This window comes from Triticum aestivum, chromosome 1A, assembly GCF_018294505.1.
Source record: "Triticum aestivum cultivar Chinese Spring chromosome 1A, IWGSC CS RefSeq v2.1, whole genome shotgun sequence".
NCBI lineage: Eukaryota > Viridiplantae > Streptophyta > Magnoliopsida > Poales > Poaceae > Triticum > Triticum aestivum.
In genome coordinates, this window is record NC_057794.1 from 581,315,456 (window position 1) to 581,459,634 (window position 144,179).

The window sequence follows — 144,179 nt, forward strand, 5'->3', positions numbered from 1 at the left end:
TTCATGTTCTCACCTTCCTCCATATATAACATGTACACGAAAAATTGTAAAGATATTCTGCCTACGTAGATGCTCTTATGCAAGAGGTACCTAGGCAAACTCAAACAATAAACCTGGCGATCGGACATAATAGACATATTTTGACTTGCATATGTATATGTTTCAAAGACCATATGTCAACATGTAAAAGTGTATTTTATTGAGTATTTTTTATGTAAAAATGTGTTGGAGAAAAATAGGAAAAACATTGTATGTATATTGTGTTCAATATACATAAGGATAAGCCATCCAATTTTCCTTTTGATCAACTCAAATTATGTTAAGTAATTTTAGTGTAACTAATCTTATTTGAGTTAGTGATGCAACTGCAATATTGTGCTTGGCTCTAAGGGGAAATAAGAAAAAAAAATAGTTGTGAATAAACTCCATCCATTAGTCATTTCCAAAGTCCAAGGAAAATATAAACTCCAAGGCACATAGACCCCATGTCTCTACAATTATGTTTGTGAATGTCACGGTAATAGAATGGACTTTCTGTTATATGTATAGAAAACAGTACTTTCTCTGAGTACTACGGCGGCGTCGGGCACGCCGTGATATGATTAAGCTGGTGAAGACCACGAGTCTGACAGTTTTGAACACTAGTTATTTGAATTCGTTAGATAAAATCGCTCTAGTTGATCAGTCATCAACGATATAATATCTCTTCTATTTTACATACTATATATGCTCACGAAAATTAGCGGCGAAATTCAGTTACTCGTGAAATTTTTGTGCAAAATTCAGAACTTGCTCTAGTAACGCTAGTCTCAAACAGCGGGTTAGATGCTCACAGTTTTCTTACTTTTACGGCACCTAGCCGAAGTCCAAAAAACATTATCAGAGGAGTAAAATTTTTACTCCATACTCCAAGCGAAGCGTGACCTTATGTTTACTCGACCTCGCGGCCGCGGAGTAAAATTCAACTCGCCTCTCTGCCTCTCGTCCCCGCATCCCCGCCGCTCAATCTCCACCGACGAGCCCTCCACCTCACCCGCACCCACTCCCACGTCGGCCCGTTGTCAATAATGGCCAGATCCCACCGCCGTCCATCTACAGCACAGATCTGTGCCGCCACGAGCGGTCTCGGGCCCATGGCCGTGTCGAAACTTCTTCCTCCCGTGCTCGCCTGCCCGGCTTCCCCTAACTCCCGCCACCACCACAGAGGCAATACATTTGTGTGCAGCAGCAGGATTGGGGAACGTGGGTGGCCAATATAACCGACCAAAACACCCACACGAAAATATGGATCGACTCATTCCTACCTACCAAGCAGGCGGCGAGCGGGTACGACATCATGTCGGTCCACCTGCACGGCGCTGACGGCCACAACTTTCCTTTTGGGCAACTACCATGGTTGGAGCCCTTCAACCAGCGGGTGGCCTCCGCAGTTGCTGGTCCCAATATCTTCGTTTGCCGATCGCAGCTCATTTGTGCGTCGATCGCAACACCGCACATACTTAGTCGTGAGAAGGCGAGCACTGTTGCTCCCCTCGTGAACCATCGTAGCACCTGGGCTTTCCGGTCACAACGCCTGATCTTGCTGGTCACATCATCGGGGTCGCTGGTTGCAGCTTCGTGTGTTGTCGGTTGCAGCTCTGGGCTGGCCCCCTCATGAACCGTCATAGCATGGGCCATCGGGGCTTGTGGGTCGCAGCGTCGGTCATCGCTGGTCCCAACCCCGTGATTTATCGTTCGCGCGGCCATGGCGCCCTGCTCCGGTCATTGTGCTTGACCCCCTCTATCTGGATACCATGATGGAATGTTGCGGGGAAAGGAGAAATTGCCGCACGAATGAGCTCGCCCCGTGCGAACCGTGGCGGATTTCTACTTGTTGCCATGGAGGAAGAAGCCAAGGGGAAGGGGTTGGGTGTGCTGGAGGTAGGAAATGGAGATGTGTGTGAGAGAATCACTGGGAGGTGGGAAGAGACGATGCGGTCTGGGCACCGAGTGGCCCAGATCGTTTTAGGTGGAGATAATATAGAGGCCCTGGAGCGGTGGTGGGACCTGTAGGAGAAACGTGCGTCTGCGTGCGGTGACGGGTGGAACGGCAAATCGGTATGCCGATTTAAAAAAAAATTCCCAAGTATAAAAAATTCCTAGCTAAATAGGTAACTTCATAGGTTTTTTTTTTGTTGAGAAAAGGTAACTTCATAGGTTCTACTAGAACCACACATGGACAGCCTGGCCCGGACAGCCAGCTCGAAAGCCCGACATCCGAGCCGGGCTCGGGCTCAGCTTTTATGCCCAAAGCCTAGTCTGAAAGCCCAAAAATAAGCCTGAACATTGCATATATCATTATTTTATTAGAAATATAGGTATAATATATATTTTAAATATCCCAAAGAAACATTAGTTCAGTAAAAAGGGGCATTGCTCATGTGCTTCAGGCCAGACTTGGGCTTGAGATTTTGAGGTCGGGCTTTACAAAGCCCAGCCCAAACCTAGCCCGACCTAGAAAATGCCCAGATTTAGGTTGTAGTCACTCATTTGAACCAAAATGTTACTTTCGTCTCTGTAAACATTGTGACATTTTAAATAAAGGCTTCGCAAGATTGTCTCAAAAGAAAATTTGAACCAAAATGCATGATCTCTTTGAAATCAAAACCTCAGTGCTTAGACAATAGTTAACCATGCATTATTTTGACTTGTTAGATAAAAAATGCACTAACATTATATTCGCAATGAAAGATGGTTCCATATTGTAGTTTATGTAATTATTACTCACTACATATTACATATTTGCCAAAAAAATAATCAAATTAAATTATTCAGCCCCTTCATCTATTTTGGAAGACAGAGTTTAGACACTAAATAGTTAACATCTTTAGTATGGTGCAAGATATCTCTAAGCACCGAGATACAAACTGCTCTTAGCAAGTGGTGGTACAAAGAGATTGTCCAACTGCTACATCATAAATCAAACTTTTATAATAAAAATTTAAACTGCAAAAATCTCTTATATTGGTGTACAGAGGTAGTAGATGTTAAGCATTCCTGGCTCAAGCATCTTAATTATTTTGTCCTAGCTACATGGAAGAAAAAGGACTGTATTTTCTTCACTAAACACATGTAAATCAAGCACAAGTGGCTGGATAATAGTATATCCAACATGCCAATTAAACCCCCTCTAATTAGTTAACAAACATGGGGAGTTTCTACGACACGATTGTGTTTGTCCACTATTAGCGTGACATGAAAATTCCTACTAACGCAGGATCGCATCGCATTTTCTGGAAGGACTTCGAAGTGGAGTTCTGGTTTGCCTTTCCTGATGATCCTTTTAGCCTTATGTACCTTGAGACCAACAACTCTTGGCCACGAAAACCCATGATATTTGTACACATTTGAACTATTTGCTCTCCATAATGTTCGTTTTGCCTCACCTGGAACCTGCATAGATTGAGTAGAACTTTGGCATTATGTTAAAAATTGGAGATCTTAAATGTTTTCTAATGTTGTTACCAACGTTCGCATGATAGAGCATATAAATTAGGTCCGTAGCTGTAAATGTATCTAAAATTCTAGACAAGCAAACACATCATTTTTTGTTTTTTCTGATGTTAAACCATGGCATTCCTTTTTATGATGGTGATATATGTACCTTGGGCATGTATTCCGCAACCTTGACAACCGGCGTCCACTCCCCTGGCGGAGGAGCTTGAACAAGATCCGAGAGGGGGCTAGAGAGGAGTCTACACCGGAGTTGAGCAGACCAATCTTGGGTGGCTTAATACCCTGGTATTTGCGGATATTTGAACTATTTAGTCGCCATAATGTTCTCTTGGGCTCGCCTGGAACCTGCGTAGATCAAATACAATTTTGGTAAGTTGTAGAAGTGAAGATGTTAAATATTTTCTAATGTTCTTACCAAAGGAATGTGTAAATAAATCATATATATATAGCTTGTTCGCACGATAGAGCGGACGACTTAGGTGCATAGTTGAAAATGTGCGTAAAATTCTATACAAGCATACACATCTTTTACGGTTTGTTATCATGTTAAATCATAGCATTCCTTTTTATGATGATTGTGCATGTACCTTGGGTATGTATTCTGCAACCTTGACAACCGGCCTCCACTCTTCTGGGGGAGGAGCTCGAACAAGATCCGAGAGGGAGCCAAGGGAGTGTACACAGGAGTTAAAGCATACAAATCTAGAGAGTATCATGTCGAACATGTTGCGAAAATAGTGGTCCAAATCAAATGCCAACCTGTGCGAAGCTCGAAGGCTCTAGCCGGTGCCGATGAAGCTCCATCGCTGGGCTCTCGCATTACGAGTTTCTGTATATTTACCTGCAATGCGATGCATAGGCAGCAGATCAAAAATATGTAAACTGAATGGTGCCGCTAGATTGCAAGCCATTTTATCATCACAAATCATTTTGTTCGATTTGGACAGTGCAGGTTCTCCTTCACCTAGCCAACAAATTAACCTTTTGTCCCCTAGTCCATCTATAGGAGTACAATAGTCGGTAGAATATCAAATTAAGACACACATGCATGCCACCATACTAGCAGCACTTAATTTGGACAATGCAGGAATGGAATTAGACGACACCTATTGTGCTCAAGGACAAACACGGCGTTAATTGGTGAGTACAATGACAAATCTACCGTGCTAGCTAGGGGGTGGCCGGCATCGCGAATTGTGTTTCCAGACTGTAAGGATCCTTTCGATCGAAGGAGCCCGCCGGCCGGCCGGCCCCCCAATTCCATTTACAAATTGGAAGTGCTTGTTTGATCACGATCATGGGAAGGATTAAAATATACGGAAAGATAAAAGATACTCCCTCCGTCCCAAAATATAAAAACGTTTTTAATATTAACATAGTGTCAAAAACGTTTTTATATTTGGGGACAGAGGGAGTAGGTACGTACCCTGGATGGATTTTTTAGGGAACGTACGCCGGATGCAGAGAAAGAAGCGCGGCGGCCGCAGGCAGACCAGCCGAGGTGACAAGAGGAGAGGAGATCCATGGCCGTGGGCATTGGTGTATTTATACGGATGAGTCACGGGCCGTAACTGACCGAGCGATCCAGGCGTTTCATACGGGCCGGGTCATAGGGCCAGTAATACTTCTGCCAGATCGTCGGTTGGTTGCGGCCCGCCAACATGTAAACAACCATGCATGCACATCGTCACCTCAAAAAAGAAAAAGAAAATGCATGCATGCATCGTGGCAGCTATACCTCACCTACTGCCCTGCGAGAGCAGTTTTAGAAAGCTTCGATGATCGCTTCGGACTAGTTTTGAAGCTTTTGTGCTTTTTCTTCTGTGTGTTTACTCTGTTGGTTTTTACCAGTTTTTCTTTTGGTTTTCTGTGTTTCTTTATTGGTTCTCTTGGTTTCTTTCTTTCTTTTCAATAGATGTGTACTCTTTGGAGCTTGAATTTTAGAAAATGTTAGTGAAGTTGGAAATAGTTTGTGATTTTAAAAACATTCATGAACTTGAAAAAAATTCGTGAATTTGAAATTGTTTTCATAAAATTTGAGAAAATAGTTTGCATTTGAAAAATAAGAGGAAACAAACAAAAAAAATTATGAAAAATAACCCAAATAAATAATTGAACGAAACCTTGTCAAAAAAGCAAGCTTCTGAAAACAGAACTGTGATACTTACACAAGTTTCCCAAAACCTAGGACAAGCCTCCAGCTACGTGCCTTACATGGCCCGGCCCATTTCGATCGAATGGTATGCGCCATGTACGGTGAACACTTTAACTGACGCGTGAAGCGCCAAATTGAAATCACCTTTAAAAAAACTCATGCTGGCTAGAATTGTAGTATTTTTCAGACAGGCCGAAATTGTATATGATGCCTACTACACACTTTGGGCCTTTGACGCGTGCCTATCAAGCAGTACATGTGTGAGACAAATATAAAATGCACATTTAAACACAAGGCGATTGAGTTAAAAAAAACACACACGGTGATGAGTGGTTTGTTGTTGGAGATCACACGCTTTGATCCTTATAGAATGTTAGGTGACCATTAGGGTAGGTGAATGAGAGTTTGCATGAGGGAGTTCGTGGAGGAATCAAGCATGGGAAATATATTTTTACTCTCATTCTCGTGTTTTGACATATGAGGAATTACGTTGGGATGGAGCTCTACCCACGAATTAACAGGGTCCCCACGGGAAGGAATTGGTGGGAGTTGACCCCTCCCTATGAACAAATATTCTCACATCTCCCCTCTAATTAATCTTTGAACTTTTAATCTCCTCACCTTCAACTCACATTCTCCATATCTGATTGCCACAATCAAACATGATGTTAGTCTCATGGTATGCGATGTATCTATATTTGAATTGAAATAAACCAAGCCGTGAAGCCATTCGCCAGAAAAGCAAGATCCAAAGCACCATCAAAGAAAAACATGTACATAGTTTTTGTGAGGAGGAATGGTTACATAGTTTGGGCACCTATACACATGCAGTCTTACCATGCTCCTTCATTCACGAGATAGATGAGTTCTAGTGAACCACAACAGAGCCGAGATAAAACATCGTCATGGCAAGAGGGCTTTACTAACTTGGGACCATCAGACGAGGGCGGGGCTGCTCGTTAGTGTTGGTGCCATAGAAACCGTCATATGGGTTATTGTCATTGTGCTCGTCTTGGACATATGGCATGCCGTCGTCTGGATCGTGTGGTAGAAGCTACATTATCAGCCTATATCCAAAAGGAAGTTAAACTTCATCGCTAGTATAAGTGGCATAGCTAACATCTGTAATGTATTATGCAAAAATAGTACAGACTTGTTTTCTAAGGCACAAGAAAATATAGGTGTTCATTTTCTGTTTGCAGTTATTTTCCCTTAGCCATGTTTGGTTGTAAAATTATACACTTACACCTCCTCTACAAAATGTTCTACTAAATATTTCTCTAAGTGGGACCTATTTAACGATGTACATGTCAAGATAAATAGGATAGTGAAGATGAGTCTCTTAGATATATAGAATTTATAATTAGGTCTTTTTCCAGAGCAACAATTCAAATTCATGAATATTTTCAAAATCATGAATACTCTGTAAGCTCAGAGCAATTTATTTTTTATGTTTATTTAACTCACGAACATTTTTTAGTTTCGGAACATTTTTCAAAAAGATACCAGGACAACTACTTGTGGCGAAGGAGCTACCGAGATCTGGTGCAACGCTCAACCGCGCCGATCCACACATTCGGCTTCGGCACCGACCATGATCCGGCGGCCATGCACGCCATCGCCGAGCTAACCGGCGGCTCGTACTCCTTCATCGAGAACCAGGCCGTGGTGCAAGACGCGTTCGCCCAGTGCATCGGTGGGCTCCTTTCGGTCACCGCCCAGCAGGCATGGATAGCCATTACGTGCGTCCACCCCAAGGTGTGCGTCCGAGCCGTCAAATCCGGTCGCTACAAAAGCCGTGTCCTCGCGGACGGCCGTGCAGCCTCGGTGGACGTTGGCGAGCTCTACGCCGATGAGGAGAGACGCTTCCTGCTGTTCGTGGATGTGCCAAGGGTCGTCGGCGCTGCTGCAGATGAGGCCATGACCACATGCCTTGTCAAGGTGAGCTGCACTTACAAAGACACGACGACGGGGAAGTCGATGGAGGTGGCCGCGGAGGATGCCGTGGTGCGAAGGCCGTTAGAGGTGACGGTCGAGGAGCCGTCCATGGAGGTCAAGGTGGAGCGTTTCCGGGTGGAGGCGATGGAAGACATTGCAGCGGCGCAGGTAGCCGCCGAGCGTGGCGACCACGCCAAGGCTGCAAGGATACTGGACATGTGCCAGAAGGCTGCGGTGGGCGATTTGGCCGGCAACCCCCGGTGCAGGGCGCTAGTGTACGAGCTGGCTGAGCTCAGCGCCCGTGTGGCGGCCTATCACGAGTACGAGCGAACAGGCCGCTCAACCATGCTGTCCGGCATGAGCTCCCATGGCGGGCAGCGCGCCTCGTGTGCTAGTCTGTTTGGCACCATGGCGTCGGTGCCCGCGTTTGCAGGATCGGCGGCGCCGTTCGGGGTGGCGGCAGGAGCGTTTGCGACGCCAGCGATGAAGGACATGGTGGATTCGTCTCGGAAGACACGTGAACTGAGACAGCAGCAGCCACCGGTGATGACAACATGGCCAAAAGAATTTGCTTGGAGCTTTTACCTTGTCATGTTTTTTGCCGTAGTAGTATCTCTGTATATCGACTATATCCTTGGCGTCTAAAACTTATATCTATCAGTGCTCTGCAAGCCCTAGCGTGGCACACCGAACCTTAATTTGTTTGTTTTGGTTTGGTTTTAACCTTCCGTTGTAGCACTGATGTTGGTGGTGTTGTCTTTGCTGATGTGATGGTATCGGAAGTTCGGAATCTAGGCATTGCTAAGATGAAATGTTGAATGGAAACTAGTTAATCGTCTGGTCCGCTGATCCCATGAGGCATTGATCAAACTGAATCAAATTGGGGCGTAGAATTCATTCAAGAGAACAAACTTCAGACCACACTGCCCGGTCTTCTCTTAGCCACATCAAAAGCATTCTAAATCATCTTTCCTATGACATGAAAAATATAGAGCATATAATTCAGTAAGCACATCTGACTTAAGCACTTGATTCCTTTTCCTTTACTTTGTTGTTCACTTGATGTTAACTAACCAACACGGGGAGTTTGTTACTACGATCATCTTTCCTACTACGATCGAGGACATGAAGATATAGAGAATATAATTCAGTAAGCACATCTGAATTAAGCACTTGATTCTCTTTTTTACTTCGTTGTTCACTAACCAACACGGGGAGTTCGCACTACACGGTTGGATCTGTCCACTATGAGCCTAACACGATTCGTGCAGTAGGCCATGGTCAGAAACTGGTTTTGTGGAACCACTGAACAAAAGAGGTCCGGCTTGCCTTTCCTGATGATCCTCTTGGCCTTGTCCGCCTTGAGACCAACAACACCTGGCCATGAGCACCACTGGTATTTCGTCATGTCTGCGTTGGTTGATCGCTTTATTTTTTTTCCTTGCGTTGCCTCGTTCAACCTACACAGTCCGTGGATCAAGTTAAACTTTGGGCATCCCGCTGAATTTCCGCGCCAACTCAGATTTCGGGTTAGCAAAACCAAAGTGCTTCATAACTAATACGGTCCTCTAAGTAATGGGTACATACATCGCTCGTATATTTTGCTCTTGTGATAGAAAAAAAAAATCTGTCTACATCCCACATATGTATATATAAATCATTGGGACATTGGGAATAACTAAACCTAGGTACTGACTGAGCTTGGTCGGATTTTGTGCTGGGCTTTGCAAATCCCGACCTTGAAATCCCAACGGCCCATTTTTTTTGCAAATTCGAATAAAAATAGACCTATTTTTGAACCAAATAATACCATGTTATACCTATTTTTTCTTATAATATCCCAAAAACATGGTTTACTCGGCTTTTCCCCGAGCTTTGGGTTAAGTCCAGCTGTATGTGTGGGAAATTGAGGCCTAAGCCCTACCCAGATGTCGGGCTTGTTGGGCCAACCCATGTCGGAGTTTAGGAAAAACGCACATGATTGCTTATATTTTCATAATTTCATGAACAAATCATACATACCTTCTCTTTTTCCAATTCCAATGATGATGATGCGGTAACTTCGGCAACCGGATTCGACTCCTCAGCTTCAACAAGGTCTGATAGGGGGCAGAGGAGTTGAAATTATGTCAAACATGTATGAAGATAAAATAGTGCTTCGAATCAAATGTTTACTTGCGTGAGGGTCCAAGGGCGCTCTGGCGGGTCCCAACAAAGCTCCTTCTCCGGGCTCCCCCATTAAATCACGGTTTCTTTGTACTATACCTGCAATATTAGATACTCCCTTCGTTCCGAATTACTTGTCGCACGTATAGATGTATGTAGATGTATTTTAGTTTTAGATACATCAATTTCAGTGACGAGTAATTTGAAACGAAGAAAATACATACCACATCATATTAAAAAATTAAAAAAAGTACAGATACCACCGAGCGTTAACCAAGGTGAAGTTGCGGCGCTTCTATGATCTCAAACAAAGTAAATCTTGGATTCACGATCGAGAGACCAAATGCTTGGCTGCGCCTGCGCGCATGAAGTCATCTTGTTCTGGACTCAAGATCGCTTCGGTTTTTGTCCACTGATCCAACGTTGGGTGGAAGTGGAATCAAACGGACAAACACGATCGACATGAGTGAACAGAATCGTGCTAGCCTTTCATCGATCGATTGTTATTAACTTATTATGATTATTAATGGAAAGAAAGGGTGCTGACTGCTGAGACCACCCAGAGCAGGAAATAAGACGAGGAGAATTCAGTGAGAGAATGAGATGAACACATGGTCGTACGTATACGCACCTTACGTCGATTCGATGGATAACAAACCGATCGAGCAAGAAGCACGGCGGCGCGAGGTGACAACGGAGGAAAGAGATGGCCGTGGCCGTGTATTTATAGTGAGTCTCGTACGGATTAGCTAGGGTTTAGCCGGCCGGGTGAGATCTGAAATTGATGTAGCAGCTTAACAGCCCCCGGTGCCTTTGCCACGTTCGTATTTTTTTATTATTGGGAAACCCTTCCTATCATACTTCTGATAGGAAGAATTCTTCAGACCACTTGTGGACCGTAGATACGTGTTTTATCACACGGCTGAGATGCGAATCTGAAAACCATTGCCCAGTTTCCAAGCAGAGCTATTTTAACGCCATAGGCCCACAGCCCCCTAATCCCATAAACCGAGACATGGACGAACGATCCCAACAGCAGATTCATCGATTCTCAATGGATCGAGGAACGATCTCCGTTTAAGGCATGTACAATGATGCTATTTTAGGAGTGTCACATAGGATAAATAATGAGGTGGAGAAGAGAGAATTCATAAGAGAAGACTTGTCTTCTTTTATCTCTATTCCTAATGGAGCAGTTGGTAGTCTTTGTTCCAGGTTTTTTTTCGTCCCACCTTCCACTTCGTCTGGTTTTTTTTCGCCCCTCCTCCCACCACCCCACCGGTTTATTTTTGTGTTACCCTCTCACACAACGAATTTTTTTTTGAACAGATCAAAACTTTCCATGCTGGCGCAAGTTATTTACTAATGTCTTTATGTAAAAGAATCAATTACGATCAATCTCTAAAGATCACATCTAAATTAATTAACCTTACCTTAAATCGCTCAATCACATTAATTAGGAAATAAATAACCAATTTTAAGAAAATTAATGTGTAAATCATAACAAAGAAATCTCATTATTAAAGCATCTCTACTCCTAATGAAGGAGTTGGTACTCTGGTACGGTCTTTTTTCAACCGGTTTTTTTAGTACCACCTTCCACCTCCCCCTCCCACTGGTTTTCTCTCTCCCATTAAAAAACCAAATTCCATTAAGGGGGTCTTTTTCGTACATGTTTTGGCAGGTGCATATTCAATTCAATCACATTAATAACAAGTAATTAAGTACGCAGAAAACACCCCTTATATGTGAGATCACCTTCCTAAAGACATAAGCTATTTCTCCATAAAAAAATCACTAATCACGCTCTATGCCATTTATCATTATCATTATCTCTACTATTAATTGACAATCAATCACAAGTTTACCAAAAGAACAAAAATAATATTCCCTCCATTTCTTTTTACTCCGCATATAACATTTGGTCAAAGTCAAACTGCACAAAGTTTGACCAAATTTATATAAAGAAATATGAACATCTACAATACTAAAACTATATAGTATGAACATACATTTCATGGTCCATCTGATAATATTGATTTCATATTGTGAATCTTTATATTTTTTAATATAAAGTTAGTCAAATTCTACAAAGCTTGACTTTGACCAAACCTTATATGTGGACTAAAAAGAAACGGAGGGAGTATATTTTTTCTTATGGGCGTACGCATCCGCGCCCCTGCGTAGGGACGCCATGCGCGACACCGTGGAAGACGCCGTGGCCAGGCTGACACGAGTGCGATACTCGAGAATGCCAGGACGTGGATCACGGCGACGAGGACGGCGGTGGAGGAAGGCGGGTCGTCGGACCGCCACGTACAGATGTTCATGGACTCGGTCACGGTTTATCTCTACTTCTAATGTCTGAGTTGGTAGTGTCGCGTCATGGTTTATTTTCTCCTCACCTCCCACCACCACTTCTACGGGTTTATTTTCACCTCCACATCCTACTGCTACTCTCCATGCTGTTTTTTCCTTTGCACGTTCCCATAGATTTATTTCCGAACTAAAACCCACCTTCTTTTTTTCATACGTGTCTTTTCATGCGGGCACATGTTTTATGGGGAAAGAATCAATCTCGCCTCACCTCCCACCACCCCCTCCCACTCAATTTTTCCCTCATATCTCTACTCCTAATGACTGAGTTGGTAGGATTGCGTCCACGGTTTATTTTCGTCCGGTTTATTTTCGTCTGGTTTATTTTTATTTGGTTTAATTTGGTCTCTCCTTCCATCATCATATCCTCACGTTGATTTTTTTCACCCTCCCAATAAAAACTTTCTTAACATTTACAAACTTTCCCAATAAAAACTTTCTTAACATTTACAAACTTTCCTAACCAGACACCGTCACAAACAGGCAGGTACAGAAATCACATTACAAACATTAAAACCCTATTTTCATGAAAATCAATTCAAAATCCTAACTTTCCTAACGCATCGATTCTTACCTTTCCTATGTACCTCATTGGTGCCCCATCGATGCCCCCTCCCACCAAATGTAAGTTCTTTCATCCCCTCGCACGATCCCCTCGAACCACCGTCAAAGTAAGGAAACACCCAGCGCCTTCGTTCCAAATCATGCCATTTTAGTCAACGCCAAGCTGCTCATGGCCGGGGACGCCGTCGTCTTCATGTGCCGCGCCAACGGGGAGCTGCTCGCCGGGATCCGCCGCGCGCCCAGGTACCCTGCCGTCTCCCAGCAGGCGTCCGAGGGCGCCGAGCGCCGGCCACGCAACGCGCGCGCGGGTCCCGCCCGAGGAGGTGGACGAGGCCGTGCGGCTCGCGGCAGAGGGCACGCTCTTCACCGTCACCTACTACCCGCGCTAGGGCGCCGAGGAGTTCGTCGTGCCCAAGCAGGAGGTGGAGGACGCGCTGATCGGCGCCTGGGCACCCGGCGTGCAGGTGCGCATGAAGTTCCTCGACGCCGAGGAGCGCCGCTCCGAGTGGAACAACGACGCCGTCAAGGCCGTCGAGTCGTCGACCCCTCCATCTGGCGCATGCTCGAGGTACATCTTGCGTCCATACATCCATCTCTCCAGTCAATCCATCTGATCATTGCGATAATTGTCTGGTTGATCGATGGAGTCCACCTCTGTTTGGTTCAGGCATGCTTGCTTCGATTTGTTTGCTCTGCCATTCAGTATGGAGTAGCCCTAGATGTTCACCATGCCCGCTCGGTCCCGCCCAGCTCGGTCCTGGCCCGCTCGAAAAAACACCCGGTCCGGTCTGTGAAATATGGACCGAAAAATCTTCGGTCCGGTCCGGTTAAAGCCCGGTCCGCTCGGTCGGACCGAAGAAGAAGCACAAGCAGATCGTGCTCACGCGGTCATCCGCCTCCTTTCACGCGACGGCCGGAAGAGATAGATGAAGACCCACGTTACGCGCTGCCTTCTTTTCCTTTTATTCAGTCGGGAGAAAATAGAAAGAACGAGATTTACGCTGCCACGGCGCAATCCCACGATTATTTGTTGCTACAGATAACTGCCCACAGGAGTCTACGGAAATTTCTCCGTTTGTTTTCAATCTCATCTAATAACAACCATCCATGATTCACGCTGTTGTTTCCTTTTACTTTTCAGTCTAAATCTATCTATTTGTTCTGTATATGGACTCCACCCGTTGTTTCCTTTTAATCGTGACTAACGAAAGGAACAGGTTCGATCCGAGAATCACCATGCCATCCGCAATTAACTCCACGTCCAATTTGATCCACACATCACGGCAAGGCTGTACACGCATAATCATGGGCACATGCACATGATAGATGCAACAGCGAAAACTGCGAAGTACATGCGCACGTCGTCTACCTCTACCAGCCGGCTCTCGCGCACGTCTTCCACCTCGCCACAACAACCCCCTCTTCCTCGCGACTCTCTCTCCCCTGCGCGGCCACGCCTCTCCCTCTCTCTCCCACGCCTCTCCCTCGCACCGCCGCGCATCATGTGCATCTTCTCTGACTCCGGCGACCGTGCTGCTTCTCCGACATCTTGGGACCACATGGTAGTGACTGGACATCGCTAGGACCGTGAGGACCGCCGGTCCGCACCGAGCTTCACGTCCGCCGGTCCGGTCCCTGAAATCGGGACCGCTGCACTGCTCGGTCCGGTCCGGACCGGACTGCCGGCGGCCGGTCCAAACGACGGCTCGGACCGGGACCGGACCGGCCCGGACCGTGTCCACCCTTACTAGCGACTCGCCCGTCAAACCGCAGAGATCCCTCGCATGGAGTAGCCCTAGATGTTCTAGGCCACCACCGCCAATCCGGCGAGCCTACGCTGCGACCGTTCATGGCGCCTGGGGGCAATGAACTGGCATTGCGGTCATGGAGGGGAGGCTCAGGAGCAGGGCGACGCTGGCTGGTAGAGGAATTCGAAGGAGCCAGGCCGCCCTGGCGATCACCTTGACTGCTGCGTCGTGCACCAACTAACGGCAGTGTCCGCGGTGGTGAAGAAGCATACACGGCGAGGCTAATATAAGGTATACCTTGGAGGACGCAACCCCCTGTCGTCAACACGTCATGGCCCGAATCGCCTGGAGGCCGCAACCCCTGCCTGTGCTCCAGATTCACAGTGTGTCCTGACGAACGAGGCGGCAATCTCTGAATTGAATAATTGATCGTTCATCCCGTTCTACCGCTGATTCGCTCGGCGCCACCTTTGTGGTACTCTTGACTGCTTTCACATATCCCCACAAGGTATAGTACGTGGTATCCCACCCCATGTCATGTAATTGCATTCTGAAGCAATTAGTACATAGGAGTCAACCCATAGGACAAGGAGGACCCGGTTATAGATTTTTTTAAGGGAGGGTGTGCTGTGTATGGGAGCATATCTGTTAGTTTGTATCCTATGTTTAACAAATTCGGAAATTTTTGTAGTAAAAATCTCAATAGTGAGGATACATTGTTGAACGTGATGTGATGTATATGATTTAGTTTATCATTAGTTGTTCTCCTTGCCACTACCCACTAAATTTCAGATCTGCCTTCAACTTCTAATGGTAAATATTCAATTAATTTTAGTCGGCTCAAAAGGCTTCAAGCTTCTTTGTCCATTATTTCCTGTTCAACTTTAAGAAACCTTTCAGTTTGTTTTGTTTCACTTACTTTACTATTCCTTCTTGATAAACTCACCAGGTACTGTATATATCTCTCCCTGGTCACAGTGGGATGGCTAATAATTTCATGCACAACACCACAATAGCAGATATTCGGAGATTTGGAATTGTTTTGCTGTTTTCTTTCTATGAAAGATAAGCATGAATACAGCGATGGCAAACCTAAACATCGTTGCCAATTTTCTCTTTCACAGAATAGGATGAATGTCACGGCAGCAGCTGCAAACTCCAAGAATGTTATTGTCATGGGGGGCACCAGTTTCAATTGTGTCTTCTTGCAAGCTCCTTGTCAATGAGAGGCACAAGGTCAGTCTGTACTCTGTAGATACATTTGTGATGCAGTGATTCTTCTCTTATGCTAACTAATACATTGATTATGTCCTATGATTCTCTAGGAGCACTAAGAAATTATATGTTTTCTTAAGGGTCACATCACACGAGGAAACTCTCACCCACAGCCATGAAATTTCCAATTGAATCAAATGCAAATTATACATAGTGCTCTTCCAAGCCACAGTTCAACCCCCACTTCTTGCCGCTCGCCTTCAGCCCCAGCAAGACGATTAAATATTTTACCTCAATCCATATATCAGATCTCGTGCTCAAGAAGACGATGGTGAAGAGCATGATAATGATCCAAATGTATGTTAACAATTGGTCCAGTTTAGAAATCTAAACAGGAAAGCTGAGGGGCCATTTAGTTTATACCCAGGCCCACCTCGCCAGAGATGGTGCGTGCAGATATTTTGGCGAACGATTCCCCTGCCCCTGTTTCGCCTGTCCGTGGACGCAGAATGAAAGCAGCGACCAGTTTTTTTTGGCATGACTCCTATAATTGGGTTTCAATCCAAACAGTACCCAGTCAATGCTGAACTTCTTACTCGATATGACTCCTCTGGTTTCATTTGTTGGGGAGGCAGACAGAAACAACGATAACTAATATTTTTTCTTTTCACTCACAATAATATTGTCATCAGATACAATTGCTATCAGGTTAGTGTTTTGTGAGCTTTCATCATGTCCCTTTATGGAACTTTTAAATGTTGATTATCATTTATCACTGCTGCTACTTTATGCAGAGTATTGATGTTTGTACTGAAGGAAGTCCAAAAGTCTTATCGATGCAGGCAAGACACTTGATATGACAAATTTCAAGTGGAAACAAACAAATATTATGCTTGTTCATCGCTTGATGTCTACCCTGACTATTCTTTCATTTGAAACTCGCTAATAACAAGCTTTTACTCTGCTGTTAAAACTGATGTTGCTAATTCGGTTTATAAAATTATTGTCGTTATAATTTGGCGATGTAATACTTTGCCATAAGCCAATATCAAATTATGAAGCATTGCTATAACTTCCAACGTGGTGCTAGAGCATTATATATGAATGTACTTAGTTAAAGGCCATCCAAAGATACACATTTGCAAGGAAACTGCACAATGTCAATACGAATATGAAAGATAATTGGATAAATAACTTTGAAATCTGATCTTTTTCTGATGATAACACAACTTACGCTGATTTCCATAATGAACAGAGAATAAAAAAAGTGTTGTTGCGGCCATGACTTGAATAACAAACCAAATTCACAAGGTCGGTACTGGACTATTGGTAATATATATTCTTTTGGCAGGGATTTAGAAATACTTCACATCTCTTTTTAGTGGATTTTGTGATAGGAGTGAGAGTTGAGAGTGAGCGGGTTGGAGGCTGTGGTTGATTTGTTCAGTTACGAATGTGAGCGGAATATTTTCCCTACTTAAGAAAAAGTGGCAAATTGGATAAGGCAGTCATATTTTTTTGATCAGGTCATACAATATATTTTTAGATCAGGTCATACAATATATTTTTAGGATAGAAGGGTAAATGCATTAGTTTGTTGTTTTAATAGTTAATAACAGACGCGGTGGCGTATTAGTTGCATCCCCAACAACAGCCATCATATTTTTGTTTTGTGGTAATGCATGACATTCAACTGTATGTTACAACATGGCAATGCCTCATGAGACATCGAATTTGCCTTCTTGGCTTGGGGTCGTCATGGGCGGCGCACGCCTCCTCCGCCTTGATGGTCGTGGCGGATCGGCACGAACACGGGAGGAGGGGATCATGGCGGAGAGCAAGCGGTTGGTGGGGGCACTCCTCCTTGGTGGTCCGTGGGGAAGTATGGTATGAAGGGAAGAGGGCGCCAGGACGAAAGTGAGGTGAGTCTCATCCGGTTATAAAGTAGAGGGCTCCAGCGAGAAATATTAGGCTATGGTGGGAAACTGAGCTGGAAGGAGAGAGGGTCCGACATGAGGGAAGGGTGCCTCATGGTGTGGGGTTTTGTGTTGTGTTGGGACCGCGTGTTGGAAATAACATGGCGGATAGTTCGGACAACGACATTGCTCCCCATATATGAGATGGATTTGGGGCAGCCTGTACTAAACCCGGGCAAACGTCGGGCCGGGCCGGGTTTCAGGCCGGGCTTGTAAAAGCCCGACCTTCATTTCTCAAGCCCGAGCCCAGCCCGAAGCCTGAAATACTCCCTATTTTCAAGCCCGAGCCCGGCCCAAAATCAAGCCCGAAGCCCGAAAGCCCGGCCCGAATGCTGTTTTTTAGTACGCGCACATGCAAGCCCGGCCCGAAGCCCGAAAGCCCGGCCTGAAATACAGAAAAATTGAAGCTCGAGCCCGGCCCGAATTATCTTTCGGGCTGCAAAACAAAGCCCGAGCCTGGCCTGAATGTCAAGCCCGACCTGGCCCGGCCCAGGTTTTTCGGGCCGTGTCGTCGGGCCGGGCTGCCCATGCCCGGGTTTAGCCCGGACTGTCGAGTCGGTTGAGTTTTGAGACCGTTGGGCGCCCGTTTGAAGTCCGAACATGCCCGGACGTACGAGGAAGAAATGAGCTTCGACCATAGAGGTGACCTTAATCATTTATTTGATTCATTTATATACATTATAGCCCGTAGCAACGCACGGGCATTCTACTAGTCTACTCCTAATGGAGCAGTTGGTAGTCTTTGTTTCAGGTTTTTTTTCGTCCCACCTCCCACTTCGTCTGGTTTTTTTTCGCCCCTCCTCCCACCACCCCACCGGTTTATTTTTGTGTTACCCTCTCACACAAGGAAAAAAAATCTGAACGGATCAAAACTTTTCATGCTGGCGCAAGTTATTTAGTAATGTCTTTATGTGAAAGAATCAATCACGATCAATCTCTAAAGATCACATCTAAATTAATTAACCTTATCTTAAATCGCTCAATCACATTAATTAGGAAATAAATAACCAATTTTTAGAAAAATAATGTGTAAAGCATAACAAAGAAATCTCATTATTAAAGCATGTTTACTCCTAACGGAGGAGTTGGTAGTCTGGTACGGTCTTTTTTCAACCGATTTTTTTGGTACCACCTTCCACCTCCCCCTCCCACTGGTTTTCTCTCTCCCATTAAAAAACCAAATTCCATTAAGGGGGTCTTTTTCGTACATGTTTTGGCAGGTGCATATTCAATTCAATCACATTAATAACAAGTAATTAAGTACGCAGAAAACACCCCTTATATGTGAGATCACCTTCCTAAAGACATAAGCTATTTTTCCATAAAAAAATCACTAATCACGCTCTATGCCATTTATCATTATCATTATCTCTACTATTAATTGACAATCAATCACAAGTTTACCAAAAGAACAAAAATAATATTCCCTCCATTTCTTTTTACTCCGCATATAACATTTGGTCAAAGTCAAACTGCACAAAGTTTGACCAAATTTATATAAAGAAATATGAACATCTACAATACTAAAACTATATAGTATGAACATACATTTCATGGTCCATCTGATAATATTGATTTCATATTGTGAATCTTTATATTTTTTAATATAAAATTAGTCAAATTCTACAAAGCTTGACTTTGACCAAACCTTATATGTGGACTAAAAAGAAACGGAGGGAGTATATTTTTTCTTATGGACGTACGCATCCGCGCCCCTGCGTAGGGACGCCATGCGCGACACCGTGGAAGACGCCGTGGCCAGGCTGACACGAGTGCGATACTCGAGAATGCCAGGACGTGGATCACGGCGACGAGGACGGCGGTGGAGGAAGGCGGGTCGTCGGACCGCCACGTACAGATGTTCATGGACTCGGTCACGGTTTATCTCTACTTCTAATGTCTGAGTTGGTAGTGTCGCGTCATGGTTTATTTTCTCCTCACCTCCCACCACCACTTCTACGGGTTTATTTTCACCTCCACATCCTACTGCTACTCTCCATGCTGTTTTTTCCTTTGCACGTTCCCATAGATTTAATTCCGAACTAAAACCCACCTTCTTTTTTTCATACGTGTCTTTTCATGCGGGCACATGTTTTATGGGGAAAGAATCAATCTCGCCTCACCTCCCACCACCCCCTCCCACTCAATTTTTCCCTCATATCTACTCCTAATGGAGCAGTTGGTAGTCTTTGTTTCAGGTTTTTTTTCGTCCCACCTCCCACTTCGTCTGGTTTTTTTTCCGCCCCTCCTCCCACCACCCCACCGGTTTATTTTTGTGTTACCCTCTCACACAAGGAAAAAAAATCTGAACGGATCAAAACTTTTCATGCTGGCGCAAGTTATTTAGTAATGGCTTTATGTGAAAGAATCAATCACGATCAATCTCTAAAGATCACATCTAAATTAATTAACCTTACCTTAAATCGCTCAATCACATTAATTAGGAAATAAATAACCAATTTTAAGAAAAATAATGTGTAAAGCATAACAAAGAAATCTCATTATTAAAGCATGTTTACTCCTAACGGAGGAGTTGGTAGTCTGGTACGGTCTTTTTTCAACCTATTTTTTTGGTACCACCTTCCCCCTCCCCCTCCCACTGTTTTTTCTCTCTCCCATTAAAAAACCAAATTCCATTAAGTGGGTCTTTTTCGTGCATGTTTTGGCAGGTGCATATTCAATTCAATCACATTAATAACAAGTAATTTAGTACGCAGAAAACACCCTTTATATGTGAGATCACCTTCCTAAAAGATAAGCTATTTCTCCATAAAAAATCGCTAATCACGCTCTATTAGGGCTGCAAGAAAAGCTCGAGGCTCGTGAGCCGCTCGAGATCGACTCGTTTTTTGACTCAACTCGAGATCGACTGGAAAAGAAACAAGCTGAGTTTGAACACTTTATGTAGGTTGACAGAGAAACGAGCCGATCTTGAGCTAATGTTGGCTCACTCGATTTTAGCTCGATAGCTCGACAGAATATCATTATGTTAAATGATCATGCCATATATTAAATGAAAATAAGATAATTTATTACCATATATGTTGTTCATATTTTTTTCATTTTATTTACCAACGAACATGGAAAATTAATTAAGTGCAGAGAAGATTTAGGCCTAATTATGTCACGTGGTCGACTATGTGTTAAATATCTTATATTTTTGGCAAAAGTTTCCAGCATATTCATCTTAATTTTTTTGTTTTTCATCCACAGATTTATAATTTTTACCATCTCATTTAGCTCAAAACTAGCTCGAGATCGACTCGAGATCGTTACAAACTGAGCACGAGTCATGTTCTACAGCTCGATCATGAGATTCACTTAGTTTGATCACGCTCGAATTTTCATATGAGTTGAGCTGAGCCAACTCCAACTCGCTCGAGCTTGACTCGTTTGCAGCCCTACGCTCTATGCCATTTATTATTATCATTATCGCTACTATTAATTGACAATCAATCACAAGTTTACCAATAGAACAAAAATAATATTTTTTTTCTTATGGGCGTACGCATCCGCGCCCCTGCGTAGGGACGCCATGCGCGACACCATGGAAGACGCCGTGGCCAGGCTGACACGAGTGCGATACTCGAGAATGCCAGGACATGGATCACGGCGACGAGGACGGCGGGTCGTCGGACCGCCACGTACAAATGTTCATGGACTCGGTCACGGTTTATCTCTACTTCTAATGTCTCAGTTGGTAGTGTCGCGTCACGGTTTATTTTCTCCTCACCTCCCATCACCTCTTCTACCGGTTTATTTTCACCTCCACATCCTAGTGCTACTCTCCATGCTGTTTTTTTTTTCCTTTGCACGTTCCCATAGATTTATTTCCGAACTAAAATCCACCTTCTTTTTTTCATACGGGTCTTTCCATGCGGGCACATGTTTTATGGGGAAAGAATCAATCTCGCCTCACCTCCCACCACCCCCTCCCACTCAATTTTTTCCCTCATATTAAATTAAAACCAAACCCCACTAAAAACCGTAGGCTGCGTCGAGTAAATTTTGAAAAAGTGTCGCGTTGATTTGGCTGCCAAATAAAAGAAATCATGGTCTTGATTTTGGCTATCAAAAATAAAGAATCACCTTAATTGGGCTTCAAAAACCGAAACGATTGGCTCCACACAATGCCGCTCCCCCGGTTTGATAATTCTTTATACGATACTCCTATATGACATGGAAGGAAACACCCCGCCTTAATTGTCATGATTTGTTTCCTTTTTTCTTTTGATGAGAGGGACATGATTTGTTTCCTAATATGCCCATTAACGACTACGTTCACGCAACCTGGACGCGATCCCCTCGATCCTTTTTCCTTTTTTTTTGAGGTATCTCTATCCCAGACCCAGACCCAGACCCAGGCTGAACAAACGACGTGGATCCCCAAGACGCCGCCGCCGCCGTCGCCACAGACCCCCACACGCCACCGGCGCCATGGATCCCATGGATCCGCGCGACATGGGGGAGAGGAGGATGCACGTCGCCGTGCCCGCCGTCGGCCTCTCTGCACACGTACCAGCGCCATCCTCCCAACGCTCCCGCCGGCGGCCGTCCTCCACCCCGTGCTGCGACGGGCCCCGGGCCTCCGTCAACCCCGTGGAGGATGTTGTGGTTGTTGTCGTCGTGGCTGCACTACGTCCCTCCGCATGCATATGAGGCCGGCTGCGGCGAGTTCATCGACAGCGTCCACCAGTTCGTGTTGGTAGTGGGAATGCAGAGATGACTTCTATTTTCCTTCAATTGCATCTAATACCTATTAACCCTGCTAGCTGGGGCTCTGATGAGGTTGTGCATTTTTAGAGGACGAGTCAAGAGATTGACGAGAAAGATTTGATGAGGTTGTGTTGTGCATTTGCATCTAATTCTTTACAATGTCTCTACAGGTTCCGAGAATGAGAAGAAAATGCAAGAGCGAGAGGTTGCACTGTTGCGTTCTTTTATCATGGGAGCAATTGATGTACCTCTCTGAATCTGAATGTCCCAAGGTATTACTGCCCAACAGGATGAATGGGCTGATCAGAGATGTTTTGCCGTAATATTCATTTTGTGTACCATTACCTGGTAGTTGAACATGAGATTGAGTTACTATATCTCCTTTGTTTAATCGTACAGAGGGGGCTGCTCCACACAAGTAATTCTAGGTGAGTTGGCTAACTCGATATCAATGTGATTAGGTGATGGCCCAAGATACCCAGTTCACAGAATAAGGAATTTTCCTTCTTTCAAAATACAAAATTTTCTACATTCAAAATTTTGATAATATTTCTAATGTATTGACATGGGAAGATTATTTTATAATCATATGCAGGCGCCCAAGATCTTCGACATCGCCGGTCACTACACTGGGTCAGGCAGCGCCAACGACCTGCCCAGGTTCCGCTTCCTATGCAAGGCCAACGTCGCCGCCATGGAGGCGGCCCTCAGGATCGCCAACGTCAACCCTTACAAGGTGGTAAGTCTTGACGGTTTCAGTTACCAGAAGTTGCAACATTCGTATACTTGCTTTCCAGCATTTCAGTTTTGTGTCTGACCGTCAACTAACGAAAAGTCGCTTACTTACCGCAGATTCTCTTCGGCGACAGCGTGCACAACATTCAGGCAAGCATGGGGTTGGCCTCCAAAGAGTGCTGGTAAGTCATTGCTTGACATGCAAACCCTTCACACAGTAATGGACGTGTGCTGGCATTGTGATATTCATTAGCTTAAAATACTAGCCTGAGAAAGCTAATTTAGCACAAAGTTTATGAATTATGTTCCTTACTCTATTAGAGAAGAATGTGTTGATTAAGATCCCTCACTGCCTTTTAAGTCTTTCATTTCTCCATGGCAACGCATGTGCGTAGTGCTGTCGTGGTAGAGCGTGGGATGAAAGGTGGGTCCAGTATAAAACCAGGAGGTACTACCGCCCTTGTCCCTTGCTGTTGGCCTGGCACGACGGTGTCATGGGCGGCGCTTCGTCCCCCTAGATTGCGACCGCGGATCGACACAAACAGGAGAGGAGGGGTTGGCAGGGGACTCCTTGACGGTCCGTGAGCAAGAACAATGTGAGGAAGAAAGGGCATCATAGCGAAGGTGAGGTGGGCATCAACGATGTAGCCAGGCCCCGGGCAACAGCAAGGGACCCCGCCTTATCGCTCCATGGCCTCGCGGCCGAGGGGCCAGGCGGGTCCTCGCCGCCTTCCACACCAGTGGCATGGACAGGGTGGTGTATACCGGTTGAATCTTGGAGTGAATAATTAGTTATAGAAATAATTTGGTTCCTACTGTGCAGTTGCAAATTTTTATTGTCCATCAGTTGTAATTAGTTGTAGATAATTTTTTCACACAAATGAGTTATTTTAATTTTCACTGTTGAGTCAGTAAGTTATATTCTTTTTTTTTAAATTGTATCACAACACAGTCATAGGCCACATGCGGCGTACATGTTGTCAATTACAATGATATTTTGATCAATATCTCTATATCTAAGTTCGTTGTAGTTACCACTTGAAAGATATAGGAGTTTGTGAAGGAATTTAAAAATTAAAGGAAGCACCTATTGGTTAAAGTCAGAAAACTTCACTCTATTAAAAAAAATCTAGCATCCAATATGCACTAAGTTTATTCTTCACAAGTACCCATGAGTATGTGTTACCGGTTCATAAATATGCAAATGAGAAGCAGAATAAGGTAAAGAAATGAGTGGACTGAGATAGACGGGAGACAAGGTAGAACAATGTTGTCTTGTTGATAGGGTATAAAATGTAAGATTTGATTCTGAGTAAATAGGACCAATGAAGGAAAGGATGAATTAGAACAGATACAATTAGAGGGACATTCATGTTGTCCCGTGGCAACGCACGGACATTAAGCTTTTTTTCGAGAATGCACGGACATTAAGCTAGTTTAAGATAAGACAAAAGATGATCTCTTAGCATAATATGTCTCACCAAATTTTTAGGAATTGCTAGTTATTGAAGATAAGGCTAAGAGATGACCCATTGTAGACATTTTTCTTTGTCATCTCTAAGTTACATGCAAAACTTAAGATGAGATTATCTTATCAACCATTGTACATGCCCTAATGTTTCGGTGTGGTCTTCAAAGCTTGATATAACAAGGACGGTAGTAGATGTCCTCTTAACTATAGATTCACTGCATTTTTCAAACTTCAGCACCGACGGACGGTGTATAAACAAAGGAAGAGGATTGTCTTTCCATTGTACTGTCTACTGTCTTATAAACGTTTTTTTGCGCGGATACTGTCTCATAATAAATGCCTATCTCAAAAGAAAAAAGAAAACGCTTACAGATCAATCCAAATTCGTCTCGTCGGTACCAGGTAGCTACAGCTATAGAGTAGTGACACCATCAGTCCATCACGGCATCGCCGACTCATCTCGGAGAAAGAAATTAGTGTACATACATTTTCAAACTAGCTGGTTCATATCAAGATTATTTGATTCACCACGAGCTAGACCAGGAGCAGTACATATTTTTTCAGATGTCAAGAACAATGCACGAAGCGCCTTAAAAAATCATCAGGAAGATACATCTTTCAATTAATTGAGCACCCAATCCTGCAGCCTCGACGACGCCGATCTCCATTCCGTCCTTGAACGCTTAACCCACACGAGGGGTTTGCACGACATTGTTGTGCCTGTCTACAATGACCCGAACACGCCTCGAGCAGTAGCACATGGTCATCAGCTGGTTCTCCAGGACGACTTCGCAAGAGAGGTCCGGCTTGCCCTTCATGATGATCCTCTTGGCCTTGTGCACTTTGAGACCCACCACCTGCGGCCACGAGCACCCACGGTACTTGAACATGTCGTTGGAATGGATTGAACGCATTCTTTTCCTCCTTGCATTGCATCTATCGGCCTGGAGAGACGGGCACAGATGTGGATCAGCTAACACTTTGCCTAGGAGTGAAGTAAATTGGTGCTAAATGTTTCCTAGTAATTGATAGCGTACTGTAAGAAACTTGCACACGCATATCTTGTACATTCTGGTCATGGGATAAGAGAGGATAACATTGATGCATAACACCAACTAAAAAAAATTGACGCATAATTGTTTTGTTGTTATTTGGAGCGACGTAGATGCATAGCAGAAAATGTACATGCATGGCATCAGCGTATATACATCAAAGGGACGGCGCACACGATGATCTGTTTTTTTTCTTTTTTGTAATTCAGAGACAAAATGGCCGACGAAACGTTGCACACCTGTTCTTCTTCCGATGATGATGGCGCGGTAACCTCAGTAGCCGGCTCCAGCTCCTCTGGTGGGGCAGATTCAACAATATCTGATAGGGGGGCGGATGAGTAGAACAGAGTTGAGCCGATCAATCCAAAGTATTGTGTAAAACATGTGTGGAAATGGAATAGTGCTTGGAATCAAATGTCTACTTGCAGGAGGGTCGAGGGGCACCCCGGCTGGTCCCTTAGGACCCCAATATTTGCACTTATTTGAAGTACTTAGCCGCCACAATGTTCGCTTTGGCTCGCCTTGAACCTACGTACACCAATTACAACTTTGGAATTAGGTTGTAAAAGTGAAAATCTTAAATATTTTCTAACATGTTGTTACCAAAGAAACATGTATACACATTGGATATAGATGGTTCGCATGAAGAGGAGATTACTTAGGTGCTTAGCTGAAAATGTACCTAAAATTCTATGCGAACACACAAATCATTTATAGTCTGTTCTCATGTTAAACCATACCATTCCTCTTTATGATGATAACAAATGTACCTTGGGTATGTATTCTGCAACCTTAACAATCTGCACCCTCCACTCCTCTCGTGGAGGGGCTTGAAAAAGATCCGAGAGTGATTCTGGCCGAGAGGAAGCTCTGTCGCTGGGCTCCCCCATCATGATTCCTCGCAATTTATATATAATTTACATGCACTGCAAGACATATGCGCAAGTGAAAAAAAAGGCGTAAATTAAATTTAAATAGTCCCACTAGAAGGCAACAATTTTATGATCAGGAACCATATCCTTTGATTTGAATAGTGCGGGCTCTCCTTTTTTACCCTAGCTAAAAAATGGAACCTGAAACCTTGCAATGATCTAGTGAATGATCTTGATATGGTGATGGTGGGTTCTGCAATTTGCCCATTAATCCATCTATCTATACGAGTAGTACAATGATCTAGTGTGCAGAATATCGAATTAAGGCGTATACGCATGCCACCATACTATCTAGCATCATTTTGGACAATACAAGGATGGATTCAGACGGGTCCTACATTTCCTGTTGAAGAAGAAACCCGATCGACATTAATTGGTGAGTAGAATAAGATATCTACTGTGCTTAGGGGGGACGGCTCTGTTTCCAGGTCACAAGAATCCATTGGATCATTCGAAAAAAGCCTTTGGATCAATGGAGCCCCAAATCCCATTGAGAAATTGGAAATGCTGGATGAGAGAGATGGCCGGCCGGTAGCTAGTCTAATGACGATCGTGGAAAGGATTAAGTATTCAAGACGAACCAGAATGCATGAACGTACCCGGACTGATGTACGGAGAAGGAAGGAAGCACGACGGCGGCAGGCAGACGACAGGAGGTGAGATCCATGCCCCTCCTCGTTATCGGTGTATTTATACGTGGTGAGTTACGGGCCGTAACTGACTGATCCATCCAAGCGTTTTGTACGGGCCGGGCCATGAGGTAGTTGCGGCCCGCCGACATGCAAAGAAGCATCCATGCATTAATAAAAGGAAAACGTTTATTTTCAATCGACTGATTTCTCCCCGTCGTAAGCCCCGTCGTCTGCGCGACACGTGTCCCGCCCACCGCTCCCACCTTATCTTCTCCCTCCAGCCTTATCTTCTCCAACAATGCTACACTTACGGGCACTGATTTACGGAAAGCATGTACGGGATGAGGTGGTTGGATGAGATGAAACATACTGGCAGGCCCCACCCTGAAAATCAAGGGGGAGATTAGTTGGATTGGGCCAGGTAATCCCGTAAGTCCCTCCGTAGGCCAAAGTGCCCGTAAGTGTAGCATTTTTGTATCTTCTCTGCCCATCGCTTCATTCTGTTTCCTCCCTTTTCTCGATCAACGGCAAAGGAGAGGCACCACCGCAGGGGAGCAGCCTGATTCATCCTCATGCCGCCGGGGCTGCAGGGGAGCGCAAGCGAGGTTGTCGAAGCTCTGCCGTGGCTGTGTTGAGGCGTCACCGTAGCTGCATCACGGCTTCCGCCGTCATCGTGTGCATTGCGTCGTAGCGCCCGGCACGGCGGCCGCAAATGGAGCAAGGTTGTTGAAGCTTTTGACGTGGTTGAATTGAAGCCCCACCGGAGCTGCATCGCAGCTCCCGCCGCCGTCGGCCGCGTTGCAATGGAGCGTGCCGTGGGGCTACAATGGAGCTCCGCCGCGGCTGCAGTGGACCGTGGTCGGGGCTGCAATGGAGTTTCGTCAGAACGCCGCTCGCTGGTTTCCGCAATGGAGCTCCACGTTGGCTGCAGTGGAGCGCGACCGGGGCTGCAATGGATCTTCGTGGAAACGTCGTGCGCCGGTGGCTGCAATGGAGCTACGCTGCGGTTATAATGGACCACAACGGGGGCCGCAATGGAGCTTCGCCGGGACGCTGACGGTGCTGCGTCGGAGCTTTTTTCGCGCCGTGGTGCTGCAACGTAGTAGAGAGGCGCAGTTGCCGGAGACGCCCGCAGCTCGACACCGGTGCTTCGACGCAGCTCGCCGCCGGCTGCTCGACGTCGGTGCTGCAACGCATCAGGGAGGTGTAGTTGTCGGAGGCGCCCGCAGCTCGATGTCGGTGCTTCAACCCATCATGCAACGGAGGCCGGAGACGCCGGTGCTGCAATGTAGCTCGATGCCGGTGCTTCAAGCCATCACACAAGGGAGGCGGAGGCGCTGGTGCTGCAACGTACCTCGCCGCCGGCTGCTCGACGTCGGTGTTGCAACACAGCACGCTGGGGAGGCGAGGCGCGACGCTATAGGAGCATCTGGTGCGTCGATGCAACATCGACTTTTTGTGGTGCTGCTAGTGTCGCGATGCGGCACACCGGACACTGCAAGACGGCGTCGATGCGACGGCTTCCCGGCGTTGATGCGTGGTGGCTGGGAGTCAGGGGGGCAATTTGTTTTCAGCGGGCGGGGGCACGTGCTGTTGCACCTATGCAGCCAGAGGAGAACGAAAAGGGGTATGCATTTTTGCAGTTTAGCAACGATATGGTGCATTGCGCACACTATGACTTGATAAAAAAAATCATATTACTAGAAAGCTTAATTTTATACGATATGTTTGTTTCTACCTCTGTAATGGTTTTGAACTTGTTGTATCTTCCTACTTCTCTTTCGAGGGGGATTATGCAAATAGACCAATTGTTGAACTTGACGTCGCGTCAAAGAAAGAACTCAAGATAACTGAGATGTGTCTCGCAAAGCTTTTCTCATGAGAAACTGCTGCTACACGGACGCGGAGTTTCGGAACTGAGCACGGGCATGGACATTAAATTCATGAAAATTAGAAAAGAATTCAAGAAATGCAGTTTTTTTTTGTGGTGCAAGATGCTCCTATAAGTGAAGATGCAAAAAAAAAGTTGGACATTTAAGGAGCTCATGGCAAAAAAGAGAAATTTCAGGTGTCTGAGAAACTTATGAAAAAAGCACTTTCAAACTTGATTGTCTTCTTTGCCACGAGCTCCTCGAAAGTACAAAAACCTAGAAAATTTGCACGAACATCACGCATTTGATCATCTTACACCACAACACAAATCGGATCTTTTGCTATTTTTTTTACTGTTCATGAGGTGCAGATGAGCCCGGGCTCCGAATTGAATTATCGCTGCTACCCTTACTTCAGTTGGAACTCATATTAGCCAATGGGATAAAACATCAGGTATTGAATCAATTATATTTCTTGGTAAAACAAACATCTCCTCCTTTTTCTATGTGGGTAAAATTGAAGGTCCAAAAATAACTGAAACTGCATATAATGTATATATGCCCAATTCCACATTGTTAGATAGGGGAAAATATCAGGTGATACCATGCCTTAGATGCTCCCATGATACGAGCTTCTGGTCCGTCGGATCTTAGATCCAACGGCTCCTAGTAGGTTCTGAAAGGTTGCCGTACTTGTTCGCAATTTTTAGACTTCAAAAGGTCTTTTTCGTAAAATGTTAAAAGCCTTTCGGGAGCCGTTGGATAGATAGTTTAAACATAGAGATATCATGCACCTCCAACGACTCCTAGGAGCTCGTATCATGGGAGCATCTAAGGCTCCCTATCACCTGATACTCTCCCTGTTAGATAGATAGTTTAAACATAGAGATATCTATGCATGTAATATCTCTCTCTCTCTCTCGCATCTCCTGTAACCATCGCATCCTAAGCGATCGATGGCAAACTTGTAAGCCACGACAGGGGCTTCCTTTCCTTAATCAATATAAGTCCACGCGGCTCCCCTCAGGGGAGTAGGAACGCTTCCACATCTGACATGGTATACAGAGCAATCCTCTTCCCATCTATCTAGCGAAGCCCTTTCTCTCGATCACCAGAAACCCAATCGACAGAAACCATATCGACAAAAACCAGATCGATCGACATGTCTTCCACCTCGGCTCTCGTCTCCCTCAACCTTGGAGCTCCACCTGCCGAGAAGTTAACCAAGGAGAAGTTTCTCCTGTGGAAGGCCTAGGTGATGCCTGGCCTGCGAGGAGCACAGGTCACCGGCCTCCTGGACGGATCCGACGCCGCGCCCCCGAAGACGGTGGAGCAGTAGCAAGCGGACAAGACTACAGTCATGGTGCCAAATCCTCTCTACGCGCCATGGTTGTCGAAGGATCAACAAGTCCTCCGCCATCTCTTGAACTCTCTCTCAAAAGAGATCCTCGCCCAAGTTGTGAGTAAGGAGAACGCGTTTGATTTATGGACTGCAATAACTACTATGTTTGCTTCGCAGTCTCAATCTCGAATCACCAATTTGAGAATTGCCATCACCAACACAAAGAAGGTCTCTATGTCCAGCAACTCCTACATCGCTCGGATGAAAATTTTGGGAGATGAACTCACTGCAGCAGGTCAGCCGGTCTCTGATCCAGAGATGGTGGACTATGTTCTGAAGGAAATATGCCCTAGAGGCAATAAAGTTATTATTTATTTCCTTATATCATGATAAATGTTTATTATTCATGCTAGAATTGTATTAACCGGAAACATGATACATGTGTGAATACATAAACAAACAGAGTGTCACTAGTAGGCCTCTACTTGACTAGCTTGTTAATCAAAGATGGTTATGTTTCCTAACCATAGACATGAGTTGTCATTTGATTAAACGGGATCACATCATTAGGAGAATGATGTGATTGACATGACCCATTCCGTTCGCTTAGCACGTGATCGTTTAGTTTGTTGCTATTGCTTTCTTCATGACTTATACATGTTCCTATGACTATGAGATTATGCAACTCCCGTTTACCAGAGGAACACTTTGTGTGCTACCAAACGTCACAACGTAACTGGATGATTATAAAGGTGCTCTACAGGTGTCTCCAAAGGTACTTGTTGGGTTGGCATATTTTGAGATTAGGATTTGTCACTCCGATTGTCGGAGAGGTATCTCTGGGCCCACTCGGTAATGCACATCACTTAAGCCTTGCAAGCATTACAACTAATGAGTTAGTTGCAGGATGATGTATTACAGAACGAGTAAAGAGACTTGCCGGTAACGAGATTGAACTAGGTATTGAGATACCGACGATCGAATCTCGGGCAAGTAACATACTGATGACAAAGGGAACAACGTATGTTGTTATGCGGTCTGACCGATAAAGATCTTCGTAGAATATGTGGGAGACAATATGAGCATACAGGTTCCGCTATTGGTTATTGACCAGAGACGTGTCTCGGTCATGTCTACATAGTTCTCGAACCCGTAGGGTCCGCACGCTTAAAGTTTCGATGACAGTTATATTATGAGTTTATGAGTTTTGATGTACCGAAGGTTGTTCGGAGTTCCGAATGTGATCACGGACATGACGAGGAGTCTCGAAATGGTTGAGACATGAAGATTGATATATTGGAAGCCTATATTTGGATATCAAAAGTGTTCCGGGTGAAATCGGGATTTTACCGGAGTACCGAGGGGTTACCGGAACCCCCCGGGGGATTAATGGGCCATAGTGGGCCTTACTGGAGAAGAGGAGAGGCGGCGAGGGTAGGTCCGCGCGCCCCTCCCCCCTAGTCCGAATAGGACAAGGAGAGGGGGGCAACGCCCCCCCCCCTTTCCTTCCTCTCTTCCTCCTCTTTCCCCCTCTCCTAATCCAACAAGGAAGGGAGGGAGTCCTACTCCTGGTGGGAGTAGGACTCCTCCTGGCGCGCCTCCTCCTGGCCGGCCGCACCTCCCCCCTTGCTCCTTTATATATGGGGGCAAGGGGGAACCCCATAGACACTACAATTGATTTGATCTTTTAGCCGTGTGCGGTGCCCCCCTCCATCATAGTCCACGTCGATAATACTGTAGCGGTGCTTAGGCGAAGCCCTGCGTCGGTAGAACATCATCATCGTCACCACGCCGTCGTGCTGATGAAACTCTCCCTCAACACTCGGCTGGATCGGAGTTCGAGGGATGTCATCGGACTGAACGTGTGCTGAACTTGGAGGTGCCGTGTGTTCGGTACTTGATCAGTCGGATCATGAAGACGTACGACTACATCAACCGCGTTGTGCTAACGCTTCTGCTTTCGGTCTACGAGGGTACGTGGACAACACTCTCCCCTCTCGTTGCTATGCATCATCATGATCTTGCGTGTGTGTAGGAAAATTTTGAAATTACTACATTCCCCAACATGTACTTGCTGGCCTTGATTGGGACTATGATCCCGTAGTAGCAACCATCGATGCCGTCAAGACCTCCATCAGCGTCGACTAACTCTTCGCCCAGATTGCCGCCTTTGATCAGCGGATGGAGATGCTAGGAGATGGTCCCGAGACCGGCTTCAACACCTCCGCGAAATTTGGCGTACACTGGGCGTGCCCAGTCTCGAGGCAGAGGGCGCGGGCGTGGCAATAGAGGCCGCGACCGAGGGAGGCATCCTCCTTCTTCACCAAGCAACAGCAATGGAGGCACTCGAAGGGGTCGTTCACAACAGCAACAACAGCGACCACCGCATCGAGACTATCCCGAGTGCCAAATCTGCCTCAAGCGTACCGCGGCGGCGCCCGTGAGTGTTGGGATCGCTATGAGGAAGATGAGTACAAGGAAAAGGAGGCCAATGCTGTCACCGATGATACGTCTCCAACGTATCTATAATTTTTGAATGTTCCATGCTATTATATATATTATCTGTTTTGGATGTTTAATGGGCTTTATTATACACTTTTATATTATTTTGGGACTAACCTACTAACCCAAGGCCTAGTGCAAATTGCTGTTTTTTTGCCTATTTCAGTATTTCGCAGAAAAGAAATATCAAACGGAATCCAAACGGAATGAAACCTTCGGAAAAATTATTTTTGGAACAAACGTGATCAGGGGACTTGGAGTAGACGTCAAGAAAGAAACGAGGGAGACACGAGGCAGGGAGGCGCGCCTGCCCCCTGGACGCGCCCCCACCCTCGTGGGCCCCTCGCAGCTCCACTGACCTACTTCTTCCTCATATATATATACATATATATATATATATATACATATATATATATAGTGTTACTATTCATCACCCAGGTTGCAGAATAACTTATTCTTCACCCGAGGTAATCTTATGATCATTTTATAATTAAATTACGTTTGAAATTCAAATAGTTACATTCCTATTGATTCACTACGTAAAATTTGATATAAGAAAATAAAAATATAGGTCATAAGACAAGAAAATTTGCAGTTTATGTGTATTTTATACTATGTTTTTATGTTTGTAATTTTACATAACATAAAATATTTTTTACGGCAATTATATATTTTCTTACGGTCTCTTTTTGCGTCGGAAATAAGACAAAACTTACGGAATGTAAAATTACGGTACATTGATGGTAAAATAGAGGGGGGGGGGAATAATAACTATTCCTCACCCAGGATGACGAATAGCGCGACCCTATATATATATATACCCCAAAAACATCCAGGAGCATCACGAAACCCTATTTCCACCACTGCAACCTTCTATACCCAAGAGATCCCATCTTGGGGCCTTTTCCGGAGCTCCGCCGGAGGGGGAATCGATCACGGAGGGCCTCTACATCAACTCCATAGCCTCTCCGATGATGTGTGAGTAGTTTACCATAGACCTTCGGGTCCATAGTTATTAGCTAGATGGCTTCTTCTCTCTCTTTGGATCTCAATACAAAGTTCTCCTCGATCTTCATGGAGATCTATTCGATGTAATTCTTTTTGCGGTGTGTTTGTCGAGATTCGATGAATTGTGGATTTATGATCAAGATTATCTATGAACAATATTTGATTCTTCTCTGAATTCTTATATGTATGATTTGTTATATTTGCAAGTCTTCGAATTATCAGTTTGGTTTGGCCTACTAGATTGATCTTTCTTGCAATGGGAGAAGTGCTTAGCTTTGGGTTCAACCTTGCGGTGTCCTTTCCCAGTGATAGCAGAGGCAGCAAGGCACGTATTGTATTGTTGCCATCAAGGATAAAAAGATGGGGTTTATATCATATTTCTTGAGTTTATCCCTCTACATCATGTCATTTTGCCTAATGCGTTACTCAGTTCTTATGAACTTAATACTCTAGATGCATGCTGGATAGCGGTTGATGTGTGGAGTAATAGTAGTAGATGCAAAATCATTTCGGTCTACTTGTCACGGACGTGATGCCTATATACATGACCATGCCTAGATATTCTCATAATTATGCACTTTTCTATCAATTGCTCGACAGTAATTTGTTCACCCACCGTAATTCTTATGCTATCTTGAGAGAAGCCACTAGTGAAACCTATGGCCCCCGGGTCTATCTTTCATCATATAAGTTTCCAATCTATCTTACTTTGCAATCTTTACTTTCAATCTATATCATAAAAATATCAAAAATATTTATCTTATTATATTTATCAAATCTCACTTCTGCAAGTGGCCGTGAAGGGATTGACAACCCCTTTATCGCATTGGTTGCGAAGTTCTTGTTTTTTTGTGCGGGTACTAGGTAACTCGCGTGTAATCTCCTACTAGATTGATACCTTGATTCTCAAAACTGAGGGAAATATTTACGCTACTTTGCTACATCACCCTTTTCTCTTCAAGGGAAAACCAACGCAGTGCTCAAGAGGTAGCAAGAAGGATTTCTGGCGCCCTTGCCGGGGAGATCTACGCACAAGTCAAGACATACCAAGTACCCATCACAAACTCTTATCCTTTGCATTACATTATTTGCCATTTGCCTCTCGTTTTCCTCTCTCCCACTTCACCCTTGCCATTTTATTCGCTCTCTTTCCCGTTCGCCCTTCTTCCGTTTGCCTTCTTTAGCTTGCTTCTTGTGTGTCTGGGTGTTAGATCGTTTGCTTTGCCGTCATGGCTAGTCCTTCTATCATTGTTAGTACTCCCAATCATGAAGTTCTCAATTTTAAACAAACGGAGGGAGAACATTTAAAAGATGCTTGGTATAGAATTTGCAATGCTCAGAATAGATCCACTAGGAAGCTATCCACTTCCGTTCTTCTTCGCAATTTTTATGTAGGCATCACCCCTTGGAAGAGATATATTCTTGATACCATTACCGTAGGAAATTTTTTGGGTAGTCATACTTTTGATTCTTATAATGCTATGTTAGATTTGTTTGGCTCACCACCCCTTTTGGTTAATGGAACTATTTTAACTTTGGAACACGTGATACAAAGGCTTGAAATTATTGAAAATAATGTTGCCACTATAGAGTTGATTGAGAATTTGGATAAAAAGATCCACAACCAGATTACCCAATATGGATCTAAGTTAGGAGTTACTCTGATTTTTTTAAAGAAAAAGAACCCATAGTTAACGAAAGGATAGATCAAGATTCCACAAGAATTGATAAGCTTGAGGGCATTATTACCAACTTAGGGTCTTCTTTTTCTTCCGTAAAAAATACTCCAAACCCTACTACTACTAGAGTTGCCAAGTTTATGTATGTGCCTAAAAATAAAAAGGGTGAATCTTCTAGTATGGAAAATGCGGATCTCAAATCAATAAGTGTTCACCCCAACTTTTTCGCTATCATTAAGGAACCTTTGGCTACAAATGAATTTCTTGATTTCTTGCCTAGGAGTTTGATCATTAATACAAAGGAGGAAACTCCTAAGGGTTATAAGTGTTGTATTAAAGAATTGCATACCAAAGATGATAATACCTATATCTATTCTTACTTTTATGCCTAGTTAGGGGTGTTAAACGATAGCGCTTGTTGGGAGGCAACCCAATTTTATTTTTGTTTCTATTTAGTAATAAATAATTCATCTAGCTTCTGTTAGTGTTGTTTTTTTGTGTTAAATTAGTGTTTGTGCCAAGTAGAATCTTTGGGAAGACTTGGGGAAAGTCTTTGCGATCTTGCTGTAAAAAAACAGAAACTTTAGCGCTCACGAGATTTGGTGCCATTGTTTACTGGAAAGTGCGATTAGGTTGATTCTTTTTGAAGATGATTAATAGACAAATTTCTCACTTCCAGAAATTTATTTTAGAATTTTTGGGGTTCCAGAAGTATACGTTTGATACAGATTACTACAGACTGTTCTGTTTTTGACAGATTCTGTTTTTCGTGTGTTGTTTGCTTATTTTGATGAATCTATGTCTAGTATCGGAGAGTATGAACCATAGAGAAGTTGGAATACAATAGGTTTAACATAAATATAAATAAAGAATGAGTTCATTATAGTACCTTGAAGTGGTGGTTTGTTTTCTTATACTAACGGAGCTTATGAGATTTTCTGTTGAGTTTTGTGTTGTGAAGTTTCCAAGTTTTGGGTAAGGATTTGATGGATTTTGGAACAAGGAGTGGCAAGAGACTAAGCTTGGGGATTCCCAAGGCACCCCAAGGTAAAATTCAAGGACAACCAAACTCTTTCGTCTTCTTCTATCGGTAACTTTACTTGATGCTATATTTTTATTCATCACATGATATGTGTTTTGCTTGGAGCGTCTTGTATGATTTGAGTCTTTGCTTTTTAGTTTACCACAATCATCTTTGCTGTACACACCTTTTGGCAGAGACACACATGAATCGGAATTTATTAGAATACTCTATGTGCTTCACTTATATCTTTTGAGCTAGATAATTTTGCTCTAGTGCTTCACTTATATCTTTTAGAGCACGGTGGTGATTCTATTTTATAGGAATTATTGATCTCTCATGCTTCACTTATATTATTTTGAGAGTCTTTTAGAACAGCATGGTAATTTTCTCTGGTTATAAAATTAGTACTAATATGATAGGCATTCAAGATGGGTATAACAAAAACTATCATAAGAAGTGCACTGAATACTATGAGAAGTTTGATACTTGATGATTGTTTTGAGATATGAAGATGGTGATATTAGAGTCATGCTAGTTGAGTAGTTGTGAATTTGAGAAATACTTGTTCTAAAGTTTGTTATTCCCGTAGCATGCACGTATGGTGAACCATTATGTGATGAAGTCGGAGCATGATTTATTTATTGATTGTCTTCCTTATGAGTGGCGGTCGGCGACGAGCGATGGTCTTTTCTTACCAATCTATCCCCCTAGGAGCACGCGTGTAGTACTTTGTTTCGATAACTAATAAATTTTTGCAATAAATATGTGAGTTATTTATGACTAATGTTGAGTCCATGGATTATACACACTCTCACCCTTCACCATTGCTAGCCTCTCTAGTACCGCACAACTGTCGCCGATACCATAAACCCACCATATACCTTCCTCAAAACAGCCACCATACCTACCTATTATGGCATTTCCATAGCCATTCCGAGATATATTGCCATGCATCTTTTCACCGTTCTGTTATGACACGCTTCATCATTGTCATATTGCTTTGCATGATCATGTAGTTGACATCATATTTGTGGCAAAGCCACCATTCATAATTCTTTCATACATTTCACTCATGAGTCATTGCACATCCTGGTACACCACCGGAGGCATTCACATAGAGTCATATTTTTTTTCTAAGAATTGAGTTGTAATTTCTGAGTTGTAAGTAAATAAAGTGTGATGATCATCATTATTAGAGCATTGTCCCATGTGAGGAAAGGATGATGGAGACTATGATTCCCCCACAAGTCGGGATGAGACTCCTCACGAAAAAAGGAAAAAAAAGACCATAAAAAAGAGAAAAGGCCCAAATAAAAAATGAGAGAAAAAGAGAGAAGGGACAATGTTACTGTCCTTTTACCACACTTGTGCTTCAAAGTAGCATCATGATCTTCATGATAGAGAGTCTCCTATGTTGTCACTTTCATATACTAGTGGGAATTTTACATTATAGAACTTGGCTTGTATATTCCAATGATGGGCTTTCTCAAAATGCCCTAGGTCTTCGTGAGCAAGCAAGTTGGATGCACACCCACTTAGTTTATTTTGTTGAGCTTTCATACACTTATAGCTCTAGTGCATCTGTTGCATGGCAATCTCTACTCACTCACATTGATATCTATTAATGGGCATCTCCATAGCCCATTGATACGCCTAGTTGATGTGAGACTATCTTCTCCTTTTTGTCTTCTCCACAACCACCATTCTATTCCACCTATAGTGCTATGTCCATGGCTCACGCTCATATATTGTGTGAAGATTGAAAAAGTTTGAGAACATCAAAAGTATGAAACAATTGCTTGGCTTGTCATCGGGGTTGTGCATGATTTAAAAATTTTGTGTGATGAAGATAGAGCATAGCCAGACTAAACAAGTGTACTCATTAAACAATGTGCATCAGAACTTGGCCAGATTAAAGAACATGAATTCTATGCACTGGACAATTCTATGACCATGGCTAGGTTAAACAATACAATTAACACAGAGATTTGTATAGAATCTTGCATTCTTAGGACAGACTAAGAACCTCCTGCCCGTGTTAAATGCTTCAAATGCTACACGCCTCTCAGCCGCCACACCATGCTGATGGCAAAGAACGATGGGTGTTGTCTCAATGCCACTGTAGTCTTGGTCTTCAATGCTAGCAGGGATCTAGAGGAGCAAAAGGAAGAGACAATCCCCAAATCAAATCAAATCCCCAAATCAGATAACCTAACCCTAACCCTAGCTCTACAACTCACCCGGAATGCATGGCTTCGTCGTCGGAGAGGTTCATGTATTGCACGTTGGAGTCCTGGCTGCTCTCGTCCTCCATGGCGCGATGGTGAGCCGGTTGAGGTGGTGGCGGCGAATCGAACAGAGGAGGGAGAGAGGAGGGAGAGCGAGAGTGAGATCGAGCGGGAGTGAGGACCGAGCCCCCTTAGACCCACCGCACCGCCCTCGTCCTAGTGAGCGCATCGGGCACGCGCCGATTGACCATCGTGTCACCTGACAGGTGGGCCCGGTCTGTCAGATACATGGTCAATACACACTTATATGGCTGTCTGTCCATTTTGTAACAGTTAGGCCGAATAGTGGTACTGAATTGCGACATGTAAGAGTAGTGGTACTGATTCGTGAGTAGGTGCGCAAGTGTGATACCAACATGCAATTAACTCTGCAAGGAGTGTCGAGGAGGCCCGGACGACGTCCTCCACGGACAGGGGGTAGCTGGTCGTCCACGGCCATTAGCCCCACCGCCACAGCAGCCGCGGGTGAACTATTCACCCAGACGTCCGGTGTCACAACCAAGAAGATCTGTGTTCCCTTTGTGTTGCGGTGAGGACGCCCGCGGTAGCTCGCTCTCTCTTCCCCGACGGTGAACTATTCGCCCAGACGTCCGGTGTCACAACCAAGAAGATCTGTGTTCCCTTTGTGCTGCGGTGAGGACGCCCGCGGCTGCTCGCTCTCTCTTCCCCGACCAGATCTCGAGCGGCATCTCGCCAGAATCGAGGAGCCTTCGAGGGGAAGGCAAGAGAAGTGGAAGAGAGAGGGGCGGGCGTATCTGAGGAAACGAACCGTGGGTTGCCTTCATGGGTACTCAATCCCTGTGATGACGTGGAGGAAGAAAAAAGACGCGCCCAGGAAATCTCGTCCATGTAACTCGCCAGTCCATCCTGCCCACGTGGACGCCGCGAGCGAGCGCCCATCGTGCGTAGCTGAATGTGTTTAATCTGTCACAGTTCCTTTGTATACCTACAATATGATATGTTCATATATAACACAATGTATGAATTATAATAGTAGCACTTAAACAACACTTTTATTCTATTTTTTAATACAAAAATGATATGAGCAAATCATGTATGTAACAATAGTATTGTTTCCATGTGAATTTAAATAGTAAACCAACTGGCAACCAAGGCAGACATACAGAGTAGCAGTACTTGGCACTAGGGCTGCAAACGAGTTGAGTTTGAGCGAGTTGGATTAGGCTTAGCTCAACTTATACTAAAATCCGAGTGAGCTTAAACCGAGCGAAGCTCGTGGTCGAGCTGTAGAAAGTGGCTCGTGATCAGCTTGTAATGACCTCGAGTCGAGCTCGAGCTAGTTTCAAGCTAACTAAGATGATTTTCTTAATAATCTTTAAGACAACTTTTCAAAGAGCAAGACACCCACCATCCACATGGACTATTGGATTTTCATTTTGTCTATCATCTTCGCATATGAATACCACAAAAATTAAACAGTATTACTAACAAGAAACACATAGATTGACAATAGTACGCAACCATCAAAGGGAATAACAAACAAGCTGTTGAAGCAGGGCATATCAGGGTTTAAGAAACCTATATATCATTAGATGGAGACAGACATGACTTGGCTCAAAGCCCCGAGATCACGGACGGGGTGGAAGCCGGATCAGTTGCCGCGACGAGGGGAAGAGGGGATTGACGGCAACGGTGGCACCGCGCGTGAGAGGCCAAGGGGTTTGGACGGGAGGAGGGGATTGACAACTTCTTTCTGCGGAGATTGCATGCTTGGGCTTGACCAACTAGCTCTGTTGGGCCTTATCCGGTACAATGCGCCCCCTGCGCCATGTGGATAATGAGTTTTTTCTATTTCACCAAGAATTTTTTCGTTCAAGTTTTAATTTTTTTTCTGTTTTTTCCCATTAATTTTTCTATTTATTTTATAGAAGTTTCGGAATTTTCAAAAAATATATTGAAAGAACATTTTTGAATTTTAAAAAGTGTTTGAAACATTAAACTGTTTCGAAAATTTTAAGAAAGTATTCCAGTTTTAAAAAATATCTAATTTCAATAAATATTCATGAATTTTAATAAACCTGAATTGGATTAAGTTTTTCTGAATTTGAAACATATTCATGAATTTGAGAAATGTTCTCCAAGTCCAAAAAATGTTCATGAATTTGCAAAATGTCCTTGGATTTCCAAAAACATCCTAAAATTTTAAAAAAAAGTAGAAATATGAAAATTATTAGTTATTCAAAAAATATTCTCCATTTATCAAAAAGTTCATTAATTTGAATATATTTGTGAATTTAAAAAATTCATGAATGCAAGAAAATAGTCTTCGAAATGTGTTCCCAAAATTTAAACAATATTCATTATTTTAATTTTTTTTCTTGATTCCAAATAATATTCACAAGATTGAAAAATTACATGAATTAAAAAAGGAAAACATTGAAATATTTTTAAAACCAGAAAAAGCAAAAAGAACAAAGTAAAAAGGGGACAAACTAGTCCAAGGAAGGTTTAGATCCTTTCCAAGACTAGTGAGAAAAAATTAAAAAAATAGTCATGCTAGGCCGGCCCATATAGTTTGTCTAATCGCTTAGTGCGCAATTACTCGCCTCCCATTGTGCTATGCGTTTTATAGGATTATGCGGATTAAAATGCAAATTTAAACACAAGTCAAATTCTATACCATTGTATAGTGTGGGAATAATTTGGATGTAGGCCATCCGATACGCACATCCGACGGCTAGGATGTGTAAATCCCTACAACATGAGCTGTTGATTTTAGGATCCAACGGCTGAAAAAGTGCACATGTCTTGCTGTTCGATCGTGCTTGCCTTCCTACTGCTCCACTACCTTGCCTCTCCACGCTCGCTAGCTAGCACCATTTCTTCCTCCATCCCATTGTTGTGACTCCCAGCCTTGCCTGCGCTACCCCGTCCGAACAAATGTACCATCATGATACATATACTTTGCCGCCCTACCTGATAATCTACCAATTCAGCGTTGTCTCTGTCGCCCAAGTTTTATTCCCCTTTATAATCACACGAGCAAAAATTCCATCCTGTCTTGCCATCCGCTTCCCAACATGTCCACATCTCCAACCTTCTAAGCGTCTAATCTAGAGCCGTTGTAGTTTCATACGGGAATAACAGGGGAGGAACCGTGACACGAGGCAGAGCCATATCCCATTTGTGCGGCGGCCTGTTGGCATCTGAAATGTGATGAACGATGCCAGTATTTATAAATGTGATGAACATCTACATCATGCCTATATGACTCAAAGCTTATATGCTATAGTGTGGTATTTATTCATAATTTGGTTGTCAAATCTCATGTGTGCAATGCACGTGTACCTTACTAGTACTGAAGTTCATTCATTATGACATTTGGGCGGGCAATCGTACACTAAGTCGGCCCACTTCGATGGTTGACACTGTACCAATATATTTTTCTTTTTCCTGTATTGTATAAAAAATGACTATAGGAACATGTAATTGAAAGATTAAAACATGTTTTTCTTAAGAAATATAGAAAATGTTCGTAAACTAAAAGAATGTTCTTAAATTTATAAGAATAGCGAATTTAAAGTTTATTCATGTTTTTCTAAAACTATCCATGAATTTTAATTATATTTTTTCATTTTAAAAAATCTTCATGGATTTTAAACTTTCTCCCCGCACCAAAAATAATGATTGTGTTTTTTAAAAAAGATTATGATATTTGACACACGTGTGCCACATTGCTAAAAGTACCACATGACTCTTCTCCCTTCAATCCGACCTCCTCCCGAGCAACCACCCTCCTTGGATCCCATCTTCTTCAGTTTTTATAGGCAAAAAGAAAGAAGGCATTGAAAGGGAATCGAACCCAGGCCCTCTCAAACGAAACTAAGCTACAACATCCAGTTGCGCTAGCCCACTTATCTGACTCCATACAACTTACACACTAGTTATATCTTCCTGAAACAAGAATAAACAAAAAAGGTAGTGATTAGTAACTGAAAATCCAAACCGGCAGCCTCATTTGTACGGGTTTCAGAACAATGTACCCTAATTCTATCATTTTTTTCTACACGTCTCACATGGTTCACAAACCCAGGCGTCCTCTTCACTCCTTTTAAGATGTAAAATATCATGATGTTTGCACGTAAGTTATCAGGTACGAAGTTCTAATGTTGCCATGCTTTTCTCACTCAAGTTTTTGGGGTATGTTTCTCAATAGCTTTTTCTCTGTTTTACTTAAATTTATCAGGTATGGGCTTCGTATATTACCATGATATTTGCAGATAAGTTATCGGGGGTGTATTTTTCAACACCCCCTCCAGGTCAATGTTACCATGGTGTTTGTACGTAAGTAATTAGATCTGTGATGAATAAATTATCATGTTATTTAGACAGGGGTTATCATGTGTTCATAAAAAAAATTCACTTGGACAAATTTACTATGGTGTTTTGTACCAAAGTTATCATGTTTGCGGTGTGTAAATCATCATGCTAGGTACATAGAAGGTACTGCGTGTATGTTTTCAACAATTTTTTCACCCCCATATCATAAAAGTTAGCATGATGTTCATACACAAGTTATCAGATCTGCATCAGTAAATTATCATACTATTTACACAAAGGTTATACGGGAAATGTTTTTAACAACTTTTTCCCTGAGTCAAAAATTACTGTGGTGTTTGTACGAGTATTATGTGGTGCGTATATTATTGTGTTATTTACACACACACTACAAGAAATATGTCAACTTGTGACCACCACTATTGGTCACTGAATGGTCACAAATTTTCATTTGTGACCTTTCTGTAACCAAAAACATAAGGTCAAAAGCTGGCCGTCATAAACTGATATTAGCAACATTTCTTATGGAATGGTCGAAGACGTTTATGACCAAAATACGTCTACTGTGGCGTTTTGGTCACTAGCAACCTCCCCAGGCCACGTAGGCATCCAGCGTGGCAAGCTGATGTGGCACAAGATTCAGCCCGGTCCAATTCGGTTTTCTACATGGGCCTAGCCCAACAATTCGGCCTTTTTACTATATATTTTCTCTAGCTACATGGGCCTGGCCAAACAATTTGGCCTTTTTATTTCTAGATGCGGCCTTTTACAGCGTATGATCTTTTACTTTTTGCTATTTTATTTTCCACTGTTTTACATTTGTCCCAAATATCATAATATCATACACTGGTCCCACACGTCAGAAATTTCAAATGTGCTCAAACTATTTTGATAAGTGGGTCGCATGAGTCATGTTTTCATTGCACACATTTTCAAATCACATACATAATTACTATTTCATATGAAACAGGAATTGTAATTCTGAAACATACATGAAATTCACAGAGAGAAGATACATTAAATCACATACATAATTACTATTTCATTCACAAACAAAGAGAAGATACATTAAATTCCCAGATAACCCATCTATTATTACATAACTTGCTATATAAGAATGTCTTGGAGCTTCTTTGAACATCTTTCGTCTTGAATTTACTCAAAATATCTGCCAACAAGAAAACAGAACATCAAGGATAGGGTGAATAACAACAACAACAACAACAGGGGGTGCTATTTAGTAGTAAGATCAAGTTTGGAATGTAAGAATGCTTTGTTGTAATTGATAACTAAAATCTACAACAGCTCAAAGTGGCAGTAGCTAAAACACAATCTCAGAAAAAGCATATAATTGATGTGACATAACAAACTAGACAACCAAGAAATTGATGTGACATAGCTACTTTCCAGCAATATCCAACGACAAATTGATGTCACATATATGTATCTATCATGCAAACATCGGATGTACTGTGCTGATAACATTAGACTAGAAATAATAGTCTCAGAGATCTAGGTGGTTAAGATCATCAAGTGGGATAAACCCATTAAGAGTAGCAAATATTTTGATAATATCACAGGCTCTGTTTGGCACGCAGAAAATTAATCAGTTGAAGCAGAGGCGATGTTTGGCATCACTGCATTTTACAGTTCCAAAACAGACAGACAGAGTCAGGAATCGGCAGCAAAGCAAGTATACGTATATAGGAATCTCTACTTGGAACCTAGAGTAAGAAGCACGGCTAGAAGAGCCCAAGAATTAATTAATCCTGTGTTATTCTTTAACTGGAATGTACGTGCATCATCAACAGAGAGGTGTGAGCTCTGGACTTAATTGGTTGTGAGAATGGACTGGACTGTTCCAAATACGTGCATCATCATCAGTTCTGTGAAGCAAATCTACATATCATATTTCTAGAATGGGCGCACCCAGTTGCTCACAAGTAGATTCAAACCCAACTTGTAATGCAATGATGTTTCTTGTACAGTATTACTATAGTTACCTAAATTGCCATGGGAATACTGACAGCAGAAACAGGGGAACGAGAAGTAAGTTAAATTAGAGCTAGCAGTTCCAAACAATCACTAAAAACAGCAGCAAAAGCAGACACAGATGCCCGCCAGAGACATTCCCACAGGCAAAGCAAGCACCTTAAGCCCTCTCGCCACGGATCCTCGAAGAGACCCACCAGGTAGGCCTCTGCAGCCTCCTGAAGGGCCAGCACCGCATGGCTCTGGAAGCGGAGGTCAGTCTGCACAGACAGAACAGGATGGTGCTTTTAGTTTACTTGATTCATCATACTATAAGAGTTGACACAACAGGAGCATCACAATGTAGTGCACAAGTTGATTGATCACCTTGAAGTCCTGGGCAATCTCCCTAACAAGCCTCTGGAATGGAAGCTTCCTGATGAGCAGCTCCGTGCTCTTCTGGTACTTGCGGATCTCACTGCAAAGTCAAGCACAAAATTTACTCATTTGAGAATACTTCAAAACAAAACTATAACACATGCTAGAATAGGTTGGAAGATTTTACACACCGAAGAGCAACAGTTCCAGGGCGGTAACGGTGAGGCTTCTTCACTCCTCCAGTTGTGGGAGCAGACTTACGGGCAGCCTGTCAAAAAGCAAAGTAGAGCACATGGTCAAATTAACAATAATACCATGATAGTCCATATACATCAGTAGGATATCTGGTCATAAGCTGGCAATGAAGGTTGAGGTTCAAATTATACCCAGTTCAATTTACCTAAACCATAAATAAAGACATGGCATAGGTAAACTATCAATATTGCAGTCACAAACCTTGGTGGCTAGCTGCTTCCTAGGAGCCTTTCCTCCAGTGGACTTACGAGCAGTCTGCTTAGTACGAGCCATGAGCAAAACCTTGGTTTACCTGAAGCAAAAACAGAACATAGTCAATTCTATAAATTGAATATCACAATAACACAACTATAGTCTTCTCATAACCAGTAAATTGTGCCTGGCACCTTGTTGCTAGCAAATCCATTCAATAACTATAGAGTCCCAACAATCATCAGCCTAGAATACCTACCAAATTTTTGTACATCAAAAACTAACAACGTCATACAACACAGCTATACACCCCTTCAGATAGAAAGCAGTGTATTTCTAACTAAAACTTTTCATTCAAAAGATCAGACCCAAGATAGAATTCCACTTCAGATGAAAGTCCTGATCTACCTTTAGCATAGTTTGTTCACTCGAAAGACACATATAAAGATGACACACTAAAAAACTGCAGCCTAGTACTTTTTTAACACTAAAGAAAACAAGGCTACCATGATCACCTAATTTTGCAAACAGAAGCAAGAAAAGAAATAGCAGTCCACTGATAAAAATATGCTTCCTAGTTATCACATGTAATGGTTGAACATCAACTTCACATAGTTATGTGCACATGATTTTAGTAATTAGCTAACTGGCAAGTTGATACAATTCAGATACAATAAATGTGAATGTGCATGTACTCAATGTGCATGTACTAAGAAGCCAAGAACACTGAAGAATTTACTGATTGAACAAGCAATGGTCATTTCATCCCAAACCTCTCAGCTTCACACAACTAAATCAATGTCCCGGGAAGGAATCACCAGAAATTTTACCACATACAGTACAAGCACAATGAAGTACCATACCGAACAGCAGAGCAGGTAGCGGGGGAGAAGAGGGGGGCTGAGGAGCGGCCGCTTGCCTTGGCGATGTAGTCCATCAAGGCAAATTTGAAGGCGATGCCGAGGCAGCCAAAGAGGACGGAGACGTTGGAGAAGGCACACGAGAAGTCCCCCGCCGCCATCGCGGGCTGCTGCTGTGGCTTGGCGACGGCCGCGAGCTGCTCGAACGACGCACCGATCCGCCGCAGCGGCTTGTCCGCCTCGTTGGACCCCATCGGCATCGGTGGTGCTTAGCGCCGCCATGGTGGTGCCCGCGGCGCCGAGGATCTCGCGGTTTCTCAGGGACTGGCTCGCCGCCTCCAACGCCGCTAGGGCCGACGCTACCATCGCGTCGCCAGGGCCGCAGCCACGCGGTCGATGGGCGCCACGCGGATGCGGTTGCGGATCTGGGCTCCGACGGCACGGACCCCCTCCGCCAAGGGCACCCTGTCGCCGGTCGCCATGGAGGGGTTGGCCATCGAGGAGGAAGGGGTCTCAGGCTAGGGTTTCAGCTGGAAGTGGGAAGTGTCTCTCGGCTCGGCATGGAGGAGGCCGGGATTGGGGGAGAAGCGGTTGGGTCAATCCAGAGATCCAGAGAGGAGGAGAGGAGGAGGAGTCGTGGGTTGGAGGGTTGGAGGGGATCGATCCATATGAATCTCACCGGACAGAGGGCGCCGGAGGTGGTGCAGATTGGAGGGGATCGATCCATATGGATCTCGCCGGATAGAGGGCGCCGGAGGTGGCGGCGGCCAGGGAGGAGTGGAGCGCTAGGGTTCGAGAGAGAGAGGCGAGTGGGCAGGAGGGGTTTGGGTGCGGTTGGGTGCGTGGGAGGGAGTGCGGGTTGTGGGTTGGGCGACGTGGGTGAGACAGGCGGGCCGTTGGATCCAGGAGCATCCGACGGTGATTAGGCAAGATCCGCGTGAGATGCTCCTGGACCAATCAAAACGCAGTATACCAGTACTACATTTTTTGACCATCTAAATTGGTCGTAATCGACTAAAAGTAAGGTGCTAAATCATATTGGCTATTTTATGATCTGAAAAATAAAAATAAAAATAAAATATCTTCTCATGTTTCATCAAATTTGACCTTAGTTTTCAGGAATAATGACAAATCGAAATAAGACAAATATCTTTTAAAAGAGTTAGGAGAAATTAGTTTTTTTAAATCATTTTCCATTTTTAAAGTGTCCAAAATGAGTTTTTTTGTGAAGGACATACTATATATTTGTTGCAAAATTATACCAAATCAATTTTCTAAAATACTAGGCCATATTTAATGCACAATTGACCAAATGGTTGGGTGTCAAAAGTTTTGATCCACCTCTGGTGAAAAAGACAAATTCCCGCCGATTCAGTTGGAAGCGGGTCAAATTTGAACTGCAGCTGCCTCATAGTTTGCTATTTATTTTTTCCAAAAATCATTTCTAGGTACATAAGTATCTATTTAATCAGAGAAACACCAAAAAAATTCCAATATTCAACCACTAGCTAGGAACGGTCAAGCCCGCCGTTTTGACCGCATTTTGAAACGGGCATAAAAAATTCAAAAAATATCAAAAAATTGGAAAACCTTCGCATTGTGTCATTATATGTGACCAAGTTTCGAGGAAAAATAATAAACTTGTAATACGGTAATTATTTTAAAAAAGTGTTCTCAGAAATGAGCTATCATGTGTGAAGATTCATGTATTTCAACCCAAACGATCAATCTTATGGCCACATTCATGGCATAGTTTGTTCAAATGATCTCATATTGTGCACAAGGGTGCATCTTGGAATTCCAAATAATGTTGCCAAAGGGAGTTTTCATTTTCTTTGCACGGAAAATTCATTTTCCATTTTTCGAGTGCCCGAAATGAGGGTTTTTTGTGAAGGACCTACCAAATATTTGTTGCAAAAATGGACCAAATCAATTTTATAAAATACTAGGACATATATAATGCACAATTGACCAAATGGTTGGGTGAAAAAAGTTTTGATCCACCTCTGGTGAAAAAGACAAATTGCCGTCGATTCAGTGGAAACGGGTCAAATTTGAACTGTAGCTGCCTCATAGTTTGCTCTTATTTTTCCAAAAATCATTTCTAGGTACATAAGTATCTATTTAATCAGAGAAACACCAAAAAATTCCAAGATTCAACCACTAGCTAGGAACGGTCAAGCCCGCCGTTTTGACCGCATTTTGAAACGGGCATAAAAAAATTCAAAAAAATCAAAAAATTGGAAAACCTTCGCATTGTGTCATTATATGTGACCAAGTTTCCAGGAAAAATAATAAAATTGTAATACAGTAATTATTTTAAAAAAGTGTTCTCAGAAATGAGCTATCATGTGTGAAGATTCATGTATTTCAACCCAAACGATCAATCTTATGGCCACATTCATGGCATAGTTTGTTCAAATGATCTCATATTGTGCACAAGGGTGCATCTTGGAATTCCAAATAATGTTGCCAAAGGGAGTTTTCATTTTCTTTGCACGGAAAATTCATTTTCCATTTTTCGAGTGCCCGAAATGAGGTTTTTTTTGTGAAGGACCTACCATATATTTGTTGCAAAATTGTACCAAATCATTTTTATAAAATACTAGGACATATTTAATGCACAATTGACAAAATGGTTGGGTGTCAAAAGTTTTGATCCACCTCTGGTGAAAAAGACAAATTCCCGCCGATTCAGTTGGAAGCGGGTCAAATTTGAACTGCAGCTGCCTCATAGTTTGCTATTTATTTTTTCCAAAAATCATTTCTAGGTACATAAGTATCTATTTAATCAGAGAAACACCAAAAAATTCCAATATTCAACCACTAGCTAGGAACGGTCAAGCCCGCCGTTTTGACCGCATTTTGAAACGGGCATAAAAAATTCAAAAAAATCAAAAAATTGGAAAACCTTCACATTTGTGTAATTATATGTGAACAGGTTTCCAGGAAAAATAATAAAATTGTAATACAGTAATTATTTTAAAAAAGTGTTCTCAGAAATGAGCTATCAAGTGTGAAGATTCATGGCTTTCAAGCCAAATGATCAATCTTATGGCCACATTCATGGCATAGTTTGTTCAAATGATCTCATATTGTGCACAAGGGTGCATATTGAAATGGCAAACAATGTTGCCTAAGGAAGTTTTCATTTTCTTTGGACGAAAAAACCATTTTCCATTTTCCGAGTGCCTGAAATGAGTTTTTTTTGTGAAGGACCTACCATATATTTGTTGCAAAATTAGACCTAATCAATTTTATAAAATACTAGGCCATATTTAATGCACAATTGACAAAATGGTTGGGTGTCAAAATTTTTGATCCACCTCTGGTGAAAAAGACAAATTCCCGCCGATTCAGTAGGAAGCGGGTCAAATTTGAACTGCAGCTGCCTCATAGTTTGCTATTTATTTTTTCCAAAAATCATTTCTAGTTACATAAGTACCTATTTAATCATAAATACATGGTTTGGTGGCGATACGTCGAGGTTTGGGTGGTGGCCGAGGCCCCCAACTCTAGAGCGCGTAAACTCGCATGCCCGTTGCGTGGTCACCGCGTGGCCGTGGCGTTGCCATGTGTTCTGGGCGGCCTAGGCATGTCTAGTGGGTTGGGCACTCCCCAGGTAGGTACTAGGAAGAAAATCACAACATAAGATTCTCACGAGGAGACCGATCGATGCTCAAACATGAATAAGCAGCCAAGTGTTTGATTAGCGATACGGGAAATGCACATGGCCAATGGGCGTGAGTTTTGGCCGAGGATGATCATATACTAAGGAGAATGTATTCACAAATTTTCAGCTCAAAAGGAGGATCCTAGGTGGTACTTGCTTTGCAAAGTACCACACTGGACAAAAATATGAATGTTGAAGCTGGGCTCAAAATAATGAATGGATTGAGCTGAAATTTGATGGAGGATGGTTATTTGGGCATAGGAAAGCATCATAGAAAATTGATATCATTTTGACATGCCAAAGTAGTACTTCCTTCACAATGCTCTTCTATGGACAAAAACTTGGGAAAACTAGTGAGAGAGATTGGATGAATGAAATGAGCTAAAAATTGGTGTAGGTAAGTTACATAGGTATGGTCATGCGCTGGTAAATTTTCAGATCATTTGGGTAAGCCTAGCTAGTACTTACTTCACAAAGCTTCTCTCGAGGTAGAAACTTTGGAAATTTCCTGAGAAAGATTTACTAGGAAAATTGAGCTGAATATTATCATGTGGCAATGATTTGGGTATGGAAGAGTGCCCGAAAAGTTTGAGGGTAATAGGAGGGGTCTATATAACACTTGCTTTGCAACGTGCCAATTTGGCCATAAAATATAAATTGAACCTGGGCTCACATAGATGATTTGACTGAGCTGCAATTTGGAGGAGGGTGATAATTTGGGCATATGAAGGAACTGTATAAATTTCATGTCATTTAGAGATATAAAAAGGTACTTCCTTCACAATGCTTCTAGGTGGACAAAAACTTTGGAAATTTGCCGAGGAAGATTTGCTAGGCAAATGGAGCTGAATTTTGTCATGCGGTAATGATTTGGATAGGAAAGAGTGCCCAAAAATTCCGAGGGCAATCAAGAATATATAAATAGCACTTCCTTCATAAAGTGTTGTTGTGAACATAATAGGAAAATGAATATTGTTGAATTAGTTTTGAACTAGGCAAGGAAGGATTTTTACATATTTGATGAAGATATGCCCCAAAGAATTTATGAGATTTTTTTGGGAATTTTGGGAATGATAGAAATATAGGTTGCTTCACAACCTAGGGCAAAAACTGCCACATGGACATGACACATAGGCAAAACTGATGAGATGGCTCCTAGTCATCACAACCCACCACAATCTACAAGGCTATGACCATCTATATTGGTCGTTAACAACTAGAAATAAGGCAGCGGACTAGCACTGTTTGCTTTGTGACCATTTCGTGTAAGGAAATTACGACCTTTCTGACCAAAATGGTCGCAATGGTTTAGGGTTTGGAGCCCCCTGAACAGCTTTTCACCAATTGGTCTAAAATGGTCATAAATTTATGACCAATTCTTCGAGGGTCACTGATAGAAGGTCATAAGTTGACATATTTCTTGTAGTGACAATTTATCGGGGTATGTTTCAAGATCTTTTTCTCAAAGTCAAAATTTAGCACGGTGATTGTTCGTAAATTATTATGTTTGCGGTGCGTGAATTACCATTATATTTACATAAAAATTAATGGGAATTATTTTCTCAATAAATTTTCACCTAGTCAAAATTATTGCAGTGTTTCTAAGTAAATTATTCTGTCTGCAAGGCCTAAATTACCATGCTATTGACATAGAAATTACCGCGAGTATTCTCTAAAACATTTCCCTATCCAAAATTACCACGGTGTTTGGACGTACATTACCGTGTTATTTGCCCAGAAGCTGTCAAGGGTAATTTGCAATGATTATTATCCTAGTTAAAATTACCGAGGTGTTTGGACGTAAGTTATTAGGTCTGTGAGGCATATATTACCATACTATGTACAAATAAGTTAGCAAGAGTATATTTTCTAACAATTATTTCATAGGGCAAAAGTTATCATGGTGTTTGTATGTAAGTTATCGGTTATGAGCTGCTTATACTACCATGTTTTTTTTAAATTGGTGGGGGTATGTTTGAACAAAAAAATCCGGGGTCGAAAACTTATCATGGTTTTTGTAGGCAGTTTAACAGGTCCGCAATGCTTAAAATACCATGCTATGTACACAAAATTTACCATTGTATGTTTACAACAAAAAAAATTCATTGAACAAAAAGTTATTGTGGTATTTCAGACATAAGTTATCAAATCTATGGTGCGTATATTAGCATGCTATTTACACAAAAATTATCGAAGGTATGTTTTCAATGTTTTTTAGTCGTGACTCAAAATTATTGTGGTGTTTGTGTGTAAGTTATCTAGTCCATTGTGCATATATTACCAACTATTTACAGAAAAAATTACCAGGGTTATATTTTCTAGCAAAATTTTTTAGGGTCAAAATTACTGCGGTGATGGTACCTAAGTTATCAAAATCAGTATAGGGAACATTTTCAAGGAGCAGTTTACTGCAAGTGAGAGAGATACCTACCCGACAAAATATCGTTCTTTTCGAAACTACTTTTTTTTTCTTACCAAAAAAGAAAGGTTAGGAGCAAATTCCATGAGAATTATAGCGGCAGATAGCAGTTCCATGAAGGAGCACGGACGTGGAATTTGCTAACTAGCAGCACGCTAGCTAGCTTGCCAAAAAACTAGCATTCGTTGGAAAGAAAAGTAAGGCATTCGTTGTACTAAAAAAGAAAAGGCATGTGTTGCCCAGAACCAAAATACTACTATCTCCTCTGATTTTAGTTGCTACCTGAAGTTCAGCTGGAGCTGCCGTGATTGAGTGCAGTCTCGCGGGAGCAGAGCCGGCCAGCACTACAGCTGCAAGAACACCAATTAGTCTGGGAGACAGAGAGCACATGGATCGATCTAGGAATCAGCCGAACCGACGGACGCAAAGAATCAATCAATCGATTAGCGGAAGAGTACGTACCTCCTGTTGAAAACAAGTTGAAGCAGCGGGATCCTGGTTGGTGGGCGGCGCCGTGCGTCGCCGGGGCTGGTGGACCCGGGAGAGGGAGGGGCAGCGGCTCGCTGGGGGCCGGAGGGTCGGCAGGATGCAAGCGGTACTGGTGTGGGCTGGCCGGCGCGGCGGGTGGGTGGTTGTCGTAGCACCGACTATAGGTGGTGGACCTCGCGGCAGCGGCACGCGCGACCAGGTGTAGGTCGAGACCTCCTCCAGCTCCAGGTCGAGACCTTCCCCAGCTGCAGATAAGCCGAAGGGATGGGTGATACGTCCATTTTGCATCATGCTTTTATATCGATATTTATTGCATTATGGGCTGTTATTACACATTATGTCACAATACTTATGCCTATTCTCTCTTATTTTACAAGGTTTACATGAAGAGGGAGAATGCCGGCAGCTGGGATTCTGGGCTGGAAAAGGAGCAAATATTAGAGACCTATTTTGCACAGCTCCCAAAGTCCTGAAACTTCATGGAAGACGTTTTCAGAATATATAAAAAATACTCAGCGGAAGTGATTCACCAGGGGGGCACACCCTGCCCATGAGGGTGGGGGCGCGCCCTACCCCCCGGGCGCGCCACCTACTTCGTGGCCTCCCCGGTGGCCCTCCGGTGGCCATCTTCTACTATATGAAGTCTTTCGATGGGAAAAAAATAAGAAGCCATCTTCTCGGACGAAACTCCGCCGCCACAAGGCGGAACCTTGGGGAACCAATCTAGGGCTCTCGCGGAGCTGTTCTGTCGGGGAAACTTCCCTCCCGGAGGGGGAAATCATTGCCATCGTCATCACCAACGATCCTCTCATCGGGAGAGGGCAATCTCCATCAACATCTTTATCAGCACCATCTCCTCTCAAAACCCTAGTTCATCTCTTGTATCCAATTCTTGTCTCCAAGTTCGGGATTGGTGCTAGTAGATTGCCATAAAAGCGCATGACAACCTCTGCTTCCCTCTACGAAGGGCTTATCTTTTACTTTTATCTCCTACATTGCATAAGAGTCATGGTGATCTTCACCCTTCCTTTTTACATTTTATCCTTTTGCAAGCACAGTATGTTGGAAAGATCCTGGTATATATGGCTAATTGGATGTGAGTTTTCATGAACTATTACCGTTGACATTACCCTTGAGGTAAAACTTTGGGAGGCAAAACTATAAGCCCCTATCTTTCTCTGTGTTCGATTAAAACTCCATACCCATAAGTATTGCGTGAGTGTCAGCAATTGTGAAAGACTATATGATAGTTGAGTATGTGGACTTGCTGAAAAGCTCTTATGTTGACTCTTTCCTATGTTATGATAAATTGCAATTGCTCCAATGACTGAGATTACAGTTTGTTAGTTTTCAATGAGTTTACGATTCATACTTGAAATTGTGATTGAATTATTACTCTAGCATAAGAAATCATATGACAAGAATTATATAAGTTGTTGTTCTAAGAATGACCATGATGCCCTCATGTCCGTATTTTATATTTATCGGCACCTCTATATCTCTAAACATGTGGACATATTTCTCGATTTCGGCTTTTCGCTTGAGGACAAGCGAGGTCTAAGCTTGGGGGAGTTGATATGCCCATTTTGCATCATGCTTTTATATCGATATTTATTGCATTATGGGTTGTTATTACACATTATGTCACAATACTTATGCCTATTCTCTCTTATTTTACAAGGTTTACATGAAGAGGGAGAATGCCGGCAGCTGGGATTCTAGGCTGGAAAAGGAGCAAATATTAGAGACCTATTCTGCACAGCTCCAAAAGTCCTGAAACTTCATGGAAGACATTTTCAGAATATATAAAAAATATTCAGCGGAAGAGATTCACCAGGGGGGCCACACCCTGCCCACGAGGGTGGGGGCACGCCCTACCCCCATGGGCATGCCCCCCTACCTCGTGGGCCCCCTGGTGGCCCTCCGGTGGCCATCTTCTGCTATATGAAGTCTTTCGATGGGAAAAAAATAAGAAGCCATCTTCTTGGACGAAACTCTGCCGCCACGAGGCGGAACCTTGGCGGGACCAATCTAGGGCTCTGGCGAAGCTGTTCTACCAAGGAAACTTCCCTCCCGGAGGGGGAAATCATCGCCATCGTCATCACGAACAATCCTCTCATCAAGAGAGGGCAATCTCCATCAACATCTTCATCAGCACCATCTCCTCTCAAAACCCTAGTTCATCTCTTGTATCCAATTCTTGCCTCCAAGTCCGGGATTGGTGCTAGTAGGTTTCTAGTAGTGTTAATTACTCCTTGTAGTTGATGCTAGTTGGTTTAATTGGTGGAAGATCATATGTTCAGATCCTATATGCATACTTATACCCCTCTGATTATGAACATGTTTATGCTTTGTGAGTAGTTACGTTTGTTCCTGAGGACATGGGAGAAGTCTTGCTATTAGTAGTCATGTGAATTTGGTATTCGTTCGATATTTTGATGAGATGTATGTTGTCTCTCCTCTAGTGGTGTTATGTGAACGTCGACTACATGACACTTCACCATTATTTGGGCCTAGAGGAAGGCATTGGGAAGTAATAAGTAGATGATGGGTTGCTAGAGTGACAGAAGCTTAAACCCTAGTTTATGCGTTGCTTCGTAAGGGGAAGATTTGGATCCATATGTTTCATGCTATGGTTAGGTTTACCTTAATACTTTTGTTGTAGTTGCGGATGCTTGCAATAGAGGTTAATCATAAGTGGGATGCTTGTCCAAGTAAGACAGTACCCAAGCACCGGTCCACCCACATACCAAATTATCAAAGTACCGAACGCGAATCATATGAGCGTGATGAAAACTAGCTTGATGATATTCCCATGTGTCCTCGGGAGCGCTTTTCTCTATATAAGAATTTTTCTAGGCTTGTCCTTTGCTACAAAAAGGATTGGGCCACCTTGATGCACCTTATTTACTTTTGTTACTTGTTGCTCGTTACAAATTATCTTATCACAAAACTATCTGTTACCACTTGTTTCAGTACCTGCAGAGAATACCTTGCTGAAAACTGCTTATCATTTCCTTCTGCTCCTCATTGGGTTCGACACTCTTACTTATCGAAAGGACTACGATAGATCCCCTATACTTGTGGGTCATCAAGACTCTTTTCTGGCGCCGTTGCTGGGGAGTGAAGCGCCTTTGGTAGGTAGAATTTGGTAAGGAAAAATTTATATAGTGTGCTGAAATTTACTATCACTTGTTACTATGGAAAGTAATAGTATGAGGGGCTTGTTCGGGGTATCTTCACCCCGATCAGTAGAGCAAAGAGTTGCTCCTCAACCTACTGAACCTACTGAAAATGAAAATGTCTGCTTTGAAATTCCTTTGAGTATGATAGAAAAACTGCTAGCTAATCCCTTTTTAGGAGATGGAACAAAACATCCTGATGATCATCTAATATATCTGGATGAAGTTTGTGGATTATTTAAGCTTACAGGTGTACCCGGAGATGTTGTTAAGAAGAAGGTCTTCCCTTTATCTTTGAAGGGAGATGCATCTACATGGTATAGGCGATGTGATGATATGGGGTCTTGGAATTACAAACGATTGAAATTGGAATTTCATCAGAAGTTTTATCCTATGCATCTTGTTCATCGTGATCGCAATTATATATATAATTTTTGGTCTCGCGAAGGAGAAAGAATCGCTCAAGCTTGGGGGAGGCTTAAATCAATGTTATATTCATGCCCCAATCATGAGCTCTCAAGAGAAATGATTATTCAAAATTTTTATGCTCGGCTTTCTGATAACAATCGCACCATGCTTGATACTTCTTGTGCTGGCTCTTTTATGATGAAGACTATTGAATTCAAATGGGATTTATTGGAAAGAATTAGACGCAACTCTGAAGATTGGGACCTCGACAAAGGTAAGGAGTCAGGTATGACACCTAGTTTTGATTGTGTTAAATCTTTTATGGATACCAATATTTTTTGTAACTTTAGCACTAAATATGGACTTGACTCTGAGATAGTAGCTGCTTTCTGTGAATCTTTTGCTACTTATGTTGATCTCCCCAAGGAGAAGTGGTTTAAATATCATCCTCCCATAGAAGTAAAAGTAGCTGCACCTATTAGAGTTGAAGAAAATATTGTCACTTATAATGATCCTATTGTTCCTACTGCTTATGTTGAGAAACCACCTTTCCCTATTAGGATAAAGGATCATGCTAAAGCTTCAATTGTGGTTCGTAAAAGCAATATTGAAACTTATACACCTCATGAGCAAATTAAAGTTGAACCTGATATTGCTATTGTTAAAGATCTTTTGTCTGATAATATTGATGGGCATGTTATTCATTTCCTTGATGAGACTGCTAGAATTGCTAAACCTTGTGCTAAAGATAAAAACAGACCCGTGGTAGGCATGCCTGTTATTTCTATTAAAATAGGAGATCATTGTTATCATGGCTTATGTGATATGGGTGCTAGTGCTAGTGCAATACCTTATTCCTTATACAAAGAAATTATGCATGATATTGCACCTGCTGAGATAGAAGATATTGATGTCACAATTAAACTTGCCAATAGAGATACTATTTCACCAATGGGAATTGTTAGAGATGTTGAAGTCTTGTGTGGGAAAACTAAATATCTTGCTGATTTTCTTGTTCTTTTTTCCCCACAAGATAGCTTTTGTCCCATTCTATTTGGTAGACCCTTCTTGAACACTGTTAATGCTACCATAGATTGCAAAAGGGATGTTGTTACTATCGGTTTATATGATATGACTCATGAATTTAATTTCTCTAAATTTAGTAGACAACACCGTGAAGAAGAATTGCCTAGTAAGGATGAAATTAGTGGTCTTGCTTCTATTGCCGTACCTCCTAGTGATCCTTTAGAACAATATTTGCTAGACCATGAAAATGATATGTTTATGAATGAAAGAAGGGAAATAGATGAAGTATTCTTTAAATAGGAACCCATTCTGAAAAACAATTAAACTGTTGAAATCCTAGGGGATCCTCCTCCACCCAAGGGTGATCCCGTGTTTGAGCTTAAACCGTTACCTGATACTCTTAAATATGCTTATCTTGATGAGAAAAAGATATATCCTGTTATTATTAGTGCTAACCTTTCAGAGCATGAGGAAGAGAGATTATTGAAAACTCTGAAGAAGCACCGTGCTGCTATTGGGTATACTCTTGATGATCTTAAGGGCATTAGTCCCACTCTATGTCAACATAAAATTAATTTGGAAGAAGATTCTAAACCAGTTCGTGATCATCAACGCCGGCTGAATCCTAAAATGAAAGAAGTGGCAAGAAAGGAAATACTAAAGCTCCCTGAGGCAGGTATAATCTATCACGTTGCTGATAGTTAGTGGGTAAGTCCTGTCCATTGTGTCCCTAAGAAGGGAGGTATTACTGATGTTCCTAATGATAAAGATGAATTGATCCCTCAAAGAATTATTACAGGTTATAGGATGGTAATTGATTTCCGCAAATTAAATAAGGCTACCAAAAAGGATCATTACCCCTTACCTTTTATCGATCAATGCTAGAAAGATTATCCAAACATACACATTTTTTATTTCTAGATGGTTATTCTGGTTTCTCTCAAATACCTGTGTCAGCCAAAGATCAATCAAAGACTACTTTTACATGCCCTTTTGGTACTTTTGCTTATAGATGTATGCCTTTTGGTTTATGTAATGCACCTGCTACCTTTCAAAGATGCATGATGGCTATATTCTCTGAATTTTGTGAAAAGATTTGTGAGGTTTTCATGGACGATTTCTCCGTCTATGGATCTTCTTTTGATGATTGCTTGAGCAATCTTGATCGAGTTTTGCAGAGATGTGAAGAAACTAATCTTGTCTTGAATTTGGAAAAGTGCCACTTTATGGTTAATGAAGGTATTGTCTTGGGGCACAAAGTTTCTGAAAGAGGTATTGAGGTTGATAAAGCCAAGGTTGATGCTATTGAGAAGATGCCATGTCCCAAGGACATCAGAGGTATAAGAAGTTTCCTTGGTCATGCCGGATTTTATAGGAGGTTCATTAAGGACTTCTCAAAAATTTCTCGGCCTCTGACTAATTTATTACAAAAAGATATACCATTTGTTTTTGATGATGATTGTGTAGAAGCATTTGAAATTCTTAAGAAAGCATTGATCTCTACACCTATTGTTCAGCCACCTGATTGGAATTTACCCTTTGAAATTATGTGTGATGCTAGTGATTATGCTGTAGGTGCTATTCTAGGGCAAAGAGTTGATAAGAAATTAAATGTTATTCAATATGCTAGTAAAACCCTAGACAATGCTCAAAGAAATTATGCTATCATTGAAAAAGAATTCTTAGCATTTGTATTTGCTTGTGATAAGTTCAGACCTTGTGATAAGTAACTATTCACACTGATCATGCTGCTATTAAATATCTCATGGAAAAGAAAGATGCTAAACCTAGACTTATTAGATGGGTTCACTTGCTACAAGAATTTGACTTACATATTGTTGATAGAAAGGGAGCTGAGAACCCCGTTGCAGACAACTTGTCTAGGTTAGAAAATGTGCTTGATGACCCACTACCTATTGATGATAGCTTTCCTGATGAGCAATTAAATGTCATAAATGCTTCTCATACTGCTCCATGGTCTGCTGATTATGCTAATTACATTGTTGCTAAGTTTATACCACCTAGTTTCACATACCAGCAAAATAAAAAGTTCTTCTATGATTTGAGACATTACTTTTGGGATGACCCACATCTTTATAAAGGAGTAGATGGTGTTATTATACGTTGTGTACCTGAGCATGAATAGGGACAGATCCTACGCAAGTGTCACTCCGAAGCTTATGGAGGACACCATGCTGGAGATAGAACTGCACATAAGGTATTGCAATCTGGTTTTTATTGGCCTACTCTCTTCAAGGATGCCCATAAGTTTGTCTTATCTTGTGATGAATGTCAAAGAATTGGTAATATTAGTAGACGTCAAGAAATGCCTATGAACTATTCACTCGTAATTGAACCATTTGATGTTTGGGGCTTTGACTATATGGGACCCTTTCTTTCCTCTAATGGATATACACATATTTTAGTTGCTGTTGATTATGTTACTAAGTGGGTAGAAGCTATTCCAACTAGTAGTGCTGATCATAACACTTTTATTAAAATGCTTAAAGACGTTATTTTTCCAAGATTTGGAGTCCCTAGATATTTAATGACTGATGGTGGTTCACATTTTATTCATGGTGCTTTCTGTAAAATGCTTGCTAAATATGATTTTAATCATAGAATCGCATCTCCTTATCACCCACAGTCTAGTGGTCAAGTAGGATTGAGTAAAAGAGAGCTCATATTAATTTTGCAAAAGACTGTTAATAGATCTAGAAAGAATTGGTCCAAGAAACTTGATGATGCATTATGGGCCTATAGAACTGCATATAAAAATCCTATGGGTATGTCTCCGTATAAAATGGTTTATGGAAAAGCATGTAACTTACCTCTCGAACTAGAACACAAGGCATATTGGGCCATTAAAGAACTCAATTATGATTTTAAACTTGCCGGTGAGAAGAGGCTATTTGATATTAGCTCACTTGATGAATGGGGAACCCAAGCCTATGAAAATGCCAAGTTGTTTAAAGAAAAAGTCAAAAGATGGCATGACAAAAGAATACAAAAGCGTGAGTTTAATGTAGGTGATTATGTATTCTATACAACTGTCGTTTAAGATTTTTTGCAGGAAAAGTTCTCTCTAAATGGGAAGGTCCTTATGTTATCGAGGAGGTCTATCGTTCAAGTGCCATAAAAATCAACAACTTCGAAGGCACAAATCTGAAGGTGGTGAACGGTCAAAGAATCAAACATTATATCTCAGGTAATCCCATAAATGTTGAAACCAATGTTATTGAAATCGTAACCCCAGAGGAATACATAAGGGACAATTCCAGAACGTTTCAGACTCCGAAAAGGAATAGGTATGTGGTACGGTAAGTAAACCGACCCCAAAACAGTTTTTAAGGCAATATTTCCCTGTTTTGGAATATTTAGAAAAATAGAAAAATAAGAAGCAGTCCAGGAAGGACATGAGGGCCCCACGAGGGTGGAGGGCGCGCCCCTACCTCGTGGGCACCTCGTGTGCTCTCCGGACTCCGTTTTCTTACACGACACGTATTTTGGTCGGTAAAAATTCATTATATAATCTCCCAGAGGTTTTGACTCCCGTATCGCGCAAAAATCTCATGTTTTTGTTTCGAGATGTTTTCCTGACAGATCCAGGTCGTCGTGTCATCTTCAAGCGCCCCCAAGCACCAGTTCTTCGAGAAGGTCATCAACTCCTACCTCGCAGAAGTGTTGCAACACCCTCAAACCATTGAGACGCGTGAGGGGTTGTTGCACATTCGCGATGCTGAGGGACCAAGGAAGACCGGAAGCACGGAGGCAAGGCTCGAGGCATTGGAGCAAGAAGTTTTCAAGTGTCAGGAGGTGGTGGAGCGTGGACTCGATTCCAATCACATCATGATCATGGAGTTCACCAACAACCACAAGTTGGACGTCAAGGACATTGGGGAGGCGATCTTCAAGCTTCATGAGAAAAATGAGCACCTCCAAGCCCAAATCTATGACTTGCAAAATCAAAACTGTGAGTATGAATATAGATTCAAGAGGATGAGTTTGGCTGCAGATTTGAGGTTTCAGGAGACTCGGTCATCCTTCTATGATGGTGAGCCTATGCCTTGGAAGAAGGACGACAAGCCTACGCCATCAACAAAATCACCACTGTCTCCACCAACAAAGAAGAATTGGGTATCTAGTATGGGCACTCCCCTTGGAAACTGCCAAGCTTGGGGGAGTGCCCCGGTATCGTATCACCATCACTTTTATCTTTACCATTTTTCTTAGTTCAATCCTTTTGGTAATATCTTGATCTAGTAGAATAAAAGTTCTTAGTATGATCTAGTTGTGAGTTTTGCTTTATAATTCCTCTATGTAATCGAGTCCGTGAGCTATATAATAAAGATTAGTGTTGAGTCAAGGGCTTGATTCTTTTGCCATGATCCTAAGGGAATATAAAAAAAGGCGGGAGAAAGAAATAAAAAGAAACAAAGAGATCATATGGATCTCATGGAGAGTAATGAGCTCACATAGAAAAAGTATGATGAATAAAAATTATTGAGAGTTGACAAACATAGTTTTGGTCATCGTTGCAATTAATAGGAAGTACTAAAGAAAGAGAGGTCTTCACATATAGATATACTATCTTGGACATCTTTTATGATTGTGAGCACTCATTAAAATATGCATGCTAAAAGAGTTGACATTGGACAAGGAAGACAACGTAATGGGTTATGTTTTCTTACATCTGAGATAAATTATATTATCATTGATCTTCCAACATGGTTGAGCTTGCCTTTCCCCCTCGTGCTAGCCAAATTCATCACACCAAGTAGAGATACTACTTGTGCTTCCAAATACCCTTAAACCTGTTTGCCATGAGAGTCCACCATACCTACCTATAGATTGAGTAAGATCATCCAAGTAAGTTGTCATTGGTGCAAAGCAATAAAAATTGCTCTTTAAATATGTATGACTTATTAGTGTGGGAGAAAATAAACTTTATACGATCGTGTGATATGGAAGAAATAAAAGCGACAGACTGCATAATAAAGGTCAATATCACAAGTGGCAATATAAAGTGACATTCTTTCGCATTAAGATTTTGTGCATCCAACCATAAAAGCGCATGACAACCTCTGCTTCCCTCTACGAAGGGCTTATCTTTTACTTTTATCTCCTACATTGCATAAGAGTCATGGTGATCTTCACCCTTCCTTTTTACATTTTATCCTTTTGCAAGCACAGTATGTTGGAAAGATCCTGGTATATATGGCTAATTGGATGTGAGTTTTCATGAACTATTACCGTTGACATTACCCTTGAGCTAAAACTTTGGGAGGCAAAACTATAAGCCCCTATCTTTCTCTGTGTTCGATTAAAACTCCATACCCATAAGTATTGCGTGAGTGTCAGCAATTGTGAAAGACTATATGATAGTTGAGTATGTGGACTTGCTGAAAAGCTCTTATGTTGACTCTTTCCTATGTTATGATAAATTGCAATTGCTCCAATGACTGAGATTACAGTTTGTTAGTTTTCAATGAGTTTACGATTCATACTTGAAATTGTGATTGAATTATTACTCTAGCATAAGAAATCATATGACAAGAATTATATAAGTTGTTGTTCTAAGAATGACCATGATGCCCTCATGTCCGTATTTTATATTTATCGGCACCTCTATATCTCTAAACATGTGGACATATTTCTCGATTTCGGCTTTTCGCTTGAGGACAAGCGAGGTCTAAGCTTGGGGGAGTTGATATGCCCATTTTGCATCATGCTTTTATATCGATATTTATTGCATTATGGGTTGTTATTACACATTATGTCACAATACTTATGCCTATTCTCTCTTATTTTACAAGGTTTACATGAAGAGGGAGAATGCCGGCAGCTGGGATTCTAGGCTGGAAAAGGAGCAAATATTAGAGACCTATTCTGCACAGCTCCAAAAGTCCTGAAACTTCATGGAAGACATTTTCAGAATATATAAAAAATATTCAGCAGAAGAGATTCACCAGGGGGGCCACACCCTGCCCACGAGGGTGGGGGCACGCCCTACCCCCATGGGCATGCCCCCCTACCTCGTGGGCCCCCTGGTGGCCCTCCGGTGGCCATCTTCTGCTATATGAAGTCTTTCGATGGGAAAAAAATAAGAAGCCATCTTCTTGGACGAAACTCTGCCGCCACGAGGCGGAACCTTGGCGGGACCAATCTAGGGCTCTGGCGAAGCTGTTCTACCAAGGAAACTTCCCTCCCGGAGGGGGAAATCATCGCCATCGTCATCACGAACAATCCTCTCATCAAGAGAGGGCAATCTCCATCAACATCTTCATCAGCACCATCTCCTCTCAAAACCCTAGTTCATCTCTTGTATCCAATTCTTGCCTCCAAGTCCGGGATTGGTGCTAGTAGGTTTCTAGTAGTGTTAATTACTCCTTGTAGTTGATGCTAGTTGGTTTAATTGGTGGAAGATCATATGTTCAGATCCTATATGCATACTTATACCCCTCTGATTATGAACATGTTTATGCTTTGTGAGTAGTTACGTTTGTTCCTGAGGACATGGGAGAAGTCTTGCTATTAGTAGTCATGTGAATTTGGTATTCGTTCGATATTTTGATGAGATGTATGTTGTCTCTCCTCTAGTGGTGTTATGTGAACGTCGACTACATGACACTTCACCATTATTTGGCCTAGAGGAAGGCATTGGGAAGTAATAAGTAGATGATGGGTTGCTAGAGTGACAGAAGCTTAAACCCTAGTTTATGCGTTGCTTCGTAAGGGGAAGATTTGGATCCATATGTTTCATGCTATGGTTAGGTTTACCTTAATACTTTTGTTGTAGTTGCGGATGCTTGCAATAGAGGTTAATCATAAGTGGGATGCTTGTCCAAGTAAGATAGTACCCAAGCACCGGTCCACCCACATACCAAATTATCAAAGTACCGAACGCGAATCATATGAGCGTGATGAAAACTAGCTTGATGATATTCCCATGTGTCCTCGGGAGCGCTTTTCTCTATATAATAATTTGTCCAGGCTTGTCATTTGCTACAAAAAGGATTGGGCCACCTTGCTGCACCTTATTTACTTTTGTTATCTTATCACAAAACTATCTGTTACCACTTGTTTCAGTACCTGCAGAGAAAACCTTGCTAAAAACCACTTATCATTTCCTTCTGCTCCTCGTTGGGTTCGTCACTCTTACTTATCGAAAGGACTACGATAGATCCCCTATACTTGTGGGTCATCAATGGGGAGGCAGTGGTTGGTTGGGAGGCGAGCAGGACGTGGTGGAGAGGAGGCGGTTACCCGGATGAAGCGCGGGGCGGTTCAGGAAGCGGTGGTTGGCAGGATTTCGCGGTTTTGTTGTCGGGACGGGGGCGGCGCGTGTGGCAGGGGGTCGTTGCCGGAAGAGGAGCTAGGCGAGGCCGGGGGCAGCCTAGGTGGCAGGGGAGGCATGGCGGCGTGCCAAAGGTAGGCGGCGGGGTCGCACGTCGATGCTTGGTGGCAGCAGGCAGTGGCGGCATCTGTTCCGGGCGGATCCAGGGGAAGGAGGCGGTGGTTCGGCCGGATACGGGGGCGGGGAAGGGGCAGGGACAACACGTGGGTGCCGGTGGTTGGATAGTGCGCTGGGAAAGATGGCGAGCTCGAGCGATTTGGACGAAAGATGTGGCATTTTTGCAAAAACGATTCCGGTTGCCACGTACATATTTCGTTTAAAAAAATAAATCGTGACTGTTTATAAAACAGTCACTAGTATATATATAAGAAACAAGAAAACTAAAAATGTTCATCGTGTAGAGTTACGAAAGTTTATTTGTTCAAAAACAAAACAAAAAAACGTAAGAGGGGGAAATAAAAATTAATAGAAAATAAGACAAAAAGTGTCAGATAAAAACTTAAAATAACACCAAAAATGGAATGTAAAACAAATACAACAAAAAAAACATAAACATAACCAAAGGAACAACGGGGATCCCTCAACAGAAACCGCTACTAGAAAAATTTAAAACAATCGCCCACCTTTGCTTCCGCACTGCACCTGTCCAATGACGAGTCGCCCAGTGCGTATCGCTAACAAACTCAACACAATGGTTTTCCCTAAATGAATGTTGAAGCACCCCTAGAAACACACGGTAGGTTATTGTAGTCTAAGAACATCTGACGTAATTGTTTTCGTAACATTTGACAATATATGGTGCATGTTTTGTACATTATTAACTCTCAAAATGAATTGCCGACATGCATGTCATAAACGTGCAACGCACGTGCCATTTACTACTAGTAGTAGTACATAAGAACATGATTTGTCATCATCGAAAAACATGTGCATAGTTTTCGTCTTGAGTGATCAGGAACGGTTACACGATATGATAACAGTTAGGTCTAGCACTTGACAAAGCCGCCCACCACGAACCATGTCTCGACGATCAAGAGGGTGTTGTGCTATGTTGTCGGCACCCTAAACTGGGGTTTTCACTACACCGGGGAAGCGGGAACAACTATCTTGTTGGCTAAAGCGACAAAGACATAGAACACATGGCTGGTATTCCTCACACTCATCAGAGCGCCACTGATGCCATGCTCTTCTATGACAATAGTGTCATCAGTTGGCAGTCTCTGAAGTAGAAAGTGGTGGATCGTCGTCATGTGAAGTTGAGTACATCGTTGCCACCACGGTGACGTGTCAAAATAATCTGGCTGGATTGGTTTCTCGGTGAACTAAATAAGGAGGAACTAACTTGCTTTCAATTGTGCATCAATAACAAATCCACCTTAAATTACAACATATGCATCGTCATCATGTAGGGTAGCTGATGTGATCATTATATTGAAGAACAAGGGAGAGACATAATCATCTAGCTACTGTTATGGATTCACGGCCCAAGAAGGACTATTCACACATTTGCATGATGACAAAAATGATGATTAACATTTGAAAGAAAAAATATCAGGGGGAAACGAGCAACAGTATGTCATCGTTGATGTTTCTCATGCTATTAGGTAACTTTATTTTGTCTCCACACATAAAGATTAATTGTGTTGCTAGAAGCCTAGGATGAAGGTGCCAAAGGATTTACATAGTATGCAGAAATAAAGTGAAGAAGCAAAGTTTGAATTTTAAATTAGTAGGGTGCATGAGGCCAAATTGAAGGAAGAGGAAGATATATCAAAGAAGGGCAAAAGTAACAAAAAATACACTTTGGAGCTTGAGCACCAAGTAGTTCAATCTCCTGAGCACCCAGTGTCCTCGTGATATGTTGCTCCTTTGTATTCCAAGGTTGTACCACAAATTCATGAATTTTTCGATCTGGCTATGGGTGTGGCCCAATACATTTATTGTAGTTATGTTCATTTGGTACGATGGCTAATTAACAAATGGGCCTAGCGGTATCAGGCATGAACCAAAGACTTAAATCCATCTCAATACTAGAATTTGCAGGTAACAAAATGCAGCAACCCAGCACATCCCTACATAGTGTAGTGTGACGGTATTTGATATAATGCCCACCATACGCCATCTCATAGACCTTATATCCCTTGGAGTATAACAACAAATACATATCAGGTCCAAATACAAACTTATTATTGCATACCACAAAATTCTCCCAAGTTCAAACTTAACAAACTAATGGTACATAACAAGGTACCATGATAGTGCTATGATTGGTTATTTCAAATGTGGTTGCCGCTACACCAACCACTATTACTCGTTGCATATGCCTGCTAGCCATGCTCTTCTTCGCAGTTGCCGTCCCCATAGTCCCTTTGACTCCATCTTATAGATCTGGATCTTCATCGATATACTCCCCAACTTTCCTGCGGTCTTTTATCATCCCTTAAGCAACTCGTAGTTAGAAGGAAGAAAATTTATGTAGGGCGAGTACATGAGGTACTCAACAAGTCCATCGTAGTTCATGAGTGATGTATGCAATAGGTATTACTGAGACGAAGGTTCACAGTACATGCATGTTCATATATCTTGTAGGAATCAAATTATATTCCGAAATCTACGTTCGTTGGGCCTCATGGTTGTTAGAACCTCTAATGGTTCTTTTCCCAGTGTGACTGCAGATATTTCCCAGACCGGGGAGTGAAAAGCTAAATTTCATTATACTCTACACGTGTGCACTACTTTACCCACAAGTGGTGCTTATCATTTATGCAGGGTAAGTAACCGATCACATTTCCTTTGTGGGTGACCAGGTTTAAGGTTCTGAGTCGTATGCCTTTCTCCAGGTGTTGTACTTCATACTCCTGGCAAAACATGCTACTTGCTCATTACTTATTTGGTGCCATTCTATTTGATTTAATTCAGTAACCTACATGTGTGAAGTGAGGTGCATGTAGTTGTTTAAATTGGATAATGCCACTGCATTCTTGCTTAATTATTTCCTTCAAGCAAGTTCTTCGGCTGATATTACAGTTCTTTTGACTAAAACAATCTACTCAATGATTTGAATGCTACATGGCTTGGTCAAAATAGAGAGAAAAATATTTTTTCAACAATTTTGTTTTTTTAATAACTTGGCTTAACGTATTGGGGCTGATCTCTATACATGGCTTGGTTTCTCAATTGTCCATTATGCAACTGTCTTCTAAAGGCACTAGAGAATATGAAGCAATGCAGTCGATGCCTCATTGTGACGAAGAAGTGTCAAATTCAAAAGATACATTTTTCACCGAGGTGAGAAATTTTCTTGTGTGAAATATTTGATACTATGATAAATTTGATTGTGTGTGCTATCAGTATTCCATTTGGTGGCGAAACTGTGAGAATTTTTCTTGCGTGTGATATTTGAACATGTGATAAATTTGGTTATGTGTGAAATCTTATTTTGTTCCAGTATTATTTCTGTAATAAGTTTTGTCTGCACTGCATTTTTGTTAACTGTTCTTTGGCACACCAAGTGAGTCAGGCTGGGCTTATTGTGTAATCAGGATGTTGGCACACCAATGTATGGACTGCAGTTGAGCTAGTTGCTGAACATGTTATGTAAACAGGATTTGGCGTATGGAGCTCTAGAAATACTATAGCATGGAGTAGAGTTAGGGAATTTGAGGAGTGGAGGGGGAGAACAGTTTCGATGGCTATCATTTTCAAGAAAACAAGAGCATGTGAGACCAATATCTCTGAAGCTTCGATTATATGACACATCAGGGAAAAAAGGCTCAAACTAGTAGAGGAAAAAAGGCTCAAACTAGTAGTGGAAAATGTGTCAACATATATAGTTTATCCAATACCTGATGTTTTTACTGGTTGGCTAATAACTGAAGTCGGGGAGCTGCAGTCTCTGGCGAGAAAAGTTTTGCAAGACGCAGTTCAGTTATCTTCAATTCTTCCGCTGCCGCAATCTCAAGTTCAACAATCAGCCTATTTGCATAACGCCTCTGGAAAGAGAAGCAGGATGATAAGACACACTTGAGAACAATTATTTACATAGATAGAAAGGGAATCGTCGTATCAAAGCTTTCTAGTAATATGATTTTTGTAGCGCCATGCGCCATATCAGGGCTGAACTCGATATTAAATACCCCCAGTGATATCAAAATCCAAAGGTAGAGAATTTAGTTTAGACACAAAACTTGCAAAAAGGATCACTATTGTCATTGAGAAAACAACCACTGTTCCATTATTAGGACATGACCCGCGGTATTCCACGGATCACGATCACGATACCACATGACCTAAGTAATAACAGACTGTAGAGCAAACAAAAATCTAATTACTGTTCCATGAATTATTGAGATTCGATGACCCGAACAGGCAGGCATGATAACAGTTGTTGTTGCATTTTCATTTTTGTCTTCTTTCACTTTTGCTTTTCCTTAACCCACGTTTTTGATTGGATTTCCTTTTAAAAAGATATGTGCATGATTGATGGAGCATGCAACTGCAGTTGCGCATGGTCCATGAACTAGCAACTATATAGTTGCACCCCTGTGTGCGGGCAACTATAGTTATGCATGACATAAAGAAACATAAAGAAAAGCTGAAATGAAAATCCCAAAAAACTAAACCAATTAAATGCAGGAAGAAACATAAAACTAAAACGTGCCTATAAATCTTAGCGTAAAAATAGCCGGCGCAGGAGATGGTAATTGAAAAAACTATTACAAAAATCATACATAACTGGAATTTAGTTTGGATATATGCAGACCTTGAGCTCAGCTAAGACCTCGGGGGCGGTCCTCCCAGTTGCGCATATCAGAAAGACAAACCCAAACTTGTCCCTGTATTTGGCATTCCATTCGGACAAGTCCTGCAACAAACAGTTTGAAGAAGGCAAAGCTAATTGAGTCCACAAATCGATCAGGTCAGATGAATCACATAACAGGTTTAAAGAAGGAACGCGGCGACCTGTGCAGTCGAATGAGTCGCCGTGGAACGCGCAACTGATTGCTCCTCCTTGCTCCATCTGCAGTGACTGACTGACCATGAGTGACAGCAAGAAGCGAAGAAATGGCAGACGAAGAGGTAAGGAAACTGACTTGGAGATGGAGAGGGAGGTGGTGCCGAGGGGCGGGTTGGCGGCGAAGGCCTCCAGCCATCCAGGCACGTCCACCTTGATTTGTTCGTTCGTTCCCGATCGCATGAATGGAAGGATCAGTTTGCTTCGTATGGGAAGGTGAGAGGAATTGATACGTGCAGAGGGGATGCCTGGGCATACGTACCTCGTTGCGCCAGATGCGGCGGGCGGCGAGTAGCGCGTCGGCGAGAGAGCCGAAGGGGGAGGCGGCGGCCAGCGCGACGGCGAACCGGCGACTGCCATTCACCCGCAGCACGTCCTCAACAGTCAGCGTCGCCATCTCTCTCACTGGTGACTGCTCCAGTGAGCAAGACGAGCATCTGCCAGTGCACGAGAGAATGCGTGCTTGCTCCAGCAGCAAACCTTTGGGGGCTAGTTATAGGGCCCTGCCACGAGGAAAATGCGTGTCTGCCTCAGGGGCAGCTGCTGCCGACCATCGAGGGTGTGCGGGACCTCATGATTTGTACTATGGGAAAGACAAATTAGGAGCAACCGGAGTGGAATAGGAAAAATGGGCGCACGAGAAAAGAGTAGTTTACCAAACAATAAAACACGTGAAAACAAAACAGAACACGACTGAATGCTTGTTTATTTTCAGTGTAAAATTATTTATTTTTGAGGGGACAGTCCAAAGTTATTCGTTGTTGCATATATTAGGTTACAAAAACATCTTACATTGTGAGACGGAGAGAGTACATAATTACTGTGGGATTTTTTTCTTCAGAAGAACCAACGCTACCTTTATTGCTTTCCGCAAAAAAAAAGCTACCTTTATATTACATAATATCAAAGTTTACAGCGGTACGTAAATCAGCTGGAGGAGTGTCTAGCCATATATATCGTCCAGCATCCATGCAGGATGCCATCCTAGCTTTTTTTCTTTTTTAGAAGGGATGCCATCCTAGCTTTTTTTCTTTTTAAGAAGGGATGCATCCTAGCTAATCTACGTGCTTTCCCACTTATTATACCATGAGAGTTTGATGCCCACAATTAGAGCATCTCCAAAGGACAGCCCAAATCTTTTCCGTCGGGCGGACGGTCTGGACATGGTCGCACAATCCGAACAAAAACACAAGTCCAACGGGCCTCCTCAAATTATTCACACATGTCTGCGCAATCCGGATAGCAACCCAGCCCGAATCTAGGAGGATATGAGTCGGTGCGGACATATCCACCACGTGGACGAGACAAATCAGCTCACATCATGCCTCCCAAATTGCTCCCCTACCCTGCGCCCAACCCAGCCTATCAGTCGGCGCCCTTCGCCGTGTCCCTCCCAGTCGTTCATCCACCCACCCACGCCGTCATCCGCCACATGGGTTTGGAGACGGCCGAGTTGCCCACTATACACTTGCTGAACTCGAAGAGGCACGCCCGCCAAGACCGAGGTCTATGTGAGCGCGTTCGCAAGAGGCGGCTATGTGAAGGAGGCTATCGACCTGGAGGAGGACATGACGCGTCCACGCCCTCGCCGCACCCACCCTAGACTTGGATGACACATGTGTGGGTTTAAATGGATACAAGAAACTAGACGGCTTCATCCAGGACGCGGACGTTGATGAGGATATCGTCTTTCATTCTCCGCAGCTTCGGCAGACGCTGACACCGACGTCAAGCTCCGGCGCTAGATTTTTTTTTTTTGAAAAGGAGGAGGACCCCCGGCCTCTGCATCTGGGCGATGCATGTTGCCACTTTATTAATTATTCTCACAAGACCTTACAAAGTCATACAACAATAAGACTAAAGCCATCGTCTAAGCAACAATTGTCGCTACACCTATCCAATTGATGAAGGGGCGCTGATAGCCTGAGCCTAATACCAAATACATCGCAGCCAGACCTAACATCTAAGATTTGAGGTCCCAACCAGGACGCCTGCTGGGTATGGCCACCCACCAGTCCGGCGTGCTCCTCAACCAGGACGCCTGCCGGGTATGAGGCCGCCGCAACCATTTGCCACCAATCCATCTTCAAAGATGTACTGCTGCATCAACCTTGTCCAGTCTAGCTGCCGCCAACGCCACCACGACGCCAGACAGTGTCGACCTCCTGCGCGTGTCCATCACCACACATCTGACGCCAAGCCTCCGCTGCTCCAAGCCGCCAAGAGCCGCCGCCATGAATATGTAGAAAGAAACACCGCTCCACCGAAGAAGCCACCCACTGGTCCCTCGAGCCCGAGTGCATCTCCAAGAATGCCGCCCCCAAGGGGGTAACGACGGATGAATGCCGCCGTCATCCGATCAATTGATCTAGGGTTTTCCCCGGAGGTATTGGGTGGGTTTGGGATTTGTACCTCGATGATGCCTTCATGAAGGAAACAATGATAAGGGCATCGTCAACACCGGCTCCGGCCAACGACCGAAAACCAGGTTTTCACACGGATCCGTCCCAAGGAATCCACCCGACAACCTGTGCACCGTCTCGACCGCCTTCAAAGCCCCAGATCTAGCCACCTAGATCCGGCGACCAACCGCAACAGCATTGCCACCGTAGGAGTCCTAGCGCACCTACCACTGCCAGAGTGTGCCTCTAGTGGAGCCTGGGAGGACGGCTCCCACCCCCACCTCGCCAAACCGCGAGAGCCGCCGAGATGGATCCTGCGCGCTCGTCGCCGTCTCTGATCCGAACCAATCCGCAATCAGATCGTCGTCACAGATCCGCCTTGGACAGGGACTGCACCACGCCATGCCGCCGCGGGAAGCCCGAGCTTCACCCGCCACCACTATCCAGGGCCACCGCCCCGGGATCCAGACATCACATCGACGCTGCCACAGGCCTTGTTCCGCCGCCGCCGACCGGCCACTGCGAGCTCCGGCGCTAGATATGCACAATAACTGTTCGAGGATAGCCCCCTCCCTCCCCCCCCCCCCCTCCCCCTAGTTTTTTTTACCCCATGCGAATTGTAGGAGTAAGTTTAGGATGTTGGCCTCATTGTGATGCATGTTTAGGAAGTTTGTACAATGAATTAATATGAGCAACAATGGTCAAGAACCTCTGAATTTTGGGGTTGGTGATCAAAATTCGCCCATGTTTGATGTTGGGCCATCATCGAGACCAAAGAAGGTCCAAAGGGAAAAAGCACAGAAATGACATCGGAAAATATTTGTTGTGTAATGCTATATTGAATAGTAGTATGGATGCAATATGTGGAATAGACCAAAAGGGCTAAAAAATGGGATAAAATTCATGTGCACTTTTGAGCAGTGATTTGTTTTTGCTGGGGGCTCCTCAAATGTTCTTTGTGGCCGAAACTTTGCAAGAACATCAAATGTTTGATCATGTTTGATGTTCCAAAGTTTCAGATTCTTTCGATTTTTTTTAAACTGAGTATACTGTTCGTGGAGGATGTAGGGACACCTGGGTGTTGAAAGGCCTGTCTCGGAATGGAAGATGTATGTACGTACCTTGTTGCGCTAGATGCGGCAGGCGACAAGTAACGCGTCAGCGAGAGAGCCGAATGGAGAGGCGTCGGCCAGTGCGACGGTGAAGCGCGACTGTCTTTCACCAGCAATATGTCCTCCAGAGTCAACCCAAGGCTGAGATCTACGTGATAATAAAAGGCATGGCTCTTGCAATTCAACATATATATGGTATTGTTCAGTCTGACTCGTTGATGGCTCTATCAACATTTGAGGATGACTGCCATGATCGTTCTGCATATGGTCATTTGGCTTTATTAGAGATTAAAAGCCCTGATGGTTGATAGGAAGTTTATTTCACAGAAATTACATCATGATCCAAAGTAGAGTAGTAGATTGTTTGGCAAGCTATAGCTCACGTACCAGAGCTGTGTGGTTACACAAAGAGCCCCATGTATCAAGCAAATCTTATTTTGAAATAAAACTCCTTGTTTCGTGGCCAAAAAAAAAAAAGGTCGCAATCTCCTCAACTGGTGGCTTTGCTCCAGCGAGCAAGATGAGCATCTTCCACAAGAGAAATGCGTGTTTGCCCCACCAGCAAATCTTTTGGGGCTATCTATAGGGCTCTACCACCAGAAAAATGTGTCTGCTTAGGCCATGTACAACGCGGGTGCTTAGGCAGGTGCTTCAACAAGAAAACTGGGTTTTTTTTCCTAAGATAGCTGGACGCAGGTGATTAGAAGGAGGGACAGAAACGAAGTCTGGCTTCCAGTACTAGCCGGTGCTTGACCATCCGTAAGACTAGAGTTAGCCTTGCTATGCCTTAATTAAAGTAGTCTAAGTGTTGGGAAATGCTGCGTGGAAAAAAATCTACGCACACACAAGATCTATCCATAGAGATGCATAACAGCGATAGGGGAGAGTGTGTCTGCGTACCTTCGTAGACCGTAAGCGGAAGCATTTAACAACGCGGTTGATGTAATCAAACTTCTTCGCGCTTCAACCGATCAAGTACCGGATGTACGGCACCTCCGTGTTCTGCACACGTTCAGCTCGGTGACGTCCTCCGCCTTCTTGATCCAGCACGACGGCGAGGTAGTAGATGAGTTCCGGCAGTACGACGGCGTGATGACGGTGATGGTGAAGCTATCTCCGTAGGGCTTCGCCTAAGCACTACGAAAATATGACCGTGAGTGTAAACGGTGGAGGAGGACGCCACACACGGCTAAGATCATGTTCTCGGTGTGCTAGGCACCCCCCCTCCCACATATATACTGATGGGAGGGAGGAGGGAGCAGCCAGGAGGGCGCCGCAAGTAGGTCGAGTCCTACTTGGGCTACTCCCCAAGTGGCGCCCCTCTTTCCTTATTTGCCGGAGAGGGGAGGGCGAATCCTCTCCCCTTTCCTTTCCCCACTTGGGTGGCTGCCAAAGGGGGTGCGCCAGCCCCTTGTGGGCTGGTGTGCTCCCCTCTAATGGCCCAATAGGCCCACTAACCTCCCGGGGGTGTCCAGTAACCCCTTTGGTACTCCGATGACTATCCAGTACACTCCGAAACAATTCAGGTGTCCGAATACCATCGTCCTATATATCAATATTTACCTCTCGACCATTTCGAGACTCTTCATCATGTCCGTGATCTCATCTAGGACTCCAAACAACATTTGGTCACCAAATCATATAACTAATATAACACTATATCGTCAACGAACATTAAGCGTGCGGACCCTACGGGTTCGAGAACTATGTAGACATGACCGAGACACCTCTCCGGTCAATAACCAATAGCGGAACCTGGATGCCCATATTGGCTCCTACATATTCTATGAAGATCTTTATCGGTCGAACCGTTATGACAACATACGTAATTCCCTTTATCTATCGGTATGTTACTTGCCCGAGATTCAATCGTCGCTATCTTCATACCTATTTCAATCTCATTACCGGCAAGTCTCTTTACTCATTTCGTAATACATCATCCTGCAACTAACTCATTAGTCACTTTGGTTGCAAGGCTTCTTATGATGTGTATTACCGAGAGGGTCCAGAGATAGCTATGCCAACTCCTAATCTCAATCTATGCCAACTCAACAAACACCTTCGGAGATAGCTATAGAGCATCTTTATGATCACCCAGTTACGTTGTGATGTTTGATATATAGCACACAAGGTATTTCTCTGGTATCCAGGGGTTGCATAATCCCATAGTCGGAGGATTATGTATTTGATATGAAGAAAGCAATAGCAATAAACTGAACGATTAATATGCTAAGCTAACGGATGGGTCTTGTCCATCACATCATTCTCCTAATGATGTGATCCCATTATCAAATGACAACACATGTCTATGGTTAGGAAACCTTAACCATCTTTGATCAACGAGCTAGTCTAGCTAGTAGAGGCTTACTAGGGACACGGTATTTGTTTATGTATTCACACATGTATTTAGGTTTCCAATCAATACAATTCTAGCATGAATAAGAAACCTTTATCATGAATAAGAAAATAAAAAATAACAACTTTATTATTGCCTCTAGGGCATATTTCCTTCGGTCTCCCACTTGCACTAGAGTCAATAATCTAGATTACATTGTAATGAATCTAACACCCATGGAGTCTTGGTGTTGATCATGTTTTGCTCGCGGAAGAGGCTTAGTCAACAGGTCTGCTACATTTAGATCCATATGTATTTTGCAAACTTCTATGTCTCCATCCTTGACCTTTTCACGAATGGAGTTGAAGCGTCTCTTGATGTGTTTAGTCTTATTGTGAAACCTGGATTCCTTCGCCGAGGCAATTGCTCCAGTGTTGTCACAGAAGATTTTCATTGGACCCGTTGCACTGGGTATTACACCCGGGTCGAATATGAACTCCTTCATCCAGACTCCTTCATGAGCTGCTTCCGAAGCAGCTATGTACTCCGCTTCACACGTAGATCCTACCATGACGCTCTGCTTGGAACTGCACCAACTGACAACTCCACCATTCAATATAAACACGTATCCGGTTTGTGACTTAGAGTCATCCGGATCAGTGTCGAAGCTAGCATCGACATAACCATTTACGACGAGCTCTTCGTCACCTCCATAAATGAGAAACATATCCTTGGTCCTTTATAGGTACTTCATGATGTTCTTGACTGTTGTCTAGTGATCCACTCCTGGATTAATTTTGTACCTCCCTGCCAAACTGATGGGAAGGCACATATCAGGTCTGGTACACAGTATAGCATACATGATAGAACCTATGGCTGGGGCATAGGGAATGACTTTCATTTTCTCTCTATCTTCTGAAGTGGTCGGGCTTTGAGTCTGACTCAACTTCTTGAAGGTGTCGTCTGGGGTACGCAAAAGCAAGGTTGGCGCTTTCCTACTTGGTTGGAGGAGGATGGGGCCGGCTTCTTATGCTACAACCTACATCTTCTCTGCCGATCTTTGTCATGTGGTGTCGTTCCCCAGATTGTGTTTTGATGTGTGGTTGACCTTGGTCGATAGTGAGGTCAAGGGATCCTTTGCGTGTGTGGTTCGCTCTCTGGTCCCTCATGCCTAGGAGTTTTTATGGCATTATCCATGCGGCTTGCTACCTCTTGAGCTTGCGTTGGTTTTCCCTTGAAGATGAAAGGGTGATGCAGCAAAGTAGCATAAGTATTTCCCTCAGTTTTTGAGAACCAAGGTATCAATCCAGTAGGAGATTACACGCAAGTCCCTCGTACCTGCACAAACAAACAAGAACCTCGCAACCAACGCGATAAAGGGGTTGTTAATCCCTTCACGGTCACTTACGAAAATGAGATCTGATAGAGATAATAAGATAAATATTTTTGGTATTTTTATTGTATAGATTGGAAAATAAAGATTGCAAAATAAACAACGATAGAAATAGCAAGTTGATAGGGAAATAATATGATGGAAGATAGACCCGGGGGCCATAGGTTTCACTAGTGGCTTCTCTCAAGATAGCAAATTCTATGGTGGGTGAACAAATTACTGTCGAGCAATTGATAGAAAAGCGCATAGTTATGAGAATATCTAGGCATGATCATGTATATAGGCATCACGTCCGCGACAAGTAGACCGAAACGATTCTGCATCTACTACTATTACTCCACACATCGACCCCTATCCAACATGCATCTAGAGTATTAAGTTCATAAGAACAGAGTAACGCATTAGGCAAGATGACATGATGTAGAGGGATAAACTCAAGCAATATGATATAAACCCCATCTTTTTATCCTCGATGGCAACGATATAATATGTGCCTTGCTGCCCCTGCTGTCACTGGGAAAGGACACGGCAAGATTGAACCCAAAGCTAAGCACTTCTACCATTGCAAGAAAGATCAATCTAGTAGGCCAAACCAAACTGATAATTCGAAGAGACTTGCAAAGATATTAAATCATGCATAAAAGATTTCAGAGAAGAATCAAATATTATTCATAGATAATCTTGATCATAAACCCACAATTCATCGGATCTTGACAAACACATGGCAAAAATAATTACATCGAATAGATCTCCAAGAGAATCAAGGAGAACTTTGTATTGAGATCCAAAGAGAGAGAAGAAGCTGTAGGGGGACGTAGTAATTTCAAAAAAATTCCTACGCACACGCAAGATCATGGTCATGCATAGTAACGAGAGGGGAGAGTGTCGTCCACGTACCCTCGTAGACTGTTAAGCGGAAGCGTTATAACAACGTGGTTGATGTAGTCGTACGTCTTCACGGTCGACCGAACCTCAGCACCGAACGTACGTCACCTCCGCGTTCAACACACGTTTAGCTCGGTGACGTCCCGCGAACTCATGATCCGGTAGAGCTCGGGGAAGAGTTTCGTCAGCATGATGGCGTTGTGACGATCTTGATGAAGCTACCGACGTAGGGCTCCGCCTAAGCACCGCTATGATATAACCGAGGTGGATTATGGTAGAGGGGGCACCGCACACGGCTAAGAGATCAACAGATCAATTGTTGTGTCTATGGGGTGCCCCCCTGCCCGCGTATATAAAGGAGCTAGGGGGAGGCAGCCGGCCAAGGAGGAGGGCGCGCCAAGGGGGGAGTCCAACTCCCACCTGGAGTAGGACTCCCTCTTTTCCTAGTTGGAGTAGGAGAGGAGAAGGAAGGGAGAGAAGAGAGAAGGAAAGGGGGGCGCCCCCCCCCCTCCTTGTCTAATTCGGACTAGAGGAGGAGGGGCGCGCGGCTGCCCTTGGCCGCCTCTCCTCTTCTCCCACTAAGGCCCATTAGGCCCAATATACTCCCCTGGGAATTCCGGTAACCCCTCGGTACTCCGGTAAATGTCCGAATTCTCCCGGAACCTTTCCGGTATCCGAACATAGTCATCCAATATATCAATCTTTACGTCTTAGCCATTTCGAGACTCCTCGTCATGTTCGTGATTATATCCGGGACTCCAAACTACCTTTGGTACATCAAAGCACAAAAACTCATAATACCGAGTTCGGACCCTATGGATATGATACCGAGTTCGGTCTATAACCAATAACGGAACCTGGATGCTCATATTGGTTCCTACGTATTCTACGAAGATCTTTATCGGTCAAACCGCATAACAACATACGTTGTTCCCTTTGTCATCAGTATGTTACTTGCCCGAGATTCGATCGTCGGTATCTCAATACCTAGTTCAATCTCGTTACCGGCAAGTGTCTTTACTCGTTCCGTAATGCAACATCCCGCAACTAACTCATTAGCCACATTGCTTGCAAGGCTTATAATGATGTGCATTACCGAGAGGGCCCAGAGATACCTCTCCGACAATCGGAGTGACAAATCCTATTCTTGATCTATGCCAACTCCATGAATACCATCGGAGACACCTGTAGAGCACCTTTATAATCACCCAGTTATGTTGTGACGTTTGGTAGCACACAAAGTGTTCCTCCGGTATTCGGGAGTTGCATAATCTCATAGTCATAGGAACATTATAGGTCATGAAGAAAGCAATAGCAGTAAACTTAAACAATCAAGTGCTAAGCTAACAAAATGGGTCAAGTCAATCACATCATTCTCCTAATGATGTGATCCCATTGATCAAATAAAAACTCATGTCTATGGCTAGGAAACTTAACCATCTTTGATCAATGAGCTAGTCAAGTAGAGGCACACTAGTGACACTATGTTTGTCTATGTATTCGCACATGTATTATGTTTCCGGTTAATACAATTCTAGCATGAATAATAAACATTTATCATGAAATAAGGAAATAAATAATAACTTTATTATTGCCTCTAGGGCATATTTCCTTCATAAGCAATCTAGATAATACCTATGGACCCGAAGGTCTGTGGTAAACTACTCACACATCATCGGAGAGGCTATGGTGTTAATGTAGAAGCCCTCCGTGACCGATTCCCCCTCCGACGGAGAGCCGAAAAAGGCCCCAAGATGGGATCTCACAGGTACAGAAGGTTGCGGCGGTGGAAATAGGGTTTTGTGGTGCTCCTGGATGTTTTCGGGGTATATGGGTATATATAGGAGGAAGAAGTAGGTCGGTGGAGCTGCGAGGGGCCCCCCTGGGCGCGCCCTCTAATACGTCTCCAACGTATCTATAATTTTTGATTGTTCCATGCTATTATATTATCAACCTTGGATGTTTTATATGCATTTATATGCTATTTTATATGACTTTTGATACTAACCTATTAACCTAGAGCCTAGTGCAAGTTTCTGTTTTTTCCTTGTTTTAGGGTTTCGAAGAAAAGGAATATCAAACAGAGTACAAACGGAATGAAACCTTCGGAAAAGTTATTTTTGGAAAGAAAGCAATACAAGAGACTTGGAGTGCACGTCAGGGGGTCAACGGGGAAGCCACGAGGCAGGGGGGCGCGCCCTCCACCCTCGTGGGCCCCTCGTGGCTCCCCTGATGTATTTCTTCCACCTATATATATATATATATATATATATATATATATCCAAATACCGTAAAACTATTGGGGAGCACAATAGATTGGGAGTTCCGCCGCCAGAAGCCTCCGTAGCCACCGAAAAGGAATCTAGACCCATTCCGACACCCTGCCGGAGGGGGCAATCCCTCTCCGGTGGCCATCTTCATCATCCTGGTGCTCTCCATTACGAGGAGGGAGTAGTTCTCCCTCGAGGCTGAGGGTATGTACCAGTAGCTATGTGTTTGATCTCTATCTCTCGTGTTCTTGATTTGGCACGATCTTGATGTATCGCGAGCTTTGCTATTATAGTTGGATCTTATGTTTCTTCTCCCCCTCTACTCTCTTGTAATGGATTGAGTTTCCCCTTCGAATTATCTTATCGGATTGAGTCTTTAAAGATTTGAGAACACTTGATGTATGTCTTGCCATGTGTATCTGTGGTAACAATGGGATATCACATGATTCACTTGATGTATGTTTTGGTGATCAACTTGCGGGTTCCGCCCATGAACCTATGCATAGGGGTTGGCACACGTTTTCGTCATGATTCTCCTGTAGAAACTTTGGGGCACTCTTTGAGGTTCTATGTGTTGGTTGAATAGATGAATCTGAGATTGTGTGATGCATATCGTATAATCATACCCACAGATACTTGAGGTGACATTGGAGTATCTAGGTGACATTAGGGTTTTGGTTGATTTGTGTCTTAAGGTGTTATTCTAGTACGAACTCTAGGGCTGTTTGTGACACTTATAGGAATAGCCCAACAGATTGATTGGAAAGAATAACTTTAAGGTGGTTTCATACCCTACCATAATCTCTTTGTTCGTTCTCCGCTATTAGTGACTTTGGAGTGACTCTTTGTTGCATGTTGCGGGATAGTTATATGATCCAATTATGTTATTATTGTTGAGGGAACTTGCACTAGTGAAAGTATGAACCCTAGGCCTTCTTTCAACACATTGCAATACTATTTACGCTCACTTTTATCATTAGTTACCTTGCTGTTTTTATAATTTCAGATTACAAAAACTATTATCTACCATCCATATACCACTTGTATCACCATCTCTTCGCCGAACTAGTGCACCTATACAATTTACCATTGTATTGGGTGTGTTGGGGACAAAAGAGACTTTGTTATTTGGTTGCAGGGTTGCTTGAGAGAGACCATCTTCATCCTATGCCTCCTACGAATTGACAAACCTTATGTCATCCACTTGAGGGAAATTTGCTACTGTCCTACAAACCTCTGCACTTGGAGGCCCAACAACGTCTATAAGAAGAAGGTTGTGTAGTAGACATCACCCTCCTGCCTCGTGGCCGCCTTGCTTCTTTCTTAACGTCCACTCCAAGTCTCCTGGATCACGTTTGTTCCGAAAATAACTCTCCCGAAGGTTTCATTCTGTTTGGATTCCGTTGGATATTCCTTTTCTATGAAACACTGAAATAGGCAAAAAAACAACAATTTGCACTGGGACTTTGGTTAGTAGGTTAGTCCCAAAAATAATATAAAAGGTATATTAAAGCCCATTAAACATCCAAAACAGATAATATAATAGCATGGAACAATCAAAAATCATAGATACGTTGGAGACGTATCAAGCATCCCCAAGCTTAATTCCTGCTCTTCCTCGAGTAGGTAAATGATAAAAATAGAATTTTTGATGTGGAATGCTACCTAGCATAATTCTCAATTTAATTTTCTTAATTGTGGCATGAATGTTCAGATCCGAAAGATTCTAGACAAAAGTTTAATATTGACATAAAAATAATAATACTTCAAGCATACTAACAAAGTAATCATGTCTTCTCAAAATAACATGGCCAAAGAAAGCTATCCCTACAAAATCATATAGTCTGGCTATGCTCTATCTTCACCACACAAAGTATTTAATCATGCACAACCCCGATGACTAGCCAAGCAATTGTTTCATACTTTTGATGTTCTCAAACTTTTTCAATCTTCACGCAATATATGAGCGTGAGCCATGGACATAGCACTATAGGTGGAATAGAATGGTGGTTGCGGAGAAGACAAAAAGGAGAAGATAGTCTCACGTCAACTAGGCGTATCAATGAGCTATGGAGATGCCCATCGATAGATATCAATGTGAGTGAGTAGGGATTGCCATGCAACAGGTGCACTAGAGCTATAAGTGTATGAATGCTCAACAAAAGAAACTAAGTGGGTGTGCATCCAACTCGCTTGCTCACGAATACCTAGGGCATTTTGAGGAAGCCCATCATTGGAATATACAAGCCAAGTTCTATAATGTAAAATTCTCACTAGTATATGAAAGTGACAACATAGGAGACTCTCTATCATGAAGATCATGGTGCTACTTTGAAGCACAAGTGTGGTAAAAGGATAGTAACATTGTCCCTTCTCTCTTTTTCTCTCATTTTTTATTTGGGCCTTTTCCTTTTTTTTATGGCCTCTTTTTTCTCTTTTTCTATTTTTCGTCCAGAGTCTCATCCCGACTTGTGGGGGAATCATAGTCTCCATCATCCTTTCCTCACTTGGGATAATGCTCTAATAATGATGATCATCACACTTTTATTTACTTACAACTCGATACTAGAACAAAATATGACTCTATGTGAATGCCTTCGGCGGTGTACCGGGATGTGCAATGAATCAAGAGTGACATGTATGAAAGAATTATAAAGGTGGATTTTCCAAAAATACGATGTCAACTACATGATCATGCAAAGCAATATGACAATGATGAAATGTGTCATAACAAACGGGGCGGTGGTAAGTTGCATGGCAATATATCTCGGAATGGCTATGGAAATGCCATAATAGGTAGGTATGGTGGCTGTTTTGAGGAAGGTATATGGTGGGTGTATGGTACCGGCGAAAGTTGCGCGGTACTAGAGAGGCTAGCAATGGTGGAAGGGTGACAGTGCGTATAATCCATGGACTCAACATTAGTCATAAAGAACTCACATACTTATTGCAAAAATCTATTAGTTATCGAAACAAAGTACTACGCGCATGCTCCTAGGGGGATAGATTGGTAGGAAAAGATCATCGCTCGTCCCCGACCGCCACTCATAAGGAAGACAATCAATAAATAAATCATGCTCCGATTTCATCACATAACGGTTCGCCATACGTGCATGCTACAGGAATCACAAACTTTAGAACAAGTATTTCTCAAATCCACAACTACTCAACTAGCATGACTCTAATATCACCATCTTCATATCTCAAAACAATTATCAAGTATCAAACTTCTCATAGTATTCAATGCACTTTTTATGAAAGTTTTTATTATACCCATCTTGGATGCCTATCATATTAGGACTAATTTTATAACCAAAGAAAATGTTGTTCTAAAAGACTCTCAAAATAATATAAGTTAAGCATGAGAGATCAATGATTTCTTTAAAATAAAACCACCACCATGCTCTTAAAGAGGTATAAGTGAAGCACTAGAGCAAAATTATCTAGCTCAAAAGCTATAAGTGAAGCACATAGAGTATTCTAATAAATTCCGATTCATGTGTGTCTCTCCAAAAGGTGTGTATATCAAGGATGATTGTGGTAAACTAAAAATCAAAAACTCAAATCATACAAGACGCTCGAAGCAAAACACATATCATGTGGTGAATAAAAATATAGCCTCAAGTAAAGTTACCGATGGACCAAGACGAAAGAGGGGATGCCTTCTGGGGCATCCCCAAGCTTAGGCTTTTGGTTGTCATTGAATTTTACCTTGGGGGTGCCTTGGGCATCCCCAAGCTTAGGTTCTTGCCACTCCTTATTCCAAAATCCATCAAATCTTTACCGCATACTTGAAAACTTCACAACACAAAACTCAACAGAAAATCTCATGAGCTCCGTTAGTATAAAAAAACAAACCACCACTTCAAGGTACTATAATGAACTCATTCTTTATTTATATTGGTGTTAAACCTACTATATTCCAACTTCTCTATGGTTCATACCCCCCGATACTAGCCATAGATTCATCAAATAAGCAAACAACACACGAAAAACAGAATCTGTCAAAAACAGAACAGTCTGGAGTAATCTGTTGGTTTCGAATACTTATGTAACCCCAAAAATTCTTAAATAAATTGGTGGAATTGAGAAATTTGTCTATTAGTCATCTTCAAAAAGAATCAACCTAATCGCTTTCTCCAGTAAAAAAATGGCAGCAAATCTCGTGAGCGTTAAAGTTTCTGATTTTTATAGCAAGATCGCAAAGACTTCCCCCAAATCTTCCCAAAGATTCTACTTGGCACAAACACTAATTAAAAACATAAAACCACATCTAAACAGAAGCTAGATGAATTATTTATTACTAAACAGGAACAAAAAACAAGAAACAAAAATAAAATTGGGTTCCTCCCAACAAGCGCTATCGTTTAACGCCCCTAGCTAGGCATAAAAACAAGAATAGATCTAGGTATTGTCATCTTTGGTATGCAATCCATAAGTGGGTCTCATAATAGATTCATAACGTAATTTAATTTTCTTTCTAGGAAAGTGTTCCATGCCTTTCCTAACGGAAATTGGAATCTAATATTTCCTTCTTTCATATCAATAATTGCACCAATCATTCTAAGGAAAGGTCTACCAAGAATAATAGGACATGTAGGATTGCAATCTATATCAAGAACAATGAAATCTACGGGCACATAATTCCTATTTGCAACAATAAGAACATCATTAATCCTTCCCATAGGTTTCTTAATAGTGGAATCCGCAACATGCAAATTTAAAGAACAATCATCGAATTCACGGAAACCTAACACATCACACAAAGTTTTTGGAATCGTGGAAACACTAGCACCCAAATCACGTAAATCATAGCATTCATGATCTTTAATTCTAATTTTAATAGTAGGTTCCCACTCATCATAAAGTTTTCTAGGGATAGAAACTTCTAATTCAAGCTTTTCTTCATAAGATTGCCTTAAAGCATCAACGATATGTTTTGTAAAAGCTATATTTTGATCATAAGCATGAGGAGAATTTAGCACGGATTGCAACAAGGAAATACAATCTATCGGAGAGCAATTATCATAATTAATTTCCTTAAAATCCAAAATACTGGGTCCATTGCTATGTAAAGTTTTGACCACTTCAATCCCACTTTTACCAATTTTTGCGTCAAGATCTAAAAACTCCGAATCATTGGGACGCCTTTTAACTAAAGTTGACTCATCTCCTGTCCCATCATTATCAAGATTCATATTGCAAAACAAAGATTTAATAGGAGACACATCGATCACTTTTAGATCTTCATCCTTATTATCATCTAACTCTTCCGGTTTGGCGGCCATCTTATTAACTAAGGTTGCCTGCTTATCCGAAATTTGGGCTATTAATTTTTCAAGATGACCAAACTGAGATTTCAAACCATAAAATTCCTTAGATATATCATGGAGCTCTTTATTCATGTATTCCATAAAACCTTTTTGCTCTTTAAGCTCATTTATGAAGAAATTATTATGCTCAAATTGCAAGGACATAAAACTTCTAACGTTGTTTTCGATTTCTTCCAACCTTCTATGGTGAATATCAATACTTTTTGGAAGAGACATCGTGACAACCAATACAACACACAAGAAAACAAGAAGCAAGCAAAAAGATACAGACGGAAAAGGGCGAATGGAAAAGAGGGCGAATAAAACGGCAAGGGTGAAGTGGGGGAGAGGAAAATGAGAGGCAAATGGAAAATAATGTAATGCGAGGGATAAGAGTTTGTGATGGGTACTTGGTATGTCTTGACTTGTGCGTAGATCTCCCCGGCAACGGCGCCAGAAATACTTCTTGCTACCTCTTAAGCTTGCATTGGTTTTCCCTTGAAGAGAAAAGGGTGATGCAGCAAAGTAGCGTAAGTATTTCCCTTAGTTTTTGAGAACCAAGGTATCAATCCAGTAGGAGATTACACGCAAGTCCCTCGTACCTGCACAAACAAACAAGAACCTCGCAACCAACGCAATAAAGGGGTTGTATATCCCTTCACGGTCACTTATGAAAGTGAGATCTGATAGAGATAATAAGATAAATATTTTTGGTATTTTTATTGTATAGATTGGAAAATAAAGATTGCAAAATAAACAACGATAGAAATAGCAAGTTGATAGGGAAATAATATGATGGAAGATAGACCCGGGGCCATAGGTTTCACTAGTGGCTTCTCTCAAGATAGCAAATTCTATGGTGGGTGAACAAATTACTGTCAAGAAATTGATAGAAAAGCGCATAGTTATGAGAATATCTACGCATGATCATGTATATAGGCATCACGCCCGCGACAAGTAAACCGAAACGATTCTGCATCTACTACTATTATTTCACACATCGACCGCTATCCAGCATGCATCTAGAGTATTAAGTTCATAAGAACAGAGTAACACACTAGGCAAGGTGACATGACATAGAGGGATAAACTCAAGCAATATGATATAAACCCCATCTTTTTATCCTCGATGGCAACAATACAATGCGTGCCTTGCTTCCCCTACTGTCACTAGGAAAGGACACTAATAACCCAGAAGTATAGGGGATCGCAACAGTTTTTGAGGGTAGAGTATTCAACCCAAATTTATTGATTCGACACAAGGGGAGCCAAAGAATATTCTCAAGTATTAGCAGCTGAGTTGTCAATTCAACCACACCTGAAAACTTAATATCTGCAGCAAGGTATTTAGTAGCAAAGTAATATGATAGTAGTGGTAATGATAGCAAAAGTAATATTTTTTGTTTTGTAGTGATTGTAACAGTAGTAGCGGAAAAGTAAATAAGCGAAGAACAATATAGGAAAAGCTCGTATGCATTGGATCGGTGATGGAGAATTATGCCAGATGCAATCGATCATGTAACAGTCATAAGCTAGGGTGACACAGAACTAGCTCCAGTTCATGAATGTAATATAGGCATGTATTCCGAATATAGTCATACGTGCTTATGGAAAAGAACTTGCATGACATCTTTTGTCCTACCCTCCAGTGGCAGCGGGGTCCTATTGGAAACTAAGGGATATTAAGGCCTCCTTTTACTAGAGTACCGGACCAAAGCATTAACACATAGTGAATACATGAACTCCTCAAACTACGGTCATCACTGGTAAGTATCCCGATTATTGTCACTTCGGGGTTAATGGATCATAACACATAATAGGTGACTATAGACTTGCAAGATACTACAAGAAAATCTGCATATAGAGACGTCAAATTCCATAGCTAGAGACGTGCTATTTCATCTCTAGGCAATAGTAGAGTCGATTTGGTAAAGCATCCTTGGAGCGTCTTCCCGCGGACCGTCTCAAAACATGTAGACACGCTTGCTAAGCGTGTGTACATGACATGAGACATTCTACTGAGACGTTCAAAATCGTCTCTATACATGTTGAGACGTTATGTTACACACGCTCATCGACGTCTCTACAGGAATACAGGTTTCATCATGGGCCCGTTGCTTATGCACGCTATGTAGAGACGTTATAATCGTTCCTAAATATACATAAGTTTTTCTCCCGCTATGAATTATTTTATACTATTATTTGGTTTATTTCAATTTTGAATTTCATCATTTCAAATTCAATTACTTTATCATGACACGCAGTCTGATCAAATGTAATTATATGAAGGCCTCAGTCCACATCACCAATCCTATTCGCACAATTAGCATCCTCTGTAGCAAATCCAGTGGACTATTTAGTAGGAACAAATACATCTTTTAAAAATATGTGGAGTTCATAACTGAAAAAAAATCTGACATTCATATGAAAAGTACAAATAATTAATTAAAAAATCCTACAGACTAGAACTAAGTTTTCCTATGAAGCTAAAATCTATACATAATTCATTATATTTGTTCATTTAAAAACTAATCCATCTGCAGCTGCTCCTGGATCCTGCAATCTCTCCTCTAAAGCCTCAACATACCCTGAAAAAGAAAGTGAACAAAGAACAGTTTACAGCTTTTGGACTAGTCCACATTGAAATGTTCTTCTATAAATTGCAAGAGATGTACCACACCAATGTCTTGTGGTCGTGTTGGAGTACGAATCTTTTCTGGTATTGTTGGAGTGATTGGCTTAGGTATTTTGACCTGAAAAAACTACAAAGAATCTTCATAAATGATAAACCTTAATGGAAATTGGAGCATACCCGATGCTTGTATGGAACTGGACTTGCATGTAATCGAGGCCAAGCAATAATATAACCGATAGCATCCCTTACTGTCTGGATTGATTTCTTTCATACTATCTAATCAGTCTCCCATCTCCAAGATTTGAAATGTTGTGACGAGCAGAAACACCAACATATTGCTCTCCAAGCATGTTTCCTCAAAGCACATATGTTATATCTTTATTCACTAAAGCTCCTTTGGCCATGACCTAACTTTTTTTCCTCGAGTTCATCGAAAAGAATTATTTCAATTTTCATTTATTATTTCAAGAAATAACACACTTATTTCAGTAAAAATACGGGTGAAAAGAGACAATAATCAGGGAATATAATTTACAGGTCTTTATCATGTATAACAAATGCACTAAATCATCAACCTTATTATGTACATATTGATTCTATCTGGTTCCTAGTTGTACCATAGACACTTCTAAACTGAACTCTTTTCTATGCCAGCTCCAGGATATTACATAGTGCAATTGTTCATCAGTGATATTATTACCATGACAAAGATTCAAACTCATCTTATCATGTACTCCGGATTTCCATGATTATCCCAATTTGTTGTTGCATTAGAGTTACCTGCTATTACTTCTGCTACTAGTTGATGAGTAGCATTTATTCTTTTGTGAAACTAGTATTAGCAGTTCTTTGAAAATAAATAGTATTAGCACATGTATTACCAAAATATTGGAAATAATTATTTCCATCACGATATCATGTTGCTTGCAAAAAAACAAAAGCAGTCAAATACCCTACTTGTACAAAACAGGACACCACATTTCTTCTGATCTGTGGTTTGAATACACCTGGCTAGTGAATTAATCGTCTTGGTAAAGTTGATTCTGCACCTTGATTAGCCCTATCAAAGTTTTCAATGTGTGCGTCTACAGTTGAGGTTCCTTTCAGTTACAAGTATAATTGTACAAACATAGGCATTGTTTAATAACAAAGTAGAAATTTCTGTACACAGGGACATTGTTTGATACCTTAGCAACGATGCATTCATGTCGTAAAGAGGATCTGGTGTAACCCTCTTTGGTTCTTGCACAACTGCTAAGATGCAATTCCTGCAACTTATGATGAACAATTGTTTTTAAGTATGAGAAAAAAACTAGCGCTAACTTACTAGTGAAGAAACTATTGCATCACCTGCATACCATTCTGTGAAGCATGCACATTGTCAGGTGATTCTTCATGTGGTAGGTCACTACCAACAACTCTTCCGCCGAGATCAACCTGAAACAAGAACATGGTAATATTATACTAATACCCAGACTTTTATCTTTGCAGAAAGAGATGTTGTTTATATACCAACTTCATCACTTCCCACAGTTACAATTTTATTTCACAATTTCTCTGCAGAGAATTTTTGCTTCATGAACAAATGCATCGTACTTAGCTCGTCTCTCAAATCTTGTACATTATCCTTGACATTATATATTTGCCAAAACAATGTTAAAATCATAAATTAATCAACAAGATAATGAAGGGAACTTGTGCATATAAACATATAACAAGGTCATGCATTGCACTGCATTATCTAATAACAAATAAACCATGTGAGATCAAATAGGAAAGAAAAACTGAAAGTAGCAGAAAACTGCATACATACAGCTTGACTGCTTGTGCCATGTTCTTACTAGCTTGCAGGGAATATAGAGCAACCACATAGAATATCTCCATTTTTTCAACATTAGCTATACTAGGGAATTAAAAGAAACACAGGAAATTCAACCTTTTGTTTTCTTAGGTAATAGTACTAACAATCGGGGATCGTCTTCTCTTTGTAGGTTCAGCCCAAATAGCTCATTTATATGTTCCACAACTAATCCAGTTTCCTTAATAACCACTTCAGGGTCTTTGGCTATTATAAATGCCCAGTAGTTTTTCAGAGTATGATCTAGGTGTTCGAAAACACAATTATACAGAGAAGGATCTAGATATATGGTAAAAAGATAAGGTGTGTACAGTAAAGAAATTTGTGAAATTCGGAAAGGAATTTCTGAATATTACAGTGGTGTACTGAGTTTGCATGATTGAATTTGTTGTATACTAAAACAAATGGTTCACTAGAGTGGTCTGCATGTCTGCGTGCACCTGTTGCTTGAACTATGTTTACTGCCATCTATTTCAGTTGTGAGAGGATCATATGAACAAACCGTGTTGGGTGAAAATATGGCTGTACAAATTGCATCATTTTTTTACAAGTTAACTAAAACCATGATATCTCTGCAATGTGTGTGGCTCTTGGTTACATATTAGCTTTTCATCTAACTGCAGCTTGTCCACCATATTATTCGGTAGATTCTTTGCAGAAAAAATGTCATTTGACTGTCATGTTACTAGTGTGTCACTGTCAAATTACTAGTCATGGATGATTATAGTTTAGCATTCTCACTGCAAAACCACCTTTGATCCCTGCTGTAACCGAACAGACTGTGGATGGGAAGATTACATAGGGTAGCAGGAGGCGTTAACCTGAAACCGTAGGTGTTGATTCCCCTTGGGGATTCAAACCCCAAGAACCGAACATGCCCCAAATGAAGGAGGCTGCTTTCACAGATCTAATGCTAAAACTATAGGGGAGTTGGGATTCAAGGAATCACCTGCTTGACGGGGTGGACGTCTGAAGATGTTGGATGGTGCCGAGAGCTGCTTGTGGACGGTGTAGCGATGCAACACGTGACAGAGCTTCCGATAGAGGAGCGCGGCTTGGCGACAGTGAGGAAGACGGACGCCGACGGGGCTCCAACTGGCAAGATCGATGACGGGGGAGAACAGGAAGTCACCGGCGATGGCCTGAGCTGGCGGTGGAGATCAGCAATCGGGTGAGGCTGCATCCGCGTCGTATGTGGGAATGGGCAGCGCACAGGGTGGGCTGGTGCCTGCATAGATTGGAAACGATCCGGAGGTGGGGAGTTGGGGAGATGGCGGTGTAGCGTGGGGAAAAGATGCGGAAGGATTATGTGGAGCAAAAACAGTCTAGTAGAAACGCGGGAAGCCCGCTAGGCGGTAAACGAAAAAAGTAGGAACCCCAAATTTGATAAAGTGAAAAATAGTTTGCGTGCACAATTATTTTAGTCTTTTTAAAATAATTAAAACAAATTGTAAATATGAGCCCTAAAATCCGTTCGATCTACAATAAATAGTATTCCCTCCATAAAAAATATAGTATAAGACGTTTAAACTCTATTCTAGTTGAGATGCATGTAGATGCATTTTAGTATATTTGTTCACTCACTTAAGTACATATACGGTTCATAATGAAATATCTAAAATGTCTTATATTTGTTTATGAAGGGAATAATTTTGAGGAGTTTCACCAGTGGTGGTCCAACTTCTTCATGCACACAGGCTACTACGCACCAATTCCATTCCCAAATAGCATCACATCTTCTTAGCCTCCACCGCAACTTAGCATGTTTGTCTATCCAAAACCCACAATCAAACATGAGTCAACTTCTTCATGCACACATGCCACCACGCACCAATTCCATTCCCAAACAGCGCCACAGCTTCTTAGCCTCCACCACAACTTCTTAGCATGTTTTCCTATCCAGAATCCACAATCAAACGCAAGCCGACTTCTTCATGCACACATGCCACCACGCACCCATTCCATTCCTAAACAACACCACATCTTCTTAGCCTCTTTCCTCTATATACGCCCAGTAGCCAAATGTGAAGCCGACTTCTTCTTGCACACATGTTCCCACACAACACTTGCATGTGAAGGATACCTAGGCTAGTCATAGTGGGAAATAACTTAGAGTTTTAGACTAGTGGCATGCATATGACACTAGTCTATGTTACTATCATTCATAGTTGTTAGTGTATATTTCTCCTTTATTGATTTTGGTGATTAATGGCAATGCAATTTGTGGACTAATCGTGTGCATTGAGCAATTTAGATATTCTATCATATGTCATAAGATGATTTTATTGCCCTCGGTGATAAAGACTGAAGACGGTCATTTAAGCCTCCAATTAAGTTGTGGAGATTTCCCTAACCTAGTTTGTAAAGGTTTGGTCGCAGCCTTCAAGGGCACCACTAATGGAATCACGACATCTTGCACTGTGCGAGGGTGTGAGGAGAATACGGTGGCCCTAGTGGCTTCTTAAGGAGCATTGTGCCTCCACACCGCTCCAACGGAGACGTAACTCTCCCTAAAGGGAGGAAACTTTGGTGACACATCCTCGTCTCCATTGACTCCACTTGTGGTTACTTCTTACCTTTACTTTTTGCAAGCTAATAGTGTGTTGTATCTTTTGTTTGCTCGTGTTGTTGTTGTTGTTGTTGTTGTTGTTGTTGTTGTTGTTGTTGTTGTTGTTGTTGTTGTTGTTGAGAGCATCATATAGGTTGGTGACCTAGTTGCATATCTAGATAACCTATTTGTTGCTAACCTAATTTGTTAAAAGAGCTAAAAATTACTAGTTGCCTATTCACCCCCCAGTCAACCATATTGATCCTTTCAGTACCGCAAACTAATATAAAAGTAGTATCATAGATGATTACATTTATTAGATTGTAGACTCATTTTGCTTTGGATCATGTTATGTTACGGTAACATATTTTGTTACTCTAAACACATCTCTCCTCATTAATTACATGTCACATAACCAAACTTGTCTTGAAATGCGCTATGTTTCTAGCTAAGTTACTCTCACTATGCCCAACCTTAATTAACTCACACCAAAAACGTTGTTCAACCTATTTAAATTGGTGAGAACCAACATAAAGGGGCCATGTGCGAAAGTGCTCATGTGAGATCGAACATTTTTTTAAAAAAATCAAAAAAATATCTGATTTTTTTACAACAAACATTGATGTCTTTTTCACATGCGTGCAAAATTTCATGACAAAATGACATTCATGCAGGTCTCGGTAAAAAAATTGATACTCCAAAATGCTTTCAAAAACAGTTTTTTTCAAGCATTATTTTGTCTTTTGCCAAGGCCTCCACAAATGTTATTTCATCACTAAAAGATCGTGTATGTCGCCTAGAGGGGGGTGAATAGGCGTTTTAAAATAATTACGATTTAGGCTTGAACAAATCGGGAATAAACCTAGCGGTTAATTTGTCAAGCACAAAACCTAAAACAACTAGGCTCACCTATGTGCACCAACAACTTATGCTAAGCAAGATAAGCAACTATGTGATAGCAAGATATATGACAAGAAACAATATGGCTATCACAAAGTAAAGTGCATGAGTAAAGGGGCTCGGGTAAGAGATAACCAAGGCATGTAGAGACGACGATGTATCCCGAAGTTCACACCCTTGCATATGCTAATCTCCGTTTGGAGCGGTGTGGAGGCACAATGCTCCCCAAGAAGCCACTAGGGCCACCCTAATCTCCTCACGCCCTCGCACAATGCAAGATGCCGTGATTCCACTAAGGGACCCTTGAGGGCGGTCACCGAACCCGTACAAATGGCAACCCTTGGCGGCGGTCACCGAACCCGTACACTTTGGCAACCCTTGGGGGCGGTCACCGGAACCCGTCAAATTGCTCGGGGCGATCTCCAGAACCTAATTGGAGACCCCGACGCTTGCTCGGAGCTTTACACCACAATGATTGAGCTCCAAACAACACCAACCATCTAGGGCGCCAAGGCACCCAAGAGGAACAAGCTCTAGGGTTCCCAAACACCCAAGAGTAATAAGCTTCTCAAACTTCACTTCCACGTATCACTGTGGAGAACCCAAACCGATGCACCAAAGCAATGGCAAGGGCACACGGAGTGCCCAAGTCCTTCTCTCTCAAATCCCACCGGAGCAACTAATGCTAGGGAGGAAAATGAGAGGAAGAACAAGAAGGAGAACACCAAGAACTCCAAGATCTAGGTCCAAGGGGTTCCCCTCACATAGAGGAGAAAGTGATTGGTGGAAATGTGGATCTAGATCTCCTCTCTCTTTTCCCTCAAAAACTAGCAAGAATCCATGGAGGGATTGAGAGTTAGCAAGCTCAAAGAAGGTCAACAATGGGGGCAAAAACGAGCTCAAGAGATGGGGAACCATTGGGGAAGAAGACCCCCTTAAATAGGTCCCCACGAATCTGCCCGTTATGTACAAAATAACATAGGAGCGGTACAACCTCTATGAGCACCGGTACAACCGGTAACAGGCAATAAGCGGTACAACCGGCCCACAACCGCCCAACAATCGCACCACAACAGAGACCAGTCTGGTGGTAGAGCGGTACATGACCGGTACAACCTCCGGACCAATTCTGGAGCGGTACAACCGCTCCAAACACCGGTTGTACCGGTCAAGCGGTACAACCTCTCCATGGGGCGGTACAACCTCTCTGTGTAAAATAGGCAATATCAAAACAGCCACAACTTTCGCATACGAGCTCCGAATTCAACGAAACCAAGTTTGTTGGAAAGCTAACGACAAGGGCTAACACAATCTTGAGAGAAATAACAATAAGAAGCAAATAAGAAAAGGACCATAATAAAATGGTGAGAACCCATCCTCGGAAAATACCGGTAAAACCTCCAACACTGAAAAAACATCATATGAGATGCATGCGAACTCTGTTTTCGATGAACTCAAGCTTGTCATCAAGATGACCATAAGCTCTAACACTCACAAATGGAACCAAACAAGAACCAAGAAAGATGATGCAAGGATGCAATGGTTTGAGCTCTCGACTAATGATACGATCAAGCTACTCCCTAGAGAGACCCCCTTGATAGTACGGCAATCAATCCTACAACCCGGTCTCCCAACTACCACTATGAGACCGGTAAAATAGAAAACCTATCAAGGGCAAACCTTTGCCTTGCATATAGTCCACTTGAGCTAGATGATGACGATCTTGACTTCCTCAAGTTGGACCACCTTTCTTGATTGTGTTGGCTCGATGAAGACTAGTTGATTGCTCCCCCGTACTCCACTATGGGTGAGCCAATCTTTGGCACATCTTCACAATTTCATTAACACCACAATGGACGGCAAGCTTCAAGCTTGATTGCTCCCCCACACTCCATTATGGGTGAGCCACTCTTTGAGTTGCTCCACTTGAACTTGCACACTGCAAACTTGATGACGATCACCACTTGATGTCATCCTCCATGGGTTGTATGAGATCTTCCTCTTGACGCAAGACCATGGAAACATACCTAACCCCACAAAGAACTCTCACGTAGACCATGGGTTAGTACACAAAGTGTAATGGACAATGCTTACCATACCATGGGATCACTTGATGCCTCTCGGTACTTCTTCTACGCTTTGTGAGTTGATCAACTTGATTCACTCTTGACTTAGTCTTGATCAACATTGAATCTTTCCAACTCTCTTCATTTGGATGATGTCTTGAAGGTAAACATGAATGATCACACAATCTTCTTCTTCAAGACATGCTTGCAATAAGGTCAACTCACACATGACCAATCTTTGGATAATTCCTTGAAAATCACTTTGGCCATCTCAACTCACACATGACCAATCTTTGGATAATTCCTTGAAAAGCAGTTTGGCCATCTCATAAACTCCTTGAAACCAACACATGGACTTCAAGACAATCCTATGGACAAATGCTTCAAATATAACTCAAGGCAACCGTTAGTCCATAGAGATTGTCATCAATTACCAAAACCACACATGGGGGCACCGCATGTCCTTTCAATCACCAAAATGGAACGCATGTGAAACACACATCAATGTTTGTTGCCAAAAAATCAGATTTTTTTTTAACTTTTTAAATATGTTTTCTGAGTTTACTGTAGCAAAGGGTGCATGGGAGCTCGAGCTCACATACTCCATGTCCGGCCATGTTGTGCAATTTAAACGACATATCTATGGCATTAATACCACAAGGTGGAAATCCTATTTTTAGCACGATGATGGTGCACGCGCTGTGGTGGAAGAGGTCCAACAGTTAGAACGCGGGCGTCACATAGGGAGTCCCGCGGCTAGGCCGGCCCACTGGGGCGAGCGAGCGGGATATTTTCTTTAGTGCACGATAGAAAAAAAATTAGGAAACCGCAATGTGCTAGGAAGGAGCTGAATCGCAACCTCATAATACAGAGTGCACACTATTAGCTGCTAGAACTAAAAGTTGTTGTTGATTTGCTAACGGCAATATATGTAAAGAACACACTGCAGCACTGAGATTTGAAAAGACATTTATGAAAAATGTGAGCATATTTTTTGTCGAAGAAAGTGAATTATCTTTTGAAATGCGGTCATTTTCAAATTTTGAACACATTTTTAAAAATTCGAACGATTTTGAACCTATGAATAATTTTTGGTAACGGGAAAGTTTTTTGAAATTTGAAAGCATGAACATTTTAAAATTTGTGAAAAAATGAAACCTCGATTTTGTTTTTGTAAAAACGCCAACATTGTTGGGAATCTCGAACATTTTTCAATCTGTGAACACTTTTTGGGAATGGGAACATTTCTTGAAATTTTGAATAAAGTTTGAAAACACGAACATTATTTGAAAAACTGAACAAAACTTGAAAGTGAACATTTCTTTTGGATCTGTGAACAATTAGCTGTCTCATCAATTGGTAATCTTTTTTTTTAGAATCATCAATTGGTAATCGTATTGCACCGTAGCAAGGTTTTCGTCAGGGAGCGCAGGTTCAATAAAGCTTGCAGTCTTGTTGGTAGGACACTAGACTCCACATCAATCTTCGAGGTCGCAGGTTCAAATTATGTTTCTTGCAATATTTTTTGGGGTTGAGTTTTTTTTAGGCAATTTGGGATTGAGTTATACTCATATTGTTCGCTGGTGTGGCTGGCCCAGCATGAAGGCCCAACGGTGCGCCAAAAATCTGCAGCTTTGTTTTGAGTCGCCTCGTATATTTTTTTTACCACCTTTGACAAATATGATTTGGGGCCTGCTATGCTTCGGCCAGGTGATGTTCAGAAACATTCGTCGCCTCGGTAGCCGTAGGATCACGAGCTCGACAACCGTCTGATCTTCTTCCCATGAGTACGCATCAACCATTGCAACAAGGTTTGTGTTTCGCTCGCCGTTTTGCAACACGAGTCGTGTTGCGCTTCTGTTGAACCGTTTTTTCTTTCAAACATGGCCTATGTTTTAGAAACAAGACCTTTGCTATACAAAATAAACTTGCTTGTTACCCCTTTGCAACAAAACATAGTGTTGCGCTCATTTCCTCTGTAACAAAAGGCTTGTTGCCGAAACAACAAAAAAACTACAATAAATGGTTGTTTGCATGTTGTTGCAGAAACTCGTCTCGCGGCAGCGGTGCTGCTGGCGACGATGCGCCAAGAAGGTTCCGATGGTGGTCATGGCTTCAAGAGCTCGGCCCGGTTGGGAAAGAAAGAGGAGTGTGGGAGGAGAAAAAATCAGAGGAAGGGCGACGGCGGAGGCCTGCCTTGATGGCAAACTGCGGTTGAGGACGTGGACCAGTCGCAAGCACGAGCGCCATGCGTGCGGCGAGCGTCTCCCCTTGCTAGAGCTGAGAGACGAACGAAAGAAATGAGATGGATATGTGATGTCGCGCGAAGTTTGTAGAAAAGGGCGTGTGTTCTGCAGGACCATGGGACACGTGTCGATCGGCGGAGGAGGTCGACATAAAAATAGGATTCATCGTTTGAACACAATCATTTCTTATATGATTTTAGCAGCTTCCTACGGCGGACGAAAATAATTCTATACAGTGAACAAACCAAAAATTTGGAGAAACGTGCCTTACTTTATTTTATTATATATTAATAATTAATAACTTAACATTAAAAATTAAAGTATATAAGTGTCATTGTGGCCGGATGATTGGAGCACGCACATGCGACGAGCTTATGATAATAGGTTCGAATAGAGGTTTCCCATTTTTGCACACCCTTTTCCCATTTTGAATTCTATTTGAAAATTTTAATTCCTATGGTCTGTCTTATATAAATCTAATTGTCCTCGTTGAAAGTCTAACGTTAGCTGGTCTAGTGGCCATTTATGCGGCCGAATCACATTAGGTTGTGTGTTCAATTGCTTAGGATTTTTTGCGTAGATAAATAAAATGCAACCATGCTTTCTGAAGGAAAAAACAGTGCATGCGGGCTACCCACCGCCTCAACCATTGAGGATGGGCCCTCGCCATGTTGACATGCCACGCGTGCACGGGGTACATCCCAATACGGTAGAATGTACCATATATGAATAGGAGGACATGTTCGATAATCAGAAAACATGTATTTTGCAATTTTATGCACCAAACCGGCCGTACAAGTTCTAAGACTCCAAGGGTATTTATCTCTTTCCTTTACTCTAAAATAAGAATAGAGTCGCACATTAAAACGTCCCACAAATCGTCTCTAAGAATAGAGTCACACATTAAAACGTCTCACAAATCGTCTCTAAGAATAGAGTCGCACATAAAAACGTCTCACAAATTATCTCTAACTTAATTAAAATTAATACTTATTTTATTGAAGGATAATTACAATCAATAGTTTGTGGCGCTCTAAAAACGTCTTAAGAAGCGTCTTTAGGTCGCTAGCATTCATGAGTGTAGAGACGAATAAAAAAGCGACCCAGAAAAAATGACCATACGCGATGATCAAGAACTCTCATATATTGATGAAAACATAATAGGTTCAGATCTGAAATCATGGCACTCGGGCCCTAGTGACAAGAATTAAGCATATCAAAGTCATAGCAACATCAATCTCAGAACATAGTGGATACTAGGGATCAAACCCTAACAAAACTAACTCGATTACATGATAAATCTCATCCAATACATCACCGTCCAGCAAGCCTATGATGGAATTACTCACGCACGGCGGTGAGCATTATGAAATTGGTGATGGAGGAAGGTTGATGATGATGATGGCGACGGATTCCCCTCTTCGGAGCCCTGAACAGATTGCAGATCAGCCCTCCCGAGAGAGTTTAGGGCTTGGCGGCGGCTCTGTATCGTAAAACGCGATGAATCCTTCTCTCTGGTTTTTTCTCCCCGAAAGTGAATATATGGAGTCAAGGTTGAGATCGGTGGAGCATCAGGGGGCCCACGAGGCAGGGTAGGGCGCCCCCCCACCCTCGTGGACAGGGTGTGGGCCCCTGACGTGGATCTTTCTTCCAGTATTTTTTATATATTCCAAAATAATTCTCCGTTGATTTTCAGGTCATTCCAAGAACTTTTATTTCTGCACAAAAATGACACCATGGCAATTCTGCCGAAAATAGCGTCAGTCCGGGTTAGTTCCATTCAAATCATGCAAGTTAGAGTCCAAAACAAGGGAAAAAGTGTTTGGAAAAGTAGATACGACAGAGACGTATCAACTCTCCCAAGCTTAAACCTTTGTTTGTCCTTAAGCAATTCAGTTGATAAACTGAAAGTGATAAAGAAGTCTCTTGTGTCCCCAACACACCCAATACAATGGTAAATTGTATAGGTGCACTAGTTCGGCGAAGAGATGGTGATACAAGTGCAATATGGATGGTAGATAAAGGTATTTGTAATCTGAAATTATAAAAATAGCAAGGTAACTAATGATAAAAGTGAGCGTAAACGGTATTGCAATGCGTGGAAATAAGGCCTAGGGTTCATACTTTCACTAGTGCAAGTCCTCTCAACAATAATAACATAACTGGATCATATAACTATCCCTCAACATGCAACAAAGAGTCACTTCAAAGTCACTAATAGCAAAGAACGAACGAAGAGATTATGGTAGGGTATGAAACCACCTCAAAGTTATTCTTTCCAATCAATCTGTTGGGCTATTCCTATAAGTGTCACAAACAGCCCTAGAGTTTGTACTAGAATAACACCTTAAAATACAATCAACCAAAACCCTAATGTCACCTAGATACTCCAATGTCACCTCAAGTATCTGTGGGTATGATAATACGATATGCATCACACAATCTCAGATTCATCTACTCAACCAACACATAGAACCTCAAAGAGTGCCCCAAAGTTTCTACCGGAGAATCACGACGAAAACGTGTGCCAACCCCTATGCATAGGTTCATGGGCGGAACCCGCAAGTTGATCACCAAGACATACATCAAGTGAATCACGTGATATCCCAATGTCACCACAGATACGCACGGCAAGACATACATCAAGTGTTCTCAAATCTTTAAATACTCAATCCGATAAGATAACTTCAAAGGGGAAACTCAATCCATTACAAGAGAGTAGAGGGGGGAAGAAACATCATAGGATCCAAATATAATAGCAAAGCTCACGATACATCAAGATCGTATAACCTCAAGAACACGAGAGAGAGAGAGAGAGAGATCAAACATATAGCTACTGATACATACCCTCAGCCCCGAGGGAGAACTACTCCCTCCTCGTCATGGAGAGCGTTGGGATGATGAAGATGGCCACCGGAGAGCGATTCCCCCTCCGGCGGGGTGCCGGAACGGGTCTAGATTGGCTTTCGATGGCTACGGAGGCTTCTGGCGGTGGAACTCCCGATATATTGTGTTCCCCGATCGTTTTAGGGTATATGGGTATATATAGGAGGAAGAAGTACGTCAAGGGAGCCACGAGGGGCCCACGAGGGTGGAGGGCACGCCCCCTACCTCGTGGCTTCCTCGTTGCTTCCCTTACGTGGACTCCAAGTCTCCCAGGTTGCTTTCCTTCCAAAAATAAGTTCCGTGAAGTTTCAGGTCAATTGGACTCCGTTTGATTTTCCTTTTCTGCGATACTCTAAAACAAGGTAAAAATAGAAACTGGCACTGGGCTCTAGGTTAATAGGTTAGTCCCAAAAATCATATAAAATAGCATATAAATGCATATAAAACATCCAAGGTTGATAATATAATAGCATGCAACAATCAAAAATTATAGATACGTTGGAGACGTATCAGCATCCCCTAGCTAAATTCCTACTCGTCCTCGAGTAGGTAAATGATAAAAATAGAATTTTTGATGTGGAATGCTACCTATCATATTTATCCATGTAATCTTCTTTATTGTGGCAAGAATATTTAGATCCGTAAGACTCCAGACAAAAGTTTAATATTGACATAAAATAATAATATTTCAAGCATACTAACAAAGCAATCATGTCTTCTCAAAATAACATGGCCAAAGAAAGCTATCCCTACAAAATCATATAGTCTGGCTATGCTCCATCTTCACCAGACAAAATATTTAAATCATGCACAACCCCGATGACAAGCCAAGAAATTGTTTCATACTTTTGATGTTCTCAAACTTTTTCAATCTTCACGCAATATATGAGCGTGAGCCATGGATATAGCACTATAGGTGGAATAGAATGGTGGTTGTGGAGAAGACAAAAAGGAGAAGATAGTCTCACATCAACTAGGCATATCAACGGGCTATGGAGATGCCCATCAATAGATATCAATGTGAGTGAGTAGGGATTTCCATGCAACGGATGCACTAGAGCTATAAGTGTATGAAAGCTCAACAAAAGAAACTAGTGGGTGTGCATCCAACTCGCTTGCTCACGAAGACCTAGGGCAATTTTGAGGAAGCCCATCATTGGAATATACGAGCCAAGTTCTATAATGTAAAATTCCCACTAGTATATGAAAGTGACAACATAGGAGACTATCTATCATGAATATCATGGTGCTACTTTGAAGCACAAGTGTGGTAAAAGGATAGTAGCATTGTCCCTTCTCTCTTTTTCTTTTTTTATGGCCTCTTTTTTCTCTTTTTTTTATTTGGGCTTCTTTGGCCTCTTTAATTTATTGATTTTCATCCAGAGTCTCATCCCAACTTGTGGGGGAATCATAGTCTCCATCATCCTTTCCTCACTGGGACAATGCTCTAATAATGATGATCATCACACTTTTATTTGCTTACAACTCAAGAATTACAACTCGATACTTAGGACAAGATATGACTCTATATGAATACCTCCGGTGGTGTACCGTATGTTCAATGATGCATGAGTGACATGTATGAAAGAATTATGAACGGTGGCTTTGCCACAAATACGATGTCAACTACATGATCATGCATAGCAATATGACAATGATGGAGCGTGTTATAATAAACGGAACTGTGGAAAGTTGCATGGCAATATATCTCGAAATGGCTATGGAAATGCCATAATAGGTAGGTATGGTGGCTGTTTTGAGGAAGGTAAGTGGTGGGTTTATGGTACCAGCGAAAGTTGCGCGGTACTAGAAGGCTAGTAATGGTGGAAGGGTGAGAGTGAGTATAATCCATGGACTCAGCATTAGTCATAAAGAACTCACATACTTATTGCAAAAATCTATTAGTTATCGAAACGAAGTACTACGCGCATTCTCCTAGGGGGATAGATTGGTAGGAAAAGACCATCGCTCGTCCCTGACCGCCACTCATAAGGAGGGCAATCAATAAATAAATCATGCTCCGACTTCATCACATAACGGTTCACCATACGTGCATGCTACGGGAATCATAAACTTCAACACAAGTATTTCTCAAATTCACAACTACTCAACTAGCATGACTCTAATATTACCATCCTCATATCTCAAAACAATCATCAAGTATCAAACTTCTCATAGTATTCAATGCACTCTATATGAAAGTTTTTATTATATCCCTCTTGGATGCCCACCATATTAGGACTAAATTCATAACCAAAGCAAATTACCATGCTGTTTAGAACTCTCAAAATAATATAAATGAAGCATGAGAGTTCATCTACTTCTATAAAATAAAACCACCACCGTGCTCTAAAAGGATATAAGTGAAGCACTAGAGCAAATGACAAACTACTCCGAAAGATATAAGTGAAGATCAATGAGTAGTCGAATAATTATGCAACTATGTGAAGACTCTCTAACATTTAAGAATTTAAGATCTTGGTATTTTATTCAAACAGCAAGCAAAACAAAATAAAATGACATCTAGGAATAGCAAACATCATGTGAAGAAGCAAAAACTTAGGATCAACCGATATTAACCGATAGTTGTTGAAGAAGAAAGGTGGGATGCCAACGGGGCATCCCCAAGCTTAGACGCTTGATACTTCTTGAAATATTATCTTGGGGTGCCTTGGGCATCCCCAAGCTGGGGCTTTTGTGTCTCCTTAATTCCACTCATATCACGGTCTCCCTAAATCTCAAAAGCTTCATCCACACAAAACTCAACAAGGACTCGTGAGATAAGTTAGTGTAAACCATTGCAAAAACCTTATCATACTCTACTGTAGCAAATCACTAACATTATTCTTCAACATTGCATACTAAATGCCTCTGCATATTTAATAGTCCTATCGTCAAATAGAATCATTAAAGAAGCAAACATATGCAAACAATGCAAACATAACAGCAATCTGCATAAACAGGACAGTCTGTAAAGAGTGCAGCAAGATCCATACTTCCCTAGCTCCAAAAATTATGAAAGAAAATTCCCACTGTAGTAAATTTATCAGAGCTTGATATGCAAAAGGTTTCAACATTTTATCACATTCTGACTTTTCTAGGGAATTATTGCAACAGCGGTAAACTTTTTGTTTTCAAACAGCAATATGTGGACTTCTAAAATAAGCATAGTAAAGGCTATCAATGACACTTTTATTGAAATAAAAGATGCAAAACATTGTTCTAAATAACAGCAAGCAAATATTAACAAAATAAATTTACGCTCCAACCAAAACACATATCATGTGGTGAATAAAAATATAGCTCCAAGTAAAGTTACCGATGAACGAAGACGAAAGAGGGGATGCCTTCCGGGGCATCCCCAAGCTTAGGCTCTTGGCTATCCTTGAATATTACCTTGGGGTGCCTTGGGCATCCCCAAGCTTAGGCTCTTGCCACTCCTTATTCCATAGTCCATGAAATCCTTACCCAAAACTTGAAAACTTCACAACACAAAACTTAACAGAAAACTCGTAAGCTCCACTACAAGAAATATGTCAACTTATGACCACCACTATTGGTCACTGAATGGTCACAAATTTCCATTTATGACCTTTTTGTGACCAAAAACATAAGGTCAAAAGCTGGGCGTCGTAAACTGACTATATCGACCTTTCTTCTGGAATGGTCGCAAACGTTTATGACCAAAATAAGCCTATTGTTCTGTTTTGGTCACTAGCAACCTCCCCAGGCCACGTAGGCATCCAACGTGGCAATCTGACGTGGCACAAGATTCAGCCTGGTCCAATTCGATTTTCTACATGGGCCTAGCCCAACAATTCGGCCTTTTTACTGTATATTTTCTCTATTAATTTTCTCTAGCTACATGGGCCTGGCCTAACAATTTGGCCTTTTTTATTTTGGGCCATGGCCTTTTTTAGGACCATTTCATTAAGCCTATTTTTCTGGTTTTTCAGAAATGCACAAGGTTCTGATCCACTATAGTTTGGGCCGCAGCCTTTTTAGAGCCCAAATATTATTTTGTCAAGTAGAACATTTAGTATTTTTCATTCACAGATTTCAATTTACACATTTGAACAACAAAATATCAATAAATCTTTCTATTAACTGATTAAATCCAAAGATAATCCAGTCAAATACTCACAAGAGCAAATACACATATGCACGTCCAACTTCCACATATAATCAAAAACAGATACACAAGGGTGGCACATCGCCAGCTTAATTCCTACAAGGCTGTGATGGTGGTATCTACGATGTGCGGGAGAAACGTTCAGGACATCCTCTTCCTCTTCTTGTCACCTGCGTTCTTGAGCTGCAAGAGGACACAACACCATTAAAAACAGTTGGTCAGACCATATTGACAGGAATCACAAATGTTGGCACCCAATGTATACTATGTAAGTGCTGGTATATTTTTACTAGCAAAACCATCACTACTGTGCATGCATGCTTGGTTTATAAGCTTCATCCATATAGTTGGCACCATCACTGCATATTGTTGCTACCGATGTACACAAGTGTGCACATACACAGCATGCTGCATGCATACGCTCGCATGCCAGTATAAAGCTGCATCTCGATGCTTTTCATTGCTGATCAAGAGATTGTAATATTTTAATAATCCACTACATGCGCCACATAGCTACTCCTACATAGGTAGCTATACGTAGGTGTACTAGCAACCAGCCCAAAGGCGAGTTGATCAACAATTCAACATAGACTAGCTAGCCAGCAAGCTACTGCTATGTCTATCCTAGCAGCAGCAACGACTTTTGTTTGTCATGCATTTAAAGAAATGCATGCATTTCCAGTAAATATAAATGTATGCATGCTGCCATTGGCCTGGACCACACTAGAAGAAAAAATGCTCGCAGCGACCAGCAGATAGATCGACCTAGGTGTGCGCTTCTTTCCAGTCGCCAATTCTAACTGCCATCGACTTGCAAGCTTTACCTACGTGGTCACCATGCAGTAATGGCATGCGTACCAAAAGGAAGAGAAGAAACCGAGCATACAGTTTCATATCGAAGGATCGACATGCCAGAAGAGGTCAGGCCACCGAGGTACAGGTACTCCCTGCGCTTGGTGATGATGGCGGCGCCGGAGAAGCACCCTAAAGCGATGGCGGTTCCGACAAACCCTGTCACGAGGATGCTGGTCGCATAAGAGCAACAGGCAAGTTATGTCAGCCAACATAAATAGCAAGGATGAGAAACGAATGTGAGCATTGAGCAGCAACAAACTACTCCCTCTGTTCCTAAATACTTGTCTTTCTAGGCATTTCAACAAATGACTACATACGGAGTAAAATGAGTGAATCTACACTCTAAAATATGTCTACGTACAGCCGTATCTAGTAGTCATTTGAAATGTCTAGAAAGACAAATATTTAGGAACGGAGGGAGTAGAACTATAGGTACGTAAATAGCAAGTTATTGTCCAAGTAACAAAACAATCAGTCATATCAATTTTGTAGAACTGTAGGTACACAAATTCAGAACCACCAACAAAAATGAAGGCCCAAAAAGTCCATGCTCAGGCCCAAAGTTCAATAACAATAACCCAGACACAGGGTCCAAACCCCACCGCGAAGGGCCCAGGTACAATAGACTAATCTAGAAGTAGAATTTGGCACCTACACAACCTAACTAATAATGCTTGCAAGAACAACCAGACAATGATGGACAAGGACATATAATCAGCAGATATCCAATAATCCAATCACAGGCATTCACAAACAATACGTGTCACACTCCCATGACATATGTTTTTGTTACCACAGGGTTTGCTCATAAACTATTCTCTATAAGACAGGGACATGTGCAGCAACAATAAAAGCAAATTCGTGTTTACCTTGGGTCAAAGTCTATGGGGAGCCCAATCAGAGGTCCAACCGAAGCCCCATCCAGGAGGGGTCACATAGCTTTTTACGCTGTATCAGAATTAACACATATTTTAGATTATAGAAATAGAATCCTGAACACACCAGTAATAATCGACTTCTGACTAGCAATGGCAAACAGATTCAGGCACAAGCAATTTTATAGCAGAATGAGAAATCTATGTGCAGAAATCATGAATGAAATTATAGTAGTAGCACAAAGGACCCTCACAGACATTTGTAATAGTACGCAAAGGTAAATAGAGTTCCCAGCAGACAATGTATTCCAGTTATTAAACAAATGCTCACCAAGATAATCAGTACAGTGGTGAACCAAACACAGTAATAATCCAAAGCTGATACTAATAAGCAGCAGGAACCTCCCTACTTTTGTGATATAAAACTAATATCAGACCAATTTTGTACCAAGTTGTACATAATCAGTGATGTACAACATGGGAATGTCCAACAGTCAGTTGTTAAAAATGTTCAACAACCTTTTAGTTAACTATAAGAGGGCTTGTAGGCTTTCCAAACTATTAATTGACAGAACCCAAAATTGTATAACGAGATCACGTTTTTATTATATGAAAAAAAGTTAAATAAAACCAACAAAACAGTAAGGATCAGTGCAATATTAACGTTGACACGTTTACATATTGTGGATGTGGAGCTCGACATCATCAAGGAGCAGGGGTTAATAATGGACAGGTTTAATCTAGACATCTACTAGTTAAATCAGCTTGATTAGCGTCCAAGCTCTATATTGTTTACCACTCACTCAGACTCAGCTTGATTAGGTCTTCCTTGTCTAGTTCAAGCAAGACATGAGTTATTTTATTTTTGGCAACAAGTTTTGAGCTACTCGTATATACACAACAAATTAACACTGAACATCTTTCTACTCTGCTTAAAGCAAATACTACCATTCTGCTCAGGAATAAGTGATATGCTCACAACCTGAATTGCAGTATTGTCCTAATAGCAATCTTAAATACACTTAATGCCTTATCGAGCCCGGTAAACTTAGAAGGGTAACGCTGCAACAAGTAGTACATGCTTCCCAGCACCAATCTCACTGAAGAAGTGCCAGTCCTCACCTCATCAATCACTGTGAGCTCAAGATCAACGAAAACAGCACGGGGGACATGCTTCGCAGCACCAGTCTCACTGAAGAAGGTGGATATGGATGTGCTACCTGCTGCTGCGGTGGTGCCTCTTGGTGGTCATGCTTGAGCTCCTCCTGATGTTGCGTGAATCCAAGAGACTCTCAAGCAAAATCTCCAGCGAAACTACAATGCAACGAATAGTAAGTAACAGCAATGTCTGCGATGTCTGCAATGAACTTTTGAGCAGCTACAACAACCAGCCTTGTTCTGCAAACCACAAAATTAGGAAATAGATTTAAAAACATGTCATTCATGTGGACCAATAATCACTGAGTTGGAGGGGAAACTGCAGTTTCTCTCAGGCTGGAACTACAACATGCTAAAACAACCCTAAGTGGTTCCATTCATGTGGAAGAATACAGCTCAGGTGCTAAACCTGAAAACAATATGATGTGCAGAAACTAGATTTAATTTAGTATTATAGGAACTTTAATTTTGTTCACAGGTTAATCCAACCCAAATAAAAATAGGCTAAATAGAACGGATAACTCCATCTTCTCTGTTAAGGCTGAAAAGAGATAAATCAACTTATTTGACCTTTTAAGTTCCATGATTTTTACTAGCTTCACAAACCCCTACCAGGCAGCAAGTTAAGTATGCAGAGTAGCATTATAAGATTAGCAACGTGCTAAATTAGATAACCTCAAGCGAGTATATACACATAATAAGCCCAGCACTACATTATATCAACACTATTATACTACATTATATCAACACTATTATACTACATTATAAGATAAGCCCATCACTACATTATATCAACACTATTATACTACATTTTGAACTTGCAAGTATATACACATAATCTGACATCGAATCAATTAACCTCAAGCAGAAACATGATAAGAAAACACCCTTCAGCTTTGAGACGAATGGACAAGGTCGACCTGGCGAAGAGGCCGAGCAGAACGAGCGGCTCGATGGAGTAGCCGATCCCGCGGTGCGCCCTCCAGTCGTGTCCCGTCGACCTATCATAGTGCATATAGCCAGGAATAAGTGAAGCAAACAAGTCTATTCAGCCCAAATTTTGCAGCTATGACTTCATTTGCTAGCATTTTATTGCTCATTTAAACTATGTGCTTCTAGTAGAGATCATGTTAGGACACAAGAGACACTCCAATGCTTTTTATACATCGCCTTGGATCCAACTTAAGCGATCTAGGCCATATAGTTGAACTACTGGCTACCTAATCAGAACAAAGAAGTTAATCCAGATTAAGCTGAGATGCAGGACACACTCTGACCATCGATAGGTGGCCTCATATGCAACTCAAGCCAAATACCTATCTAAAGTACAGACTGCAATGTTGTCGAACTAAAATGGCATGTTGATATACTTGCAGTAACACAGTTGCTCGCCGCAGATTGGCAAACACGCCGAGCCCGGCATGGATGTTGAGCAGCCTGGTCTCCTATTTGAGATGCTTCTCATTGTTATCCCACTTATACCTGCAACGACAGCATCACATTCAATTACTGAAAGAAAATGCAGGTGCATATCACTAATTCTAACCAAAACAAATGTGGTTGCAGATCAGCATCTCCTGGAAGTAGAAAATGTGGCTCAAGATACAAATCAAATGGAACAGAGAAGGGGGGCACCTTGACGAGTTCCATGGCGTGGTTAGAGCGGCGTCCTCCTGTCGGTGCGCGCTCCATCGAGCACGTCCGTCGCGGCACTCAGAGGGGAAAAAGGCACGAAGTGGCCACGGAACAGGAGGATCCTCGCCCGACACAGATCCGTCGCTGACATCTCGAAGCCGTGCGCGTTGACAAGCAACCGCCCTTGGCGACGAGACGGTGGTGGCGCGCCAAGGGAAGAGAGTGGGGGAGGGGAAGAGGGTGTTGCGCCGCCCGAGGCGAGGGCATCGAGGGTGGGGACAGCACCAATGGGGGAGACCCGAGACGGGCAGGGAGGTCGCCGGTGGCTGCCAGATCAGGGGAGGGTTAGGTGGAAATCCTAACCCTAGCAGAGAGGAGGAGGGGGAACGCCATGGCCCTGCCTGGACTAGTGGATATGGGGAAGGTGAGGGAAGGGGGATGGAGGAGACGAGGTCAACGGTGGGTGGCTTGGTGGTGGTGGGTGGGGATGGCGTCGGATCTAGAAGGCGGGGTGATGGTGGCGGCGCGATCTGGAAGGGGAGGAGGAGAGCCGAGTTGTAGGTCCAAGAGGACCGCGGGCTCCGGCGCGATCTTGGGGAGGGAGAACACGGGCTCGGCGTCGCTTGGAGGTGGAGGAGCGTGGTGGCGGCGAGCGGCTTGAGCGTGCGCGATGAGGGGGAAGGAGAAGGGGGCGGCGGCGATGGATCTGGGGAGAAGAGGGCGGCGGCGATGGAGTGGGAGGCGATAGGGTTTGGGTGGTTGGGCTGCCCGGGGGTGGGAGGGGATAGGGTTCTTTTTCTTTCTCTCTCTTTTTATTCTTTAGATAAATGGGATGGATGGATGGATGGATGGATGCCATGTCATCAATCCATGGCACAAACATTTCAACCAATGAGAACAAAGCATACGTAATTGTGTTTTTCTATGTGTTTCTATTATATTTTTTGCACAAGGGTGCATTTTGGAATGGCATAATTTGTTCAAATTATATCATACTTTGCACAAAGGTGCATCTTGAGTGCCCAAAATGAGTTGTTTTTGGACGAAAAATTCATTTTTCATTTTTTGAGTGCCCAAAATGAGTTTTTTTTGTGAAGGACCTACCATATATTTGTTGCAAAAGCAGACCGAATTATTTTTCTAAAATACTAGGACATATTTAATGCACAATTGACCAAATGGTTGAGTGTCAGAAGCTTTGATCCACCTCTCGTTAAAAAGACAAATTCCCGCCAATTCAGTTGGAAGCGGGTCAAATTTGAACTGCAGTTGCCTCATAGTTTGCTATTTATTTTTTCCAAAAATCATTTCTAGGTACATAAGTATCTATTTAATCAGAGAAACACCAAAAAAATTCCAAGATTCAACCTCTAGCTAGGGACGATCATTCCCGCCGTTTTGACCGCATTTTGAAACGGGCATAAAAAATTCAAAAAAAATCAAAAAATTGGGAAACCTTCGCATTGTGTCATTATATGTGGCCAAGTTCCCAGGAAAAATAACAAACTTGTAATACGGCAATTATTTTAAAAAAGTGTTCTCAGAAACAAGCTATCACGTATGGAGATCAATGGCTTTCATGCCAAATGATCAATCTTATGGCCACATTCATGGCATAGTTTGTTCAAATGATCTTATATTGTGCACAAGGGTGCATATTGGAATGGCAAACAATGTTGCCTAAGGAAGTTTCCATTTTCTTTGGACGAAAAAACATTTTCCATTTTTCGAGTGCCCAAAAGGAGGTTTTTTTGTGAAGGACCTCCCAAATAATTGTTGCAAAATTGTACCAAATCAATTTTATAAAATATTAGGACACATTTAATGCACAATTGACCAAAACGTTTGGGTGTCAAAAGTTTTGATCCACCTCTCGTGAAAAAGACAAATTCATGCCGATTCAGCAGCAAGCGGGTCAAATTTGAACTGTAGCTACCTTGTAGTTTGCTCTTTATTTTTTCCAAAAATCATTTCTAGGTACATAAGTATCTATTTAATCAGAGAAACACCAAAAAAATTCAAGATTCAACCACTAGCTAGGAACGGTCATTCCCGCCGTTTTGACCGCATTTTGAAACGGGCATAAAAAGTTCAAAAAAATCAAAAAATTGGGAAACCTTCGCATTGTGTCATTATATATGGCCAAGTTCCCAAGAAAAATTATAAACATGTAATACGGCAATTCTTTTAAAAAAGTGTTCTCAGAAATGAGCTATCATGCGTGAAGATTCATGGCTTTCAAGCCAAATGATCAATCTTATGGCCACATTCATGGCATAGTTTATTCAAATGATCTCATATTGTGCACAAGGGTGCATATTGGAATGGCAAACAATGTTGCCTAAGGAAGTTTTCATTTTCTTTGGACGAAAAAACCATTTTCCATTTTTTGAGTGCCTAAAAGGAGGTTTTTTTGTGAAGGACCTACCAAATAATTGTTACAAAATTGGACCAAATCATTTTTCTAAAATACTAGGACATATTTAATTCACAGTTGACCAAATGGTTGGGTGTAAAAAGTTTTGATCCACCTCTCATGAAAAAGACAAATTTCCAGTGATTCAGCTAGAAGCGGGTCAAATTTGAACTGTAGTTGCCTTGTAGTTTGCTCTTTATTTTTTCCAAAAATCATTTCTAGGTACATAATTATCTATTTAATCATAGAAACACCAAAAAATTCCAAGATTCAACCACTAGCTAAGAACGGTCATTCCCGTCGTTTTGACCACATTTTGAAACGGGCATAAAAAATTCAAAAAAATAAAAAAATGGGAAACCTTCGCATTGTGTCATTATATGTGGCCAAGTTCCTAGGAAAAATAATAAACTTGTAATACGGCAATTCTTTTTAAAAAAGTGTTCTCAGAAATGAGCTATCATGCGTGAAGATTCATGGCTTTCAAGCCAAATGATCAATTTATGGCCACATTCATGGCATAGTTTGTTCAAATGATCTCATATTGTGCACAAGGGTGCTTATTGGAATGGCAAACAATGTTTCCTAAGGAAGTTTTCATTTTTCTTTGGACGAAAAAACCATTTTCCATTTTTCGAGTGCCCAAAAGGAGGTTTTTTTGTGAAGGACCTCCCAAATAATTGTTGCAAAATTGGACCAAATCATTTTTATAAAATACTAGGCCATATTTAACGCACAATTGACAAAATGGTTGGGTGTCAAAAATTTTGATCCACCTCTGGTGAAAAAGACAAATTCCCGTCGATTCAGCTGGAAGCGGGTCAAATTTGAACTGCAGCTGCGTCATAGTTTGCTCTTTATTTTTTTCAAAAATCATTTCTAGGTAAATAAGTATCTATTTAATCATAAATACATGGTTTGATGGAGAGACATCGAGGTTTGGACGGTGGCCGAGGGCCCCAACTCTAGAGCGCGTAAACTCGCATGCCCGCCGCGTGGTCACCGCGTGACCGTGGCGTTGCCATGTGTTCTGGGCGGCCTAGGCATGTCTAGTGAGTTCGGCACTCCCCAGGTAGGTGCTAGAAAGAAAATCACAACATAAGATTCTCACGAGGAGACCAATCGATGCTCAAACATGAATAAGCAGCCAAGTGTTTGATTAGCGGTACGGGAAATGCACATGGCCAATGGGCATGAGTTTTGGCTGAGGATGATCATCTACTAAGGAGAATGTCTTCACAAGTTTTTAGATCAAAAGGAGGATCCTAGGTGGTACTTGCTTTGCAAAGTACCACGCTGGACAAAAATATGAATGTTGAAGCTGGGCTCAAAATAATGAATGGATTGAGCTGTCATTTGGTGGAGGATGGTTATTTGGGCATAGGAAAGCACTGTAGAAAATGGATACCATTTGGACATGCCAAAGTGGTACTTCCTTCACAATGCTCTTCTATGGACAGAAACTTGGGAAAACTAGTGAGAGAGATTGGATGAATGAAATGAGCTCAAAATTGGTGTAGGTAAGTTACTTAGGTATGGTCATGCGCTGGTAAATTTTTAGATCATTTGGGTAAGCCTAGCTAGTACTTACTTCACAAAGCTTCTCTCGAGGTAGAAACTTTGGAAATTTCCCGAGAAAGATTTACTAGGAAAATTGAGCTGAATATTATCATGTGGCAATATTTTGGGTATGGAAGAGTGCCCGAAAAGTTTGAGGGTAATAGGAGGGGTCTATATAACACTTGCTTTGCAACGTGCCAATTTGGCCATAAAATATAAATTGAACCTGGGCTCACATAGATGATTTGACTGAGCTGCAATTTGGAGAGGGTGATAATTTGGGCATATGAAGGAACTGTATAAATTTCATGTCATTTAGAGATATAAAAAATGTACTTCCTTCACAATGCTTCTAGGTGGACAAAAACTTTGGAAATTTGCCGAGGAAGATTTGCTAGGCAAATGGAGCTGAATTTTGTCATGCGATAATGATTTGGATAGCAAAGAGTGCCCAAAAATTCCTAGGGCAATCTAGAATATATAAATAGCACTTCCTTCATAAAGTGTTGTTGTGAACATAATAGGAAAATGAATATTGTTGAATTAGTTTTGAACTAGGCAAGGAGGGATTTTTACATATTTGATGAAGATATGACCCAAAGAATTTATGAGATTTTTTTGGGAATTTTGGGAATGATAGAAATATAGGTTGCTTCACAACCTAGGGCAAAAACTGCCACATGGACATGACACATAGGCAAAACTGATGAGATGGCGCCTAGTCATCACAACCCACCACAATCTACAAGGCTATGACCATCTATATTGGTCATGATCAGCTAGAAATAAGGCAGCGGACTAGCACTGTTTGCTTTGTGACCATTTCGTGTAAGGAAATTATGACCTTTCTGACCAAAATGGTCGCAATGGTTCAGGGTTTGGAGCCCCCTGAACAGCTTTTGACCAATGGGTCTAAAATGGTCATAGATTTATGACCAATTCTTCGAGGGTCACTGACAGAAGGTCATAAGTTGACATATTTCTTGTAGTGCTCCGTTAGTACAAGAAAATAAATCACCACTTAAAGGTACTGTAATTAACTCATTCTTTATTTATATTGGTGTTAAACCTACTGTATTCCAACTTCTCTATGGTTTATAAACTCTTTTACTAGTCAAAAACAGAACAGTCTGAAGTAATCTGGATCAAATGTATACTTATGGAACTCATAAAATTCTCAAATAAATTGCTGGACCTGAGTAATTTATCTATTAATCATATGCAAAAAGAATTAACTAAATAGAACTTTCCAAATAAAGATGGCAGCAGTTCTCGTGAGCGCTAAAGTTTCTGTTTTTTACAGCATGATCAACAAGACTTTCCCCAAGTCTTCCCAAAGGTTATACTTGGCACAAACACTAATTAAAAGCATAAAACCACATCTAAACAGAGGCTAGATGAATTATTTATTACTAAACAGAAACAAAAAGTAAGGAACAAAAATAAAGTTGGGTTGCCTCCCAACAAGCGCTATCGTTTTAACGCCCCTAGCTAGGCATGATGATTTCAACGATGCTCACATAAAAGATAGGTATTGAAACATAAAGAGAGCATCATGAATAATATGACTAGCACATTTTAGTCTAACCCACTTCCTATGCATAGGGATTTTGTGAGCAAACAACTTGTGGGAACAAGAATCAACTTGCATAGGATGGTAAGACAAGCATAACTTCAAAACTTTAAGCACATAGAGAGGAAACTTGATATTATTGCCATTCCTACAAGCATATATTCCTCCCTCATAATAATTTTCAGTAGCATCATGAATGAATTCAACAATATAACCAGCACCTAAAGCATTCTTTTCATGATCTACAAGCATAGAAAATTTACTACTCTCCACATAAGCAAACTTCTTCTCATGAATAGTAGTGGGAGCAAACTCAACAAAATAACTATCATGGGATTCGAAATTGAAATCAAGATGACAAGTTTCATTGTTATAATTATTCATTAAAGCATACGTGTCATCACAATAATCATCATATATAGTAGGCATGCTTTCATCATAATAAATTTGCTCATCAAAACTTGGGGGACAAAAAATATCATCTTCATCAAACATAGCTTCCCCAAGCTTGTGGCTTTGCATATCATTAGCATCGTGGATATTCAAGGAATTCATACTAACAACATTGCAATCATGCTCATCATTCAAATATTTAGTGCCAAACATTTTATAGATTTCTTCTTCTAGCACTTGGCCACAATTATCCTTTCCATCATACTCACGAAAGATATTAAAAAGGTGAAGCGTATGAGACAAACTCAATTCCATTTTTTTATAGTTTTCTTTTATAAACTAAACTAGTGATAAAAACAAGAAACTAAAAGACTCGATTGCAAGATCTAAAGATATACCTCCAAGCGCAAACCTCCCCAGCAACGGCGCCAAAAAATAGCTTGATGTCCACTACACAACCTTCTTCTTGTAGACGTTGTTGGGCCTCCAAGTGCAGAGGTTTGTAGGACAGTAGCAAATTTCCCTCAAGTGGATGACCTAAGGTTTATCAATCCATAGGAGGCGTAGGATGAAGATGGTCTCTCTCAAGCAACCCTGCAACCAAATAAGAAAGAGTCTCTTGTGTCCCCAACACACCCAATACAATGGTAAATTGTGTAGGTGCACTAGTTCGGCGAAGATATGGTGATACAAGTGCAATATGGATGGTATATAAAGGTATTTGTAATCTGAAATTATAAAAATAACAAGGTAACTAATGATAAAAGTGAGCGTAAACGGTATTGCAATGCGTGGAAATAAGGCCTAGGGTTCATACTTTCACTAGTGCAAGTCCTCTCAACAATAATAACATAATTGGAACATATAACTATCCCTCAACATGCAACAAAGAGTCACTCCAAAGTCACTAATAGCGGAGAACGAACGAAGAGATTATGGTAGGGTACGAAACCACCTCAAAGTTATTCTTTCCAATCAATCCGTTGGGCTATTCCTATAAGTGTCACAAACAGCCCTAGAGTTTGTACTAGAATAACACCTTAAGACACAAATCAACCAAAACCCTAGTGTCACCTAGATACTCCAATGTCACCTCAATTATCCGTGGGTATGATTATACGATATGCATCACACAATCTCAGATTCATCTATTCAACCAACACATAGAACCTCAAAGAGTGCCCCAAAGTTTCTACCGGAGAATCACGACGAAAACGTGTGCCAACTCCTATGCATAGGTTCATGGGCGGAACCCGCAAGTTGATCACCAAGACATACATCAAGTGAATCATGTGATATCCCATTGTCACCACAGATACGCACGACAAGACATACATCAAGTGTTCTCAAATCTTTAAAGACTCAATCCGATAAGATAACTTCAAAGGGGAAACTCAATCCATTACAAGAGAGTATATGGGGGGAGAAACATCATAGGATCCAAATATAATAGCAAAGCTCGCGATACATCAAGATCATATCACCTCAAGAACCCGAGAGAGAGATCAAACACATAGCTACTGGTACATACCCTCACCCCCGAGGGAGAACTACTCCCTCCTCGTCATGGAGAGCGCCGGGATGATGAAGATGGCCACCGGAGAGGGATTCCCCCTCCGGCAGGGTGCCGGAACGGGTCTAGATTGGCTTTCGGTGGCTACGGAGGCTTCTGGCAGCGGAACTCCCGATCTATTGTGTTCTCCGATCGTTTTAGGGTATATGGGTAGATATAGGAGGAAGAAGTACGTTAAGGGAGCCAGGAGGGTCCCACGAGGCTGGAGGGTGCGCCCAGGGGGTGGGTGCGCCCAGGGGGTGGGCGCGCCCCCTGCCTCGTGGCTTCCTCGTTGCTTCCCTTACGTGGACTCCAAGTCTCCCGGGTTGCTTTCCTTCAAAAAATAAGTTCCATGAAGTTTCAGGTCAATTAGACTCCGTTTGATTTTCCTTTTCTGTGATACTCTAAAACAAGGTAAAAACATAAACTAGCACTAGGCTCTAGGTTAATATGTTAGTCCCAAAAATCATATAAAATAGCATATAAATTCATATAAAACATCCAAGGTTGATAATATAATAGCATGGAACAATCAAAAATTATAGATACGTTGGAGACATATCAGTTCCCAAACAGAATGGTAAAGTTTATACTCCCCCTCCACCAACAAGCAGCAATCCATGGCTTGCTCGAAACAACGAGTGCCTCCAACTAACAAGAGTCCCGGGGGAGTTTTGTTTGTAGTTATTTTGATTTGATTTGTATAAAGCATGGGACTGGGCATCCCGGTGACCAGCCATTTTCTCGTGTGTGAGGAGCGGAGTCCACTCCTCTTGAGAATAACCCGCCTACCATGGAAGATACAGACAGCCCTAGTTGATACATGAGCTATTCGAGCATACAAAATAGAATGTTTATTTGAAGGTTTAGAGTTTGGCACATGCAAATTTACTTGGAACGGCAGGTAGATACCGTATATAGGTAGGTATGGTGGACTCATATGGAACAACTTTGGGGTTTATGGAGTTGGATGCACAAGCAGTATTCCTTCTTAGTACAAGTGAAGGCTAGAAAAAGACCGGGAAGTGACCGGCTAGAGAGCGACAACAGTCATGAACATGCATTAACATTAATCAACACCGAATGCAAGCATGAGTAGGATATAATGCACCATGAACATAAATATCATAGAGGCTATGTTGATTTTGTTTCAACTACATGCGTGAACATGTGCCAAGTCAAGCCACTCAAATCGTTCAAAAGTGGATAGCACCCTATCATACCACATCACAACCATTTTAATAGCATGTTGGCACACAAGATAAACCATTATAAGCTCCTAGATAATTAAGCATGGCATAAGCAACTACAATCTCTAATTGTCATTGCAAACATGTTTATTCATAATAGGCTGAATCAGGAACGATGAACTAATCATATTTATAAAAACAAGAGAGGTCGAGTTCATACCAGCTTTTCTCATCTCAATAAGTTCATCATATAATCATCATTATTGCCTTTCACTTGCATGACCGAATAGTGTGGATAATAATAATAGTGCACGTGCATTGGACTAAGCTGGAATCTGCAAGCATTCAATTCAAGAGAGAAGACAAGGTAATATGGGCTCTTTGCTAGATCAACAATAATGCATATAAGATCCATTCAACATTTTCATTATGGTCTTCTCCTCTCGACCCCCAAAGAATAAGAAAATAAATAAAACTATTTACACGGGAAAGTTCCCAACAAGCAAAAGAAGAACGAGAAATCTTTTTGGGTTTTCTTTTAATTATTACTACTACAGGCATGGAAAGTAAACTAACTAAAAGCTACAACTAATTTTTTTGGTTTTTCTTAAGGTTTATTAAACACACAAGAAGAAAGCATAAAGAGGGAAGTAAACTTGCATGGATATTACAATGGAAAAGTATGAGCACCGACAACTAGCATGGGTGTGTGAACATAAATGTAATATCGGTGAGAAATACGTACTCCCCCAAGCTTAGGCTTTTGACCTAAGTTGGTCTATGGACACGGTTGGCCTGGCGGATATCCAAAGTAATAGTTGGGGTCGTACTGAGAAGGATCGCCCTAGTGCCACTGGTTGGCGATCTCTTCCGGATTCCACTGATAAACAGACTGCCGGTGAGGATCAAATTGTGGTTCCGGCTCTGGCTCTGTAGCTGGTGTGGGGTTTCGGTAGGCGTGAATGGCCTCCGGCGGAACAAGGTATTTGCCTGCAGGTAAGTCAAACAAGGAAGGAGCAGGCAAAGTAATAGTCTCAGGGTGATTTTTATCTAATATCAGCTTGTACTTAAGCATCTTTTCCTTATTCTTAACGATAAAATCATGTGCTACCATATTCTTATAGTCTAGAAAAACAGGAGGCAGCAACTTCTCTCCCTTCTCATAATGCCTAATAGGTATGTTAAACTGTGAAGCGAGGTGCGAGGCAAAGATACCTCCCAAGATGGGGCCCTTAGTACAGTTAAGATTCAACCACTTTGCAACAATAGTGCCCATACTAAATGTGTCATCATGGAACAAGTCATGGCACAAAATAACAATATCAGGGGCACTAAGGTTGCCACAGTTTCCGCGACTGATTAAGCGTTACTAGCAAATATTGCAAAGTAACGTAAAATAGGAAAATGTATGCTAGTAATTCTTGCATCGGAAATCTTCCTCGTTTCCCCTACAACAATTGTATCAATAAACCCTTCCACATCGTCACAATGTGGTTCCTCTACGCTGCCCTCAAAAGGTATCAAACAAACCCAACAAAAATCACGAAGTGACATCTCCTTATGCTCATCATATAAATAATATTCCACCGTAGGTGGTGAGCTCCTAGCATGGAATGAAAGTTTTGCACAAAGATATTGGTGACTAAGAGATATTGTTCGTGTTGGCCGTGGAGGAAGGTGGTGCGGTCTGCATTCTCAGCCAATTCATAGAGATCATCATAAATCCCGGCTGCTCTCAAGAAATCATCACAAGGCCATTCACAGGGCCGGACCTCCGCGGTGCGAGGGAGATTATACTTGGGCTTCTTGTTCTCTTCACTTTGTTTATCTTTCGAGCTTCGGCTCGATGAGCCCCTCAAAAATTTCTTCATCTTTTTCGAAGAACAATCCCCCACAGTAGTTTTGTGAATGAAGATTTGAGCTAGGAGATCGAAAATGGCAGCAAGATGAGCTTGAACTCGGGTTTGAGCTGGTTGGTGATTTTTTGGGGAGGAAGGAGTGTGTGGTAGCTGGAATAAGTGAAGGGGAGCCACGATGGGCCCATGAGGCAGGGGGCGCATCCTGGACACTCGTGGCTAGGTGCTTGCTCCCCCTGCTGTGTTCTCAGTGCCAGATATTCTCAAATATTCTAGGAAAAATCATATTTAATTTTCAGGGCATTTGGAGAACTTTTATTTTCGGGGTATTTTTTATTGCATGGATAATTCAGAAAACAGACAGAAAAAATACTATTTTTGCTTTATTCAATATAAATAACAGAAAGTAAAAGGAGGGTACAGAAAGTTGTGTTCTCTAAATTCATCCATCTCATGCTCATCAAAAGGAATCCACTAATAAGGTTGATCAAGTCTTGTTAACAAACTCATTCCGAATAACATGGAACCAGAGAAATTTCGACTAACACTATGTTACCTCAACGAGGATATGCACATCCCCAACAATAAGAATATCATATTTCTTCTTGACAGTAGGAAGAGAAATTCAAAACCTCCAATAGTAATTGTTGATATTTTTCCAATAGAGTTAATACTGTGGACTTGAGGTTGTTTCCTCGGAAAGTGTACCGTATGCTCATTACCATTAACATGAAAAGTGGCATTGCCTTTGGTGCAATCAATAACAGCCCCTGCAGTATTCAAAAAGGGTCTTCCAAGAATAATAGACATACTACCGTCCTCGGGAATATCAAGAATAACGAAGTCCATTAAAATAGTAACGTTTGCAACCACAACAGGCACATCCTCACAAATACCGATATGTATAGCAGTTCATTTTTCAGCCATTTGCAAAGATATTTCAGTAGGTGTCAACTTATTCAAATCAAGTCTACGATATAAAGAGAGAGGCATAACACTAACACCGGCTCCAAGATCACATAAAGCAGTTTTAACATAATTTCTTTCAATGGAGCATGGTATAGTTGGTACTCCTGGATCTCCAAGTTTCTTTGGTATTCCACCCTTAAAAGTATAATTAGCAAGCATGGTGGAAATTTCAGCTTCCGGTATCTTTCTCTTATTTGTAACAATATCTTTCATATATTTAGCATAAGGATTCATTTTAAGCATATCGGTCAAACGCATATGCAAAAAGATAGGTCTAATCATTTCAGCAAAGCGCTCAAAATCCTCATCATCCTTTTTCTTGGATGGTTTAGGAGGAAAAGGCATGGGTTTCTGAACCCATGGTTCTCTTTCTTTACCGTGCTTCCTAGCAACAAAGTCTCTCTTATCATAATGTTGATTCTTTGATTGTGGGTTATCAAGATCAACAGCAGGTTCAATCTCTATATCATTGTCATTGCTAGGTTGAGCATCAACATGAACATCATCATTAACATTATCACTAGGTTCATGTTCATTACTAGATTGTGTTTTAGCATCAGAAATAGAAATATTATTGGGATTCTCGGGTGTGCCTACAACAGGTTCACTAGAAGCATACAAAGTCCTATCATTTTTCTTTTTCTTCCTCTTAGAAGGACTAGGTGCATCAACGTTATTTCTCTGAGAATCCTGCTCAATTCTCTTAGGGTGGCCCTCAGGATACAAAGGTTCCTGAGTCACTTTACCTCCTCTAGTTACAACTCTAACAACAAAGTCATTATTTTTACTATTCAATTCATTGAGCAAATCATTCTGAGCTTTAAGTACTTGTTCTACTTGAGTGGTAACCATAGAAGCATGTTTACTAATAAGTTTAAGTTCACCTTTAACATTAACCATATAATCACTCAAGTGTTCAATCATATAAGCATTATGTTTCAATTGTCTACCAACATAAGCATTGAAATCTTCTTGCTTAACCATAAAGTTATCAAATTCATCCAAACATTGGCTAGCAAACTTAGCAGGAAGGGTTTCAGCTTTATCATGTCTATAGAGAGAATTTACCTTTACTACCTATGTTGGGTTATCAAGACCGTGTGTTTCTTCAACAAGCGGCAAATTGAGACCATGTATTTCTTCAACAGGAGGTAAATTCTTAACATCTTCAACTTTTATACCTTTTTCTTTCAAAGATTTCTTTGCCTCTTGCATATCTTCAGGACTGAGAAATGGAATACCCCTTTTCATCAGAGTTGGCTTAGGAGTTGGTTCAGGAAGTGTCCAATTATTTTCATTAGTCAACATATTATTCAATAGAATTTCAGCTTGATCAACAATTCTTTCCATGAAAACACAACCAGCGCAACTATCCAGGTAATCTCTAGAAGCATCGGCTAGTCCATTATAAAAGATATCAAGTATTTCATTTTACTTGAGAGGATGATCAAGCAAAGCATTAAGTAATTGTAGAAGCCTCCCCCAAGCTTGTGGGAGACTCTCTTCTTCAATTTGCACAAAATTATAAATTTCCCTTAAAGCAGCTTGTTTCTTATGAGCGGAGAAATATTTAGCAGAGAAATAGTAAATCATATCCTGGAGACTACGCACACAACCAGGATCAAGAGAATTAAACCATATCTTAGCATCACCCTTTAATGAGAACGGAAATAATTTAAGGATATGGTAGTAGCGAGTTTTCTCATCATTAGTGAACGAGGTAGCTATATCATTTAATTTAGTAAGATGTTCCACAACAGTTTCAGATTCATAGCCATAGAAAAGATCAGATTCAAAACTCAGGATCAACAGAGAAATCATAATCCTTATCAGTAATAAATATAGGTGAAGTAGCATAAGCACGATCATATTTCATTCTAGCATTCAAAGATTTTTCTTTTAGCTTAGCTAATACTCCCTCTGTCCCAAAATAAGTGTCTTGAACTTAGTACAAATTTGTACTAGAGCTAGTACAAAGTTGAGACACTTATTTTGGGACAAAGGGAGTAGTTTCTTAAGATCACTTCTATCATTGCAAGCAAGAAAGTCTCTAGCAGTTTCTTCATCCATAACATAACCCTCAGGAACAATAGGCAATTCATATCTAGGGGGAGAATCTTCATCATCACTTTCATCAATATTATCATTTTCAATAATTTCATTCTCTCTAGCCCTAGCAAGTTGTTCATCAAGAAATTCACCAAGTGGCACAGTAGTATCAAGCATAGAAGTAGTTTCATCATAAGTATCATGCAAAGCAGAAGTGGCATCATCAATAACATGTGACATATCAGAATGGATGGCAGGTGTAGGTGTCGCAAGCTTTGAGGGAGTCCTGGATTAAGGGGTCTCCGGACAGCCGGACTATATCCTTTGGCCGGACTGTTGGACTGTGAAGATACGAGATTGAAGACTTCGTCCCGTGTCCGGATGGGACTTTACTTGGCGTGGAAGGCAAGCTAGGCAATACGGATATGTATATCTCCTCCTTTATAACCGACCTTGTGTAACCCCAGCCCCCTCCGGTGTCTATATAAACCGGAGGGTTTTAGTCCGTAGGACAACAGACAATCATACCATAGGCTAGCTTCTAGGGTTTAGCCTTTCTGATCTCGTGGTAGATCTACTCTTGTAATACTCATATCATCAAGAACAATCAAGCAGGATGTAGGGTTTTACCTCTATCAAGAGGGCCCGAACCTGGGTAAAACATCGTGTCCCCCGCCTCTTGTTACCATCCGCCTTAGACGCACAGTTCGGGACCCCCTACCCGAGATCCGCCGGTTTTGACACCGACATTGGTGCTTTCATTGAGAGTTCCACTGTGTCGCCACCATAAGGCTTGATGGCTCCTTCGATCATTGCTAGCAATGCGGTCTAGGGTGAGGTTTTCCTCCCCGAACAGATCTTCATATTCGGCGGCTTTGCACTGCGGGCCAATTCGCTTGGCCATGTGGAGCAGATTGAGAGTTACGCCCCTGGCCATCAGGTCAGATTTGGAAACTTGAACTACACGGCCGACATCTGCGGAGACTTGATCTTCGACGGATTCGAGGCCATGTAGGATGCGTCGTACAGTCTTGACGAGCATGACGTAACTCTGCTGTCGGACAGTATTCGGGAGATCGCATCCGCAGCTACTCCGCCCATCAATCCGGAGCAACTCGCGCCATCCGAGAGCGGAGGGATGGACCCCGCCATGGAGGCCGCACTCTCAGTGGCGATAGAACCGGATACTGACTTTACCCCCTACGAGAGCCATGTCGCCAAACCACTGGATTCATCTACGACCACGGACTCCGAGCCGCTCATATCTGTGCCCGTCGAATCCGACTGGGCACCGATCATGGAGTTCACCTCCGCGGACATCTTTCAGCACTCACCCTTCGGGGATGTGCTAAATTCTTTAAGGTCTCTCTCCCTGTCAGGAGAACCTTGGCCGAACTATGTCCGGCTAGAATGGGATGTGGGCGACGAGGAAATTCGCTGCCCACCCACCACCCACTTAGTAGCCACTGTCGACGACTTAACCGACATGCTCGACTTCGGCTCCAAAGACTTCGACGGTACGGACGACGAAGCCGGAGACGAACAGGATCCACCACCCTCAGGGCACTGGACCGCCACTTCATCATATGATATATACATGGTGGACACCCCCAAAGAAGCAAATGGCGATGAGAAGACGGAGCTTGACCCCTCCAAGAAGCAACCCAAGCGCCGACGTCAGCGGCGCCGCTCTAAGCCCCGCCATAGCAAGAACAACGACAATAATAGTCCATGCGACTCTGGAAGAGACAACAACTGCACCACCCCGGTGGCAGAAAACGATCAAGATGCAAACTGCAAACATAGTGCGGATCCGACATCCGAACATGATGACACCAAAGATAAGCCTCATCAATCCCCGTCTAGGGAAGAAAGCAGTCCGGACGAAGATGCATCCATCATCCTGGAAACACACTTGGAGCAAGAGAACCTCCGCAGAAGGCTTACTGCCACAGCGAGAAGCCTGAAAAAACAGAAGCAAAGGCTCAAGGTTGCACAAGATACGCTTAACAGCAAGTGGAACAAAGTAACAAAGTATGGTGGGAATTACCATCCAAAAAGCTACCCAAAGCGCAAGCTATTGTCGGAGTTCGACGATGAGGCCTTAGAGCCCATACAGCCGAAAAGTGATACGGCCAACCGGCCGGATCCACCACGCTGTGAACGCGATAGAGCGGCTAACAAAGTCACGCATAAGTCAACACACGATCTACGTGAGAACTTGCGTCAAAAATCCGGCACGACCAGATCTATCTACGGATCTAGGAAGCGCGCTACGGTACACAACCAACACCGAATACTACAACCATCCGAACACCATGGCGCATCCCAATACAGGGGTGCCGCACACCCCTTATGTTTCACTGATGAGTTACTGGATCATGAATTCCCAGAGGGATTGAAACCGGTGAACATAGAGGCGTACGACGGAACTACAGACCCTGGAATCTGGATAGAGGACTTCATCCTACACATCCATATGGCTCGTGGAGACGATCTCCATGCCATTAAATACTTGCCCCTCAAGCTTAAACGGCCAGCTAGGCACTGGCTGAAAAGCCTCCCCGAAAACTCAATTGGAAGTTGGGAGGAGTTCGAGGACGCTTTCCGGGCCAATTTTCAAGGGACTTATGTCCGACCTCTGGATGCAGATGATTTAAGTCATATAATCCAATAGTCCGGAGAGTCCGCCCGAAAGCTTTGGAACAGGTTCCTCACTAAGAAGAACCAAATTGTCGATTGTCCAGACGTCGAAGCCTTAGCAGCCTTCAAACACAGCGTCCGAGACGAATGGCTCGCCAGACACCTCGGTCAAGAAAAACTGAGAACAATGGCAGCCTTAACAAGCCTCATGACCTGCTTTTGTGCGGGTGAGGACAGCTGGTTGGCCCGTAGCAGCACCAGCGACCCAAACACATCCGAAGTCAGAGATGGCAATGGTAAACCATGACGCAACAAAAACAAGCGTCAAAATAAAGAAGGTAGCCCAGATAACACGGCGGTAAACGCCGACCAAGTCAGCGGAAAAAGCCCTTCAAGGGCAGCAGAGAAGGACAATCTGGCCTAAACAAAATTCTTGACAAACTCTGTCAGATTCACGACACCCCAGAAAAACCTGCAAATCATACCCACAGAGGATGTTGGGTCTTCAAGCAGGCCAGTAAGCTAAACGCTGAACACAAAGGGGAAGAGACACCAAGCGAAGATGAGGACGAACCTCGCTAGCAAAGCACCGGAGGACAGAAAAAGTTCCCACTGGAGGTTAAAACAGTAAACGTGATCCATGTGACAAGGAGAAGCAATCGCGCACCCCGATGCACACGTGCCATAGAGCCCGTCACCCCTAGGTCCAACCCCTGGTTGGCCTGCCCGATCACTTTTGATCGTAGGGATCACGATACACATATCCGGCGCGAAGGACTGGCGGCCTTGGTGTTAGACCCAATAATAAATGGGTACCATTTCACAAGGGTCCTCATGGACGGTGGCAGTGATCTCAATCTGATATATCAGGACATAGTCCGCAAAATGGGGATAGACCCGACACAAATAAGCCACAGTAATACTACCTTTAAGGGAATAATACCAGGCCAAGAGGCCCACCGCACGGGCTCTTTACTACTAGAGGTGGTATTCGGTTCTCCCGATAACTTCTGAAGTGAAACATTAACTTTCCACATCGCTCCATTCTGAAGTGATTTTCAAGCACTACTCGGAAGGGCGGCTTTCTCTCGTTTTAACGCAATACCACATTATGCTTTTCTCAAGCTTAAGATGCCCGGTCCACGAGGCGTCATTACAGTTAGCGGAAATACCAACCATTCTTCACGTATGAAAGAGGACGCTGTGGCTTTAACAGCCGCACACTAGACGGCCTCACCAACCAGAAAAAATGGCGGGTCGTCAAGACCACAAACACGGTTAGACGAGTCCGGCGTTCCATCATACATGCATGAGATTGGTTTCCGAACCCTCATAACACGATACCAGGGGCTTCCCACATGTAATCAGGGCCAGCCCAGCTCAACTAGGCTTCTCTGGAATTCTGATAACTCATTCTTCTTTTCGGCACGGCAACTTGCACCTAAGTTCTTTCTTTTTGCAGGTTACAATCGTGCTACACCCGTCCAGGACACAGGCGCAGACGTGCAGCAGGGACCCTCCGAAAGGTTTCTTTTTAGATTAAGGCCCTGCGTAAACCTTTCTTACTGTCTCTTGTTGCTCACATCCTCTGGATACTCCACACAACCGAGAAGGATGCCGGCGTTATTGGCATGTGGCCACGCCAGGATTTTGCACGTACCCGGACACATGGGATTTCTTATAAATGGCATTGTTTAGCCCGGTATATGTTATAAAGACCAAACACCTTAGGGAGTGTTCGGCGTCGCGAGTTTGGCCCTATATGCATCAGCTCTGAATCATGTCTTTGGTCAAATGTTGGGTTTGCCCGGCTCTCACGTTTTGGTACCTTACGTTTCGTTATATCAGCTAAGGTAGCACCGGGAGAACTACTGCGATTGTGCCCTGGTTCATCCGGATGAGCACCTCAGTAGAGAAAGCCAAAAACTGACTGTCATGATATAGCGAGAGACTGGTCAACCACTCGAGGACTAATCGGAATCTTCGGGATCCCTCCGCATTAATGAAGGGTCGTTTCCCGGTCATGTACGTACATGCAACGTATTCAGACGAGCGCAGAAGTACCAGGGGCTATATAGTAGCCCCACTGTCAAACTCCTATGGCTAAGTGAAAGTGGTAAAGCAACATAGTCCAATTGCTTCGTTCGCTACGTTATCACCTCCTTAATGGACCAAGACGTTGGATCAAGTGTGGATATGCCTCTTTTGCGAACACCCCCGCATTATATGCATGGGGGCGGAAGCCGACGACTGCAAACTTTCAGGTTATGTACATATATACATAAACGGCCGCACAAGAGGTATCATAGTACTTCCGGGCAAAAGTATAAATACAGCCTTGATTAATTCAGAAAAACATTGTTTGTGCAATGGGACTATATGTCACTGGAAAATAATATTCTTCGAGCACTGAGCCTCTATTGAGCGAGCGCCTTCGAGGACTTCTTCAAAGTAGTGCTCTGCAGCAACTCGACCTATGGCCGAACCCTGTGCCGCAACAGTGGTGGCCTTCATCTCCGCCTAGTATGTTTTGACGCGGGCAAGGGCCATCCGTGCACCTTCTATGCACGCTGATCTTTTTACAACATCGATGCGTGGCACAGCTTCAAGGAATTGTTGCACTAAGCTAAAGTAGCTACTCGGCCTTGGCCCTCCCGGCCACAGGTGATCCACAACGGACCTCATGGCAAGTCCGAACAACCTATGGAGCTCGACCCAACCGGTCAATCGCTCATTCAGCAGCAGCGGACGGACTGGAGCGTGAAACTGTGACCAAAACAACTTTTCCACTTCGGGACCTTTCTGATCCTTGAAGTACTCGGCTGCGTCAGCAGCACTTGCAGCCAAATCCATGTACGTGTCCGCAGAACTCCATAGCCGGTCCAGAGGAGCATATTTCGGATCTCCGAACTTAGTCCGCAACAAGAAGGGCTTCCCAGACACGATATCTGCAGCCTGATTCAGCTCCTTCTTCGTCGCTCTAATTTTGGAACGGGCTTCCTTGGCGGCCACCCGGGCCTTCTCCAGGTCCGTTGCCTTCGCCCGGTCTTCTTATTCAAGAAGCCGGTAACGGTCATCAGCATATTTTAACTCTATATCCATCTTGGCTATTTTTTCCTTGCTCTCGCAACGCGCGGCCTGTTCGGCCCTTAACTCTTCGGCCGCCTTTAAAGCGGACACATTGCTACTCCTTGCTTGCTCCTTGTCTTGGGCAAGCTCTGCCCGAAGGGTCTCCACGGTGACAGCTCCATCTGCAGTCACAACATATTAACGATACTGGCATCATGCTGCTCTTATTACGTGACGATCACCAGAAAAATCACTCAGCATGTGCCTCGTCAAGCCGCTTGTTGACAAGCACGATGTCGGCATCTGCCGCATCCAATTGCCGCTTTAGTTCGGCAAAACCATCAGTCCGGCTAACCACCGGAGCTTCAACCACCTACACATAAAGGCAATCTGGTTATTACCTGGGACTATGATCCTCTGTTTGCCGCCGTTCCCAATGACAACCAGAGTCTCAGGGGCTACTATCTACATGGGCATACCTAACGTATGCGGTACTGTTAAAGGCATATATTGTTTCACGTACCTCGAAGCCTTTCAACAGACTCATAATAGCTCCGTGCAACCACTTTCAGCGGATGAAATCCTTTCAATTACCATACCCATTAGCGTACGATGCGCTTCCGAGGCGGCAGCTTGCCCCAGAAGATCCTTTAGCGCGTCCGACCGCACACTGTACGGACCCTTTCTGTCCCTCCCCTCAGGAGCCGGATACTGGGAATGCCGGGCAGCCAAAGGGTTATCCTCTGGCCCTAGTGGATCCGGAGATACCCTTCACGAAGACACTTCAAGGTCGCCCGCTTCTTGAGTTGGGAAGTCCGGGGGAGGTGCTTCGCTCTCCATCATCTCCGGAAGAAGATCCCCCGAAGATGAACTCTGTCGAGAAGGGCTGTGATCCGGACTACAATTTACAAGCATCGATTATTGTCTTCGGAAGTAAGATAGGATATCTTCACTATTAGGTACTTTTTGATTACATACAACTCGGTAGAGGGCTGGTCCCCGCGCGGACATGGTGCGGCCAGAATACCCTCTGAGGCAGGACCCTCTGGCGGAGATTTCTTCTCCCGTTTGGAAACCTTAGTTTCCGGATCTTCAGAGGTGGTCCTCTTCCTTCCCCAGGGAGAAAGAATGTCAGATTCTTCCCCTTGGTTATCCTCCCTCACGGAGGCGCTCATTCCCTCGATTGGAATAGATAGTGATGGATGCCCGCTTTCGCCCTCTTTATTCCCCCCTTCATCTTCCTTTGAGGGCACTAGACAAGGTGCTGGCTCGAGCATCTTTTCCAGCACCGGATTGTCCAACCCCTAAGGAAGGGAAGCCGAACACCGGATCAGCTTCGCCTTTGTTATACAGTCCTGGTCAAAGAGCGATTCTTCAGAAATGATGTCATGATGAATAAAAGGACAGTGTGTCCGGCCATGGGATTACTTACTTGGGCAGCGGGGCGGTTGCAGCTTAGTCCCACGTCCTCGGTGGTGTACGGACACTCTATTTGGGTCCAAAGAATGATTTGTACATCTCCTCGTGCGTCATGCCAAGGAAATGCTGAATAGCACACGGTCCTTCCGGGTTGAATTCCCACATACGGAGGGGTCGGCATTTGCAAGGCTGGACTCGACGAACCAGCATAACTTGCATTACCATAACCAGACTGAAATCTTCCTCGAAGAGATCTCGGATACGGCTCTGCAGTATTGGCACGTCCTTGGCTGGACCACGGCTCAGCCCCCTGCTGATCCATGACATCAGTTGTGATGGGGGCCCGAGCAAAAGGTGGGGGCAGCTACCCATTTGGCACTTCGGGGAGCTGTGATGTAAAACCACTCCCGCTGCCACAATCCGGACGCCTCTGGAAAGGAACCCTTTGGCCATGGAGCGTCAGCAATTTTGCTTATTGAAGCACCTCCGCACGCTGCGTACTGCCCCTCGACCATCTTCGGCTTCACATCGAAGGTCTTGAACCACAGGCCGAAGTGAGGAGTAATGCGGAGGAAGGCCTCACATACAACGATAAATGACGAGATGTGAAGAAGGGAATCCGGGGCCAGATCATGAAAATCCAGCCCGTAATAGAACATAAGACCCCTAACAAAGGGATCCAGAGCGAGGCCTAGTCCTTGGAGGAAGTGGGAGACGAACACGACGCTCTCGTTGGGTTCGAGAGTAGGGACGACCTGCCTTCGGGCGGGCAGCCTATGCGAAATTTCGGCGGTCAGATATCTGGCCTCCCTCCACTTCTTGATGTCCTCCTCTGTGATGGAGGATGGCATCCACCGGCCTTGAAGGCTGGATCTGGACATGATTGAAGGTCCGAAGCGCCTGACCTGAGCTTTGGGTGTTAGAACTCGAGGCGGGGGAAGGATTCGATTGAGCGCGGGAGGGAAAAAAGAAAAAGCCTTGTCCCTTTATAAAGGGGATGAATATCAGGCGTCCTCCTCGTGGCCGTTCGAGACTTACACGTAAGATATAGGAGTCATACCAACAGGCACGGTTGGCTTACCCATGTTTGTATTGATGAGAATCCCGTGATAAGGGGAACACGATCTTTGGTTTGACAAGACGTGTCAAGAAACCGCATCGCGTTATGTGCGGGGCTGGTTAAAGAAAAACAGTTCAAATAATAACCAGACCGTGGCGTGATGTCATGCTGTCAAAATGTGTCAGCGGATTAGATTTGTGGAAATATTATTCTCTCTACGGTGGTGTGTGAAACTTATTTTGTAGGGTCGGACACTATCCTTGTATTCAAACTCTTCCGTGGTGTATTCGGAGGAGGAACCCGCCTTGCAATGCCGAAGACAACACTGCGCGCCGGACTCATCATCATTGAAGCCTGGTTCAGGGGCTACTGAGGGAGTCCTGGATTAAGGGGTCTCCGGACAGTCGGACTATATCCTTTGGCCAGACTGTTGGACTGTGAAGATACGAGATTGAAGACTTCGTCCCGTGTCCGGATGGGACTTTACTTGGCGTGGAAGGAAAGCTAGGCAATACGGATATGTATATCTCCTCCTTTGTAACCGACCTTGTGTAACCCTAGCCCCTCCGGTGTATATATAAACCGGAGGGTTTTAGTCCGTAGGACAACAGACAATCATACCGTAGGCTAGCTTCTAGGGTTTAACCTTTCTGATCTCGTGGTAGATCTACTCTTGTAATGCTCATATCAAGAACAATCAAGCAGGACATAGGGTTTTACCTCTATCAAGAGGGCCCGGACCTGGGTAAAACATCGTGTCCCCTGCCTCCTGTTACCATCGGCCTTAGACGCACAGTTCGGGACCCCCTACCCGAGATCCGCCGGTTTTGACACCGACAAGCTTACTCAAAACAGAAGGTGAATCAAGTGCAGAGCTACATGGCAGTTCCTTACCTCCCCTCGTAGTTGAGGGAAAAATCTTGGTTCTTTGATCTTTCAAGTTCTTCTTAATGATAAGCATATACAAATACCAAGTGACTCAAAGAATAGAGCTATGCTCCCCGGCAACGGCGCCAAAAAATAGTCTTGATAACCCACAAGTATAGGGGATCGCAACAATTTTCGAGGGTAGAGTATTCAACCCAAATTTATTGATTCGACACAAGGGGAGCCAACGAATATTCTCAAGTATTAGCAGCTGAGTTATCAATTCAACCACACCTGGAAACTTAATATCTGCAGCAAGGTATTTAGTAGCAAAGTAATATGATAGTAGTGGTAACGATAGCAAAAGTAATATTTTTGGTTTTTGTAGTGATTGTAACAGTAGCAGTGGAAAAGTAAATAAGCGAAGAATAATATAGGAAAAGCTCGTAGGCATTGGATCGGTGATGGAGAATTATGCCGGATGCGATCGATCAGGTAACAGTCATAACCTAGGGTGACACAAAACTAGCTCCAGTTCATCAATGTGATGTAGGCATGTATTCCGAATATAGTCATACATGCTTATGGAAAAGAACTTGCATGACATCTTCTGTCCTACCCTCCCGTGGCAGCGGAGTCCTATTGGAAACTAAGGGATATTAAGGTCTCCTTTTAATAGAGTACCGGACCAAAGCATTAACACATAGTGAATACATGAACTCCTCAAACTACGGTCATCACCGGTAAGTATCCCGATTATTGTCACTTCGGGGTTAATAGATCATAACACATAATAGGTGACTATAGACTTGCAAGATAGGATCAAGAACTCTCATATATTGATGAAAACATAATAGGTTCAGATTTGAAATCATGGCACTCGGGCCCTAGTGACAAGAATTAAGCATAGCAAAGTCATAGCAACATCAATCTCAGAACATAGTGGATACTAGGGATCAAACCCTAACAAAACTAACTCGATTACATGATAAATCTCATCCAACCCATCACCGTCCAGCAAGCCTACGATGGAATTACTCACGCACGGGGGTGAACATCATGAAATTGGTGATGGAGGAAGGTTGATGATGACGATGGCGACGGATTCCCCTCTCCGGAGCACCGAACGGACTCCACATCAGCCCTCCCGAGAGAGTTTAGGGCTTGACGGCAGCTCCGTATCGTAAAACGCGATGAATCCTTCTCTCTGGGTTTTTTCTCCCCAAAAGTGAATATATGGAGTCAAGGTTGAGGTCGGTGGAGCATCAGGGGGGCCACGAGGCAGGGGGCACGCCCAGGGGGGTAGGGCGCGCCCCCCACCCTCGTGGACAGGGTGTAGACCCCCTGACGTGGATCTTTCTTCCAGTATTTTTTATATATTCCAAAATAATTCTCCGTTGATTTTCAGTTCATTCCGATAACTTTTATTTCTGCATAAAAATAACACCATGGCAATTCTACTAAAAACAGTGTCAGTCCGGGTTAGTTCCATTGAAATCATGCAAGTTAGAGTCCAAAACAAGGGCAAAAGTATTTGGAAAAGTAGATACGACGGAGACGTATCAGACACCGCAAGATTGAACCCAAAGCTAAGCACTTCTCCCATTGCAAGAAAGATCAATCTAGTAGGCCAAACCAAACTGATAATTCGAAGAGACTTGCAAAGATATTAAATCATGCATACAAGATTTCAGAGAAGAATCAAATATTGTTCATAGATAATCTTGATCATAAACCCACAATTCATCGGATCTCAACAAGCACACCGCAAAAAGAATTACATCGAATAGATCTCCAAGAGAATCGAGGAGAACTTTGTATTGAGATCCAAAAAGAGAGAAGAAGTCGTCTAGCTAATAAGTATGGACCCGAAGGTCTGTGGTGAACTACTCACACATCATCGGAGAGGCTATGGTGTTAATGTAGAAGCCCTCCATGATCGATTCCCCCTTCGGCGGAGCACCGGAAAAGGCCCCAAGATGGGATCTCACGGGTACAGAAGGTTGCGGCGGTGGAAATAGGGTTTCGTGGTGCTCCTGGATGTTTTCAGGGTATTTGGGTATATATAGGAGGCCCACGAGGGTGGGGGGGCGTGCCTGGCCCCCCTAGGCGCGCCCTCCTGCCTCGTGGCCTCCTCGCTTCTTTCTTGACGTCCACTCCAAGTCTTCTGGATCACGTTTGTTCCAGAAATAACTCTCCCGAATGTTTCATTCCGTTTGGATTCCGTTTGATATTCCTTTTCTGCGAAACACTGAAATAGGCAAAAAAACAGCAATTTGCACTGGGCCTTTGGTTAGTAGGTTAGTCCCAAAAATAATATAAAAGGTATATTAAAGCCCATTAAACATCCAAAACAGATAATATAATAGCATGAAACAATCAAAAATTATAGATACGTTGGAGACGTATCACAGCTCTAGAGTGCGCACTCTACCTTCCAACGGTAAGAAGGCCTTCAAGCCAGTGCGAGAGGATTGTGGACCTCTTTGGAGGTAGGATCTGATGGCTTGTTGGAAAGTTTCGTGGGAGTGGACGAGGAGGTGGCTACTGATGCTAGTGTTGCTTGTTGGTATTCAACCTAGTTCTGGTGTGGCTGCTGTTTTAGGCGTTTGGCCTCAGCGATTTAGGCTGGGCTCATTTTCTTTATCTTTTTCTTGCTTGTATCACTGTTAGGTTGTTGGTTGTTCTGGCACCCTGTATCTTTGCCATTTCGTTCTTATTTCTTTGTATTCTTTTATTTATAATCCTGGCTAGTTGATGGCTTTGTTAATTCAAGCCGGGTTAGGTTCGAGCCTTTTCTCAGGCTCGGCCACCTTTTGTGTAAAAATAAATAAATTGAGTGAGCAGTTCCACGGTGCGCTTTTTTACATTGGCACTTCTTGTAGAAGCTCTTGTTTGATCTTTCAGCCGGAAATATAGCTGCCTCCTATAGGTTGGTATATCTGATATGCAAACATTAGAATATGGCTAGTGTTTGCAAAGGCCGGATGATAATCTATGCTTGCAATTATCACACGCAATAACTTCTCTTACTATGTTTCTCTCTGTTTGCTCATCTAAACTCAACTGAATTGTCTCTTGACAAGTAAAAACTATTGTCTACTCTACATGAAAGAGATATAATGGATGTTTCATTCTAAACATTTGTCTTGACTGTAACTGTGTTGAAACGTCATCAAAATAGTTTGTCATTACTGAACAAGCATAAGCTGGCTTGGATTTTTATCAAATTCTTGCACCAGAATTGTTCGTAGTTTGTACTTCCATGATTTTGTGGATTGTTTTTGATACTTTTCTTGCATGATACTTCCTCCGTCCGCAAAGACTTGTCGAAGAAATGGACCCGGACAGAGGGAGTACTAGTTTTTATATCTGGGCAACTTTTGAAAATTTGGCTTTCTTACGCTTCATTAAAGAAAAATTGAAAGATCGGATGAGGATTATCGGAGCCCACCTTGGAGCTCCTTGCTAGCTTTCTGACAATAAAGCTCCTGAATTTACATACCGGACATGCCCTCGGATCACCAGCACATGGAGTTGAAGTTCACTTGGAGAGATGTGGAAGGATGCGTCTAGTCCCCCGTCATTCGACAACATAGATTTCAAGGATGGAAAGTCCTGGGCAATTCGATTACAAACAATGATGGACGCAGAGGTCAGCTGATGGACATTGTCGACAATGTCGCTCCTGGTTTCTACCGCATAAGCTTCAATACCTCCAAGTATGCACCGCCAGAGTTCTTCCCTTATGCGAGCATCAATTTGAGATAAAAAGCAGCCAGACCACCGAGCATTTCCATGTCCCTCTGTTGCATTCTCCTTTTTCCTTTACCACTTGCATTCTCATTTTTCCTTTACCACTTATTGTGATAGCTAAGCTGCCGATTTGTGTGTAAATTACATCGTGTGAAGATAGTGCTCTGAAATAAGCTAATATATATGGTTGTAAATGAGAGTCGATGCATGGCACTGCCATTGTAAAACTTGAATAATATTGTGATTTCTATGATGTATGTTTTGAAGATGATAGTCCTGCAAACTTTTGTTTGCGCATAAGATGTATTTTTTAATGACTGTTTCTGCCATTGTAAAACTTGAATAATATTGTGATTTCTATGATGTATGTTTTGAAGATGATCGTCATGCAAACTTTTGTTTGTGCATAAGATGTATTAGTAATTTTTATTTATGACTGTCTATACGTGTTGGTGCTATGTATGGCCGTGAGTAATTGTTTAATTGTGGTAGTGAGAAATCGGTAAGCATGACATTGTTGTGATATTATCTTTGAGTTTTGACGTTCATTTTGTCATCGATTAGAAATACTTGGTCATAGAGTTCTTGTTGATGTGTGTTCAATGGAAATGAGGGCGAATAACCATCTCTTTTTTTGTGGGCGAATAACAATCCTACTAGATGTTTGAACACACTTGCCAATTTGAAAAGCAAAATCGATGAACAAACAATTCAAAAATGTGAGAGTCACTACAAAAGAAAACTGTAACCACTGAAATTATTTTCATCAACATGCATCGGCTTAGGATATTCTTGTTTTCACGATAGTTTCCATCGATAAGAATAAGATGACGTAACAGCGCAGGTGAGGCTGTCGCAGGAGCAGCCAGCCCTGTTCAGATGATCTTAGATGCTGCCTCGGCGGAGGCCCTCGCCTGCTAAAAGGTCTAGAGCTAGTTGAGAAGTTGGGCTGCACCCATGTCACATGTGAGTCTGATTGTTTGGAGTTAATCAACGCGTGCAATGGGGAGTTGGAGATCTTTGGTCCTTATATTGCAGCCTTCGCTGACTGTTTTGTAAGAGCTAAGATGATCAATGAAGTTACTTTCAAACACAGCCCGAGGGAAGCCAATCGAGTTGCTCACCATATGGCTAAGCACTCTTATGATACTCAATTTTCTTTTGAATGGGATGGAGATCCACCCAATTTCGTTCTTCCTTATGTACGTAATAAATGATGTAACTCTTTTAGCTGAGAAATAAAATACCGAGAGGTTTTCCCGTAAAATAAAATACGATGCATACTAACAAGGTCCAAATTTAACTGAAACCGCATAATGTATCCATCCCCCATTCCACATTTCTTAACCTAACCAGATAAGTAGTAGTAGTAATAGACTAGCCTAGCAGGCTAGCACTACACCTCTAGGTCACCATGCCAGCTTTGGCTTAGCTGCCGCCATTGTTCGGAGCAAAGTTGATCGTCGCCGGCGACTGCTGCCGCATTTCACGTATCTTCCGGGATGAATCCACCATGTTCTTCATTGCCGGCGTAGCGAACGCTCCTGCCGCCGCCCCAAACGCAATCGCCGACGATTCTGAATAAAAATGCCCACGTGCCGCCGATCCTGCTGTCATGGCGGGCGCCATGCTACCAAACAGGCTCGCAGACGAGGCACGCTGCTGCTCATGGGAGCTCATGCCGGACAGCAGGGTTGAGCGGCCCGTCTGCTCGTACTCACGCCTGGTCGCCACGCGGGCGCTGAGCTCTCCTAGCTCGTACACCAGCGCCATGCACCGGGCGTCGCCGGCCAGATTGCCTGCCGCCGCCTTCTGCCGTCTGTCCAGTATCCTTGCGGCCTCGGCGTAGTCGCCGCGCTCGGCGGCCGCTCTCGCTGCCGCGATGTCTTGTGTAGTTGTGTTGCCTCCACTCGGAAACGCTCCACCTCGACCTCTATGGATGGCTCTTGGTCCGTCGTCACCTCCGCCGGCCTCTGCACAATGGCGTCCTCGCCGGCCACCTCCATCGACTTCCCCGTCGCCGTGTCTTTGTAGGTGCAGCTCGCCTTGATAAGAGGTGTGGCCATGGCGTCATCGTCTGTGACACCGGCGACTCTTGGCACGTCCACCAACAGCAGGAAGCGCCTCTCCTCGTCGGCGTAGAGTTCGCCAATATCCACCGAGGCGGCACGTCCGTACGCAAGGACGCGGCTCTCATGGCGACCGGACTTGACGTCCCGGACGCGCACGTCAGGGTGTGGGCACGTGATGGCGATCCATGCCTCCTGTGCGGTGACGGAAAGGAGGCCGCCAATGCACTGCGCGAACGCGTCCTGCACCACCGCCTGGTTCTCGATGAAGGAGTACGTGCCGCCGGTCAGCTCAGCGATGGCGTGCATGGCCGCCGGATCATGGTCGGTACCGAAGCCGAACGTGTGTATCGGCGCCATCGGGCGGCCACCTCTTCTCGCCAGGGAGCGTGGCACCAGATATTGGTAGCTTCTTTGCTGCTGGTAACTGTCCTTGCCGTCCGAGAGCAGGATGATGCTGGCGACGGTGTTCTTGTGCTGGCGGCCGTCGAGTACCTTGGCGGCCATCTTAAGGCCCTTGAGGATATTTGTGAAGCCATCGGCGTAGAGCGACTGCACGGCGAGCTTCGCAGAGGCCTTCCCGGCTACCGACATGCGCGCCAGCGGGGTGACCCGGCGAGCGTGGTCCGAGAAGGACACGACGCTGAGCCGGTCGGCGGGGCCAAGGTTGTCCACGACGAACCCCATCGCGTCCTTCAGTAGCTCGAGCTTCTGGCCGGTCATGCTCCCGCTGACGTCGAGCACCGTCACGAGGTCGACCGGCGTTTTTTCGGCGGTGGACGCCACGCCGGGAGCTTTGGCGTGCACCAGCACGGCGAAGCCGTCGTGGGCCGTGCCCCTCGCCACGGCCGGAATCTCGCAGTGTGTCTTGAGGACGAGCGCTTCTTGGACTACGCTCTGGCGATCGAGTAGCGGCTCCACGACGGTCTCGTCGTCGTCGTACACGCAGGTCTCCGGGACGTTGTCTGTCCGGAACGGCAAGCTTGTCTGCACAGGCCCCGGCTGCATGAGCGTGTACTTGGAGAGGGGGTTCTCCGTGGCCGGGGGCAGTCCAGATCCAAAAATAGCCCGTCGCTGACGGGGAAGAGAAGGGGTTGGCCGTGGACCGGTGCACCGGCTGCGCGGGCGAGCCACCGAAGGAGAAGGGGTTGGCCGTGGACAGATGCTCCGGCTGCGCGGGCGAGCCGCCGAAGGAGAAGCGGTTGGCCGTGGGACGATGCTCCGGCTGCGCGGGCGAGAAGGACCCATGCACCGTTCGGGCCGCGGGCGAGACGCCGAACGTGGTGGTGCGCGCGGCGTCGCAGACCGGACAGGTGGCCGCGGTGCCGGAGCGGGGGTGGAAGCAGGCGGGGCACCGGCTCTCCATGGATCGATCGGCGAGAACCGGGGATCGATCGAACGTGTTGGCGGTGGTGTGGATGTGTGGATGGATTCGAGTTGAAGATGTTTGAATTTGTGCACGTATTTATAGGCAATGCAAACCGATAGAGGAGAGGTGTAGTCAGCGTGAATCTGGCGCCAACTCAACTGCGTTCGGTGGACGCTAAGGAAGAAGCATGGATCGATATGGAACTGGAAGACATGGCAGCAGAGGCAGACTCGGTTTAGGACTTTAGGCTAGTTTAGCCACAGCCCAAATACACGGCAGTAAAAACACGCTGTTCATTCTCTCGTATGTTATGTTCTTGTTTCGACTTCAGCAAGCAGCCTCATTTTGTTCTGTACTATTCATACGAGCCAATGTTGTGATTATTTTTGGGCAAAATTGTACGGAGAAAACAAATGCTTGCTATTTCTAACCTGCTAAATGGTGCATGCTTAGGCCTCCTTTCAAAGGATTTTCATACGGATTTTGAAGGACTAGAATCCTTGGGAATCTTTACTATGTTGGTTGTTTGATTCACATGATTAAGGATTTTCCTAAGGATTTTTTTACTACTTTCCATAAGATTTTTAGCATCCACTCAAAACCTTTTTGAAAGAACCCTTTGTTTTTCCTATGATGCAGTCAAACAACACAAAATCTTGTAAGGTCGAGATGAGCATGCTACTTCAATCCTATGTTTTTCTATTCTCACGTTTTTAAAATCTTGTAGTGGATATGCCCATTCTAATTGTAGATAATGTTATCTGATCATTATGCTGCTGGTTTCAGATGATTCAAAGTTGCATGCCATCTTTCAAGCACAACGCTCCACTTGCATAAGATAAATACAGATGCGCCACTTTGAAGCTTCAGCCGAGACCATAATTTCCTTTTAGATGAACCGAGATCATAGTTTTGTACCCTGAGGACGGAGGCAACTTAGAATTGGATGTTTGGGAGGCTGAAATTTGGAAGGAAAAGAAATCAAAATTCTAACTTTTCAGTATCAAAAAATCATGAAACAATATACACGTATACAAGGATATGATGTATAAGAGCAACTCTAGCAGACCCCGCAAAACACGCGAAACCCTGCAAACCGCCCGACCGCAATTTCGAGGAGTATGTGGGCTCGGCCCAATTTTCCGGCCAAAACAGAGCCCGCATACTCGCCCGACCGTAAAAAAAATTTGCCGCAGCCTGCAAACCGCACGCCCCGACCACTATATCTACGGTTCCGCGGCGCGTTTGCGGGTCGAAACCCTATCCCCCGCTGCCGCCGAGCCACGCAATTCCCCACCCCCTTCTCCACATTTCTCGCCGCCGGCGACGACCTCCCTGCCTCCAGCCGCCATGTGGGGCCGCATGTGGACCTTCGGGCGGCTCCGGCAGCAGATCCGGCGGCGGAAGCGACCCCGAGCGCGAGCGGCGCGTCCGGTTGGACGGCGCGAGGAAGCGTGGGGCCTGAAAGTGGACCAACCGCGGCCTGTCGCCGCCGGCGAGCTTCTGCATCCGCGAGACAGGGGAGTACGACTGCCGGCGAGCTTCCTCTGTCGCGTCCTTCTCCTCTGCAGCGAGATCTTCCTACACCGGGAGCTCCTCCTCTTCCGGCGCGGGCCTTCTCCCCGTGAAGAGGGAGTGGTCGGAGGAGCCGGACAACTTCGAGTTCGTCCCCGTCAAGGAGGAGCCCGAGGAGCCCGCTCCGCTCGGCCGCCGCGGAGTCGTCGGGACGGAAGACTTCGTCTCCGACGTCGACACGGTTGCGGCCGCCATTGCCGAGCGGAGCGTGCGCGAGGAGGCGGAGCGCCGGCGCCACGCCGAGGAGGTCGAAGACCTCCAGTGGCGGCAGGCGGTCGCCGCCAACCTCGCCACCAAAGAGAAGGACGAGGAGTGACGCCGCATCTGCGGGGAGCAGAGGGCGAAGTACATCGACCACTGCAGATCCGGCGAGGAGGATTGAGCTCCTGCACGGCGTCGTCAATGGCCGCGACCTCGCCGCCGTGAGATCCCCACCCCTCTAATACTAGTATTAATGTAGTATGTAGTATGAACTAGTTTTTGTAGTGTTTGATCATGTAAAATCTATGTAGACGTGATCGCGTCCACGAGGTGCAATTTCTCCCGCGAAACTGCAAACGCGTTTTACAGATCGAGATTTTACGAGGTCCGCTATAGTTGCTCTAATTGTATATATGTGTAAAATTTCACGAAGAAGTAACCTTCAATTGTGAGCTGCACAAAGAAGACAAATTCATGGATTTTGAGAATGAACTGTGCATGTGCTAAAAAGTCACATATTTGTTTTATTTTTTTGTAGCTCTCATTTTAACGTTTCATATTATGAAACTTTACACACATTTATATCATGTCTCTGGATATATATGTGTTTTCGGAATTTTTGGAAACATAAAAGTATAAATTCGACCTCCATTTGGCCTTTTCGCAACTTACACTGCTTTAGACCTAGCATGTGTGGTTCAGAGATCAAACCTCGTTTGTTTGTCCCAACATGAAACTATACGCCCCGGATTCGCTGACTTGGACATCTATCTCTTCTGCTCGTTTTTGATCCGACGGTCCATGGAAGAAAAGTCAGGCTCCTGTAGCTGAGACTTATCTGCGTATTGGGAAGATGACGCTGCTGCAGAGTTGTACACAAACACTTGTCCAACGATCGAGATTGATTCTCTGGCCTAGCTACTTGCATGGTACTCACTCCGTCCGAAAATACTTGTCGAAGAAATAGGTAAAAATGAATGTATCTAGAAACTAAAATACGTTTAGATACATTCATTTCTCCGACAAGTATTTCCGGACGGAGGGAGTATGATATATTCAGATGTTAAGAACCCACAATGCAGACCCATCAAAAGCAAACAATATCATTTGTCCTACAAGGACATGAAGACATATATACTGTATATTTCGCCAAGCACATCTGAATTAAGTGCTTGATTCATCAAGTCTATAGTTTCGACCCCGATACTCTGTTATTCACTTGAATGTCACTAACCAACTCTGGGAATTTGCACGACGCGATTGGATGTTTTTTTTTCGAAAAGGAGGATCTTCCCGGCCTCTGCATCAGAACGATGCATACGGCCATCTTATTAACCAAAAGAACAAAAGGTTCCAACAAGGTTCCACAGTCTCCAGCCAAACAAAAAGCAAAGGATAAATGCAGCTCACACAGAGCAACAGACGGCTAGATACACAAACTAGCCCTAAAAAGATGCCACAACCGGCTGGCTAAAAATAGATAGGGAAACTAATTGCCTATCCTATTACATGACCGCCATCCAAACCGGTTGAAGATATCCCGAGCTACCATCTCCCAACGGATAGATCCAGTAACCAAATGCTCCCTGGCCTCCATCGGAGTGAGTAGCGACCACGAACGGATCAGTGCCGTAGCTCGGAAAATAACCTGCAAAAAATGAATCCGTTATGTTCTGTTAAAAACCAAATCATTTCTGCAATTCCAGATAGTCCATAACAAAGCGCAAACTCCAACCCGAATATGTCTTGCTAACTCAGGCCCAACCCCATTAAGTCAGGTCCCAAATAAAGCATTGACCGAAGTCGATGGAGTAATGTTAAAAGCAATATGGACCGTCCGTCATAGAACTTTGGCCAACGGGCAATCAAAGAATAAATGCTTAATCGTCTCATCCCGATCACAGAAACTACACCTAGTAGGTCCTGTCCAATTGCGTTTAGTCAAGTTGTCCTTTGTTAAAATAACTTGTTTATGGACAAACCACATAAACACTTTAATTTTTAAAGGAACTTTGACAGCCCAAACATACTTGGAAGTTGGAATAGCATTCGAATTAATAACATCAATATACATTGATTTAACTGTGAATACTCCAGAGCTAGTCAACTTCCAGCGCAATGTATCGGGTTGGTGAGAGAGTTGAACTTTCATCAGTCTCCTAACTAGATGGAGCCATTGTACCCAATGATTGCCCGCTAGCGACCGTCGAAACTGAATATTAAGGGGGGCAGATTGGAATACCGTTGCCACGAACACCTCACGTCGTTGAGCAATCCGATATAAAGACAGATATTGAATGGCTAAAGGTGATTCACCAAGCCAAGTATCCTCCCAGAAACGTGTACTTGTACCGTTTCTAATAACAAATCTCGTCCTATTGAACATAGATTGTTTGACTTTCATTAGTCCTTTCCAGAAAGGCGAATCAGTCGGCCTGACTTCGACCTGGGACAATGTTTTGGTCTGGAGGTACTTGTTGTGGAGGATCTGCGCCCACATGGCCTCAGTCCCGGAAGACAGCTTCCACAACCACTTACTAAGAAGGCATCTGTTCTTAACTTCAAGATTTTCAATACCAAGACCCCCTTGGTCTTTCGGTCTACAGATGATGTCCCATTTAGCAAGCCGGTATTTTCTTCGAAGTTCATCGCCCTGCCAAAAGAAACGCGACCGATAGAAATC

The 144,179-nt window shown here is 43.0% G+C and overlaps 5 protein-coding genes and 1 non-coding gene across 13 annotated transcripts; 1 reads left to right on the plus strand and 5 right to left on the minus strand.

Moving 5' to 3' along the window:
* Positions 1–2,978: 2,978 nt before the first annotated feature.
* LOC123182444 (uncharacterized) lies at positions 2,979–10,543 on the minus strand. Of its 4 annotated transcripts, XM_044595015.1 has the most exons (5): positions 9,611–9,757; positions 4,255–4,336; positions 4,083–4,126; positions 3,644–3,840; positions 2,979–3,432 (listed from the first exon to the last, which is right to left on the minus strand). In XM_044595015.1, the coding sequence occupies exons 2-5, from the start codon at positions 4,313–4,315 to the stop codon at positions 3,225–3,227; spliced, it is 510 nt and encodes a 169-aa protein (XP_044450950.1). In that variant the 5' UTR covers positions 4,316–4,336; positions 9,611–9,757; the 3' UTR covers positions 2,979–3,224. The 4 variants fall into 4 exon arrangements, 2 of the variants coding, with proteins under 2 accessions (XP_044450950.1, XP_044450943.1); XR_006492156.1 differs by lacking the exons at positions 2,979–3,432; positions 3,644–3,840; positions 4,083–4,126; positions 4,255–4,336 and adding exons at positions 8,605–9,048; positions 9,764–9,853; positions 10,386–10,543 and having other exon boundaries at positions 9,611–9,687; XM_044595008.1 differs by lacking the exons at positions 4,255–4,336; positions 9,611–9,757 and having other exon boundaries at positions 4,083–4,243.
* An 11,426-nt stretch (positions 10,544–21,969) lies between these two features.
* Positions 21,970–23,984, plus strand: LOC123182462 (uncharacterized). 4 transcript variants are annotated; one of them, XM_044595036.1, is made up of 5 exons: positions 21,970–22,338; positions 22,520–22,621; positions 22,749–23,088; positions 23,202–23,266; positions 23,480–23,984. In XM_044595036.1, the coding sequence occupies exons 3-5, from the start codon at positions 22,915–22,917 to the stop codon at positions 23,667–23,669; spliced, it is 429 nt and encodes a 142-aa protein (XP_044450971.1). In that variant the 5' UTR covers positions 21,970–22,338; positions 22,520–22,621; positions 22,749–22,914; the 3' UTR covers positions 23,670–23,984. The 4 variants fall into 4 exon arrangements, with proteins under 4 accessions (XP_044450971.1, XP_044450968.1, XP_044450982.1 ...); XM_044595033.1 differs by having other exon boundaries at positions 21,970–22,621; XM_044595047.1 differs by having other exon boundaries at positions 21,970–22,621; positions 22,749–23,085.
* A 1,038-nt stretch (positions 23,985–25,022) lies between these two features.
* On the minus strand, positions 25,023–27,224 carry LOC123182486 (uncharacterized). Of its 2 annotated transcripts, none has more exons than XM_044595067.1 (5): positions 27,139–27,224; positions 26,378–26,533; positions 26,030–26,135; positions 25,847–25,926; positions 25,023–25,412 (listed from the first exon to the last, which is right to left on the minus strand). In XM_044595067.1, the coding sequence occupies exons 2-5, from the start codon at positions 26,498–26,500 to the stop codon at positions 25,239–25,241; spliced, it is 483 nt and encodes a 160-aa protein (XP_044451002.1). In that variant the 5' UTR covers positions 26,501–26,533; positions 27,139–27,224; the 3' UTR covers positions 25,023–25,238. The 2 variants fall into 2 exon arrangements, with proteins under 2 accessions (XP_044451002.1, XP_044450993.1); XM_044595058.1 differs by having other exon boundaries at positions 25,023–25,499.
* Positions 27,225–44,684: 17,460 nt separating this feature from the next.
* Positions 44,685–44,767, minus strand: LOC123072347 (small nucleolar RNA SNORD24). Its single transcript, XR_006435057.1, has one exon. It is a non-coding gene; the product is annotated as a small nucleolar RNA SNORD24 (small nucleolar RNA).
* Positions 44,689–47,001, minus strand: LOC123182495 (histone H3.3-like). The gene is made up of 7 exons (XM_044595078.1): positions 46,844–47,001; positions 46,389–46,407; positions 45,990–46,070; positions 45,725–45,801; positions 45,543–45,633; positions 45,336–45,436; positions 44,689–44,767 (listed from the first exon to the last, which is right to left on the minus strand). Exons 1-7 carry the CDS (start codon positions 46,999–47,001, stop codon positions 44,689–44,691), a joined length of 606 nt encoding a protein of 201 aa, XP_044451013.1.
* Positions 47,002–67,448: 20,447 nt separating this feature from the next.
* On the minus strand, positions 67,449–70,859 carry LOC123182500 (uric acid degradation bifunctional protein TTL). Its single transcript, XM_044595093.1, has 6 exons — positions 70,671–70,859; positions 70,488–70,561; positions 70,357–70,414; positions 70,157–70,258; positions 69,240–69,386; positions 67,449–67,833 (listed from the first exon to the last, which is right to left on the minus strand). Exons 1-5 carry the CDS (start codon positions 70,803–70,805, stop codon positions 69,249–69,251), a joined length of 507 nt encoding a protein of 168 aa, XP_044451028.1. The 5' UTR covers positions 70,806–70,859; the 3' UTR covers positions 67,449–67,833; positions 69,240–69,248.
* Between the last annotated feature and the right edge of the window lie 73,320 nt (positions 70,860–144,179).

Bases quoted from the DNA above. Each gene is read 5' to 3' on its own strand.
- LOC123182444 (XM_044595008.1), bottom strand. From the start codon at position 4,220: ATGTTCGACATGATACTCTCTAGATTTGTATGCTTTAACTCCTGTGTA. The intron at 3,841-4,082 runs GTACATGCACAA...TGATCTACGCAG, and splicing joins TTGCAGAATACATACCCAAG to GTTCCAGGCGAGCCCAAGAG. The intron at 3,433-3,643 runs GTACATATATCA...CAATCTATGCAG, and splicing joins TTGCGGAATACATGCCCAAG to GTTCCAGGTGAGGCAAAACG.
- LOC123182462 (XM_044595033.1), top strand. From the start codon at position 22,915: ATGGGAAGATTATTTTATAATCATATGCAGGCGCCCAAGATCTTCGAC. The intron at 23,089-23,201 runs GTAAGTCTTGAC...TACTTACCGCAG, and splicing joins ACGTCAACCCTTACAAGGTG to ATTCTCTTCGGCGACAGCGT. The intron at 23,267-23,479 runs GTAAGTCATTGC...GCATGTGCGTAG, and splicing joins TTGGCCTCCAAAGAGTGCTG to TGCTGTCGTGGTAGAGCGTG.
- LOC123182486 (XM_044595058.1), bottom strand. From the start codon at position 26,500: ATGATGGGGGAGCCCAGCGACAGAGCTTCCTCTCGGCCAGAATCACTC. The intron at 26,136-26,377 runs GTACATTTGTTA...TGGTGTACGTAG, and splicing joins TTGCAGAATACATACCCAAG to GTTCAAGGCGAGCCAAAGCG. The intron at 25,927-26,029 runs GTAGACATTTGA...CCCCCCTATCAG, and splicing joins GCCCCTCGACCCTCCTGCAA to ATATTGTTGAATCTGCCCCA.
- LOC123182495 (XM_044595078.1), bottom strand. From the start codon at position 47,001: ATGGCGGCGGGGGACTTCTCGTGTGCCTTCTCCAACGTCTCCGTCCTC. The intron at 45,802-45,989 runs GTTTGTGACTGC...GCTTTTTGACAG, and splicing joins GGAAGCAGCTAGCCACCAAG to GCTGCCCGTAAGTCTGCTCC. The intron at 44,768-45,335 runs GTGCTTGCTTTG...CGTGCCAAACAG, and splicing joins CCGTGGCGAGAGGGCTTAAG to AGCCTGTGATATTATCAAAA.
- LOC123182500 (XM_044595093.1), bottom strand. From the start codon at position 70,805: ATGGCGACGCTGACTGTTGAGGACGTGCTGCGGGTGAATGGCAGTCGC. The intron at 70,562-70,670 runs GTACGTATGCCC...GAACAAATCAAG, and splicing joins GCCGCATCTGGCGCAACGAG to GTGGACGTGCCTGGATGGCT. The intron at 70,415-70,487 runs GTCAGTTTCCTT...CAGTCACTGCAG, and splicing joins ACCTCCCTCTCCATCTCCAA to ATGGAGCAAGGAGGAGCAAT.